The following is a 106,525-nucleotide window of genomic DNA, read 5'->3' on the forward strand; positions in this document are numbered from 1 at the left end:
CATTCACTGTGTTAATACAGTATAGTCCTCAAATACCACTGGTCCTTGAACAACACAGATCTGAACTATGTGGGGTCACTTCTTGGATTTTCTTCCACCTCTGCCACCCTTGAGACAGCAAGACCAATTCCTCCTCTTCCTCCTAAGCCTACTCAACCTGAAGATGATAAGAATGAAGGCCTCGATGATGATCCACTTCCATTTAATAGAGAGTAAATATGTTTTCTCTTTGTTACGATTTTCTTAATAACATTTTATTTTCTGTAGCTTACTTTGTACACAGTATATAATATACACAGTATGTAATACCTACGACATAAAAATATGTGTTAATCAACATTACATTATCAGTAAAGTTTCTGATCAACAGTGGGCTATTAGGAGTTGAGTTTGGGGAGAGTCAAAAGTTATTCTTGCATTTTCAACTGTGAAGGAAGTCAGTGCCTCTAACCCCAGTGTTGTTCAAGGATCAACTGTAGTTCACCAAGAAAGCCAGGGTTGATCCCATTCCAGCCCCACCCTGCTCTTGGTGGGCGCAGAGAGTTTTGAGACCTACCTCTGGCCAGACACTGTTCTATGTGTGGAAATATTGCAATGAAGAAGATCAACCCTCCAAATGCTCACTGTGGCCAGGCTCGGTGGCTCATGCATATCATTCCAACTCTTTGGGAGGCCATGGTGGAATGATTGCTTGAGGCCCAGAATTTGAGACCAGCCTGAGCAATATAGCAAAACTCTGTCTCTACAAACAAACAAACAACAAAAAATAATGCTCACTGTACATAAACCAGGACATAAGTAATATAATTTCATGGGATGATAGTCACTGTAGAGAAGATAGGAGTGGTGCAGTGGAATAAGGTGAGATAGGGTTGGGGGGCAGGGCTCTTCTCTGGGGGTCATCAGACGGGTGAAATTTGAGCTGAGATATGAGTGATGAGGAGCTGCTGCACAAAGATGCTGGATAGAGGGAACAGCAAGAGTTGTGCCTTAGGAAGCTTTGAGTTTCTGTGGGTTTTTTTTTTTGTTGTTGTTGTTGTTATTATTTTTTTTGAGATGGAGTCTCACTCTGTCACCCAGTTTAGAGTGCAGTGGCATGATCTTGGTTCGCTGCAACCTCCGCCTCCCAGGCTCAAGAGATTCTCCTTCCTCAGCCTCCTGAGTAACTGAGATTACAGGTGTGTGCCACCACGCCTGGCTAATTTTTTGTATTTTTAGTAGAGACGGGGTTTCACCATGTTGGCCAGACTGGTCTTGAGCTCCTAACCTCAAGTGATCCACCCACCTTGGCCTCCCAAAGTGTTGGGATTACAGACGTGAGCCATCGTGTCTGGCCAAGTTTCTGTGTTAATGGACACAGAGGAAGTCAGCACAGCTGGAAGGCAGAGGACAAGGAGGTGCATGGTCCAAGGCTGTAGAGAGAAGGGCAGCAGCCAGGTCGTGTAAGTGACTGCACACGGCAAGGATTCAGGAGTTTCCTCTCATTGCAATGGGCAGCCTTGGGGAGTTTTCCTCTGGGAGGAAATCTCATGGATTTATACTGAAGAAATAACTGGCTATGTGCTGTGTGATAACAGATGGAAGGGGGCTGGAGGGGAAGCAGAGAATCGGGTTGGGAGGCCTGTGGGACCGCTAGAAGCCACCCCTGCACTAGGTAAACAGTGTGGACCTGAAAGGGACAGGCTGAAGCACAAAGTGTGATTTACAAATATTACTCGAGCCAGAATAAAGACAGCTGCCTGGAAGCCTCAGACACAAGTGACCTTGGATATGAACTCCATTTGGCTTTCGTCACAAGGTTTTTAAAGGAACAAAAAGGGAGGAGTCAGGGAGTGGCCTGATACAAAGTTCTGTCAGGAGTTCTCATTGGTTTCCAGAAATAACATTGATTAGTGATAGGCTATACATTGTTAAGCTATAGGGTGTGGTTTACAGTGTCCAGTGAGGCACTATTAGGTTAATTCATAACTACTCTTGGCAATAGCAAGCAGTTTCAGTGGATGAATACATAGCTCAAAAGGGGCATGTAGGATGCGATTGATGTCTCATTTTAATGCCTATCTGGGCCTAATAATTTGAAAAGGTTCACATCCCTCAGATAAAAGTTATTTTCTTTCTTCAACAGCTGTGGGCACTGTTGGAGAAGTATAATGGAAAACAAAATCTCCCAACCCAGAAATCCTCTCTACAAAGGTAGCAAAGAAAGAAAACACTCTCATTATTGAAAAAAACATTAAACCAGAAAGTGTTACACACCACAAGCAATCTGCTAAGAGACAGCCAAGACAGAAAGGAAGCTCACCTGCTTATGGAGCCAAGCAGACACAGCTCGTTCCACACACGTTTTCAAGATGGACAGTAACTGTTACCAACTGAGTCAGCTTTTCCCCTAAAGATGGTATCGTGAAGCCAATACATGAAACCCAAAGCAAGCGTCAAGCAGTGCAGACTTTATTCAATGGCCAAAGAATGGAGAAGCAGGAGCATGGCCGCAAGTCAACTTCTTGTCTAGTGAGAGGTGAGGGGGTTAAAATATAGGGTATCTTGGCTGGGTACCCTGGCTCACACCTGAAATCCCAGCTGTTTGGGAGGCCGAGGTGGACGGATCACTTGAGATCAGGAGTTTGAGGCTAGCCTGGCCAACATGGCGAAAACCCATCTCTACTAAAAATATAAAAAACAAAACAAAACAAAACAAAAAAATAGCCGGGCATGGTAGCTCACACCTGTAATCCCAGCACTGTGGGAGGCTGAGGCAGGTGGATCACCTGAGGTCAGGAGTTTGAGACCAGCCTGGCCAACAAGGTGAAACCCTGTCTCTACTAAAAATACAAAAATTAGCCGGGCGGATCACAAGGTCAGGAGCCTCCTGAGTAGCTGGGACTATAGGTGTGCACCAGCACGCCTGGCTAATCTTTTGTATTTTTAGTAGAGATGGGTTTTCACCGTGTTAGCCAGGATGGTTTCGATCTCCTGACCTCGTGATCCACCTGCCTCGGCCTCCCAAAGTGCTGGGATTACAGGCGTGAGCCACCGTGCCCAGGCCGCCTTCCTGTTTCTTAAAGATAAGATAGAGAAGACAGGTTAGAGAGGAGTAGAAATTCAGCTATGTCATGTAGGCATTACACTGGGTGACATAAGTAGTAAGAGAACTTGACAACACTACTTGTCACACACAGCTCATTCTAACTTTACCTGGCAACTGAGGTGACCATCTGTATTAGCTAATGGGCTTTATCTAGAGAAAAACAAGCTTCTTACATCTTTGTGACAGGAGGCAGTTTTGCAGCTTGGAGGCATGTGCCCACTGAAGGCAGGCTCTCACCCTCCCACAGACACTGGGAGCTGGGGCCACTGTCTCTCCCTCGATGTTTGCCTTTCAAGGAGATGGCTCCTGGGTCCTTGAGAAACACATGCCTGGGTAATCAAGCTGACAAAAGTCCTATCTGATCTTCACAAAAATGTTATATACATTTGAAAGAGAGGAGAAAGTGCTTATAATTACAAGTTTTCTAAGGTAAATGCTCTGAGAATAAGAGAGGGAGGGAAATCTCTTCCCCCATTTTCAACCGGGAGAATTAAGCCTCTTGTGTTTAAGTTGCATTTGTCCTTACAGTGGCTACTAGGTGTTGGGAACGCTGCCCGGGAGCTAGGAAGAGCAATTAGGGCTGGAGGCTGTTTGGCGCCAACAGGCTGTTGCTGAGTGCGGATGAAAGTCCAGAGAGAGAGTGGAAGGTGGGGGTCAAAGGGCATGGTGGTGCCCTGCATGGCAGATGGTGGAGAAACTGCACCAGGCAGGTGCCTCAGGATTTCTGGGTCAGGGGAGAGGGTCAGGTGGCCTTTGAAGTTCTGTTTGCTGTTAGCCTGACTGAGTTAACTGCATGGGTACCTGACTGTCTTTGCTCAGTCTCCTAGTGGACAACCACATTTCCAGAAGGCTTTTCACGAGTGATATAGCAACTAATGCTCTCCCAGGGCTCACTGCCTGGCAGGCTCTGCTCCAAATGCTTTCATATGTTAACTAATTCAATCCTCACTATGAGGATTCTCTACTCCCATGAGACAGGGATTGCAGGGAGTATAAGGTTGTGTTGGATGTGTTTCCTGGCATTAGTAAAAGAGGATGTGAGGCAAGAGCAAAACTAATGCATGTGCTGAAAGAGCTATGGTGCAAAGAGTACACACAAACCTTTTCTCCCCTTCTCTGTACGCTGCTGTGGACGCTGTTACAAAGCATGAAAATGAGGCCGTAGATGCAAAAGCTTAAAAGGGTGACCCATACCTCAAAAGTTCTCAGTAAGTGGCAGCATTTTATTATCGTGGCTATCATTTTGCCAGTTATATCTTAACAGGTATAAATATTGAAACCTCCTTAGCGAAAATTATAATGGTGAGCAAATTATGACAGCGGAGGAGATCTGACCTAACCATCTCCTTCTTGCCTTTTAACCTCTAAACTGTCCTGGGTCATTTTGGGGCATGGGTCAAGCTAACTTTAGGAGAAATTTAGTTTATAGTTTAAATGATGATAGACCTTCCCAAAACTAAGTCATCTTTGTAAAACTAATGAAAGGCCACCAGGTCAAAAGAATGAGAGGGGCCTGAATTCTGCTGAGATGTAGACATAGTTAAGCAATCACCAGCCGTTATTCTGGAGGTCATGAAATTTGCAAGTTTCTCAATTACTCCTATAATTAACATCACTACTCTAGACCCTAAAATTGGCCTTTTCAGATTCCTTTTCAGACTTTTGTATTTCTGAAACCAGGTGACTTTACCTGGACCCACGACCCCTACCTGTGGTCCCTGACCTAGAAGCAGGCTCAGCATATGAGGACCATTTTTTCCACACCCCTATGATTGCGTCTCCAACCAATCAGCAGCATCTGTTCTCTAGCCACCTGCCTACCAAACTATCTTTTAAAAACCCCTGCCTTCATATTTTTGAGGAGGCTGATCTGAGTAATAATAAAACTCTGGTGTCCTGTTCAGCTGGCTCTATGTGTATAAAACTCTTTCTCTATTGCAACTCCCCTGTCTTGATAAATCAGCTCTATCTGGGCAGTGGGGAAGATGAGCTAATTGGGTGGTTACAATATTACCTCTTCAATGTGACTGAGGTTCTTGAAGGCAGGAAATTGTCATATAATTTATGTCTCCCATGTCAGTACCTTATATAGGGTAGGTATCAATAATTACTCATAAAAGATGAGAATTATTGGTTCCCTAGAAGTCATTTTCCCATTCCAGGCATGGTGCCTTTTAGGGGACAGAGCTCTGACTGAACTTTATATGTCCTCCTTAGTTAGTTACTTAGGGTCTTGATTTCTTCTGGAGGCTGTATTTGTCATTTAAATTTTGCTAGATATTATGCATATTACTTAAGTTTTCACACTTAATGGCATAAATCTGTCCCTAGTATTCCCTCTCAATTTTCTAATCTCCTCTGTAACTGCAGTCTGTTTATATGTCCTCAGTAAATATTTGTTGAGTCTGATAGTTTTTGGTTATGATCATGGACTAGTGCAGTGAGGGCAGTTGGATATTTGCCTCCTGGGAGGACATCTGGGATTCACAATCTGGATGTTTGGTATCATGAGACAATCTCCCTGCCCTGGCTTGGGGGGCCACCCATGGGTTAAGGCATAAGTAACAATTCCTGACAAGAGTGGAGTCATTAATGTCTGGAGCAGGAAGCTGAGGGGAGTTGTGTTTTTCTCTTGCCTCAACATTTTAGGAGGAGAGAGAATCCTTTCTAGGCATCAGGGTCATCCCTGAGCACTCCTGGTGTGATTTTAGGGTTCTCCAAGGCCCACTGTGGTTCTAATTTCCTGCCACCATCCCTGAACGTCCCACCATTCATATCCTCAGTGTAGAAAACAGAGATGGTAACTTTGACTCCAGAAGGTCACCATTCACATGACCACTTAGGAGAAAAGGAGAAGGGAGAACTTTCAGTATTTTATCCAAATTCTTTATTCGTCACTCAGCTAGCCCAGACGTCTTCTTAGGAAGCATTGGGAGATATGAGAGAGTGGTGTGGGGTGGGAAGCAAATGGTTGGGGAGACATAGCATCTGGCTTTTTTGGGAAGCCCTGCTGGGTTTAGACAAATCTGCAGACAGGAGGAAGAATGAGATGAATGGCACTTAAGTGTTATTCCTCTCCAGATCATGATTCTCCCAGTTTGAATTAAGACTCTTCTCTGAGTTTTGGAGGAGAGATGCTTGGAAAGGATGATTGAAGAGATTCATCCACCCATTAGACTCCCTACTATTGATTAAGGATGTAATGAAGTGATATAAGTCATCCAATAAGCTATGCTTACTATGTTTTTTTTTAAACATAGTAAATGCAAACCAAATAGAGCCCTCTCCCACCTTAGCCAGTAGAGTGACATCTTAGGATCTTAGGTGAAGTCTTTTTTTTTTGGTTCTTTTAGTTTTTAAATTTGGAGGATTAGGATGACAAAAATGACACCTGTGGGTGAAGGGGTATGGAAGGACTGGAATGACATTCAGACTTTTTTTTCAGTAGGTTTGCTGGTTTAAAAAGTGTATCTGAGGACAAAATGCTTGGATTCAAATCTTGGCTCCCTAACTAACTGAGATCTGTCTTCTCTGTTCTTTGTCATCTTCATCAGTGAAATGGGGGAAAATAACACTGTCTATGTCTTAGGGAGAATAAGATGGAACATTGCATATAAAGTGTCTAACACAAGTCCTGGCACATAGTCATCAATAACTTGTTTATTATTGTGCTTGTTAAATTCCATTCACCTGGAAGATCCAGGGATCCATTCAAAGTTGGCTCTGGCTGCCATAATGCCAAGTGAAGTCGTTCCAATTTTGCAGTCTAAATAGCACACACCGCCTTGTCCCTAAGAGAAATACCAGCCCCAGACATTGTGAATTGATCATTTCCACTGAACCATTTATAAGGCAGTTGATCCTTCTTATCATTAAGGTGAGCAAAGCAGTTGTTGTGGGCACTTCTCTTCATGATGATGTTCAGTCATTTAGGTCTCTGTGGAATGGCTGGCAGGAGGCCCTAATGGTGACAGAAATCCCAGTGACTACTGTCCTACTGGCTCTAGTTGGGAGCCTTTCCTAGCAGTCCTACCATGACTGGCCTCTTGGATCCACTCTGAATTCTCTACTTCTCTTTGCAGTAGAAAGGCATTAACTGATATTTCTCTTTCCAAATTTCTTTGCAATGTTTTCTGTAGAAGAACTGAACATTAAATAAATATTATTTCTAGAACTCAGTTTTCGCAAGAGATAGCATTTCAGTCCCACAAGAGCAATATTTATATCATTGCAACTATGGGGCTTCGGTGGGAAAAGGATGACAATATTTTTCCATTTGGATAGCTGTTTCTTATCTAAACTTATTAAATGGTGAGCAGAACTCTTCATTGTAGACTTTTCCCAACCCTGAGTGCCAAAGCAAACACACAAATTTCGGACCACTGACATGTTGCTGCAGTAGTATAAGGGCAAATAAGTCTGAATGGAGATAACAGACTTGGAAACGGTACTTTGTGTCTCTACTTTCATGGTCCTTCCCTCTACTGACATGGAAATAGCACCCTAGGCCTGCCCAGGGCCATCCCTGAACTAGGGATGCATCCCCCGTCAAAACAAACTGAGGACATTGGATAATTCACATTTTACGTAACAGTATTTTACTCAGATTTATGTGGCTGCTGATGAATTTTCATCAAAAAAGTATTTTCTGGAATAAAATCCATTAAACCAATTTAATCCCTTAATCAATTTTTATGTAGTGTAGTTAAATCATTTTTATTTTTCTAAAAGTTAATGAAACATTTTCTATTTTTATTTCTGAAAAGTAATTTTCATCAGGATAGATTCTTTTCCATTTAAAGCTTATAATAAAGAGCTAATTAATCAATTGATTTTTGTCCTCATCAGATTTTCCTGAGTATAGCTTCTGCTACTGTGAGTTTTCTTTTATGGCCAGATCCAAAGTTTCCTTTTGTTTTATTTTTCCCCTGCTGTAGTCAAGTCCAATGTCTCAGGCTCAAATTTTGCACATGTAAATTTTGCCAGCAATATTCTGTTTGTTTGTTTGTTTGTTTGTGACAATGTCTTACTCTGTTACCCGGACTGAAGTATAGTGGCATGATCATGGCTCACTGCAGCTTTGACCTCCTGGGCTCAGGTGATCTTCCCACCCCAGCCTCCTGAGGAAGCTGGGACTACAGGCACGTGCCACCAAACCTAGATAATTCTTTGTATTTTTTGTATAGATGGGGTTTTGCCATGTTGCCAAAGCTGGTCTCAAACTCCTGGGCTCAAGTGTTTCACCCACCTCAGCCTCCCAAAGTGCTGGTATTACAGGTGTGAGCCACTGTGCCTAGCCAGCAATATTCTTTTTAATCAGTTTTCGATTGGTGACAAAGTGACTATTTCTACCTATAATATTCATTATGGATTGGATAAAACATATTGTCTAATTATTTTGGTGTCATTATATTCAGAATTCCCAGTATAGTCATCCCTTCATACAGGAATGGAATAATAAAATTATACATTAAATAAGTGTTGTAAATACAGTAGATGTTTCTAAAGCTAATTTTTAAATGAAAGGACAATATATAAGTCTAGAGCTAACTCCTCTGTCATGCACAATCTGAGTTAACAGAATAGAGTAGGGGTTAGCAAGCTTTTTCTATAAAGGGCCATGTAATAAATATTTCAGGCTTTGCAGTTCATATGTTCTCTGTTGCAACAACTCAACTGTGCTGTTGTAGCACAAAAGCATCCTGGACTATTCATAAACTAATGAGCATGGCTGTGTTGCAATAAAACTTATTTACACAAACAGATGGTGGTCCAGCCCAGATTTGGCCCATGGGCTGTAGTTTGCCAATCCTTGGAACAGATAAATGTTCATGCTATTATTTGTTTAGTAAGAGTATTCCTTAGTTGCCAGGTTGACCATGAACTACCATAAATAGAGAGCTCCTGGAATGTACATTGGAAAAGTTTTTCTTTTTGTCCAGTTTTTCAGGATCACAGCTGTTATACAAAGCTCTGTGTACCAACAATGCATATATCACCAGGCTCATATACAATTTTCTTAGAGGAGCTCAATACCCTGTGGACTTAAATTAAAAACCATAAAACTGCTTGAGAGTGGACAAAGAGAAGATAACAATTTTTCCTATCTTACTGAAAATAGAAGCCGAACAATCACTCGGACTCACATCACAGGACTAATTATGGATGGAGCATTTTAGATGATAAAATAAAAACTAACAGGAAAGGAAAGCATGACACTAGCTTTGGTATTCAGTCATGGCTTAGAGTTACTAGCCTCATCTGGGTATAGCAGATAAGCTCTGGCCTTAGGAAAATATTATACTCTACACTTTGATGACTCCCCTAAAAACAAAACAACTAAAACAATTGTAAAAAGCAAAGCCTATTACAAAGAGGGAGCCAAAATTCAACATGAAATATACCATGCTTAATAGAATTGAATTCTTGAATAATGTTCTTCTGGCCTCCAAGTGAGAATAAAGGCTGTGCTATTTAAGAATGTTTTTCAGCTGCACATAACTGCCTGTATTAGTCCATTTTCACACTGCTCTAAATAAATACCTGAGACTTGGTAATTTATAAGGGAAAGAGGTTTAATTGACTCACAGTTCTGCATGGCTGGGGAGGCCTCAGGAAACTTACAATCATGGTGGAAGGGGAAGAAGACACCTTCTTCGTAAGGCTGGAGAAGAGAGAAAAGCGTGTGTGAAGGAGGAACTGTCAAGCACTTATAAAGCCATCAGATCTCATGCAAACTCACTCTCATGAGAATAGCATAGGGGAAATTGTCCCCATGATCCAGTCACCTCCCTCTCTTGACACATGGGGATTACAGGTGCCTCCCTTGACATGTGGGGATTACAATTCGAGATGAGATTTGGGTGGGGACACAGAGATAAACCATATCATTCTCCACCGGCCCTTCCCAAATCTCATGCCTTTTCAGATTTCAAAACCAATCATGCCTTCCCAACAGTCCCCCAAAGGCTTAATTCATTCCAGCATTAACCCAAAAGTCCAAATCCAAAGTCTCATCTGAGACAAGGCAAGACCCTTCTGCCTAGGAGCCTGTAAAATCAAAAGCAAGTTAGTTACTTCCAAGATACAGTGGGGGTACAGGCATTTGGATAAATTGGCCAAAACAGAGGGGCTACAGGCCCCATGCAAGTCCAAAATTCAGTGGAGCAGTCATCCAATCTTAAAGCTCCAAAATGATTGCCTTTGACTCCATGTCTTACATCCAGGTCATGCTGATGCAAGCAGCAAGGTCCCATGGCCTTGGGCAGCTCCACCCCTGTGGTTTTGCAGGGCACAGCCCCCTTCCTGGCTGCTTTCACGGGCTGGCATTGAGTGTCTGTGGCTTTTCCAGGTGCATGGTGCAAGCTGTTGGTGGATCTACCATTCTGGGGTCTGGAGGATGGTGGCCATCTTCTCACAGTTCCACTAGGCAGTGCCCCAATGGCAACTCTGTGTGAGTGCTGCAACCCCACATTTCCCTTCCACGTTGCCCTAGCAGAAGTTCTTCATGGGATCTCCACCCCTGCAGTAGACTTCTGCCTGGACATCCAGGCATTTCCATACATACTCTGAAATCTAGGTTCCCAAACCTCAATTCTTGTCTCCTGTGCACCCACAGGCCCAACACCATGTGGAAGCTGCCAAGGCTTGGGGCTTGCACCCTCTGAAGCAATGGCCTGAGCTGTACCTTGGCCTCTTTTAGCCATGGCTTAAGCTGGAGGTGTTGGAACGTAGGACACCAAGTCCAGAGGCTGCACAGAGCAGGGGGGCCCTGGGCCTGCCCACAAAACCATTTTTCCCTGTTAGGCCTCCAGGCCTGTGATGGGAGGGACTGTGGTGAAGGTCTCTGACATGCCCTGGAGCCATTTTCCTCATTGTCTTGGTGATTAACATTTGGCTTCTCATTACTTATGCAAATTTGTGCAGCTGGCTTGAATTTCTCCCAAGAAAATGGTTCTTTTATTTTCTACCCCATCATCAGGATGCAAATATTCAAAACTTTTACGCTTTGCTTCCTTTTTAAACATAAGTTCCTATTTCAGATCATTTCTCTCAAGTTCAAAGTTCCCCAGATCCTAAAGGCAGGGGTAAAATGCTGCCAGTCTCTTTGCTAAAGCATAGCAAGAGTGACATTTGTTCCAGTTCCCAATAAGTTCCTTATTTCCATCTGAGACCACTTCAGACTGAACTTCACTGTCAACATCTCTATCAACATTTTGGTCAAAACCATTCAACAAGTCTCTAGGAAGTTCTAAACTTTCCCACATCTTCCTGTCTTCTGAGCCCTCCAAACTGTTCCAACCTCTGCCTGCTACCCAGTTCAAAAGTTACTTCCACATTTTTTGATATCTTTACAGCAGTGTCCCACTCTCTGCAGTACTAATTTACTTGCCTAAAAATGCTGCAAATAGTACTCACACAATAGTGCAGAGATAGGCAATCATTTGTACTAGTTTAAATAACTCTATATGCCAAGCAAAAACCCAGGTGTTTTCTATCATTCTTTGCTTGCTGGCTTTTGGTCCTTACACTTGTTGCCTCATGGTTGCAAAATGGCTGTTTTGTCTCCAGACATTACATCAACATTTGAAGGAGGAAGAAGGGTTAGTGTCTGAGCCACTGACTCTGCTGATAAAAGGACAGAGAAAGCTCTCCCAAAAGCCCTCAACAGATTTCTGTTTGTCTCATTGGTCAGAACTATCTTACTTGACCACTAATGGTTACAGAGGAGAGCAGTGATGCAGGATTTTTCTTGGTCCCTTTGCCAGTCAGGGACCTCTCGCTGGTGATGCTGGAGGCCTTGCTTGGGGCATGCTACCTGTCCCTGGAGGTGCCTCACCCAATCGGCCCCCCTGGGCCAGGTCTGGCTTGTATACCAGTTCCTGAGTTCTTGTCCCACGCCCAGAATGAATGAAGCTGTGCTGAACTCTGAAGGGTGAGGGTGATAGAGAAGAATTTTTTTGACCAATAAAACAGCTTTCAGTGGGGAGGGGATGCAGGGGTGGTCTCCCTACCAGAAGGTGGGAAAGTCCCCCATGTGGCTGGGTCTGGGGCTTTTTATGGACTCAGAATGGGGAGTATGTGTTGATTGGTTTATAAGTATGCAAAAAAGTTTAAAGCAAAGACTCTACTCAAAGGTGGGCATGACAGTGTAGAAAATCAGTTAGGAAAGGACAGGTATATGTAAAATAGGTGAAGGGTGGGGATCAATCAGAGGAAAGCACACCAAACAGGAAGACAAGTTCTCAATCTGGTCCAAGGATTTAAGTTGTAGCTTGGCTTTCAGGCTTTAAACTCTCTTCAGCTTGGAGGCGGGATTTCACCGGGGACCCGCCCCATCTGCCTAGGCATTTGGCTGCCTCCTCCTGCCCTTAGTAGGAAAGTGAGTGTTTCATTTTCTCAATTTCTCTGTGGATGTGGACAAAGGAGAAAGGGGTAGGGAATAGGGGGTTGTAGTCAGCCTCCAACAGGTTATTACCACTGAAATTGTGCCCTAAAGGATTAAAGAAGTCAGTAACTAACAGAAATTCTTGAGTTTGCAAGGTAAGAAACAACTTGCTCAAATGCTGAAACTCCCTCTGCTTATGAGATAAAACTAGCAGAAATCAGTTGGAACCACCATGGCCAACTGGAGTTTGCACACAGTGAGCTTGGTGAAGTCACGGCCTGAATTTCTACCACGTGTTTCATATTAACCCCTTGAAATTTTCTCATGGGACCCCTGAGGCAGCATGAAGAGATAACTGTGCAAACCTGAGGACTTTCTAGGCCTCCCCTTTCCTTTCACTAATCACCTACAATCCCAATATCCACCCCCTAAACCTTTTCTAATAAAATTATGCCCTGCCTTAAAGCCATCTCAGGGAGACAGGTTTGAGCTTGACCCCTGTTGCAATAGAAAGCTTTTCTTTTGTCAAAAACCCAGAGTCATAGCCTTGGCTTCTAGTGCATCAGGCAGCAATCACTTTTTGCTTGATAACACCATTTTTCATAAGTACCTGAAACTGGATTCACTAATTATGTCAGCTAATGTTGACACTGATAGAGGTAAACAACTCATTTCTTATTTATAAATCTGCAACTGTTGACAAGAAAAGCCATTGGCTTGGTTATAACTTTTGAAATGTGCTGCAATTATCCAGGTGTGGTGGCTCATGCCTGTAATTCCGGCACTTTGGGAGGCCGAGGCAGGCGGATCACAAGGTCAGGAGATCGAGACCACCCTGGCTAACACGGTGAAACCCTGTCTCTACTAAAAATACAAAAAATTAGCTGGGCATGGTGGCAGGCGCCTGTAGTCCCAGCTCCTAGGGAGGCTGAGACAGGAGAATGGCGTGAACCCAGGAGGCGGAGCTTGCAGTGAGCCGAGATGGCGCCACTGCACTCCAGCCTGGGCAACAGAGTGAGACTCCGTCTCAAAAAACATAACAATAATAATAAAAAATAGAAAGAAATGTGCTGCAATCACAAAATTTCCCAGAACTTTATCTTATATGACTGTTTTCCTCCAGCTCATGGACAGCTATGTCTGAATCAACAGCAGTCCATAGGGCACTGCCCGAGGTATCAGATGATGTCTAAAAGGATTCAGTAGGAGGAGCAGGCATCTGGGAATATACCAAAGGGAATAAAGTCAACACCTGGTAACAATATCTGCACTCCCAAGTTCAATGCAGCATTATTCACAATAGCCAGGATATGGAAATGACTTCTGTCTGTCAACAGATGAATAGATAAAGATTTGGCATACTGTATACACAAAATGGGATACTATTCAGCCTTCAAAAAAGCATAAAGGCCAGGCATGGTGGCTCATGTCTTAATCCCAGCACTCCGGGAGGCTGAGGTGGGCAGATCACTTGAGCTCAGGAGTTTGAGACCAGCCTGGGCACCATGGTGAAACCCTGTCTCTACAAAAAAGTACAAAAAAGTTAGCCAGGTGTCATGGCATGCATCTGTAGTCCCAACTACCAGGGAGGCTGAGGTGGGTGGATCACTTAAGCCAGGGAGGTCAAGACTGCAGTGAGCCATGATTGTGCCACTGCACTCCAGCCTGGGTGATAAAGTGAGACCCTGTCTCACAAAAAAAAAGCAGTGTGGAACTGTGCCGCTTGCTATAACATTGATGACTGGAAGACATTATGCTAAATGAAACAAGGCAGATACAGAAAGGAAAATACTGCATGACCTCATTTATATGTGGAATCTTTTTTTTTTAAAGTGAATATACAGAGATAGAGAATACAACAGTGGTTACCAGGAGTTGAGGAGGAGAGCAGGGAGGAGATGTAGGTCAAATGATACAAAGCAGCAGATATATACGATGAACAAGTCTAGAGATCCAGCGTACAACATGAGGACTATACTTAAAAATGTCACATTGCACTTGGGATTTTTGCTAAAAGAGTAGACTTTACGTGTCCTTGCCACCTAAATGAGTAACTGTGAGATGATGGATAGGTTAATTTTCTTGACTACCATAATCATTTTACTATCTTCATATCAAAATATCATGCTGTACACCTTATATAAATACAATAAAAATTATTATTAAAAAAGAAAGAACAGGCTGAGAATGGTGGCTTATGCCTGTAATCCCAACACTTTGGGAAGTTGAGGTAGGGGATCACTTGAGACCAGTAGTTCAAGATCAGCCTGGGCAACATAGCAAGACCCTATCTCTACAAAAAATAAAAATAAAAAAATTAGCCAGATATGGTAGCATGCACCTGTAGTCCTAGTTACTCTGGAGACTGAGGCAGGAGGATTCTTTGAGACATGATCATGCCACTGCACTCCAGTTTGGAGGACAGAGCAAGACCCCAACTCTAAAACAACACACAAAAATACAGCCATTTCTCCTGGGTGAAATGGGGGAGCTCAGACTATTTTGTTTTATTTGTCGGGAGTCTAAAGCCCATGTGAGCCAACTTAAGAAAATTCTGTTTGTATTTGAGTGTTCTTTATTGGAAAGAAATGGACTTTTCCCTAATGAGCCCATTTTACAAATCGAGAGCTCCAAATGCCCGGTTCCAGCCCCCATGATATAGATGGGCAGCAATGAGGACCAGAAATGCTGGGAAGTGTCCTTGTCATGCAAGGAAAACTTGGAACTTCAAGGATCCATCATGGGATGCAGGACAGTAGGCTCCACCCCTCTCCCTGCTTTCCAGTAAATGATGTTCAGGGCTCACATGCCTCTTCCAAGGCATGATGTGGGGTTGCAGTTCTGATCCCAGCAGAGAACAAGGCTCCTGTGAAACAATTAGTTTTGGCTCAGAGGCAAAAAATGGAAACCCCATTCCTGTATTTACCCTTCATTCTTTCCTTACCTCATACAGCTGGTTCCAGGTTTGATTGCATCATATACATAAATAAATAATCTCCTGCTTTCCTGGTTTGGTTTAGTTTTGCTGGAGAGAGGAGTTTATGTGTTCGTCCCATGACTAGCTGGGTGGTCAAGAGATTGGAAAGTAGGAGTTCTAGTTTAGACCAAGTCTCATCTCAGAAACCACAGAGTAGAACTGATCCCAAACGTCATCATCCCTGTAGGGAAAAGAAAGAGAGATCAGACTGTTACTGTGTCTATATAGAAAGGGAAGACATAAGAGACTCCATTTTGAAAAAGAGCTGTACTTTAAACAATTGCTTTGCTGAGATGTTGTTAATTTGTAGCTTTGCCCCAGCCACTTTGACCCAACCTGGAGCTCACAAAAACATGTGTTGTATAAAATCAAGGTTTAAGGGATCTAGGGCTGTGTCAAAGTGGCTGGGGCAAAGCTACAAATTAACAACATCTCAGCAAAGCAATTGTTTAAAGTACAGCTCTTTTTCAAAATGGAGTCTCTTATGTCTTCCCTTTCTATATAGACACAGTAACAGTCTGATCTCTCTTTCTTTTCCCTACACATCCCAATAGCACCTGCCTGACTAATGCATCATGCTCTGCTGACTCCATATGTGGCTGGTTTCCTGGATCCGATTCTGACTGATGGTATATTAGTCTGTTCTCACGCTGCTAATAAAGACATACCACAGACTGGGTAATTTATAAAGAAAAAGAGGTTTAATGGACTTATGTGTTCCACGTGGCTGGGGAGGCCTCACGATCATGGTGGAAGGTGAAGGAGGAGCAAAAGCACATCTTACATGGTGGCTGGCTAAAGAGAGAAAGCATGTTCAGGGGAACTCCCCTTTATAAAACCATCAGATCACATGAGACTTGTGCACTATCACAAGAACAGCACCAGAAAGATCCACCCTCATGATTCAGTTACCTCCCACTGGGTCCCTCCCATGACACATGGGAATTATGGGAGCTACAATTGGAGATTTGGGTGGGGACACAGCCAAACCATATTAGATGGCTTATTTGGTTTCTATGTAGAACCTCTGCTTTTCATTCAAAAGTCTTCATTTAGCCACAGATAAGCTCTGTCCCTAACTTCCACTGATGGAATGTACACATAAGAAACTTCCACTGATGGAATGAACACAGAAGGTGCCTACTGGGAAGAAAACTGGCCTGAATCTGAGCTGGGTCAAATGTCTGCAGTCAGTTTGAATGGCTGCTCCTTATGGGAATAATTTACATTCTCAGTAAAATTCTCTAGCAATTTTCTGATTGATTTTAATGAGCTTTAAAGCCTTACGTAGAAGATCCCCCAGCTGATAGTCAGCCTTGGGCATGGATTAAGGGCTTTTAACCAATCTTGCAACAAGTTTAAGCAGATATTCTTTATTGGGTCCAATCTAACCAAAATTATTTTCTTATGTTCTCCCCAGTAACGTGTCATTATTAAGAGAAGTTTGGCTTGCTTAGAGGCCAAATTTAGAGGGTCCTGAAATTTTATTTTCTTTTACACCACTTTCCAGCATGTTACCTGATCAGTTGTTTATTATCTTTGCTGTTGAATGGAGTGATCATTCCAAGGGCCTGAGGCAGGAGGCCCAGGCACAGTGGAAACTCTCCCAAAGACCAGGATCTTTGTTTTGTTCCCTGACATATGCTGAGCACCAGGAATAGTGAACGAATGAAACAAATTGTGAGGCTTTAAAGAGCTGAAATATTTAAACACTGGGCACAAGGTTGTTGCTTAATCAGTGCTAGATCCTTACCTCCCCCTTGTGTCCAGGTCTACTTGTTACTGCAGTTAAACCACTTGCTGATCCTCAAACAACTAGTTAGTGGCAAAGCCAGGCCTAGGACCCCAGTCTCTACTGTTCCAACTAACCCATTCGCAGGCAGGAGCACTTTGAATGGTCTCTTATTTTTAAAAAATTAAATTAAAATTGTCTATTTATTTAGAGACAGAGTCTTACTCTGTAGCCCAGGCTCGAGTGCAGTGGTGCAATCATAGCTCACTGTAACCTCCATCTCCTGGCCTCAAAAAGTGTTTGAATTACAGGTGCAAGGCACTGTACCTGGCCCGAATGTTCTGTTCAGACAAAGCCACCTCTAAGTCGCTGTGGGGCCCCAGACAAGTGATTTTTGAGGAGTCCCTATCTATAGGAACAAAGTAATTTAAAAAATGTATTTCAGAATTTACAGGCCCATGTGAGATATGATTTTTTTAAATGAAGATTTAGAGTAATGGGTAAAAAAGAGGTATTTGTGTGTTTGTTTATTGTTCAGTCAGTGAATGTACAGCTTCTGCCTCATATCCAGGCACCATCTCTTCCTGCTTTGTTGTTAAATGTTCCATTCCTGGGTAATTTCATGTCTGCCATCGTGGATATGCCGTGGCTCCTTGAACCTGCTTGTGTTGAAGCAGGATCTTCCTTCCTGTCCCTTCAGTGCCCTAATACCATGTATTTAAGGCTGGACACATCACCACTCCCAACCTGCCTCACCCACTGCGTCACTTGTGATCACTGGCTTCTGGTGACTCTCACCAAGGTCTCTATCATGCCCCGTTATAATGACTACAAAAGCAAGTCTTACCTATAGGAAAATAAGAATTATAACCCTTTTACTGGTCATGTGAAACTTACCATTTGCAATTTGTACAGCATAAACACAGAACAGCACATCTTTCAATGCCTGCATCCTGAAGGCATTTTGTTTATGTCTTTCAATCTGGCTGTGCTATTGTTGGTGTTTAACAGTCTCCCCAGCTACACTGGAAACTTCCAGAAGGCACTTTTCACTTGCTTGTGTGTTTTTCCCAGTGTCTATTAGAGGCCTTTGCACAGGGTAGGCTCTTTGGAGCAGCTGAAGGTCACACATCCCATGAGCGGGCAGCAGGGTCAGAGGTGGCCCCCGTGTTGCCTAAGCAAGACTCTCCCCTGCCCTCTGCCCTCTGCACCTCCGGCCTGCATGTCCCTGTGGCCTCTTGGGGGTACATCTCCCGGGGCTGGGTCAGAAGGCCTGGGTGGTTGGCCTCAGGCTGTCACACACCTAGGGAGATGCTCCCGTTTCTGGGAACCTTGGCCCCGACTCCTGCAAACTTCGGTAAATGTGTAACTCGACCCTGCACCGGCTCACTCTGTTCAGCAGTGAAACTCTGCATCGATCACTAAGACTTCCTGGAAGAGGTCCCAGCGTGAGTGTCGCTTCTGGCATCTGTCCTTCTGGCCAGCCTGTGGTCTGGCCAAGTGATGTAACCCCCCTCTCCAGCCTGTGCACAGGCAGCCTGGGAACAGCTCCATCCCCACCCCTCAGCTATAAATAGGGCCTCGTGACCCGGCCAGGGGAAGAAGCTGCCGTTGTTCTGGGTACTACAGCAGAAGGTAAGCCGGGGGCCCCCTCAGTTCCTTCTCGGCCTTGTCTCTCTCAGATGTAACTGAGCTGTGGGCCAGGAGGAAAAGGCCGGGAGGAGGCACGGTGATGACTGAAAAACCTCTCCCCTCTCATAAGACCAGTCATCCGGACGCGGGCTTTCCCCCACTCGGTGCCCACCCGGGGTCTTACAGGAGGAGCTGCTCCTCCTCAGCAATAGGACAAGATGGTCAGGTCTTCCTGCTTCCGCTGAGAAGAGTTAGGGTCCTCAGGGACGGAGCAGACTGGTACAGGAACAGAGTCATCATGGCCAAGAGTCCACCGGGTTCTCTTGCCATCAGAAGGAATAGCAGGGCTTGTGCAGGAATTGGGGCTGGAGGGAAGGGCCGGGCTAGGTCAGTCTCCAGCTGGGATCCCCAGAGTGGTCACCCTACCTCTCCCTCGAGACAGACTGCCTGACTGTGTGTCATCAGGCTGGTCACCGTCTCCCTGAACCTCGATTTGCTCACCTATAAAATGGAACTAATAATGATGCCTGGGCTCCCTGTCTCAGGGGCTCTGGTATAGCTGAAGAGAACTAATATAACATGAAAGTGCTTTCTAAGCTTTGGGATAAGCTAAAAGGCAGATTCCAATTTTATTCGAGGGCAGCGTAGATTGGTGCTTCAGCTCGTGGATGACAGAGTCAGGGGGCCTGGTTCTGAGTCCTAGTTCTGTCTCTTCCCAGCTGTGTGATGTTGAACAAGTCACTGGACCTCTCTGTTCCTCTGCAAACCAGCATGAACCAATTCATTAACTACTTCTCCAGGATGCAGTAGGTCCCAGGGACTATCCTAGGAATGTGGGCTGTATTAGTAAACACAACAGGGGGAACCCTGTTCCGGGGCTCACATTCACATCAGAGCAAACAGACAAAGACGCTGGACAGAATAAGTGCATAACTACATGGTACAGAGGGTTATAAGGAGGGAAAAGGGGAGCTGGATGAGAGAGTTGAGAGTGCTCGGCGTGGTGGGGAAAGCTGCAGGGTGAAATACTGCATCAGGGAAACCTCAGGGAAGGTGAGGACTATGGTGAGGTCAGAGGGGTTGATATGAGAACGGTGCCCTGCAAATGGCAGGCACCACAGGAGCGTGAGCCGTCATCTTCACCTTTAGCATTCAGCCCGGGAGAAGTAGGGAGACATAGAAGGGGCAGGTGCTGGCCAAGAGGCAGGGGCAGGAGGGGAGAAGGCGGAGGGGCACTCAGGGCACCATTACTCCCAGGACGCGGCTGCGTGCAGACCTGGAACCAGCCTAGGGAGCAGCCGCAGATCACAACTGAGAACAAACGACAGTCTCTGCCTCAAAAATGGCCCATGGAATTGCGTCTCTGGAGACGCTGCCTTAGCAGGAGCAGCACAGTGAGCGGGCTGCATCGACCAGCGCCATCCAAACCCCGAACAGTTGGCACTTGTCAGGCAGGACTTCCCAGCAGTCGGTTCCCACAGGTTTCCCCTGATGACCTGATTTGATGTGACTGTCTAGATTAGGTGTGAACTGGTGGCTTAGGCTTCTCTGCACAGAAAGGCCTGCAAGCAGCAGAGAGAGTTTTCTGTTCTGTTTTTCCATGTCATGTGGCTCTTCCTGAGAACAGCGGATGGAGTCAAATGCATGGGGAGTGGGGTGAGATGGTAGCTGAGGTCAAAAGTCAAAGTCTCTTTGGCATTTGAATGACTGAAGCAGAACAAAACACACCAGGTACTTCAGCAGCTGCACCGTGTTGAGGGCAGGTGCTGGTTACGGGTCTGGGTGAGGGAAGCCAGCTGCCAATGTAAGAAGAATGACTGGGTGTGCTTAGGTGAAGCAGAAAAATCTAGGCATCAAGGTGGCCTTGAGTCAGTGATGACACGCTACAGCTCCAAGGAAGCCTGGCCTAGCCCTGGGGGGACAGAAAAGACTAAGAAGTGACGATATTGCAGTACACCCCCCTCCACAAGAAATGAGTGAGATGTGGTACAAAATGTTAGAATTGAATGAATCAATAGAATAAACGTTCATCCCTTCAATCAAGAAGAGTCAGATGAAATGAATTAGCAGGGCCAGCCCAAGAACCTTCTCTTCTGGAGGTCTCAGGGTAGCTTTCATTTGTAGCAGCTGAGGCTGAAGCCCAGCTGCAAGGCCTTTGAGAGAACGTGGTGCTGGACCCGTGTCTACGGCAGGGGTTCTAAACCCTGCTTACATATCAGAGTCACCTGAGAATTTTCTTTTTTTTTTTTTTTTTTTATACCTGGTCCCAGCACAGACTAAGGAATCCAACTACCATTGGGCAAGCCATGCTAGGTATGCATGCCTTTGGGGCTCTGCAGGGGACAGCGCTATGCAGGGATGGTTGAGAGCTGGTTTTGGGGTTGAGACACGTGGGAAATACTTGGACTTTGGGCTGAGCCTGTGGTGCTCAATCCCGGCTGCATGTTAGGACCACAGGGAGATGAAAAAACCATCCCCAGCCCTCACCCTAGGGCCCTCGAATGAGCATCTCAGGGGTCTAGGAGGCCTCCACAAAGACCTACTGATTGGCACACACTTGTTTCTCTAGGAAGAGAACTTACAGCTGCAGGCAGGAGCATGTCTTAATCTGCTTGGGCTGCCATAAGTACCACAGACTGGGAGGGTTTAACAACAGAAATGTGTTATCTCACAGTTCTGGAAGCTAGAAGCCTGGGAGCCAGCCATCAGCAGAGTTGGTTTCCTCTGGGTCCTCTATCCTTGGCTTGTAGATGGCCGTCTTCTCTCTGTGTCCCCACATGGTCTTCCCTCTGTGTCCCCACATGGTCTTCCCTGTGTGTGTGTCCGTGTCCTCATCTCCCCTTCTCATAAGGACACAGGTCATATTAGATCAGGGCTCACCCTCTTGGCCTCATTTTCACTTAATCATTTCTTTAAAGATCCTGTCTCCAAATAATGGTCACATTCTGAGGTCCTGGGGTTGAGGACTTCAACATAGGCATTATGGCCGTTGGGGGAGGTAGGACATAATTCAGCTGATATTGGTGCATTTTGCACTTGGATCATGTAGATATTTTCCATGGAGCTTTGAATCCATTTCTTCTTTTTTTTGTAGACATGAATGGATTTATTCTGGGCTAAATGGTGACAGGGAATATTGAGACAATGAAAAATCTGGTTAGATGGCACTTAACGGTCAGTTAATAACCACCTTTCACCCTTTGCAAAATGTTATTTCAGGGTATGTGGAAGCGAGCACCCCAGTCTGAGATGGCTCCTGCCGGCGTGAGCCTGAGGGCCACCATCCTCTGCCTCGTGGCCTGGGCTGGCCTGGCTGCAGGTGACCGGGTGTACATACACCCCTTCCACCTCGTCATCCACAACGAGAGTACCTGTGAGCAGCTGGCAAAGGCCAATGCCGGGAAGCCCAAAGACCCCACCTTCATACCTGCTCCGATTCAGGCCAAGACATCCCCTGTGGATGAAAAGGCCCTACAGGACCAGCTGGTGCTAGTCGCTGCAAAACTTGACACCGAAGACAAGTTGAGGGCTGCGATGGTCGGGATGCTGGCCAACTTCTTGGGCTTCCGTATATATGGCATGCACAGTGAGCTATGGGGCGTGGTCCATGGGGCCACCGTCCTCTCCCCAACGGCTATCTTTGGCACCCTGGCCTCTCTCTATCTGGGAGCCTTGGACCACACAGCTGACAGGCTACAGGCAATCCTGGGTGTTCCTTGGAAGGACAAGAACTGCACCTCCCGGCTGGATGCACACAAGGTCCTCTCTGCCCTGCAGGCTGTACAGGGCCTGCTGGTGGCCCAGGGCAGGGCTGATAGCCAGGCCCAGCTGCTGCTGTCCACGGTGGTGGGCGTGTTCACAGCCCCAGGCCTGCACTTGAAGCAGCCGTTTGTGCAGGGCCTGGCTCTCTATACCCCTGTGGTCCTCCCACGCTCTCTGGACTTCACAGAACTGGATGTCGCTGCTGAGAAGATTGACAGGTTCATGCAGGCTGTGACAGGGTGGAAGACTGGCTGCTCCCTGACGGGAGCCAGTGTGGACAGCACCCTGGCTTTCAACACCTACGTCCACTTCCAAGGTAAGGCAAACCCCTCTGCCGGCTCTGGCCCTAGGACTTAGTTTCCAATATGTAGCTGAGATCAGCAGGTCAGGCCTTGGAGATGGGCAGGGGGCAGGCCTGCGGACATACCTGGTGACCACCCTTGAGAAGTGGGGAAGTGGCTGCTCCGCTGGGTCCCTGGATGGGCCGTCCACCTCCTGGACCTGCTGCCCTACTATGTGCACGACTATACAACATCCTTTTTCTTACATCATTTAATCCCCTTATGATGTGGTGAAGAGGTATTTGTGCCTTCGTTTACTAGTGAAGAAATAGAGACTCGGAGAAACAAAGTGCCTTGCTCAAGATGGCACAGCCACCAGTGGGGGTCCTGGGATTGAAACCCACATCTCCTGGCCCCACAGCCGAGTTCTACACTCATAAGGGACAGGTTCATATCTCTTGAGAAGGTCAGGAACTGGGGTCCCTGGCCCATGCAGAAATAAGCAATTGGCTTGCTTAAATCCCTTTCATGTTAGGAGGGGCATTACTGAAAACCCTCTACTACAAAGATTGTTGATTTTTTTTTTTTTTTTAAATTTATTGAGACAGGGTCTTGTTCTGTCACCCATGCTGCAGTGTAGTGGTGCCATCATTGCTCACTGTAGCCTTGAACTCCTGGCCTCAAGCGATCCTCCCACCTCTGCCTTCCAAAGTGTTGGGATTAAAGGTGTGAGCCACTGCACCCAGCCACAGATTGCTTAAAGCATTCATTTAACAAATACTTGTTGAGGATTTGCTACTTGTAAGACTTTAAGCCTGGCATCTCAGAGGAGGCCAGAGGAGGGCTGTATAGGCCCTGCCTCCAGGCTTTTAAAGGTCAATGGGCAAATGCCTAGGATTTGGAGCTGCAGGGAAACGTGCTCCACAAGGTACTCAGGGAAGCCTCGGAGCCCTCAGAGGACAGAGGTCACTGGGGAGTGGAGAGCAGGCCTTGCCTGGCAGTGAGGGAAACAGGGCTGGTGAAGCTAGGAGCAAGCATGATGAGCCCAGCCTGCAGAGTTTGGGGCAAGGAACGAGGATGGGGCGGTTGGCTTGGCATGAGTGTTGAACCAGAAAATGGGCCTGGGGAGGGCAGAGCTGGAGACACTTTGAACGCCATGCTTGGTAGGTGTGGGAATGGGGACGCGTTCTGTTCAGAGGTCATCCCGGAAGCCTGCCGTGTGCGGACTGGAGGCAGGGAGGATTGTTTGAAGGTTACGCAAGAGTCCAGGCACACAGTCACGGGAACACGTGCTCAGGGAGCAGCTCGGCAAATCCATGGGTGGGGTGGGGCTGAGGGGTGTGTCTAAGAGACACTGAGGAGGCTCTGTCAAGATGTTAACCTCGTGAGGGACAGAGAGCCAGGTGGGAGGTGAAAGACAAGACCGTGGAGAAAGAGGTTCAGTGGCGCATAGTGATTTTTCTTACCACGACAACCTCCTTGAGGTCTTTCCCTTCGGGTTCAGGGGGAGGTGATAGATGGGGGGATTGCTCAGCCCTAGCACTGACTGGTCACAGGGGCAGAGACCAGCCCGAGGGTTGCCCGGTTGAGGGTGGCAGCACACTGTGCAGGGCAGAGCAGGGACACATGGACTTAGCCTGCTGTCCCTAGGAGAAGTGCTGGGAGGAGCGCTCACTGAGAAGGAGGGTCCTGCAGAAGGCAAAGGCAAGAAAGCCAGTGGCGTCTGAAATGGGTCTCCCTTCGAAAGAGAGCACATCCACCTGACCCAGACCACAGAGCCAGGCCAGGAGGAAGAGGAGGAAGAATAAAAAAGCCAACCACATCGGGACTCAAAGGAAGCCCAGGATCCTCGCCGGCCTCCACCGCATGCTGCCCTGACCCTGCCCCACTTCCTAACCTTTGCTGGCCTCAGTTTCCGTCAAAGGAGGCAGCCACTTCCTGCCCACATGGTCTGTCCAGTGAGGAGATCGGGGGCTGTCTCAGGACCTCTAGGTTTCCCTTTAGCAATGATGTTCTATTTACGTGACCTCAGCAGGCAGCTAGATGTGTCCCACTAGAGAGGACCTGAGGATCTGGGGCCTGATGGGCTCCAGGGTACCGTTTGCCCAGTGCTTGCTGTGCTCCTGAGCATGGGGCGCTGGCCCTGGCAGTTTCCATGACACCAGGTCCTGACTTGACCTCGACAGATTTACCTAGCCTCCGGATGAGAATGGTGAGCTGTGCGTGTCAGACGAGCAGAGGGAAGACGGCAGCCACTCTCATGTCAAATCCCAGCGTCTTTTGGGAGGCAGCTTCCCTTTTTTGGTTTAGTTTGTTGGAAGAAAAGAATTGTCCTTTTCCCCCCTCTAAACTAAAAGCTTTGCCAGCCCAGGTGGGCAGCACCGAGGTCCCTGCAGGGAACGTGCAAGGGGAACCCTGCAGTTTCCCGCTCACATGCCCTTCCGAGACTGCGTGCTCCGAGGACTGAGGACGAGAAATATGCCAGGTCTGCCACTGCCTTCTTACGAGACCCGGATCCAGGGGAGGCACAGCCATGCCCAGCTCCTGCCTGCCAGTTCTGTCCTCCCAGCTGCCCTACTTTCATGCTGGGACTTCCAATTCAGTACAAAGGGAGACCTCACTGTTTCTGAACCATCTCTACTCAGACTCCCAAGTGCCACGTGCCCAGGGGACTGTTCTGTGACAAACTCATACACAACTTCACCCTATTCTCCTAAGAACAACTGCAGAATAGGCCTTTCAGGATGCGTGGGAGGACAGCCGAGGGCAGGGATGTGCTGGCGTAAGGTCGAGGCAGAGGGTGGGCTGCTGTCATGGAAAGACCCCACGTAACTGCCTCACACACAAGTTTGTGTCCTTCTCCCACAACGGGCTCTCCCGAGTTCTCTGTCATCTCCACGGCCCTGTGAGCAGGAGGGGAAACAGAGGGCTCACCCCTGCCCCCAAGGCCCAGTGTGCAAATCCATTCATCACAACGAGGTTGTGTGAGTCTCCCCAGTAGCAAGGGCTGCTGAGGAATGGAGCCCTCGTTTCCGGGGCCTGCGTGGCCCGCTCTGTATTCTATGACTGTGATGGGGGAGGGTGGGGCCCACAGGACAGCTGGCGGGTTCTGCCATGGCTGGGGCTAGACATGGATTAAAAAGCGAGTATGAGCAGGGGCCTCTAGGAGTGGTGGGATAGTGCGGTGGTGGCCACATGTCATTCTACGTGCGTCCAAACCTACAGAATGTAAAACACCAGGAGGGAGACCCAAAGAAAACTATCAACTTTGAGTGCTGAGGACGTGTCAATGTAGGTTCGTCAGTTGCAACAAATGGGTCACTCTGGTGTGAGATGTTGATCACGGGGGAGGCTGTGTAGTGGCGGACAAGAGTTATATGGGAACTTTCTGTACTTTCTGCTCAATTTTGCTGTGAACCTAAAGTCACTCTAAAAAAATAACATCTCTTAAATTTTTTAAAAAGTGAGTGTGTCAAACCACAGCCTTTGGGTCAGGACAGTTCTAGGTTTGAGTTGACCTGGCAGGTACCAGTGGCGTATGTCCCTTAAGGTGACAGATGCAAAACCCCCGGTTTGGTGCCTGGCATGTTGTGTGTCTTGCAGGTGGCGGTTAGGGCTGCCTCAGTGAACTCAAATGGCTGCATTTTACAGGAGAAAGATTTGAGCCACACTTGCGGTCCTGTGGCCAGGAGAATGCAGAGTGGCCTGGGGCGGGCCAAGGAAGGAGGCTGAGGCAGGGCGAGGGGCAGGATCTGGGCCTTTGTTGTCTGCCAGCCCTCATTCCTGCCCCTGTCCTGGGTGACTCTTCCCTCCCTGTCTCCTGTCTGGATTTCAGGGAAGATGAAGGGCTTCTCCCTGCTGGCCGAGCCCCAGGAGTTCTGGGTGGACAACAGCACCTCAGTGTCTGTTCCCATGCTCTCTGGCATGGGCACCTTCCAGCACTGGAGTGACGTCCAGGACAACTTCTCGGTGACTCAAGTGCCCTTCACTGAGAGTGCCTGCCTGCTGCTGATCCAGCCTCACTACGCCTCTGACCTGGACAAGGTGGAGGGTCTCACTTTCCAGCAAAACTCCCTCAACTGGATGAAGAAACTGTCTCCCCGGTAGGAGCCTCCCGGTCTCCCCTGGAATGTGGGAGCCACACTGTCCTGCCCAGGCTGGGGGCGGGGTGGGGAGTAGACACACCTGAGCTGAGCCTTGGGTGCAGAGCAGGGCAGGGTCGTGGTGGCACGGCGCTGGGCAGGCGGCCTGTGTGTCTGTCTACCAGTCCTCCATCCAGCCAGCACCCAGCTCTCCAGTTAGTGTCTGTCTTTCAAGTGCAGGCAAGGTAAAGGAGGAGAGGAAGAATGCTTTTTCTACACTTACACTTGCCTGGTAGTTTCGGAGGGGGAGAAAACATTGCAATCCGCCCTCTGAGAGAGGACCATTTTGGCCCCACACCTGACACACAGCACACCTGTGTCATCCAAGAGCTTCTTGGAACTGACTTGCCAGGAGGGTTCGGACTTCGCGTGAGCGGGGGTGGGACCTTCTCAGGGAGCGTCCTTGACTCCAGAACGCCCTTGCTGGCGACTGGCGGCTGGGTGGGGATAGGTGTTGTTAGCTCCTCTTTCCTGCTGCAATTCCTTTCCACAGAGCCCTGGACTCAAACTACACATCACCCCAGATCATCGAGGCCTGGAAATCTGCTCCCAGAGGCAGGCATTGAGTGACACGATGGCTTGACATCAACTCTGGGTGTTTTTTATGTTTTAAAAATTGTGATGGTAAAATATACATAACAAAATTTGCCATCGTAACCATTTTCGAGTGCACAGTTCAGTGGTACTAGGCACATTCACACTGTTGTGCAGCCATCACCCCCGTCCATCTCCATTTATCTTCTCATCTTCCCAAACCGAAGCTCTGTCCTGCTGAAACACTAACTCTCCATTTCCCCTTCCCCTTGGCCCCTGGCAACCACCACGATGTCCTCGAGGTTCACCCATGTTGTAGCACATGTCAGAATGTCCTTCCTTTTGAAGGCTGAATAATATTCCATTGCATGTGGTTACCACCTTTTGTGTATCCACTCATCCATCGACGGACACGTGGGTTGCTTCCACCTTTGAGCTGCTGTGAATAGTGCAGTGTACCCTGTAAACATGGGTATACTGTCAGCTCTTATAAGTGCTTGATACATCACTGGAAATGTCCATGGGCTCTGAAGGATGCCAAAAGATGGAAGAGGCTCTATACGAAGATCAATCGAGTTGACATAGCAACGTGTCAAGCACGAGGTTGACACTGTACCCTCCCGCCTCTCTCCTTTTCATGGGTGTCATGTCATCAAGAACACTGCTGTGGCAGTAGTAAGACACAGTGCATTATTTTAGAGAATAGCATTTAAAAATTACCCAAGTAACACACCTTCAATGCAGCCAACCTAAAAACAGAATGCACCAAAGGACAACCATTCCTAGGTCCTCATCGGTAAATGTTCTATGTCCCTCGCATAGTATTTCAAATGACATGAAGGATTTTTATTGTAGGTTTTGCCGAAATTTTCCCCAAGGGGGAGGATGACTTAGTTGGGTGATGGGGGGAGCAAACATCCCTGTCGTCAGGGTTGGGTGCAAGGAGCATATGCCTGCCTGGCCTCTGGGAGAGCGCTCGCTGTGTGGCCTGGAGCCTTCCTAACTGTGCATCATCTCCCCAGGGCCATCCACCTGACCATGCCCCAACTGGTGCTGCAAGGATCTTATGACCTGCAGGACCTGCTCGCCCAGGCTGAGCTGCCCGCCATTCTGCACACCGAGCTGAACCTGCAAAAACTGAGCAATGACCGCATCAGGGTGGGGGAGGTATGTGCGAGCCTGTGTCTGTGCCTGACCTGGGTTCCGAGTGTTCACAGGGTGGGAGGCATGGATGGAAGGGACACAGAGGAGGCTATGGGTGGGGCCAGCAGGGCAAGAGGGAGCGGAGAGTAGGGCCAAAGGTGGGAGAGAAGTAGCCAGAGCACTCTGGGGCTTTCCAGGTGCACAGCAGCAAATCCCTCCCCATCCCTGCTGTGCCTCCTCCTGCTAGGTGTGTGTTCCACGGTCCTGCTCGGCCTTGCCTTGCCTCAGGGTCCTCCAGGGTTCCTATAGTGGAGTTGAAACCGGGATGAAGACAGCAAGCACCCCTGGACCTGGTGCCCTGGGCCCAGCCCCTTCTTCAGGGAAATGCTGAGCAGCAGACAGAATGTCCCCCTGCCATGTGGCACCATGCACATCTGCAGCTACCAAGGATGTGCCTTGATGTTCTGGGCCCTGTGCTCAGTGCTGGGGAGAAAGTGGGAGTTCTTACGGGGGCCAGCGGGAAGAGCCCTCTGTGCTAAGTTAGCTAAGCCCTGGCACTGGTGGGCCATGGCCAAGGGAGCCAGGAATTCTGCCTGGGACATCAGGGCAGAATGTGAAGATGGGAGGATGTAAGGGGTGTGTTAGGGAGGAGCCGGCATGTGAGTTTGGCCATTGTGGCCGATTAACGGTCATCTACACACAGACACACCCTTGCCTACACTGAGGGGCAGGCATACACTGTGCATCCTCCTGGCAGGCTGGAAAATGTCCCCCTCCAGGACAGTGCACAGCACAGAGGTCCTGAGCCCACCCCGGCCCTCTAGCCCTCAGCACCCTGGGTCACCCAGTGGGCCCTCAGAATGATCCTGATGTCTGCTGCTTTGCAGGTGCTGAACAGCATTTTTTTTGAACTTGAAGCGGATGAGAGAGAGCCCACAGAGTCTACCCAACAGCTTAACAAGCCTGAGGTCTTGGAGGTGACCCTGAACCGCCCATTCCTGTTTGCTGTGTATGATCAAAGCGCCACTGCCCTGCACTTCCTGGGCCGCGTGGCCAACCCACTGAGCACAGCATGAGGCCAGGGCCCCAGAACACAGTGCCTGGCAAGGCCTCTGCCCCTGGCCTTTGAGGCAAAGGCCAGCAGCAGGTAGCAACCCCGGACAAATCAGCGATGTGTCACCCCCAGTCTCCCACCTTTTCTTCTAATGAGTCGACTTTGAGCTGGAAAGCAGCCGTTTCTCCTTGGTCTAAATGTGCTGCATGGAGTGAGCAGTAGAAGCCTGCAGCGGCACAAATGCACCTCCCAGTTTGCTGGGTTTATTTTAGAGAATGGGGGTGGGGAGGCAAGAACCAGTGTTTAGCGCGGGACTACTGTTCCAAAAAGAATTCCAACCGACCAGCTTGTTTGTGAAATAAAAAAGTGTTCCCTTTTCAAGTTGAGAACAAAAATTGGGTTTTAAAATTAAAGTATACATTTTTGCATTGCCTTCGGTTTGTATTTAGTGTCTTGAATGTAAGAACATGACCTCCGTGTAGTGTCTGTAATACCTTAGTTTTTTCCACAGATGCTTGTGATTTTTGAACAACACGTGAAAGATGCAAGCATCTGAATTTCTGTTTGAATGCGGAAGCATAGCTGGTTATTTCTCCCTTGTGTTAGTAATAAACGTCTTGCCACAATAAGCCTCCAAAAATTTTATCTTTCATTTAGCAGCCAAACAGATGTAAACAATTTAGCAGATAGACTGTGCAAACGAAAGTGCTTTCCTGGACTTTGGATGGAATTTCCATGGGAGGTCTGAGCCAGTACTTAGCAGTCCTTTGAAGTTTTAGGTGATGCTTTTCTCTGGACACTTCCATTGGTAAGCAGTGGTGGCCATCTGTGTGATGGACAGGGGGTGGGAAGAGGGTGACAGGGAAGGCCCCATACCCCATGTGGCACCTGGGAAAGGAACCAGGCAGATGGGACTTCTTCTGTCCTGGTGACACAGGGCCAGACTGCTGCTGGTATTGTGCCCCAGGAGTGGAAGGTAGAGAAATAAATCTTCACAAATAAATATTTGCAATTTTCCCCCATCTGTTGAGTGCCTCTGCCTGCTCCTCCTCGATGGGATTAGGCCCACAGTTCGGAATCTTGGGGAGAGCCAAGGAGGCACCCAGTAGGCCCACGGCCGTCGGCTGATAGCAATGGTGATGCTGTCCTACCTATGTGTGTAAGGCATTCGATCTTCCTCCCTTCCGTACATATTGAAATAAATAAGCCGTGCAATGTGTTAGCTATTGATCAGAACTAAAGTGAAGTCAGCCACGGGGATTACAAATCTTGGCTTCTCCCCTCATGTTCCTGAGAGTCTTCCCCTGGTTTTGAACACGTCTCCCTAGCTTGATGTCAAGGTGAGGGATTCTGTCGGTGACAGCAGTGCCCTTAGTTGCTTCGTCGTAACTCCCCGTCACCAGTTTTATTCAGTTACTTTCCAGTCCCACTCTCAGCGCTTCCTGGCTTATTCTGCTCTCAAAGCGGGTAGAGCTGGCACACATGGACTCTCCAAAACGGCTGCAGGATGCCAAGTTTCTCGGAAGAACTGGAAGCACAGAGACCAGAAGTGCCTTAAGGTCTTGCTATTCAGTGTGGCGCTTAGACCGGCAGTGGCAGCAGCTGCCCTGGGAGCTTGTTAGAATGTGGCTTCTCACGCCCCTCCTGGACCTACAGAGTCAGAATCTGCAGTTTTACAGGAGGTCCAGGCTTGGAAGTTGCTCGTAGAGACCTGAGACAGCGCAGCCATGTGCTGGAAACAAAGCATTTAAGTTTGTGACTTTATTTTAAAAGGCAGCAGGCAGTCGACAAACCAATTTCTTCTACTTAGAGGCGGCTTTGGCTTCTGGAAGTCGCTAGGAGTATAAAGTTGCCAACCAGCGCTGTTCTCCTGCTGTTTTCTGTGCACTTATAAATGGGAAGTTAGGTCAGGATAGATCTCTCAGCTATTACAAGGATACAAAATACGAACATTCTACAAGTTACTTAACACACACACACACACACACACACAAAATTAATTCCACAGGTCAGTTTCTCTGAAACATTTTTTCACTAAATTCTAAGTCTTCCTGGAGTTGCAAGTGCCTATCTCCTAGACAAGGCAATTACTCACCAGCTACAATCACTGTCAATCTGAGATTTCGGCTGGGCATGAGACCATGGTCAGGGGATGCTTTGAACAGCCTCTGAGGAAATTAGTGAGTTTGAAAAATGGAAAGATTTTTATTACTCACTTGGCAGTAAAACCTGATGGGGACAGACGTCAGGCTGTTTAAGATCCTCAGAAGAAAAAGTTGATAGTGTGAATATTCCTAAATTTGCCACACGAAGATGTACGTGTGATTATAAGGTGCTGTTGCAGAAGCCCCTGGGGGTGTTATGGGATATACACTATATGGGCCACTTTACCTTCCTAAAATCTGAAAAACTTCAACTACTGAAACATGGACTGAAGGTTTTGAATAGTGGATGGTGAATTTGAACACCATCCCGTGTGATTTTTTTTTTCTAGCAGACTTTAGTTTTTTAGAGCAGTTTTAAGCCCACACCAAAACTGAGAGGAAGATACAGCAATTTCTCATATACCCCCTACTCCCTTCCAGTCTCCCCCATTATTGACATCCCCCACCCAGAGTGGTCCATTTCTTACAACCCACGAACCTACATTGACACATCATTATTACTCAACGTCCATAGTTTACATTAGGGTTGGCTCTTGGTGTTGTACATTCTATGGGTTTAGACAATTTTCAGGAGTTTCACTGACCTGAAAATCCTCTGTGTCCCTCCTATGCACCCCTCCTTCCCTCCTAACCACTGGTAACCACCGATCCTATTCCCATCTTCTCCATAGTTTTGCCTTTCCCACCCAGGATGTCATATAGTGGAATCATTCAGTATGTGGCCTTTCCAGATTAGCCTCTTTCACTTAGTAATATGCATTTAAGTTTCCTCCATGTCTTTTCATGATCGCTCATTTCTTTTTTATTGCTAAATACTATGCCACTGTCTGGATGTGTCACAGTTTATTTATTCACCTACTGAAGGACATCTTGCTTGTTTCCAAGTTGTGGCAATTGCGAATTAAGCTGCTACAGACACCCATGTGTGGGTTTTTGTGTGGACATGTTTACCCCACACAATTTTTAAAGTTGCTCAATGATCAGAGATGTTCTGAGTGACTCTGATAGACCCACAAACATGTCAGTGACTCCCTTCAAGAGAGTAAGGGTCTCAGGGCCCACACCCCTGAACTTGAGTAACCTCATTCTTCTGTTAAGTTAGCTGGAGCCAGGAGAGGAGTTTAGGACTAAGTCCTCAAATCCAACACAACAGAAACAAAAATTGAAAACTGGCACTAAGTAAACTAAAGAGCTTCTGCACAGCGAAAGAAACTACCAACAGAGGAAACAGATGAACTAAAGAATGGGAGAAAATATTAGTAACTATGCATCCAACAAAGGTCTAAGATCTAGAATCCATAAGGAACTTAAACAAATCAACAAGTAAAAACAACCCCATTAAAAAGTGGGCAAAGGACATGAACAGACACCTCTCAAAAGAAGACACACAAGCGGCCAACAAATTTGAAAAAATGTTCAACATCACTAATGATCAGAGAGATGAAAATCAAAACCACAGTGAGATACCATCTCACACCAGTCAGAATGGCTGCTATTAAAAAATCAAAGGAACAAAAGATGCTGGTGAGGCTGAGGAGAAAAGGAAACACACACACTGTTGCTGGGATTGTAAATTAGTTCAGCCCCTGTATAAAGCAGTTTGGAGATTTCTCAAAGAACAAAAAAACAGCATTACCATTGACCCAGCAATCCCATTACTGCATATACACCCAGAGGAAAATAAACCATTCTACCAAAAAGACACATGCACTCATATGTTTACCACAGCACTATTCACAATAGCAAAGACATGGAATCAACCTAGGTGTCTATCAGTGGTGGACTGGATGCAGAAAATGTAGATATACACCATGGAATACTATGCAGCTATAACAAAGAATGAAATCATGTCATTTGCAGCAACATACATACAGCCAGAGGCCATTACCCTAAACAAATTAATGCAGGAACAGAAAACCAAACACCACATGTTCTCACTTATAAGGGGGAGCTAAACACTAGGTACACATTGGGCCATAAATATGGGAACAACAGACACTGGAGACTCTAAAAAGGGGAGGAAAAGAGAAGGTCAAGGGTTGGAAAATTATCTACTCGCTACTATGTTCACTATTTGGGTGACGAGTTCCACTGAAGCCCAAATCTCAGCATCACACAATATATTCATGTAACAAACCTGCATATGTACACCCTGCAGCTAAAATGAAAAACAGAAAGTTACGTGGAGTGAGTGTCATCCTTCGAGGCTTGATTCTATGTTTTGTGAGGTGGCTTCAGAGCAGCCCTTTACATCGGGTTAATTTGGCTCCACCGCGGGGGCCATACCCCCACCCTCCACGTCTTTCCACTCTGGACACACTTTTCCCGGGCCCGTTTTGCTCTGGGGCTTTTTTCTACCTGCTCCTTTCTGGGGATTCTTTCCTTGGCCCTGACAACCTCTTTACACAGGCGGGCTGGTCAATACCCAGCTCCAAAAGCAAAGCGACGCTCCACAGACCTGTCTCCTCTCCGTTACTCTGCACCCCCAGTTCCAGCCTCTTCAGTGTCCCCAAACTCCACACCGCCTCATCTCAGGGAATGGGCTGGGCTCTGGGTGCTCCTGTGCATCCAGAGACCCTCCATGCTAGACGCTGGGCCATCGCAGGACCCCCACCTGCCCCTTCTCTCTAGGACCCTGCACTGCTGGCATCCAACACTGAGCAGCGCTGTTTCACACAGTGTCGATTTTCAGTTGTTCAGGATGGGAGGGTCAATCAGGTCCCAACATGCCATCAAGCTGGATTACACAAGAGATTTAAACAGTCAGAATGCCACTCTGAATTTCGCTCTGTTGTCCAGGCTAGAGCGCAATGGTGCGATCTCTGCTCACCGCAATCTCCACCTACCGCATTCAAGCAATCCTCCTGCCTCAGCCTCCCAAGTAGCTGGGAATACAAGTGCCCGCCACCATGCCCAGCTAATTTTTGTATTTTTAGTAGAGACAGGGTTTCGCCATATTGGCCAGGCTGGTCTCAAAACTCCTGACCTGAGGTGATCCACTCACCTTGGCCTCCCAAAGTGCTGGGATTACAGGTGTGAGCCACACCGCACCCGGCCAATAATACATTTTAGTTCAAGATTAGTGAGAGCTAAGGAAAAATGAGAATGCGGATTGTTCTGAAATTCAGTCTCCACATGAAAACCAGCTGAGGGTTGAGTGGAAAATGGAGAAACTTTCGCAATCAAATGAAGGTAACACTTCCTTCACTCAACAATTTACAGATGTTCACAGCCATCCAACACGAAGCTTAGTGGCTGATCAAAAGTAGCAGGATATTTTCAGGGTAAAAACTGAGACTCACGGGCAGCATCAAGAATGTCTGCACATCTCAAAAGACAGACAGCGTTTCCTTTAGGGCGCTGAGGCTGAGGTCTTACACAGAGAGAGGATTGCCAACTGGCAAAGGCCTGCTTTTCACCAACTGCTCGAACAGACTGGACTGCCTGGCTGCTGATAGGGAGGGAGAGATCCACCAGATCTATTCAGACGCCGTGAACAGAGAAAATAACACTGCCTTCAAACGTGGACCCCTAACAGATCTTGCTTAAGAATCTAACAGCTCAGCATCTGCAGTTGATCACTGCTTTTGAGTTCTGAGACATGAACACACCATGGAGGCGTCCACGTTGTCAATGACTCAGCCATGCTGGCTCCAATTACTGCACCACCAGTGCTGTTGCTGCTGTTAGAGTGACATCTAGACCCCAGTACCAGAGAGCTTCATGGTTGTTTCAAAAGGGCCCCACAAAGGAAAATCAGCCCTTACCTCCTGCACTACAGAGTTCCTGAGTGACCCTGCTTTTATTCCATCACTAGGATCATTAAGCCATGGCAGCACAGTTTGGTGACTGCGGTTCTCATATGGGCAACTCCATATAGCAGTTCTAGGGAGCTGCGAGGAATTACCAATAAAGACCCCAGATGAGAGATTGGGGAGTTCATCTACAGAAGTTCCAAATCCTTTTTTTCTTTCTCTCCTTCCTGGACACACAGCTAAAACTACAGTTCCAGGCCCCACGTGCCTGAGCTCCACACACTGGAGTGAGGGGGAAGGATTTTGTGCTCACCCAAACTGGGGCCAGAGCCACACCCTGGGCGCCCCCCTCACACTCTTCTCCCTTTCTGGTAGGTTGCAGTGGAGGGGGAGTGGGCTGAATGGTGGCCTTCAAAAAGATATGTCCACATCCCATCCCCTGGAGCCTGTGAATGTGAACACATTTGGAAAAGGGTCCTTGCAGATGCAATTAAGCAAGGGATTTCAAGACGCGATCATCCTGGATTAACCAGGTGAGTCCTGAATCTGATGACAGTGTCTCTATCAGTCAGAAGGGGAGAAGGCCATGTGAAGACGGAGGCAGAGACTGGGGTGATGCTGCCGTAGCCAAGGAACACCTCCAGCCACAAGACGCTGGAGGAGGCGAGGAATCTCCCCTAGAGCCTTCAGGGGGAGCACGGCCCGGCTGACGCCATGAGTTTAGACTTTTCAAAACTGTGAGAGAATGCACTTCTGTTGTTACCAGCCACCACACTTGTGGTAATTTGTTACGGCAGCCCTAGAAATGAATGCAGGAGGTTCCCCCAGGGTGAACTTGGAAGCCATAGGATGGAGATGGCTGACTTCCAGTCAGCCTGGGTCCCCGAATGACCTACTCATGGCCTCCCCAGCAGCATTATAGTAGAACAAAAAAACTTCTCCTGTGGCTGACACCCACTTTTGAGTCTGTATATTAGAAAAATTGAAACTAATGACAGGTTTACAGTATGTAAGTATTATTTCATCTTTAAGCTTTATTCAATAGTAATTTCTCCAAAGCAAAGCAAATAAAACACATACCAAAGAAAGGAGAGATGTTCTGGGGGAACCATGGACAAAGGCTCTGAAGCCTTTTGCTTTACCTAAAGATTCTTGTTTCTTTCCTTTTTCTTTTTTTCTTTTTTTTAAGATGGAGTCTCACACTGTTGCCCAGGCTAGGGTGCAGTGGCATGATCTTGGCTCACTGCAACCTCTGCCTCCCGGGTTCAAGTGATTCTCCCGCCTCAGCCTCCTGAGTAGCTGGGACTACAGGCACGTGGTGCCATGACCAGCTAATTTTTTATTTTTAGTAGAGACGGGGTTTCACCACGTTGGCCAGGCTGGTCTCGAACTCCTGACCTCAGGTGATCCGCCCACCTCGGCCTCCCAAAGTGCTGGGATTACAGGCATGTTTCTTAGAAATAGGTGTTATGGCATCAGGGCTGTCACTGAGAAAGGCAGTGTGCTGAGTCCCGGGCCAGCCTGGGGCTTGACAGGGTCAAAGAAATCAACAACTTGCGCTCCAATTCTTGACTGTCAGCTTCTTTGTTGCAGTGCTGATTTTAGGGATGAAGAATTATGTAACAATTAGTAAACCAGGCTCCGGAATTATCTTGCTTGGGTTTCAACCCTACTTATTAGTTATCTTGATGACCTAAGCTGTCCGTTTCCTCATCTGTAAAATGAGAATAATAATGCTGGAGTTGGATGGGCTGTTAAGTCATAACCCTCTCCTCCTATGTTCTAAAACAAATGAGAAGGGCAGAGCACTCAGGGAGATGGGGACAAACATTTGGGGTCTATTGATGAAGGCTGGAGTGGAGGAAGTAGTTTACCTCCATGTGGCTACTGAGGTAGCTTTGCACTGGATCGGCTTAGCGAGGCTGGACCTGTGTTCCTCACGACTCCCTTCCTGGGATGGTTTGAGGTTGGCCTTGGTCACAGGAAACAGCTGCAGGAGGTGGGGTGGGGTGGCTGCATGCTGATACGCAGCAGGCTGCTGCAGCCCCGGCTCCACTAAAGCTCTTGCACGTTGACTCAGAGCTGCAGGCTCTCCTGCTGGCTTGGGGTGGGAGGCAGGCATGTAACTCCTCCAGCTCCTGCTGGGTCTCTTCCTTCAGCTTCCCTGAATCCTGGGCCAAGTGCATGTGCAGCTTCCTCTGCACGTCACCCCATCACTGAACTGGGGAGACCAGGAGGCAGCAAGAGCCAGATGCGGGCTCCATTTATCCCCACGGGTTCCAGTTCATTCTCCCTCCCCCACTGCACGCCCATCTTTCCTTCCGCTGGCCCCCTGCTGATGGTACCCCACCCTACCACAGCCCTGCCAGGTGAGCCGGCTCCCACACCAGGGAGGTCAAGCCCTGAGAAGAAATCCCTTCTCTTGTCTCTCTCCCATGGTTCTGTCACTGACCAAATTTTCCAACAGTGAACTCCAGAACTGGACACTTCCCCCTCCAGGGGCAGGGCCTCCAGTGCTAAGCCCAAAGCAGATGCTCTCTACACAGGGCGCCACTGTCCAATGTCTGTTACCTGCAAACAGAAAGTGCAAGCCCCTCTTTGTGGCAGGCTGGGGGCTGCGTGGAAGCCCCTGGGGGTCCACACACACCTGGCTCTTGGTGCTTTCACCACTGGGGTTTCCTCTGACTTCTCTAGCCCTCCTCATCCCGGTCTGTGCTAAAAAACTCAAGCCTGCTAACTACAGGACCTGCTCTCATTCCCTACCATTTACTTCCTCTCCCCAGGGCTAACCTTTGAACAAAGAAGGGACTGAGATGCACGGGAATGCAAGACTAAGGACTCAACATAGCTGCTTCCAGCTCATCAGGCTGGGAGGGCCGAAGCCACAGCTAGGCGGGGGCTGCACGGCACTCCATGCTGCCTATGTGAGTTCAACCAACCAACCAGTCTTGGAGTGCCTCTCCCCAGTGCTTCCATCTCTTCTTCTCAGGGCAGTCTTCTTTCCTTCTATCCACATCAGCTTGCCAGGAAGGGCCTGCCGACTCCTAAGGAAGGTGTTACCCCTCCAAGGAAAGGAACTTCCACACATCGAAAGAAAGGGTCAGTGCTGGCCAGGACCCTTCCCATCAGTGCTAAGAGGAGCATCCGCCTGGAAGGGAATGTGTGTCATTACAGGGCATGAGTGACAAGGAGTGCTTCCCTGGTGGGGAATTCCCAAAGAAAAGGAGCACACACTCATGGGAGACACTTCTTTTATTTAGGAAGGAGGTCTTTCCTACTGGCGCCGGCTCCTGCCAGAGGTCGGGGTGACAGCAGGATCAGAAGCACTGCTCTCACACACAGTGGGAGTGGAGGATGGCTTCCCGCAGTCTCTTTAGAAAGCCCAGGAGTTCTCTTTATTTCAGAGAAGGGCATTTCTATACAAGACATCACTCCACTACAGTCGTCACTTGCAACTACAGGCTCAGGGGACTCTTGATATTCATAGGTATATATTTACTTTAATCATATTTTAGAAATCAGCTCTTCCACACTAAGATTTACAATAAAAATAAAATAATTTGTTGTGTAAACTATAGTAGAAAGTTTCAAATGTCTTAAAAACTATCTTCCACACAATGGAAAAAGGCTTTTGTGTTCTTTTGGGCAAAGGAAGACCCAAATACGCTGAGAGAAGACGCATGGGCGTGTTGCTGGAGTGATGCTGGAAGCACTTCTTTGCTACGGACGGTTGCTAAGAGAACAGAGTCACTTTCTCCCCTTCAGCCTGGAAGTCCAACTCTTCTCTTGCTTAAGAATCTAACCTCGGGATCTTCCAAGATGCTTAAGGCTGCTCTGCGGTTGCCTGGTCCTTGGCAGCGGCAACAAGCTCTGCGAGAGCTGGAAAGCTTTTTATGTCACTTGCTTGTAGTCCCAACTTTTGTATCTGCAAAGGCCATGAGAATGAATTATGTTACTGCAATTCAAGCTGAATATGGGGGAAAAAAAAAGAAAGAAAATCTTCATTCTCTACTCAACCAGAAGACAGTTCCCTGAAGACTTGTAGGACATTTTTTCCTCTAGAGCAAAGGATTTACTTGTTGTAAAATGTGAGGATTTTGGGGTCAAACACTTAGCATTCTAAGAAGCCAGTATGTTAATTTATCTCAGTTCATCAAATCAGACAGAATAAAAGCCTCTTTTGTGGGCCTAAAAAAATTCTAGAAAAGAAAATCCACACTAGAGGAAATAAAAAAGTGAACTATTTTTTAAGTAGCGAATTTTCAAAAAAGTACTGGTCTGTGCTCTTAGTTTCTTAACATATTGCCAAAAACCTTTTAGAATCAGATGAGTTGAAAACACTTTGTTTGGCAAAGCAACTACCGTGGATTATTTTGGTCACCGAGACGTGGCACACTATGTTCCCACTTTTGTTTAAAAATGACAATAACAACACACACACACGTATACATCCATACACAAACACACACACATGCACTACACACACGCACAGAGAAACATCCAGAAAGATACACACCAAGCCTCTGTCAGAATTTTGTGGTTTGTTCTGGGGACCGGGACTGCGGGAGCACCTTTTCTTTCCCTTCTCTTTCCTTTTAGTTCCCTATCCCACTCTCCTTCCTTCCTTCCCTTTCTTTTGCTCATTGGCTCTTCACGTTTCTATAACATACTTTCTTGCTTGTAAAAAGTCTTTGGGTTTTTTTGCCAAATAAAGAAACATGGCAGTTGACTTTTACCGGGATATATCTCTAAATTCATCTCAAAGCAGAAAAAAGTTGAATTTTCAGTGATGATCATGATGTGTAGAAGAAATTCCTTAGTGAGCTAGAAAATCAAGTGTCTTGTTTTGACTTTTTTTTTTTTGCTTTTTCTATTAACATTGTATCAGTTCTCCAAAACACCACCAAGTGTCCTCTTGTGGAAACTTTATGATTTCACTTTTTTTCCCTGTGGAAAGGCCTCCCTTGAGGACCTAGTACTATGTGTGACACTTTAACAGTTTAGAAGGCCAGTTTCTGAACATCTAGAGGTTTTATGATACTGTCCTCACAGTATCATAAAATTTCATTTTATGGTGAAATTTCATTTTCACCTCAGTGAAAAATGAAAAGACATTCATTGCACCTTATCCATATCACCTCTTAAGTGATAATATCCACATTACCATTCAACTACATGCCATGATTCTAAAATTTGTGTTTTATAGGAAAGCTACAAAAGCCAAGCAGGGAAGCAGAGAAGTTATGCTCAAAGGATTTCTCATGCACCATAGAGGGGTAATGCTTTCAGTTATTTTAAGCTAAACCAGCAAGCATTTCAAAAGCCTGGGGTTCCCACCAATTAAGTATCAGGCACTGGACCAAAAAGTCTCACTGTAGTGAGCTCCGTGAGCATGGGCACTGGGGAAACAAGCAGATGGCAACAGCGCCAGAGAGCACGCCACCAGACTTCAAAACGGGAATTCTCATATTGCCTTCTCATACTGCCTAGGGGCAAAGTAATCTGGGAGCCCCGACTCCTAGTCTTAACACAGGAAGCAATTCCCTAGCCACTGTGACAGCATCTCTGGGATCACGTGAGCCACCAAGTAACTGCCCGGCTCTCAGAATTTGGTTTCAGGCTCGCTGGAGCTGCCGGCGGCTGATGGGTTACCTGCTCTCCCAAGTACTCAACATCTAGGGCCAACTGCAGCCTGATTTTGTCGTCGTCGCTCATGCCACCACTGGGACCGACGGGGTTGGCGGGAGTGGTTTTTCTGGCTTGTTTCAGCCTTTTCAGGCTCTCTTCCATCTTCTTCACAGAGTTTAATACATCTGACACGGTTTCATAGTACCTTGAATACAAGACACGTTTATTGGTGAAAAGAGGCATTTGTGTGTAACACCAAATAGAGTAACTGGCTTTGTGGACCAAAAAAAGAGATTTTTAAGATAAAAATTCACTTCCAACGAAAATTCAACCACGGTAAGTATTTAAGTTTCTTAAGATCATTTTATATATATATGTATATATATATACATGTATATACATATATATATATACACATATATACGTATATATATACACACACACACATATACACATATGTGTGTGTGTGTGTGTGTATATATATATATATGGTCTTAAGTGTCTAACATAGCATTCCCTCAGAATTTAAGAAATATGTGTGTGCGTGGATTTTGCTTAAATTTTTAATCCTGAACATGGAGAAAACTATAGACCAATTTTGTCTTTCATGTATCGAGGGTGGACATCTGTAGCTCATGCCCAAGATCAAGTAACAAGTTCATTTCCAATCAGTTCTAGGAACAGTTCATCTTTTAGAGTGTAAAAGTATTTCAGAATTTTAAATCAAGCTCATTGCCTTCAAAATACTTTCAATATAATTTTCAAATTATAAGTGAGTTATATTTCAAAGCTTTGTCTACAAGCTGGTTACTTGGCATCTGAAATACATTTGCCCACAAAAACTGTATTATACATCATTGTTATGTTCTAAATTAACCCATAAATGGCCACTTAAATCTTAAGTAAATAAAATACTACTGCAAAATTAATATTTAATAATTAAACAAAATTGGTAACAAAATTGAGTAACACACTTTTTGATTTGGGAAAAGCAAATTTCATTAGAAAAAGACAATCAAGTGTTTTAGAGGTTTTAGGAATCGAGTCCTTGTCAGCTGTAATTACTTTTAAATGTATGTTTTCTCTTCCTTGATTACAAGGGTTTCACCAACCTAAGTCCTTTGAGTATCTGTTATGATTAGAGCCACTTTGGACTGACAGGGTCTGAGTAACGAAAGGGCCTCCCAGAAGAATGTGGCTGGACCTGGGAGAACGGCACCTGCAGGGAACGCAGGCAGGGCCTGGAGATGCGGGGGCCCCGAGGCTGAGGCCCAGGCAGAGGAAGCCAGCCCACAGGCCGTCCACAAGGGTGTGGGGAGGGAGGAAGCAAACAGCGGGACACACACTCTGCCTAATCCAGTGAAGAAGTGCTAGGCAGTCTCACTGCCTTATCCATACACAGTGCTTGATTGCCTTGGGGGTTTCTGCCGCAGACTCTTCTAAGCAAGGCCCACAAGGTCTGCTTTTAATTTACTTACTTATGAGTGCTTTCACTGAGAGTGCCTTCTAGCCACTGCTGAATTATTGCTTGTTTGAGCTTATCCTTGTGTCCGCTCTGAAGCTGGAATAAGGGCTTCAGAGCACTGTCCACATAGGAGGAAGCTGTGGTTGGGACCTCCTGGAATGATGATGGTAGGAGATAAAGATGCACAGGAAAAAAACAGAAAAGAAACAAGAGTAAGTTACCCAGACCTCAAGTCCAAAAGGATACTATTAACGTTCTAGTTTTGAGACACGGACAACTTCCATCCCTCCCAAAAGTAACACTGGGGTCCACAGAAAGCTGCCTGGAGAACACGAGGGAATAAGAAGAGCCAGCACAAGAAGGTGATGTCTGGAGCCAGGCTGGGCTGAGGTGCTGGCTGGCACAGCCACCCACCGCTCAGGGCACCGAAACTAGGGCACTGCTTCCCGTAGCCTCACGTCCACACCAATCACCTGGTGATCTCGTAAAACTCAGGTTTTAATTCTGTTGGGGGCAGTGGGTGGAAGGGTTGAGTTCTGGGATTGTGCTTTTCTAGCAAGCTTCCACCCACAAGGTGATGTGAATGCTGCTGATCACTAGACCACTGTTTGAGAAGCAAGGATACAGGGTCAGGAATGTAACCTTTCTTAGCTCTGGTTTCTTCATCTGCAAATGACAATACTAGCACCCATTTTGTAGGAGGATAATAAGACTATGCAAAGTGTCTAGCATAGTGAATGACCCGTAACAAACTCTCAGTAAATGTATTACTGTAACAGCCTATTGAATAGAAAGGGAGAGTTGGTAGATTACTAAAGAAAAATAACATATTGGTTTCTCTCTCCCACTTTCAAGTGGCAGCTTCAAATCAGACAATAATTATTGAGCAAATATAAAATGGCATAATATTTGCATATAACCTATGCACATCCTTCAGTATAGTTTAAATCATCTTTAGATTACTAAAATTTATACTTTTTTTAATAAAAACTTTTTTTGTGTGTGGAGACTGGATGTCATGACATTGCTCAGGCTGGTCTCAAACTCCTAGGTTTAAGCAATCCTCCTGCCTCGGCTTCCCAAAATGCTGGGATTTTGGTGTGAGCCACCACATCTGGCATGTATTATTTTTTATTGTTGTAGTTTTTTTTTTCCCTCTAAATATTTTCGATCCACAGTTGGTTGACTCTGTGGATGCAGAACCTGGGGACAAGGGGCCAACTATACTTCCAGTAACAATAAAGAGGGAACAAGATATAAAGTGTGGAATACCTGATATGGAGACAAAAATGCATAGGACTTTAAAATGTTATTAAAATGCTTTCTTCTGAAAAACCTACTTTTCCTCAAGACCAAAAGGAAACTGAGTATATCCTTAAATACTTTTAGGATAGGATGGGAAAGGTCTAACTATTTCAGTTTGTGGCCCAGAGCCCCTGACCACCCCTGCCCAACCTCCCTCTCTTCATCAATACCATTCTCAGAATGGGATGAGCTCAGTCTGTCTCAGGCTACCCTGGGAATCCGCCGCTTCCTTCCTTCCTCTTTGGCTTTCCTAACACACACTTCCTCACCTCAAAATTCTCTCCCATAAATGGCGCTGACCTTATTGGTTCTTCGGTAAAGCCTGGGAACCTCCAGGGCGCTTTTTAGGAAACCGAAGCAAGAGTCACTTAAATCCTGGATGATCTTGCTACTCAAGGAGGGCACACAGGCTGACAAAGAGCTCTGGGAGTCCTCCAGGGCTGCTGTTGAGATTAAAGACTGGATTTAATCATCATGCTCAGGCCCAGACATGAACTTCATTTGAAATACTGTCACAGCATTTACATTGTGTACTATAATAAATCAGATCAAATGAATTAAATAAAACATCTTATTTAGGTAAGTTATAATACAGAACAGAGAAACAACCAAGGATTTACAACTACAGAAGAAAATGTTAAATATACCCTACAGTCTCTGAGATTTTATTTTAAATCATTTCTTATTCAAAGATTTGCTTAGTCAAGATTCATTTTTACCTGAGATAGAAGAAAAATTCTTAAAGCCAATCATTTCAAGTTTTGGCTTGATTATTTCCAAGAGTTCTGGAAGCTGAAATAAATATGCACTTTATATATTCAGTTACTTTTTATAAATCAAAGGAAGAGGCAATTCTATTTGCATCTACAAACTCTAGAATTTGCTAATGAATGGTGAACTTAAAATCAGGAATTTCAGTAATTTTCATCAAAGGAAAGAAACAGTTTTAATGCTTTTACTATAAAAAGATTTCAACAACATGAGAAATCACATGGTTTAATGGCTATTAACAGGCACAGAGAATAAGCAAAAACATTTTCTACTCTATGGCGCTCCATAATACGAAAATAGCTCACAGTAAAGACCATATTCTTACTGAAAACATACAAATTTTAAAATTCAAAACAGTATTTATTCAAGCACCACAACATATCTAAACTTGAGGAAAGCAGAATTGTGTATCAGAGGACTTAACCACTAAATTCACCCCACAGAGTTGATGTTACAAGCAAAAACATACGGATCTATACAGAGAAAAAAGAGGAGGAAGTTTTAATATTTTAGCACTTTCAAAGTATAGCTGAAGATTAAACATCAACAGAAAATATCGGGGTAAATTAATGTAAAGTAACTAAAATCCAGCCCACTAAAGATCATGCCTGACCAGAATAAGGTGAGCTAATGGAAAAAAAAAAGTGGGGGAGCATGGCTGCTCAAGCTTGTCCCATCACTACTGAAAAGGAAGCAGGGTGGAGGTGAATACAATACAGAATGCACTCCACGCAGGAGGAGAAGTGCACACCCTTAGAAACCCTATATGGACATGATCTGTCAGGGGAAGCTGGAGAGACACCTAGAAAGGGAGGTGAGTGAGAGGTTCTCTCTTGGGGTACCCACGGGTCCCCCAATTTAAGTCCCGTAAGGCCCAGTGGTGTTTGCCTTTTACACATACTACCTTCTGTGAAAACATTAAACCAAGCACCTGGAATTCTTCTGGGACACAGGCTTACCTGCTCCTGAAGCTTGTCCAGGTCTGCAACCACATACACGAGCTGAGTGCGGGAAATGGAAACCACAGGCTTTGTTTCCGAAGGACCACTTCCTTGGTCTTCAGTGTTTCCTTGGGTGATGGAAGGTTCTTTGCTACCAGTTACCAAAGGTTTCTTGATCTCCTTGGGACTTTCATTAGAAATGGGCCTGAGTGAAAGCTGAAAAAGGATTTCACTGATTAACTACTTTCACACTAGCAAGATACATGAGCATTTATATATTATATATGTGTGCGTCAATAACTCACCATTAAATGCTAGCTGTCTACACAGCATTTAGTAAAAACTTACTAATAAAAGTACACAATATTGTATCTACAGGAAGGAGTGAAGCACTAAGAGAGAAACAAGGACAAACTACGGCCCCATGTACATTTACCTTCTGGAACTTGTCTAATTTCTGGTGATAAAAATAACGTGAAAAATAAAGTGCCCAAACCACAATAAAATTAATTTTGGGGACATCACAGGTTTTAAAAAAATCAATTATATTAGGCAAATAACATAGCGTAATACATTTGTAATTATAATTAACAAGGGTAAAATATCAAAATCCAAACCTTCAAATACAAAAAACAAAGTGTTCTTTGTGTCACATTGTTTATAAGGGAAAAAAATCAAAGAGAAGTAAGCTAGCATCAAGAAAAGAATGGGATAGAATGGGATAATGAACATTCAGGGCAAAGTGATCTACTAGAGATAAACGGAGAATTCCTGGCTAGCAAGAACGCATGCTTAGCCTAATTGAATAGTCGTCCTAACCCCACTCTGTCAGGGGAATCACACAGTGGTCTTCAGAAACAGCTGACAGCCCAGGCTGGTCCACTAAGACCCTTCTGAGCGGAGGAAAGGCAAAAGGGAAACACAAACTAGATTTCACTAGACTCCCATTACCTGACAGGAGCTTTAGTCCAAATAAATCCTCACGACAGCCACATACAGAAGCTGTTTTCCCATTCTCCAGATGAAGACTCAGCTTAATTTCTCCAGGTCCACAGAATTAAAAAGTTAAAGAGCCAACGTTTGACATTAGCTCCAAAGCTGACACTCTTTCCATTAAAATACACTGCAAGAGGAGGACTGCGATCCTTTCCTACTCCAAATTACAAAGATTTTACTCAAAGTGTGCTGTTTTCTCCCTGTTGTCTTTGTTATTTTTTAGAACACATCTCCTTTGCATACTCCTCACACTGCGATGACTGGTTTACCTGAGTGTCTGTTACTCACGCTGTCCCCAGAGAAAGGGCAGCACTGCAATCCGAGGTCCCAGCAAGGACCCGCCGGGCTGGTGCTCTGCACAGGACTGGACCAACGCTCTTGTGGATCAAGAATTTCTGGGTTTTTGTAGGGTATTAATAAGTCATCAGAGCATGTGGATATTTAATATATTTGATTATTTGAAAAGGGAAAAGGATATTCAAAAAAAGAATTTTAATACCTTTTTATGTTGATGACAATATCATTTTGTAAACTTCCAAATATTAAGTATTAAAATGCATATATTTTCATTTCTAATCATTTTCATAATCACCTTGAAAAAAATGAACGTCTTTTTTTTTTTTAATTTGGAGGCAGTTCAAAGATTCAGGTTTTGAGAAGGAAAAAAATGGACTTGCCAGAGTGGTGCTTTTCAACAAAATAAGTTTGTGATAATAGACACCCCTAAATGCAATGCTTGCAGGAGTAAAAATGAAACACAGACACAGAGCTGGAGACAATCTTGGGAAGTCAGACTACTGTGGTCCTCTGAATTAACCTCTCATGGTATTTACAAAAATCTTAGGGAGTTAGCCTAACATATCTTTAATTTTTATCAGTATTGTTTATGGATGAGCTCCACAGCCAGCCCTTACCTCATTGACAAACACAGAGTATCGTGCCAAAATCTGCAGAGTGAGTCTCCACAGGCGATGCACCAGTAATGGCAAGAACATCTCATCTGACCAACACCTCCTAAGGCTGCTCCAAGTTCTATGAGAAGCCAAAAGGCAATATGGACTTTCAGCTAGAGAAAAAACAACAACAACACACATTTAAGGAATTTCAGGCAATTTTAGGCTATAGTCTAATGTAAGACTTTCGATGTACGATTCAAAGGTAAAGAAAATGGCCTTCTGAAGAAAACCATGTGGTCAGCAAAGCTGTTGGAGGCACAGGGATGAGGAGTGGCCACAATCCAAGTTCCCTACCACATCCTTCATGCCACGCACAATTTTACATGACACTATTTCCCAGGCGTTTGGATAAACATCAAACACATATAGCATTCAGAAATAACGTTTAATAGGTACTTCATACCAAATCGACAAACATGGGCTGGAGTGGCAATCACTTGCAGAGGTTTAAACTTCAGTTTCAAATTTGTCCTATTTCACAAGAGTCTTCCTCTATCTCAACATACTTCTTATTTTTATAGAAGAAGTTAACTACATATGACCATTTTTGGCAAAGACAGATGAAAACTAACTCTGAGGCTAAAATTGATTCAAAATGACAGTAGACTTAGCTGTATAAAAGAGAGTGGAAATTTAAGTTGAGGAACCTAGATATCAGCACACAGTATTTCAGTGGTCACTAGGAATAAATATATGATACAAAAATTAATGAGGCTGTCAGGGTATGTCAACATGTACTGGTAAGTCCACATACCTACAACTGTTACCTGCCCAACATCCCAGGATGGGCGGCCAGGGCACAGGAGGCCCAGGATGCATGCTCCAGCTGTGAGTCATTCTCAGTGAGACGCAGGAGCACCTGACCCTCTACCATGCAGACCAGTCCTCAGCCTGGGAGGAAGGCAGATCACAGCCAATTTGCTAAAAAAACCCAGCTGACCACATAAGCACACCAAGGGGCCATATCCCCTGGACAAGTTATATTCAGGAATGAAAACGAGGTCTGTTTCCTATATTCTTATTCATTTTTCATCTCTATAAAGCAAGAACTCTATACACCAAAACTATTCGGTTTATTTTTACCTTATTAAAAAAAGAAGTCAGGCTGGGTGTGGTGGCTCATGCCTGTAATAATCCCAGCACTTTGGAAGGCCAAGGTGGGTGAATCACTTGAGGTCAGAGTTCAAGACCAGCCTGGCCAACATGGTGAAACCCCGTCTCTACTAAAAATAAAAAAATTAACCAGGCGTGGTGGTGTACACCTGTAATCCCAGCTACTTTCGAGGCTAAGCCAGGAGAATCGCTTGAACCTGGGAGGCGGGGGCTGCAGTGAGCCAAGATCATGCCATTGCACTCCAGCCTGGGCAACACAGCGAGACTCCATCTCAAAAAAAAAGCAAAAAAAAGAAGTCAAACTAAGTGATTTTTAAGGTCCAGCTTACTGTATGATTAAAAAAAAAAAAAAAAACAGTAAAAGTACGCTCAGAATACTGCGATCCAGATGACTTGGTGAACTGAATGAACTCATTTAGGATACCATGCCACTTATCACTTTAAGGGAGTTACCTGGGGCATCTTCCAGGACATCTGTAAGTGCTGCTTCTAAGGATCCCGCTATTTCTCTAAATCTGAGATAAAAACAAGAACAAGAATTAGTGTTTATGACTCTGGTAGATGCCTTTCCCTATCCATTCTCTGTTTTTCCTAAGTAACAGGAACTTCCTCTGTCACTAGCTGGTAAGTCCAGCCTCGGAATGCCTATTCTCCCAGCCTTTTTTTTTTTTTTTAACTGAACAAGAAATCGTGACTAAGCCACTGTTATATAAGGGTTCTCTGTTATTTGCAGCTGGTCTGAATCATAACTTACCCCATGTTTCTCAAATTAAACAAACTGCCAGTTAAGTCTCCATCAAGAAGTTGTTGCTGGTGAGCAGCACCTGATTATGATCCTCTATTCACTTCAAGGCCATAAAACTTTGGTTCCTCCAACCCATCTATCTTAACACCATCACAGGAAGGTAAACGTCCCCAAGCTAAGAAAGCTGCATTCTGTACCTGTGTTGGCAGCTTGAGAAAAATCACAGGAAGTGGCCAGTTAAAACTAGAATTCGCTGCTTGGTGCTCTTCTAATCTGTGACCCTCTCCCACGTCCATGGTACTTGCCCTTCGGGTTCTACGGCTGTCTGTACCAGCACTTCCTAGATGTGCGTTCTTTCTTCCCTGATGACAGCTGGCTCACCTGGCACCTCAGCTCATCCTATCACAGACTTCTGTTCTAATAATGGATATGGACATGTTTTTATGACTTTGTGAAAGGCAAATGTGTTATGTAGTTTTTTTAAAGCTAGCTGCTTTTGCAGGCATTGTTTTCTAACTATATAACTCTTGCAATTTCATATATCTCTTTACTAGCATGCTCTTTTGTCACCTGCTAATTGCCTTACTAGTAATGAATTCTGATGCATGCTCAATATCAATTTATCCAACTGATATTAAATTTTTTTTATAGTACATAATGTGCTTTTACAAAGTGGTTCACAGACTGAGCTAAAGGCAACTGTCTGAAGAGTAAAAAGAACAGCTTGAGACAAAAAGCAGCAGCCCTACCCAACACAGCTGAGCACTGAAGACACTAAGGCTATCCTGGACCATTATAGTTGGCTGGTTTCCAGGAGCTGTCCCGTCTGCCCCATGGAAGGAAAGGAACTCTCTAATTGCCCAGTGAAGCTTACAAAAGGCTAGTCTTTTCAAGCTGCAGTTGAGAGGTACAGAAGGAACAAGTGACAGATGGAAAAGTGGGATAAGAGAGCACTGGAAACTAGCCCAGGAACAGCAGTAAGAGGAGGCAGTGACACTGAGCACGGGAACAAGGGAGATGGGACTGCTCTGCACCTGGGAGAGCAAACCAGCACCTAGAGCTCAATCTCAGACCCCCAAGTCCTGCCTTTTTTCAAAATCTCAACAAAATATAGGAAGTTAGCCCTGACACAGAAAAGGCCTGATAGCTGGCACAGCACTGTTTATATCAGGGAAAAACTGGAAGCAACCTAAATGGCCAAAAGAAGGAATATGCTTATGGAACCTGCGATATATTCAATGGACTAGTATGCAGTATTAATGTGGAAGCTTGATGCTATAAACCAATAAGGAAAAATAGGTATAATTTAGTACTATGCAAAGACATGGGACACAAAGTTTTATGTATATTTATGATTAATTCTGAAAAGCACAGAAATGAAAAAGGACCGAAGAAATGCAGCAGAGCCTTGATCCCTGCACTTCACAGAGAGGTTCTGCCTGTCTGTGAGCAGGGACAGTGATGCATGATTACAACTGCCTGAGTCACTTGGCCTAGGTGTGCTCCCCAGCCAGGGGACCAGCCCCTCACACAGCTCTGCTGTGCAGTCACTTCCAGGAATGAAGCAACAGATCATATTTCTTCTTGGAAAATGGCCAAAAGTGAGAGGGAACCTCTGCTGAAATCTGAAAAGCCATGCTGTGGTTTTCATGTGCACATCGAATGTCATTCTACTCTCAACAGGATCCATGTAAGAAGGGCAACCCCAAATACAAACATTTCTAAATTCTTAAATATAGGCCTGGGGAAGGTCTCTAGACATATTCCTCCACGAACATCACAGGTCTACAATAATGCTTAAATAAAAATAACAATGGCGATAATAATAGTGATGCCTATTGTTTTTTTTCTCTGAAGTATTGGAAACATCATTAAGTGCACCCGTCTCTTGTGGATACACGTCTGAGAAGAGTGCAGGAACAGGAAAGGGCTACTTGCACCTTAATACTACTATGTAGATTCCACATCATAAGACTGTGTTCAGCATATACTATGTAATACAGTATATACATGTGAATGTACTATAAAGATTTCAATTTTAAAAAGAACAGCAAACTGAAATTTAGGCTTTAGCATTTAAAGGGCTAACACCTGCAGTTTCCAGGCAGCCACTGACTCATTATAATTTGGGGCTGTTTTGATCACATCTGCATTTAATTTCTTCCTATGAGATACTAAGTCCTCATCTACTTTCCAATATGCCTGTAGGTGCAAATGAAATGTAGACACAGTGGGGTCTCAGGAAGAGTTAGAGGATACAAAATGTGTTCACAAGAATTGTGGTGGTGGCTGGGGTGGGGAGGTGGCCTTTTTCCTGAAGGTGATTGGGATGTGGGTATACAGTCAGATCCAGGAGCAGAAAACTATTACTGAGAGTGCAATATTAATATTTCTTCTTAGGAAATGTCCAACCATCACCACCCCACTGTCTTGAGGTTTACTTCAAATGACCTTGAAATGAATCTGATGACAATGCAACTCTGACCCTAATCATGTTTGCGGAACTTTTTGTCTTCCTTCAGAGCAAACAACCCAACATCTGATAAAAATCAATAGAAAAGTTCTACAAAGTCTTAATGGAATTTACTTTTTAGATGGAAAAACAAATGTACTAAAGACAAGTTCTACACTTCCATAACTCAAACGTATTTTTTTAAAATTTCATGAATTTTAAATAAAAGAGGTTTTTTAAAAAAGGCTAATCAGCTCCTTTGAAGGCTTAAGGCTGAAATCTGGTGAAGGTAAAAAAGACTTTCAGGGAACTGGCTGAGTTTCAGTGTAGTTTAAGGTCCAATTACCAGCTTTGAGAGAAACTGAAATGAAGGGAGATGCAGCTGAAGCCAAGCTGGGCCATCAACAAGGGGCCCAGCCTGGCAGAGCCAAGAGCATGGGCTGAAATAGCCCATGGGGGCTCCAGGAGGTGCAGGGGTGGGATGGAAGAGTGAGGTGATGGTGCATGGGTCCCAGGGTCTGAGGAAAAGGACCAGGAAAGTTTGGAGGCAGGAAGCAGAGGAGTATGTTTGTGAGGTGACAGCATTAGATAACTAAAGCAATCTAACTCCAAACCTGGATGACAAAAAGAGATGGGGAAATGTAAACATTATTTCCCCATAGCAGTATCATTTTATAAAATGATGCTTTGCTATTTTAAATCCTGCTCACAAATCAAAAAGGTTTCTTGCCCTGGCTTGATGTTGATTATCATATACCAACTATTTCCAGTGCATCCCATTAATATCTTAGATGAACAAATCCGTAATTTCCTGCTGAGAGACCAACTACATGATGATGCAACCTTGGAAAATTTAGCATAAAACACAGTATTGTAAGTGAAAGGCTACCTTACTACTTCATTCTGAGAACTGTGATTTCATTATAAAAAGATGATTACATACATTCTCAATCATCTCAAGCCATTATCATCAGGGTACCTAATTCTTGATTTCCCTCTCTGTAATTATTCCTCAGAACGCTAGGGGAAAGGACTGCATCATAATTAATGAAAGCATCCAGCAATTTTAATAAAAAAGCCTATGATTCTTCAAAGAGCATTTCAAGTAAAATCCATTCTACGGAAGAACATACCATGACCTCATTCAAGAGAATCTGCAAAAATGACTCTTATCATGTTTTTCCAATGCAGTGTATGATAAGGGTTCATCCTAAATTTCCCCCAAGTATGTTATAGAATGGCTTATTGACAAAGGTGATATCATCATGAAACCTGGAAGAAAAATGTCACCATTTTCCTGAATAGAGGGTACAAATGTCACAAAGATGATAAGGGAGGCTGAAATAATGACTAGGCTTCTCATAAACTAATAGATGGAACCAGCTGCAAAGAACACTTAAAGCTCTGCTTCTCCCCATTCCCTCTAGGGGAAAAGTATCTCAGATGAGCAAAAACAGATGTGAGACAGGTTCATTATTTGAGGCAGACGATGAAATAGGGAAAATGGAAAAAAAGAGCTGCTGTATAACTCCTACTTTCTCTTTTCACAATGAATGAAGACATGGTGGGTGGGAATGAGGCTGGGCTTGGAGTCAGCTCCTTCCAACTCTTGTGTTCTGAGCTCTCCAATTACCAAAAAAGAAAACTTATCTTTTTGTCATGCAAGCCAGACTTTGGCAACCATAATACTTCTTACATCTCTTTCTCCACTTTCAATTTTGTCTCCCAAAGCTTATGATGATGATCAGAGAAAAAGAGCCGCTAACTGAGGCAACATCCTTAACTGGCATTCCAATTCTGTTTTAGAAGGGTGCGGGGCGGGGGCGGTGAATAGATGACCAACCTTATTTGAAAATAAACAGGCAAGTTCCACTTCTTATTGAAGCTGTGATAGGCAGGATGGGCTCTTAATCTCTTTACACTAGCCTGTGATCCACACTGCCGTTCCAATCTTCTGACAAAATCCATACTTATGGTATATTTCTAAAATAAAACAAAAGGAAAATTTTCATTATTAGAACACTAACTAGAACAGGGAGCATGTACTGAAAACTGTAATCAAGATAAAGAAGCTCAACACGTAAGAATCACAGTTTCTAGAGTTAACAAGGACCTTACAAGATCTTTCTTCCAATGTCCCCATTTAAAGATACATAAATGCCCAAAGTGGTTCTGTGATATGTCTTCTGTGTCTTCCATGGCAAAGCCCATCTGAGACCCAGGCACTCTAAGTCTGGTGCTCTTTAAATGGCAGTGCTCATGTTCTAGGGCCCCCTACCCCAGCCCACTGGAATCAGAATTGACAGCAGATTAAATGACATAGTTCATCATTGCCCCACAAAGGAGAAAGAAGGAGAAAATTCTGAAGAAGAAAGAGAGAGAAGAGAAAGAATCAAACCATGTGAGTATTCACTTCATTTTTATAAATAAGATAGCATGAAAACTGACAGGGAGATGTACCAAAGCCATTAAGAGTGGCAGCTAACTCGTAGCATTTATCATCGACACACTGTGCTTAGAATTGTCTTATTTAATTTAACCCACAAAACGACCCCACAAGGCAACTACCATCATCATCATCATCATCATCCCCATTTTACAAATGACGCTTCTTCTTCTGTTGAGGCTCACAGAGAACCTGCTCAAAAGACAAGCTAGGAGGTAGAGGAAGCAGAATGCTAGTCAGTCAGTTGACCAAAACTGCGGCTGCATGTTGCTTTTGTGGGTACTTTATTCCCGAAGCCCCCAGGCTCTAAGAACACTGTTGAATTTTTTATGTTCTTCTCAATTAAAAGGGGCTCAATCCAGGGTCATCAAACCATTAATCTAAATATGCTAAAGTCTGTGCTTAGAAAGGATCTTATAGTAGTAAAAACTACAGGCTTTAAATTTATTTCAAATGGTTTTGGGCAAACTTATGTTATCCCAGAGGGTGGTCTAGGTGTGTGGAGTTGAGACAAAAATAGGGATTATTCTTCCCTTTTGGGACAAAACTATACCTCTGCATATAATGGATGCTAAAACAAATATAAAGATATTGCCCTCTTACAAGAAATACATTACATTAAGGCTTAAAGCTGAAAGTATTTCTGGAAATAAATGGATACTATCTGCTGGAAACTATACTCACAAATGTTAAGTATTAGCCTAAAATTCTAAAGTCAAGTTCTATCAGAAAGGTTCATTTCTGAGCTGAAACATTTCCTGAGTCAAACATGGTCAATACGAGTCTCTGAAGCACATAGCAAATTGTAAAGCATCTTCACATTTGCTAGTGCTTAAAGCTTACAATTGCTTCTGCTTAAAGCCATTATTTCACTCTCCTTATGCTATCTTATTTAAAAAGCCCTACTTTTTAAAATTACAAATGTTGTTGCTACAAAATTTATTGAAAATGGCACAATCCTGTTATTCAATGCACTGTAACATGGGACAATCAGCCAACAGATAAGGTAAGTTGCATTTCTGGAATGGTAAACCTCCCAATGTGTTGTCTTATCTGTGGGAAACCTGCTGGGCCCCAGGCTGTTTATGCTTATCTTGTGCCTCTCTACACTTAAAAAATTAATAAACAAATTCACCAGGGAGGCTAGACAAACAACAAATATGACTTCTAGAAATAAAAAAATATGATAATTAACCAGAAACTCAATGTGCAGGTGGAAAAGAGTTTAGACACAACTAAAGAAGGAATTAGTGACCTAGAAGACAGACTGTGAAATTATCGAGAATGCAGCAAATACAGAGGATAGGGTGAGCCTGTCGAAACAAGAGATCTAGATGGAGATGACAGAGGAATGAAAGAAAAGCACAATTGAAGAAATAATATATAAAAATGTTCCAGAATGGATGAAAGATACCAATTCTCAGATTCAGAAAACCTATCAAATCCTAAGGATAATAATAAAAAAAAGAAGTTCTACTGGACATATCATAGCAGAACTTACGTAGCACACCAAAGTCACATAGAAGATCTTAAAAGCAGCCAGAGAAAAAAAGGCATTAACTACAAAGAAATAACAATTAAATTAACGGCTAAATTAATGATGCAACTCAAAAGACAATACTCAAAGTGCTGAGAATTCTGTTAATACATCCAGCAAACTGACCTTACAAACAGAAGCAATACAGTTATTTTCAGATAAACACAAACTGAGAAATTATTAAAAAAATAAATTATCATCAACAGTTAGAAGACTAAAAAGTCTTCTAACATGAATTTCAGAAGAATGATTCAAGAAGGATGAGCTGACATTCAAAAATGAACAGTAAGCAATGACAAACATGTAGGGTAATTCCCAGAGGACGATGACGATTTAAAACAATAAAAATGCCCAGTTTTAAAGATTTAAAAAAAAACGAAATAGAAGTACGAGCCAGGAAACAAAAATATATACTATGAGAAGGGATGGTTGGTGTTAATGTGTTCTAAGTTCCGCGTATTGTCCAGGAGAAGGCTCAAGAACATAAATCAACTTTAGATTCTGTTAAGTAACCAGTAAGGTTACTCAATATGTACAGAAATAAAGGGCACAACTTCCAAATTAGTAGAGGGGACAAAATGGAATAAAGATGGAAAACAGATCCCCAGAAGTCTAAAATACAAAGAAGGTGAAAAAAGAAGGGAGGAAGAAAAGATGGGAGGAAGGAAATAAGGGAAGAAAACTGGAACAAAGAGAAAGTATAAAATAAGAGTCAAATGCACTGACAGTTAGAATCACTGTAAATTTAATAAAGTACCTAATTAAAAGACAAAGATTATCTCACTGCATAAGAAACCAAAAACTGAAATCCAGGAAAGAAGAAGGAAGAAAAGTGCCAAGAGGCTGAGCCTTTAAAATGATAGAATGGAAAGCAAACTTACACATTAATTTTTGAAATCCTAACCATGAAATCTTTTAAATAATGATTTCTTTTTTAAGAGGGCGGGGGAAGCAGGGGTGGAATAGGGCTGGACATGGGGGCTGAAATCCTAGCACTTTGGAAGGTTGAGGGGGAAGGAGTGCATGAGGCTAGGAGTTCAACACTAGCCTAGGCAACATAGTGAGACCCATCTCCACAGAAAAAAAAAAAAGAAAAAGAAAAGAAAAATTGACCAGGCATGGTGGTGTGCGCCTGAAATCCCAGCTACTCAGGAAGCAGCCTGAGGCATAGGATCGCTTGAGTCCAGGAGTCGAAGACTGCAGTGAGCTATAATTGTGCCACTGCACTCCACTCTGGGCAACACAGTAAGACCCTGTTTCAAAAATAGTAATAGTAATAATAAAATAAAATATAAATTAAAAAAGCAAATAAATATTGGGGCTTTCTAACTTTTTAAATCATAAAGGACATTTATATAGTATATTTTAAAATCCAACCAATTCCTTTGTACTTGCTGCTGGAAAACATTCAGTGAATACTTTCTGTTTTCATTCAAAATTATATGGCAGAGATGTACAAACTTAATTTTTCACAGAAAACTGCAAAAACACTGGCTTTTAATGGTCTTCAGGATGTTTTTAAGAAAGTTAGAAAATAATGTACATTTCTACTCACACTTGTACCTAGCCTTAATTATACTTTATATTATAAAATGAAAATGTTCTTATTCCTAAAAGTATCATAGATCATATCTTGGATAAAACGATGTGTGTGTTTTAAGGTTAAATGTTCACTTAGTAACTCAAATTTTTATTTTTAATAAACCACAGAACCAAGACTAAGTAGAAGAGAACATGATATTTCTCCAGTCTCCGGTTAACATCTTCAAGAATCAAGACGATGGGCGGGGAGATACCTCATGAAATGCATCGGGATTCCCAGGATTAAAAAGCGAGGGTAACTTTTCTTCTAATCCTTGTACTATTTGTGGCCAGACAGAATTCACCAAAAAGTCATATCCAGGAACAGTATTGCCTTTTTCACTGTAAAATAAGGGCACATATCAGTAAAATACACCATAATCTACTTACAAAGAGCAAATTTCCACTGTGTTGCTTCTGCCAAAAGATCCGCAGTCTAAAACTTATTTCAACTTTAAAAAAAAACCGTATTTGTAATTTAGTTTGTTTCCAGACTCAAGTTTCTATTTCACTTCTTAATTTCAGTCTCACCTCAAACCTGGCAAATCTCCTAGATCCTGACTCCTCCAACTGGTGTCAAGGCTAAGGGAAACCACATAAAATCACCTTGGTACACTCTTCCCTCTAAAATACTTCCCACCCCCTTTATACTCCTATCTTGGAAACAAAAAGTACAGTAGTCTAATACCACAGGAAAAATAACCTTCACATTACTGAACACCACTAAACCACACAGCATTGTAAATTATGCTAATTTATAAATTACTAACAGCTTTGTATTTACTAAGCTATCTCTAAGATTACTTTCAGTTCTAAAATTCTATGACTATCAAATGTGAAATCTTATCACAAATCTTGACACAAAAACCTGTTAACAGATTAATGTTTTATTTTGTGTGTGTGCCTGTCTTGTTTTGTCTTTTTTTAGCACCAGACTTTTAAATTCCAAATTCCCAAATATAGATGACAGGCAGCACTGAGAGAAGGCATGCGCTTTGGAGCTGGTGTGCCTGATTCAAATATTGGAGAGCGGGCAAATCATTTAATTTCTCTGTGCTTGGTTTCTTCATCTTTAAAATGGTGATGATCATAGTACCAACTTCACAAAGTCATTATAAGAATTAATATTTGTAAAGTACTTAGGATAGTGCCTAACATATAGTAAAAGCCCTATGTTAGTAACGGTTAAATAACGGAGATTCCTTAAGTCGCTCGCAAACTCAAAGACCCATAAACATCCATTCTAGGCAAACACCATTTCACTAATCTGCCCACTTTGTTTCATATTGGGTATTCTGCTCTATTTCAAGGTAATTTTTTAAAATGGCAAACAATTTAATAAATGTTCTATTTTAGCAAAACTGGGAGTTTTGTAGCTAAGTTGCCATGTCAAAATGGGACTTAACATTCTGGTAAGTATTAAAATAAATTTTTTAAAAGTTTTCATAATTTTCCTGCTTAACAAAAATTATCAAGACAGATAAGTTATCAAGGAAGCTTTGTTTCACTGTCCAGGAAGAGCTAGCAAATAATGTTATTACAGCTTCACCTAAGTATTGTTAGGAAATTACTGGTGGGGGTGGAGGAGGGCCAGGAAGGGGAAAGAAGATGACTGCCCCCCATATATCCAATTCCACACATCATATTATACACTTCCAAATAATAGGAAGAGCAGGCTCTGTTAAGGTATCTAGAGAAAGAAAGCACAAAATTGAGGACTCCAAACTACAGATATACATAATGTAATCACTATCAAATGACAACATTTCCTCATTCCCAAAGTTAATGTCTAATCAAATCCCCAAAGAGAGAATGTAAAACCTGCAAGATTAACAGTTGATGGATTAGAAAAGCTCATCTGTATTCTCTGGAGGAGAAATCACGAATGTTGTTGGTGTTGCCAGTTATAAAGCTCATGAAGGGTGGCACATGATAAAAGAAAGGAGTGACAAGGGGAGCACCAAGCTGGAAATCTGAAGCCAGGAGCCGAGCAAGGGAAGGAAAGGGATATGCAGAACCTGCAACACAGTGACAGGCTAGCGGCAGATGATGATCTCGCAAGGTACAGTTCAGATTCCTCAAATCTCTAAGCCTTCTACATGAATTCCCCCACACTAAAAACTGTGGAAAAGATCCCCTAAAGCTTTGAAGCTTGACATCTCTGGACCCAGACTGGCCCTGTCAAATCTAATGGCTGATTGTTTCATATCTATGGCTTCATTTTACATCATGATTTCTACTATGTTCTTATCCCCAAATCCAACTAAATCCTTACGATTACTAAACAAAAGTAGCAAAACTAGACTTCATCTTAGGTGGTACAGAGGAAACAGAGAGGGTACTGCAAAGGCCAAGCAGCATATTAATTACCCCATATTTCTGCAAAGAACAAAAACTCAAGGCCAAATACATTGCTTGCTCCATGAAAACAGAGACCTTATTTGCCTTTCGATCATTAAACATAGTTAATTCTTTCATTTCGCAAGCACTAACTGGGCAGCTGCTAGCTCTAAGACACTGTGTCAAGAGGCAGGGGAAGGTGTGAGCAGCGGAGAGGTGATCATAATGCAACATGGAAATCAGTACTCAGCAGACCCAAGAGCAACACATCCTGGAATCCAGAGGACATGATGAATGCTGAACATTAGGAGAAAAAATGGTCTTTTTTTTTTTTTTTAAGATGGGGTTTTGTCATGTTGCCCAGGCTAGTCTTGAACTCCTGGCCTCAAGCGATTCACCTGCCTTGGCCTCCCAAAGTGCTGGGATCACAGGTGTGAGCCACTACGCCCGGTCAAGGATGGTCTCTTGAAGGAGGTGGTATCTGAGCTGGAGCTTCATGTGGAGAGGCAGTTTGACAGGAAAACAAAGGGCACAGGAAGGGGAGGGCAGGCAGAGGAAAAACGCAGAAGCACGTTGAGTACAAGGGAGCTGGGGAAAGGCAGCTAGCACTGTGTGGCTGGAGCATCCAGGGCTATGGAGGGAAAGTTCCACGGCAGAGAGAGTCCTACAGCGGAGAGCTACCAGGCAAGAACAAAAAGGGCCTCATGCCCTGCTTCGAGAAGCCTGGATCTTCCTCCATGCGCACTGAGAAGCCACTAAAGATTTATGAAGAAATCTATGAATCTCAGATTTCTGGGTAAATGTGACAGTCAGAAGCCTAGACTAGAGAGGGAGAGACTGGAAGCAGGGAGACAGGGTGGGAAGATTCTATTATTGTGGACAGCAGATGACAAGGCCTGGACTGGGACAATGGCAATGGTGAAAAGTAATGGGATATTTATGAAAGAGAATCAGGAAGTCATGGAAACTGAACAAAAGGAGGAAAAATTGAAGATGAGTTCACAATTAGTATAAAACCTGTTGAAATAAACTGAATTAATATTTATAGACAGATTATGACATATTAGAATCATGGAAGGAAAGCAATTCTGACTTCAAACTAAATTTAGGAAAAAGTGCAGAGAAGAAGAAAGGCTAGGCTTTGGATTCGGAAATGTGGTCTTCAGTCTCAGCTTCATCTCAGTTTCCACAACTTTGAAATGAGGCTAATGGAATCTGCCTCACAGTATCATGGGTAGAAACAATGAAATAACAAGATTCATAATGGATTCATACAAGACAGTTCATACAAGACAGTCATCGTCCATCGGGCACCTGCAGTTAGCAGGTGCGGTCACTGAAAGGGAGGTGGGGGTCCACACAGGGTTGTTTAAATTACCTGGAGATGGCACCTCCTGTGACTTCTCGAAGAAGGCGGCAATGGTGAGGAACAAACTCCAGGAGTTTATTATACATGACCTGAAGGCCATTGGGGTGAGATTCAACAAACTGCTCTATAATCACCTATTAAAAGGAAAATCATTTTTTAAAAAAGCATTTAAAAGGGAAGTACAAACGATCTATTTCAGAGAAAACAATAAAGAAAACTTTACAAATCTGCTTCCTCACGCTCACCCTCCTCCCTGTGACACATTTTCTAAACAGTGAAGTAAATAACAGGTCACATTCAAAACTACTTCCTCGGATTAGGCTGTACAGATACAACTGTGGGGGAGACATGGGCTGACAAACCATGCACTCTCATCTGCTTTCCTGTGAGCCTGAAAATAAAATAACAACTTTTAAAAAAAGATTTAAAGCAGAGCACATGATTCGCCACCACAACTCCTCACTGTCTTCATCCTGGCCTTTTTTTCTACCATCATTCAGATTAGGGAAGGGTTTGAGGCAGAGAAAGACAGAAGAAAATATATTAGTTTATTATTTTATTTTTTGTGATAAAATTGGGAGACAAGAATGATATGACAAGATAAGCTGAGTTTAAATAAAACACAACGTGGCTACTGAATTTAATATGCCACTGAAAGTTCAAATAGTTCTTTAATTTAGCACACTAGATTCAGTTCCGTGAAAAAGGAATAGATTAGTGACTAAAATATTTTCATTGGTTGGGCGCAGTGGATCACGCCAGTAATCCCAGCACTTTGGGAGACCAAGGCAGGCAGATCACTTGCGCTCAGGAGTTCAAGATTAGTTTGGACAACATGGCAAAACCTCATCTCTACAAAAAAAACATTAGCCAGGCATGGTGGTGTGTACCTGTAGTTCCAGCTAACTGGGAGGCTGAGGTAGGAGGACTGCTTGAGCCCAGGAGGTTGAGGCTACAGTGAGCCATGATCATGCCTCTGCACCCCAGCCTGCGTGACACAGTGAGACCCTGTCCCCCAAACCACAAAAAAATTTTTTCACTTATTGACAAAGAAATAATGTACGTAATTTTTTCACCCCCACAGAGACAGCTATGGAATATAACATGATATAAACAGAGAGAACTGAAATATCATTTATTTTTAGTAATCTTAACAAGGCCAAAATAATTATTAAAATGAGTCCCTACATTTCATTTTTATCGTTGGAAGTCTCAACTTTCCACTTTAAAAAATAAAAGACTTTCACCCTGAAATCATGTGAGTATAATCTTTGTATTTACTAACAGTCAGAACATTCATACTGACAGGACACTGGAGGAAAGTCCCCAAACACCGAGGACGGGCTCAGTGACTTCTCTCAGTTTGAAGCAGACAAAGCTGCTGTTTTTGTATGTCAGAAACTGTTGAATATCAGCAACTTTATATGGCGCAATCTATACTCTGGCTGCTCAGAAGTGGGATATACTTGTTTCCTACATTTTAACTATATCCTACTAGGTGAAGGATACTGCATAGCCAAGTTCTAGATTTAAGGTATTACTTGGCTAATTTGCTATAAAAGCCCTTGATCTTTGAATATTCCTCCTCTCACCTTCCTGGTCCAGCAAACTCCTCTGTATTTTTCAAGACTTGGGCCAAATGTCATTTATTCCCTGAAGACTTGAGGGTACCACTGTCTACCCCACTCACACACCTTTCCACACTCACAGCACTCCCTGCACCTTCCTCGTACACTGCAGTGTTGTCACTGCTTAATTGCCTTGGTCCACCCACAAGACCAGTGATTTGAAAACATTCTTTTAACAATTACTGAGGAACCATCGCCTCCCATAAAATTGACCTAAAAGCACGTGGATGCACACGTTCTCCCTAGGCGAGAATCTCGCCCTTGAAGCCTGAGCCGCAGCATTCCTAGGACACCTGAGACGGCACGCCCAATTCCTGGCATCGTAACATTACTTCCCAACTGTAACCCATGGAGACCAATCCTTCCTTATAGCTGGTACTGTAGGAACTGAGAATCTTTCCAGAAAGATCTCTGTTCTCTCTTCTTATCTTCCTCACACCCAGTGAAGAGTCAATGACAGAACAGAAGCTCATGAATGTTTGTTGAAGGAGGTACACAGACCTCGTCTATGTATGGTTTCACTAGTACTTGGCCAACCAAGGCCTCCGCGTCCCGTGTCTTGTCAATCGTGGCGTAAGTCCGCAAGCAGTGCCGTATTATATCGACGTCAGACGTCTGAAGGCCTTCTAATAGGAGACCTTCCAGTGACTGCTGTAACATGGCTGTAATGCCAGCTATACGCTGCAAGAAAAGGTGGGTAAATAAAAAAAAAGCTCTAGTTGTAACAGTTTCTGAAACTGCAAGTAGATATATAACAAGCCTCTTACACCAACAGATAATGACATATATAAAATCAAAATAACTTTTCCTGGAGAATAACAATGAACCCCTCACTCCAATCACTTTATAAGTAAATCTCTGCTTCATCAAAGAAGAATTTAGACAGAATTACAGAATGAGAAAAAAGTTACCTTCCTCTTAAGCTACGAAGTCAATCTTGAGGAAACATCATGGATTTAAAATCCAATTAAGGGCTTTGGATAAATTAATTGTCGACATCATATAAGATGTCCAATTCCATGAAATTCAGAATTAATTTTACTCTTATCATCTGGAGAATGTGACTGAGTCTTTACACAAAATCTATAATGTGTGACACTTAGGAAGCTGGTGCCCAAAAAATTAAAAATTGAAAAAAAATGCAAGGTTAGCTTCAAAACCCTGTAGATCAACAATATTACTAGTTTAAACCAGAATTATTTAGCAAGTCCCTAAACACCAAACTGTGGAAATCCAAAACAACACTTACCGGTCTTACTTTGTCCAAAAGAGGCATGCCTTTGCTTTGAACAGCATGAAACTGTAACTGATTAAATTCTGTGGCAATTCTCTCCAAAATTTGTCCAGTCAAAAGGGGGCTAGTAGAGAAAACAATTATAGAAGTGTAACCCCTAAGGTCTCTATTTCCACGAGAATACATCACACGCCTGGCAGTGAGAGACTTTCATACCCACTATATTTTGACTTTTGTCAGAGTGTTTTATGTGGCCACCTTGTTACAAGGTGAAAGCTAAAGCGTCTTTTGTGCCATCAGTCAATGTTCCCCAGACGCCATATGCACAGCATGTTCTAAGTGCACCGGGGAATCTGTTGAGTACAAGCTGCTGATGCTGCCTGGCCTTGACCCACAGGGACCAGACAGCAGCAGGGCTGGCTAGGCCTGTGGACATGCAATTATGTGTTTCTGCCACCAACTCCAAGCTCTCCCATTCATGACCTTCTTCTTCAGCTCTAACCTCCCTTCTTTTTCCCTCTTCCCCCTCTCCCCTTTCCCCTTCTCCCTCCTTATCTTTTCTTTTTCTTTCCATCTCATTTCTTATAGCTGGATCCTTTCTACTTCTCTGCCTGCCTCACTCTCCTTGCTAAAATACCTCTAAATATTTCTAAAATACCAAATATATTTGTCTCCTCAATGAATGAAACTGACCCTCCAGCAGCAATAAATATCTCAAAATATCTTATTTTAAATTTAAATAGTAATAACTTACTTTAAAATTACATTTAACAAACAGCAAGAGCAGTCAACCTACATGCTGTGGGTCCTAGTGAGAGGGCATTCTTTACGTACCTGGCACAAAATATAATAAATGCACTTTTTCCTCCCAAACATATTATAAAATGTCAATATCACTCAAAAGGAAGTAAAATAGCAGAGGAGAAGTATAAAGGCATAATCACTTGCTGTGTATACTGAGGCATCCTGTGTACACTGATGGCTCATCACCAGTTAGGGAGGAAAAATGTCCCTATCATGAGGACATATAAAATGCTGCACTGAGACCATCAGTGGTCCACCCAGTTCTGTATTTGTAGCATCCAAACTAGTTTAGAGGAACAGGAACTGCCCAGTGTGACCAACCAAAAAGGGAAACTCTGTCTTGAATATCCCTGTTTCCTGAATAATCTCGTGTGAATTAATTATTTATAAATTATCTAAATGTTTCTTGGCTTAACAAGCATGGTATATCTACTATTCAGTAATATTGCCCTGGTTTTACCTTCACTACAGCTCAAATTTGCAGATCTGAATTTAAGAAAAGCTCCTCAAAGATGATTCGGAGCAAGGAAGAGTGCAGTGTCTCTTATACTGAATATAACATACCGAATATAATATAATACAATAATATAAGAGTATGTCTAGAAACAGACATCACTGAGGTCATCAGAAGCCCGTTCCCCACTAGTGGGAGACGTTTGGTATCTTTTCTTAGGTACCTACTAGTTCCAGACACTGTGGTGTAAAGATGTCAGGGGCCTTATAGACTGATGGAGAAGGCATGCAAGCCAATCAACAGCTCCAGTCTCACCGTTAAGTTGTCTAGGGGATGACCCGGAGGCCCGATGAATGCATGGAGATGGAGCATCTCAATCTGAACGGTCAGGGAAGACGTCCTAAAAGAGGCGGTCTTGTAACTGAGCTTTATGGAAGGGAACTCTTACAGTGTCTTGTTTGTACTTTCTCTCACAGAACTGAGTGAGACAGTTTAAAAGAAAGCGGAAGGGATCAACAGTATCCCACACAAAAGAGAAGAATAAATTTTACAAATCCATATCGTTTTATAACCTGCTTTTTTTCCACTTAGCACAGTATTTTTAAACTTTCTATACTTTAAGCATGTTTTGAGCTAGATTTGGATGGAATAAAGAGAAATCGGGCAGGTGAAAGGGAGGGGGAAGTTAAAGGAAGGGCTTTTAGTACAACAAATGGCCATACGTAGTAAAATTAAGGAAGCGTAAGTCAGCAATGTTCAGGGCAGTCAGGGAACCAAAAGTAGTTCTGAATAGCTTTAGTGAAGAATACAGAAGTGGCAAGGAGCAGCTTGGGAGTTTAAGATTTACCTTAAAAACACTAGGAAACCATTGTTTCCCAATCACATAGTAAGAGGTGATTAGACAAATCTAAAAGATCCATTTGGCAGCTAGGGTTAGTTGTCCTAGAGAAAATGAGAGGTCAGTCAGGAGGCCACTGCCTGAAACGAGGCAATGGGAGAACTGAGAGGGGGAGGCAGACATCTCTCAATCTCAGAGACGCTAGAGCAGCAGAGTCTCCAGGGCTTGCCTAGTGAATGCCAGAAGGAGATGAAATTTAAAAAAGGAGAAAATGACTCCCCCAAGATGTCTAGCCTCGTTAGTGAAGGAAATAAAGGCACCGTTTCCTAAGACAAGGAATAAAAGGGAGGAGTAAAATGTTTTTGCTGGTGGAGAGAGGCAGGGAAAGAAGATGAGAGCTCAGTTTTCAACACGATGAATGTGAAGTGCCTGGAGAACGTCCACTAAACTCCCCGCAGTCATCAGACTGATGAGTCTGAGGACTACAGAAGTTCATCTGCAGGTAAAGAGATCAGCATCCAGGAGGCCATTAAAACCATGGGGTTGGATGAGGTTACCCAGAAAGTGCTGATCAAGAGCACAGTCCCAAGAACAGTGCCCTGGAGAAAGCTGGCATGAAAAAGGGCAGTGGAGTCCATCAAAGGAACAGAATAGGAATGGGGAAGGAGGAAAAGAAAATGAGGAGGCAGGTATCACAGATGCCAAGTGAGGACACAGTTGGGAGGGGCTGTCAATGCTGTTGAGTGGAAGACAGAAGCAGAGCAGTTAGTGGAACAGGGCTCCACTGGGCTCTCAGAACTGACACTGACGGGGACTCTGACGAGCGCAGATGAAGGGGAACAGAAGGAACAGAAGCAGAAGTACTACAGGCTGAAGAAAAAAGATGGCAGCGATTGACCACTTATTTATACATCTCGATCAGGAAAGAAAGTAGAGACCTAGGACATGAGAATAATTTCCTTTTCGGATGCCTCATCTCCTCATCTATAAAATGAGAGATACACAGCATACTGTCTCTATAGTCTCTCCAAATCTAAAATTCTGATTCCTAAAATTAAGAAATCCAACTTGTCTTGATAATACGATCAGGACTTTGAACTGCAGGTATATTCCATTTGGTCCTGGTTGGTTTTCCTGTAGCTTATCCCATATTAGTCAAGGAAAAATATGATGGCTATCAATGTGACTTTCAGAGATGCTTGTGTTAGGCTCAAACTAGACATGTATGAGGGTCTACTCTATGGCTACCAATCCTGCAAGTGGAGTTCCTATTAGCCTTATATGAGAGATGACAACACCAAGACACAGAGTGAAGTAACCTGACTCAGGCTACCCAGCTGGTACACGCAACATAAGCCCATGCTCTTTCCACTGCAGCATGGAGTTTCCCATTAATGTTCATAATGACCCATTCAATTCATTTTCTGAGTCACTCAACTACCTGACTGATTTTAAATTCAGTGTGGGAAGGTAATAAGACACTACAGTATAACAAAGGAAACATTCATCTTTTGCTTATTTTGCAAGCTTTTTCTTTGCTGTTTATAAATTTCAGTGAAATATGTCCTGTACTATTTCTTAATAACACTCGTGCATTTTGAACCCCAAGATACGTCAACTGGAATACTCTGGGCCTGTCTAAATAAGATGACTGCTATTCCACACCTTGAAGGTCACCAGGGATTTCACTAGTCTATGGGTAAGGCAATTTCAAAAATAAAAACCTTCCACAGAAAGTACACGTTCTCTGACTCCCTGAAAGGTGCTGTGTTGGAACAGTGGCCTACGACCATCAAGGCTATATAATAATATGTATAAGCTTTACCATTTCATGCACTCTGCTTTGCTTGAGCTACATTTAAAAACACTAAGCCATAGACTGGGACTCTCTTCTTTATCAGAAATGAGTTCTAACTAAAAAAATTTTTACCCTGGATGTGAAGTATTAATTTATGAGTTATTTAGTAAAAAATACTTACCTGCTTGCTTCTAGTGCAGAGGTTTCTTTAGAACTTTGAGAGTTTAAGATTTTTTCAATTTTCTCAACTGATCGAATAACTTGTATAAGCCTCAATACACACATCTATAAATAAAAATTAAGGAAAAAAGTTATTGTCATGTTTAATCTTAATTTTCTTATTTCATCATCCTAAGTGCAGGAAAATACAAAGTCAAAAGTCAACATAAAATTACCTATAGCATTCTATATTTTTAGTATTTCTACATAACACTAAATTCCCAAGAATGCAAATCTTTTGGCTTTCTAGAACAAACATATTTCAATATTCTATCACAATTTCAGAATTTTTTTAAAAACTTATTTTTTTGGTTTCTTATATGATATCCTTATTCCTTCTTTCTTTTCCCCATCTTTTTTAGGACAGGGTCTCACTCTATCACCCAGGCTGAGTGCAGTGCTGTGATCTTGGCTCACTGCAGCCTCAACTTCCCAGGCTCAAGTGATCCTCCCACCTCAGCCTCCCAAGTAGCTGGGACTATAGGCACACACCACCACATCTGGCGAATTTTTTTGTATTATTTGTAAAGACAGGGTTTTGCTATGTTGCCCAGGCTGTTCTCAAAGTCCTGAGCTCAAGCGATCTGCCTGCCTCAGCCTCTTAAACTGCTGAGATTACAGGTGTGAGCCACCACACCTGGCCTCTTTCCCCCATCTTAAATACACCTTTATTTTGGTACTACATTTATGTTTGTCAGATCCTTTTTTTATGTTCTTAGTTTCCGATCATACTTGTCCTCTTCATTTACATGTGCATGATATACTGATAAACGTTAAGTGCCAATTCATTAAAGACATTTATTACACAAGGCAGATATTATCAAGGAACATTATAAAAACTCATTGTTAAAATAACAAAAATTAAGTCATTCATTAAATAGTTACAAAGCATCTACCATGAACCAAGACATTCTTCTACACATTGGGGATATAAGTGGATAAAACAGGCAAAAATCCCCTTCTCATGAAGTGAACAATCTTTTCTAGCAATGCATTACATTCTTGAATCTTTGGACAAAAGCTGAGAAGGGATCTAAAGGAGAATTAAACAGAAGATCTCTAAAACAGGCTTCTCTCCCTTGAGATTTTAAAAAGTGTGCTTGGGTACTAAAGTTATCAAAAGAAAAATAAATACATAAATACATCTAATAAATACATTTAGAAAACACTTTAATATAAAAGAGAGACATCACACTCCTCTCTGCAAAGGTATCAAGAAGAGTAAATCAGACCATATGCCTGAAAGTGCTTGTTACTACAAGGTGCTACAGTGAATCAACGCTTTAATATTGTAATATTTGAGTATACCTTTTTTTTCCTAATGTCCTCTTGTTTAGACATTCGTTCATCAACTGCCCGAATTCCTTCACTGACAGACGATCTAAGGCTCTTTAAAAGACAAAAAAAAAAAAAAAAAAAAAAAAGTACTGCAGAGATTGTTTTGTAACATTATGAAATTTACACATTTAATTCAATTCCACAGGACTTAACACCCACAGGCCAGTATTACACAGATATTGACAAATTACAAAATATTAGACACAAATGCTGTTTGTGTCTCAAGATTTAGGGGGAAAATGACATATAAAGCCAAGGTCATGCAGGATTGGCTGCCAAAAGAAAATTAATATATATACAATCAGCATCACAGGTGGTCAGGGTAAAGAAAGGATAACCTGAGTCAAAGTATAAGGGTGTCTGGTGGGGGAGATGAGACTTGAGGTAGATTCTAAAAATTTGTGGATGCTGACAAACGTAGAGAAAAGATTATCAGAAGACAAGGCAGGAAGACAGAACAGTTATGACATATTTCAGGACCAGTGAGGAATACATCCGGGGGTACTGCAGGCATCAATTTGGACAAAAGTAGAAATAAAACAGGAACGGTTAATTCAAGAGGGCTATGACCAGGTAAGACTTTAGACCAGATTCTACACATTTTAAGTACTAATATATCATGAAAAAGTTGTTTTGGGAAAATTCAGAATCAAGAAGTCAAGAACAGGAGGCAAGGAAAAGGGAGAGGTCATAAGTGGAGAAACATGTCCAGAAGCTAATGAATTAATCAGAAATTAGGGCCAAAATGAAAGTAATGGAAAAACTAGAATAAACTGGAGAAATCACAAAAATTCTATAGAAAAATGAATTCATTCATCCCACAAATGTTACAAAATACCTATTAAATGCCAGCTATTGTGCAAGCCAATGAGGATGCAATGGTGAACAAGATAGAAATAGTCTCATTTCTCAACGACTGCAGAATCTCACAGAGTAGCTTCATGAGTTGGAGGCCAAAAAGGAAGAACAGGTCTATTGCTAAACCAATCAGGAAAAAGGTGGCTATAGAGACAGCTGTGGAAGGAGGGAGAGCATATGGTGCTGGCAGGTGGCAAGGAAAAGACTAGAGCCTGCAGGTGAGACAGCAGTTAACAATGACAGAGCAGAATTCGGGAGAGTGAATCCACCTCCATGGGAGAGAATTTGGAGAGGAGAGAAGAGGAGAGGAGAGGAGAGGAGGGAGAGGAGAGGGCTGAGGACTGAGGGCTGAGGCTCGGAAAACACCCTATCTCCAAGGCTAGGGGTAGGAAGAGGTACACTGAAAAGAAGGCAGGAGAGCCACCCAAGAGCCATGTAAAAGCCACCCAGAGTGTGGAATCCAACAGTGGATCACAAAAACAATTTTCCTTCCATGCCAAGAAGAAGCACTTTAAAAGCTTTTTTAAAAAATCGAACAAGACATAAACATTTGAAAATATTTGCTAGTTCAAGGCACAACTCGAGATCTCTCTTTTAAGAATTATTTCTTGCCTGCCATTCCTATGGACTTCTAAACACTGACATTTCTATTATTCTGCATTTTTTTTTTCAGCACTACACATGCACTGAATGTTTACTTATGTCACCTACTGTGAGCATACTATGTGCCAGGGACTGTCTTAGGGGCTAAGTGCATAAGGCTACACAAGCTGCGCATGATCTAATGGTGACATACACAGGTAATAATGGTGCAATCAACCAAGTTTATGACAGTTCATCAATCCTAAGACAGCATGGAAGTCGGGGTGCCTGACACAGACTGTGGGGTGGACCGGCAGGGACAGGACAGGGTAGCACACTTTTCTGTTGAAAATGATGCCAAAACTCCCTTCTCTACTGTTCATCCGGATGGAGTCCCTGTCTCCAATGGCTTAGACATGGGGAGTCCCAACTCACAGCAGACATTATCTTATAGAAACATTAAAATAAATACAATTAGTTATTACATTAATTGTATATTATCCTTTGGTTACATTAGGGTTTACAGAGCTTCTGTGGACTACTCTATGAACCTAACAATATATAAAATATTATTTGGGAAAATATTTGTAAAACTACAAATTTTTAAAATAGAAGCTATTCTTAAATTAGTGACTACCTACATATGAGTGAGCTGACAGTAACAAGTTGAGTTTTCAAATAGCCTTCTTCTCCTCCCCCCACATTTTAAAGCTGTCTACTCTAAGAATCTGTCATATTCAAATCAAACATACATTTTTTTGGTTATAGTATCACACGCAAAAAATAGAGAAGGATTTACAACTTTCCTGAGGATGAGTATTATAATTACTAAACATTCAAAAAACAAAAATCAACAACCTAACAGATTATAGGAATTTTTTTTTGGAAGGGCAAACAAGCATATCATGCTTTAGGGTAAACTGTTTAATGTTATTCGGGAAACTTACCAGAACCTCTTCTCGTAATTGTCCCAAAGGCACAGAAAGCTGGTTGAGGGCTTTGTCCATGCCAACCTAAAGGCAGAAATCATGTTGGCACACACACCTCACAATCAAGAGTAACAGCTAAGTATCTATTTAATGATCAATGTAGTGCTAGACTTAGGTTATTCTTTCTGTACAACAAAATGAACAACCATATATTGTTAAGTAACTAAATAACAAATGTTATTTTATAATAAATATTGTTGATAGAATGTGAAAAAACCTTTGATGTACATGAAAACTATAAAAATAAGAGAAGTCATAATAAATAAAAGCCTCCTTAGGCACAATTTGCCTCTGAATAAAATATTTTATGAATTTGAGAAATTTTAACTGGAGATAAAGAGCTATCTGTCTGTAATTTACAATATTCAACCAGTTGATGTGAAAGTCTCAAGGAGTATATCTATCCTAACCATTATAACCCTTGAGAAAAATCCAAATGAAATAGAATGGAAATATAATTTTCTAGGTTTCTAATCCTACTACAACATTTATCTTAGATGTACATTTCCCAAATGCAAATATGGCTCATTAATTTTAATGCTTCTTAAAATTTCCATGGAGATGGCTACTTTCTGTACTTCTTTGGAGAGAGTTTTAAAAGTAAAATAAAATAGGAACAGGATGACCAAAAGGCAAACTTTGGGAGTATTAAAATATAAGCACTCCTAATCTACTTTTATGAACAGCTGATATGCTCGTGACAAACTATTCTCACATTTTATAAAACCAAGCCTCCTAAAGATCAATACTGGCCAATGTTCTCTCAATCTAGCTGTGGCTAGCGTATGTATCTGAAAGTAAATTAAACACTTCCTTAAGAACAGTTGATATTTGCTCTTGCAAATTGGTCTAAACCAGAGAGATTTCATGGTAATCAGCAGCTAATGAAAACAACCAGTCTGCTACTGCTAGCCTTTGTTTTTCACTAATAATATCAAATTAAAAAAATATTTAATTTAGAATAGTCTTAAGTAAAAAAGCAAAATTGTATATCAAGAAAGTTTGGTTATTTTATTGATGACATTAGGGATCTCTTCAAATTTCTGTGAGGACATCAACTAAAAGGTTTCTAAAAACACACAACACTTCTAAGAATAAGTATGAGTGAGAAAGAAATTGTATGTGTGTAAATGGGACCGTGGATTTAAAGTTTACCAAGTTTGTTGAAAGATTGACAAAATCTGCATAATCCTTGTTGATGAGTTCGACCATGGCTGTTTTAAGAAGTTTATAGTAGAGCTCCAGGTCATCTCTCAGTTCTTCCAGCTGGACCCGCTTCCTACAGTCAGACACAAAATGATCGACATCGAAATCTTCCTGAAAAATAAAACCAGAGAAGAAAAAATTATGGCAATGATATCACAGTGACATATACAAATGAAATGGAAGAAAGAGTAAGAAAGCCCATTCCCGTCATTTACAAGGCCATGCTGCTGCAGGAAGAAAGTATCTTGGCTTATACATGACAGTATGAAGGTGTTTGTCCGCTTTATAAAGGTGCCAAGAAGGGTGGCCCCTGACTGAGAACATCCTCTTCTGTTGCCTAAAATTCTAAAAGTGAACTTCTTTTTCAAAACAACACAATTCAATCAGGTTCTTCTCAAAACAGAAACGTTTCCCCTTAATTTAAGAGTAACAAATGTTCAATGTAAAACTTTCAAACAACAAAGAATTATATTAAAAATCTCCATCAGAGTGAAAAAAAAAATCACCGAAATTCTCATGCTGTAGAGATAAGCACTATTAATTTTTTTCTCTACCTAACATTGTGATTCACATCCTTCCAGATGTTTTTCTATGTGTCACATGCACACACAGAATCTTAATATTCATGCTGTTATGTAAACTGCTTTTCCCCATATAACAATACAACTTGGATGTCTTTTCATAATCCATATAAATTTGCATTCATGTTTTATATGGATGTTGAGTATTCTATTGAACAAGATGTTCAGGAGCTTGCGGAGTGCGCTGCAGCTCAGCAAGGCCGCTGTGGCCAGACTGCCAGATTTCTCCTCTCTGCGCAGGGCATCTCTGAAAAAAAAGGCAGCAGCCCCAGTCAGGGTCTTATAGATAAAACCCCCATCCCCCTGGGACAGAGCACCTGGGGGAAGGGATGGCTGCGGGTGCAGCTTCAGCAGACTTAAACATCCCTGCTTGATGGCTCTAAAGAGAGCAGCGGACCTCCTAGCACAGTGTATGAGCTCTGGTAAGGGTCAGACTGCCTCCTCAAGTGGGTCCCTGACCCCCGTGTATCCTGACTGGAAGACACCTCCCAGTATGGGCCGAGATGCTTCACACAGGAGAGCTCTGGCTGGCATCTGGCAGGTGCCCCTCTGGGACGAAGCTTCCAGAGGAAAGAACAGGCAGCAATCTTTGCTGTTCTGCAGCCTCCACTGATGAAATCCAGGCAAACAGGGTCTGGAGTGGACCTCCAACAAATTCCAGCAGACCTGCAGCAGAGGAGCCTGACTGTCAGAAGGAAAACTAACAAACAGAAAGGAATAGCATGTCCACTCAAAGACTCCATTCAAAGGTCACCAACATCAAAGACCAAAGGTAGATTAATCCACAAAGATGGGGAGAAACCAGCACAAAAATGCTGCAAATTCCAAAAACCAGAAGGCCTCTTCACCTCCAAAGGATCACAACTCCTCACCAGCAAGGGAACAAAACTGGACGGAGAATGAGTTTGACAAATTGACAGAAGCAGGCTTTGGAAGGTGGGTAATAACAAACTCCTCCAAGCTAAACGAGCATGTTCTAACCCAATGTAAGGAAGCTAAGAACCTTGAAAAAAGGTTAGACGAATTGCTAACTAGAATAACCAGTTTGGAGAAGAATATAAATGACCTGACGGAGGTGAAAAACACAGCATGAGAACTTCGTGAAGCACACACAAGTATCAAGAGCCGAATCAATCAAGCGGAAGAAAGGATATCGGAGACTGAAGACCAACTTAATGAAATGAAGTGAGAAGACAAGATTAGAGAAAAAAGAATAAAAAGGAAAGAACAAAGCTCCAAGAAATATGGGACTAGATGAAAAGACCAAATCTGTGTTCGATTGGTGTACCTGAAAGTGACGGGGAAAATGGAACCAAGTTCGAAAACACTATTCAGAATGTTATCCGGGAGAACTTCCCCAACCTAGCAAGACAGGTCAACATTCAAATTCAGGAAACATAGAAAACACCACAAAGATGCTCCTCGAGAAAAGCAACCCCAAGACACATAATCATCAGATTCACCAAGGCTAAAATGAAGGAAAAAATGTTAAAGGCAGACAGAGAGAAAGGTCGGGTTACCCACAAAGGGAAGCCCATCAGAATAACAGTGGATCTCTCAGCAGAAACCCTACAAGCCAGAAGAGACTGGGGGCCAATATTAAATATTCTTTAAGAAAACAATTTTCAACCCAGAATTTCATATCCAGCCAAACTAAGCTTCATAAGCAAAAGAGAAATAAAGTCCTTTACAGACAGGCAAATGCTGAGAGATTTTGTCACCACCAAGTCCGCCTTACAAGAGCTCCTGAAGGAAGCACTAAACGTAGAAAGGAAAAACTGGTACCAGCCACTTCAAAAACATTGCAAATTGTAAAGACCATCGACACTATGAAGAAACTGCATCAACTAACAGGCAAAATGACCATCTAGCATCATAAGGATAGGGTCAAATTCCACACAACAATATTAACCTTAAGTGTAAACAGACTAAATGCCCCAATTAAAAGACCCAGACTGGCAAATTGGATAGAGTCAAGACCCATCAGTGTGCTGTATTTAGGAGACCCATCTCACGTGCAAAGACACACATAGGTTCAAAATAAAGGGATGGAGGAATATTTACCAAGCAAATGGAAAGCAAAAAGAAGCAGGAGTTGCAATCCTAATCTCTGATAACACAGACTTTAAACCAACAAAGATCAAAACAAAGAAGGGCATTACATAATGGTAAAGGGATCAGTGCAACAAGAGCTAATTATCCTAAATATATATGCACCCAATACAGGAGCACCCAGATCCATAAAGCAAGTTCTTAGAGACCTACAAAGAGACTTAGACTCCCACACAATAATAGTGGGAGATTTGAACACCCCACTGTCAGTATTAGACAGATCAACAAGACAGAAAATTAACAAGGATATTCAGGACTTGAACTCAGTTCTGGACCAAGAGGACCTAATAGACATCTACAGAACTCTCCACCCCAAATCAACAGAATATACATTCTTCTCAGCACTGCATCGCACTTATTCTAAAATTGGCCACATAATTGCAAGTAAAACATTCCTCAGCAAATGCAAAAGAATGAAAATCGTAACAGACTCACAAACCACAGTGCAATCAAATTAGAACTTAGGATTAAGAAACTCACTCAAAACCGCACAACTACATGGAAACTGAACAACCTGCTCCTGAATGACTACTGGGTAAATAATGAAATGAAGGCAGAAACAAAGATGTTCTTTGAAACCAACGAGAACGAAGACACAACGTACCAGAATCTCTGGGACACATGTAAAGGAGTGTGTAGAGGGAATTTTATAGCACTAAATGCCCACAAGTGAAAGGAGGAAAGATCTAAAACTGACACCCTAACATCAAAATTAAAAGAACTGGAGAAGCAACAGCAAACAAATTCAAAAGCTAGCAGAAGACGAGAAATAACTAAGATCAGAGCAGAACTGAAGGAGATAGAGACACGAAAAACCCTTCAAAAAATCAATGAACCAATGAAACCAGGAGCTGGTTTTTTGAAAAGATCAACAAAATAGACCTCTAGCCAGACTAATAAAGAAGAAAAGCAAGAAGAATCAAATAGATGCAATAAAAAATGATAAAGGGATATCACCCCTGATCCCACAGACATACAGACTACCATCAGAGAATACTATAAACACCTCTAGATGAATAAACTAGAAAATCTAGAAGAAATGGATAAATTCCTGGACACATACACCCTCCCAAGGCCAAACCAAGAAGAAGTTGAATCCCTGAATAGACCAATAACAAGTTCTGAAATTGAGGCAGCAATTAATAGCCTACCAACCAAAAAAAGTCCAGGACCAGACAGATTCACAGCTGAATTCTACCAGAGGTACAAAGAGGAGCTGGTACCATTCCTTCTGAAACTATTCCAAACAATAGAAAAAGAAGGAATCTTCCCTAATTCATTTTATGAGGCCAGCATCATCCTGATATCAAAACCTGGCAAAGACACAATAAAAAAAGAAAATTTCAGGCCAATATTTCTGATGAACATCAATGCAAAAATCCTCAATAAAATACTGGCAAACCAAATCCAGCAGCACATGAAAAAGCTTATCCACCACAATCAAGTTGGCTTCATCCCTGGAACGCAAGGCTGGTTCAACACACGCAAATCAATAAACGTAATCCATCACATAAACAGAACTAATGACAAAAACCACAAGATTAACTCAATAGATGCAGAAAAGGCCTTTGTCAAAATTCAACACCCCTTCATGCTAAAAACTCTCAATAAACTAGGTAGTGATGGAACGTATCTCAAAATAATGAGAGCTGTTTATGACAAACCCACAGCCAATATCATACTGAATGGGCAAAAACTGGAAGCATTCCCTTTGAAAACTGGCACAAGACAGGGATGCCCTCTTCTCACCACTTCTATTCAACATAATATTGGATGTTCTGGCCAGGGCAATCAGGCAAGAGAAAGAAATAAAGGGTATTCAAATAGGAAGAGAGGAAGTCAAATTGTCTCTGTTTGCAGATGACATGATTGTATATTTAGAAAACCCTATCATCTCAGCCCAAAATCTCCTTAAGCTGATAAGCAACTTCAGCAAAGTCTCAGGATACAAAATCAATGTGCAAAAATCACAAGCATTCCTATACACCAATAACAGACAAACAGAGAGCGAAATCATGAGTGAACTCCCATTCACAATTGCTACTAAGATAATAAAATACCTAGGAATACGACTTACAAGGGATGTGAAGGACCTCTTCAAGGAGAACTACAAACCGCTGCTCAAGGAAATAAGAGAGGACACAAATAAATGGAAAAACATTCCATGCTCATGGACACGAAGAATCAATATCATGAAAATTGCCATACTGCCCAAAGTAATTTACAGATTCAGTGCTATCGCCATCAAGCTACCATTGACTTTTTTCACAGAATTGGAAAAATCTCTTCTCAAAGAAGAGCCTGCATAGCCAAGACAATCCTAAGCAAAAGGAACAAAGCTGGAGGCATCACACTACCTGACTTCAAACTATACTACAAGGCTACAGTAACCAAAACAGTATGGTACTGGTATGAAAACAGATATATAGACCATTGGAACAGAACAGAGGCCTCAGAAATAACACCACACATCTACAACCATCTGATCTTTGACAAACCTGACACAAACAATGGGGAAAAGATTCCCTATTTAATAAATGGTGTTGGGAAAACTGGCTAGCCATATGCAGAAAACTGAAACTGGATCCCTTCGTTACACCTTGTACAAAAATCAACTCAAGATGGATTAAAGACTTAAATGTAAGACCTAAAACCATAAAAATCCTATTAGAAAACCTAGACAATACCATTCAGGACATAGGCAGGGCAGACTTCATGTCTAAAACACCAAAAGCAATGGCAACAAAAGCCAAAATTGACAAACGCAATCTAATTAAACTAAAGAGCTTCTGCACAGCAAAAGAAACTATCATCAGAGTGAACAGGCAACCTACAGAATGGGAGAAAATTTTTGCAATCTGTCCACCTGACAAAGGGCTAATATCCAGAGTCTACAAATAACTTAAACATACAAGAAAATTTAATCTCCAATACAAGAGTTGAGAGGAGACCTTTAAGAAGTGGTCATGAGGGCTTTGTCCTCATGAATGTATTCATGCTGTTACCATGCTAGTGGATTCATTTTTGAGAGAGGGTTATAAAAGTGAGTTCATCCCTCTCTTGCTCTTGTATGCTCCTGCCATCCAACTTCTGCCACATGATGCCCTATACCCTATTTTGACACAGCAAGAAAGCCTCCACCAGATGCGGCCTCTTGATCTTGAACTTCCCAACCTCCAAAACTGTGAGCCACATAAACTTCTACAGTTCATAAATTATCCAGTCCCAAGTATTCTGTTTTAGCAGCACAACATTAGACACTCACTAATATGGAGTGTTTTAGTAGAATCTAAACACTCTGGCTAGTAGAATTGATTCTTTAGTAGAATCAATTCTGCCTAGTAGAATTTGATTCTTTAGTAGAATCAATTCTGGCTAGTAAAATTTGATTCTTTAGTAGAATCAAACTCTGGCTGGGCGCAGTGGCTCACGTCTGTAATGCCAGCGCTTTGAGAGGCTGAGGTGGGTGGTTCACTTGAGGTTGGGAGTTCAAGACCAGCCTGGCCAACACGGCGAAACCCTGTCTCTACTAAAAATACAAAAATTAGCCCGGCGTGGTGGCATGTGCCCGTACTCCCAGTTACTCGGGAGGCTGAGCCATGAGAATTGCTTGAGGCCTGGAGGCAGAGGTTGCAGTGAGCCAAGATGGTGCCACTGCACTCCTCCCTGGGCAACAGAGCAAGACTCTGTCTCCCAAAAAAAAAAAAAACAAAAAATGAAAAATAAAGTCAAATTCATTGAAACAAAAAGTAGAGTGGTGGTTACTAGGTGCTGGAGAATGGGGATTGGCGTTGGGAGTAATGTCAAATGATATAAACTTTCAGTTATAAGACAAATAAATTCTGGAGTTCTAATGTATAGCATGATGACTATAGTTAATAATATACTGTATTCTTGAAATGTGCTAAGAGAGTAGATCTTAAGTGTTCTCACTATAAAAAGAGGGGGTTAACTATGTGAGGTGATGAATACATTACCTTGATTATGGTAATTATTTCACAATGTATACACATTACCAAATCATCACACTGTATATAATTTTTATTTGTCATACAATTTTTATTTGACAATCATACCTAAATAAAGCTGGGGTGGGCAAGCAGTATGAAATCAAACCTAATTTTAAAATGAGCAAAAGATCTGAAAAAATGCTCAACATGAGTTATTATTAGGGAACTGCAAATTAAAACAAGACACCAATGAAGAGAATGACTAAAATCCAAAACACTGACAATACCAAATGCTTCTGAAGTTATGGAGCAGTAGGAACTCTCATTCATTCCTGGTAAGAATGCAAAATGGAAGTCACTTTGGAAGACAGGTTGGCAGTTTCTTACAAAACTAAACAGAGTCTTGCCAATTGTGCTCCGTATTTAGCCAAATGGGTTGAAAATGTATGTCCATACAAAAACCTGCATGTGAATGTTTATAGCAGCCTTATTCTAACTGCCAAAACTTGGAAGCAAATATGATTTCTTTCAATAGGTAAATAGATGAACAAACTGTGGTATATCCATACATGGAACATTACTCAGCAATTTAAAAAGATGAGCTGTATCAAGCCACAAAGACATGGAGGAATCTTAAATGTATATTTCTAAGTGAAAGAAGTCAATCTGAAAAGGCTATATATACTGTATGATTCCTGCTGCATACATGATATTCAGGAAATAGCAAAACTATGGAGACTAAAGAGATCCGTAGTTGCCTGGGGTTAGGGATGGGAGGGTCCTGGAGGTGCTGAAGGTGCCGGGAGAGGGGAAAGAATGGACAGGCAGAGCACAAGGGATTTGTAAAGCAGTGAAACTGTTCTGTATGATACTGTAATAGTGGACACATGACACTATGTACTTATTAAAACCCACTGAATGTAGAACACAAAGAATGAACTCTAATAAAAACTATGGCACTTCAGTTAAAAATAATGCCTCAATATTGGTTCATCAATTGTAACAAAGGTACCATACTAATGCAAGATATTACTAGGAGAAACTGTGAAGGGGGAGGCAGGAGGGGATAGATGGGGCCTCTGTGCTTTCTGCTCAATTCTTCTATAAAACTAAAACTGCTCCAAAGAAGTCTATTAATTAAAAAATACTAAGGTAGATAAACTTTTTTTTCCTGAATGGAATAGCACCCACTTTTTGAAAATAAGCTGTTTTAGTTAAAAAGCAATATTTTTAAAAGTAGACATTTTTCTTGTTAAAATATATATATGCCTGTGTCTGAAAAGCTGGAAGAAGTCAAGAATTATGGTCTGAAAGCCCAGAAATTAAAAGAAAAATCATTTCTCTTTATACTCAGAGATATTTCTGACTTAAACCCAGGTAAAGTACAAATGCCCCAAACACAAATCAAATACAGGATAATAAGACAGCAAAACAAACCAGCTGTGGAAAACGTAAGAACCATTAACTAGAATAGCAGTGACAATCAAATTTAAAACCAAATAAAGTTTAAAAGTTTAGCTGCTTTAATAACTAGTTGCACCCAAGGATGGCAAACAATGACTAACACAAGAGAACTGGGGAAGTAATCATTTAAAGCTCACCTGAGACCCAAATATCAATATCCTTAACACTGAGAAAATTTCATAGAACTTTTAACAGAAGAGCAAAATTCTCCAAGCTGCCCCATGCTGAACGTCAAAAAGTAAAATGTTCCCCAAATATAGAAAACTATCAAATCATTGGCTACTGCAGTGGGGACAGAACCCAAATCCCCCAGACATCATCATTCTGTATTCACAATGATGGGAGGTACTACCAAGAGGCAACACCAAGCTGAAGACATGATCTCTGCACTCAAAACATGTTCAGTCTCATTGAGATAAACACCAATACAAAATATTATGTGCTAAACTGTGGACTAAATAAACTATAAGTGGAAAGTCATAAAAGATTAGTATAAGCTCCTGTATGTCTGTGTGTTTCAAACCATTCTTTAAGACAAAGGGCCAACAGATAAGAATAAATGCCCTTGCATATTCGATAAACATTAAATATTCACTACGTGCAGAGAAATGAAACTGGACCCCTATTTCTCACCATATATAAAAATTAAGTCAAGATGGATTAAAACTTAAATGTAAGACCTGAAACTATAAAAATCCTAGAAGAAAACCTAGGAAAAATTCTTCTGGACATTGGCCTAGGCAAAGGATTTATGACTAAGACCTCAAAGCAGATGAAACAAAAACAAAAATAGACAAATGAGACTTCGTTAAACCAAAAAGCTCTGCAGAGCAAAAGAAATAGCAGTGTAAACAGGCAATCTACAGAATGGGAGAAAACATTTGGAAATTATACATGCAACAAAAGACTAATATCCAGAGTCTACAAGGAACTTAAATCAACAAGAAAAAAACAAGTAACCCCATTAAAAAGTGGGCAAAAGACATGAACAGACATTTCTCAAAAGAAGACACACAAGCATCCAACAAACATATGAAAAAATGTCCAACATAAATAATCATCAGAGAAATGCAAATTAAAATCACAATGAGATACCATCTAACACCAATCAGAACAGCTTTTATTAAAAAGTCAAAAAACAACACTGGATGTGAGAAAAAGGAATGCTTATACACTGTTGGTGAGAATGTAAATTAGTACAGGTTCTATGGAAAACAGTATGGAGACTTCTCAAAGAACTAAAAATAGAACTACCATTTGACCTAGTAATCCTAATACGGAACATCTGCCCAAAGGAACTCATTATATAAAAAAAGACACCTGCACTCCTATGTTTATTGAAGCCCTATTCACAATAGCAAAGTCATGGAATCAACGTGTCTATCAATGGAGGATTGGATAAAGAAAATGTGGTGCATTTATACCACAGAATACTATGCAGCCATAAAAAGATGAAATCATGTCTTTTGCAGCAACATGAATGGAGCTGGAGGTCATTATCCTAAATGAACTAACTCCGAAACAGAAAGTCAAATACCACATCATCTCCCTTCTAAGTGGGACATAAATGATGGGTACATGTGGACATAAAGATGGAATTAATAGACACTGGGGACTTGAAAGGGGAAGTGCTGGAGGAAGATGAGGGCTGAAAAATTATCTATTGGGTACAACATTCACTATCTGGGTGATGAATACACTAGAAGCACAAACCTCACCATTACACACTATAACCACATAATAAACCTGTACATGTACCTCCTGAATCTAAAATAAAATAAATAAGTAACAAAAGAAAAACCACAATGAGATACCCAATAAATAAATAATCACTGCTGTAATTACAGGGGCACAGCAATGAAAAGCAAAGACAATACTCCTGTTCTCAAGGAGCATATATTCTAATGGGGAAATGAGAAAATAAACATGTAAACAAACATTATGAATAGCAGTAAGTGCTACAAAGAAAATAAAATGGAACCCTATGAAAGCGAGTGATGAAAAGGGGATAGAAGACCCTTACAAAGTGGTATCTGAGCTGAGATCTGAATGTCATGAAGGCAACAGCCATGGGAAAGACTGTGGGAAGGGAACCCTTCCTCACAACAGCAAGCTATGGGCAAAAACGTCCCTGGAGCTCTTCCCTCCAGCCCCTGCCCTCAAACCTAGTGCTGTCCCCAGTGCAGGGTGGCTCCACTGACACATGACCCAGTTAGTCTGGAACTCGTGTCTTCCAAGGCTCATTCTAAACCTTTATTTGGTTACCAAATTACTGAAGCTTGAGAAATTAAAAATGTATGCTAAAGTGCTTTCCAGCATCTGTGGACAGATGATCTTAGAAGTTTTATGAAATAGTAGCACTTAAGTTCTAAATAACTTATTATGTTTAAATGGATTAATCAATTTTATGTCTAAATCCTCTGTTCAATACCGTATCTGTGTGTGATGTATTTACGAGAAGGCAAAGAAAACCTATAACCTGTCACTTCCATTTAACAAATATTTGTGCTCTGTCCCAGCTGATTTCTTCTCTTTCTCTCTCCTTTTTACCCCAGTTTAACACTAATGACAATCTATGTGGTCTTCTAGCTTACTTTCTCAACTTAATTTCTTGAGCTCTTAAGCAGAATGATCTCATTCTGAAGTGCTTACTGCTGTGGGTGTATTAGGGACACCTGAGAAAGCCCAAGCCCCATTTTGTGATTAATTTGGTTAGTTAAATCCTCAAAGAAATTTGATGTTAAATGCTGTATGACTGAACAACAAAGATCTATTTACATGATGCTTATCTAACTTTGAACAAAGAAATATCCCAAGTAATAAAAACTCAAGGGACCAAGAGTTCAACATTTTATTCAAGTAATACATTTTATAATATTGCAAGAAGTGACTTGGAAAATTTTTGCATACCAAAGAACTTCTTTTTACCAAAGGCCAACTGAATAAACTGTGTATGTCCAATGGTACTGATCTCATACCATCAAGAAAAGTATTTCACATTAGGAAATCCCTCCACATGTGGGTAATTAGAAAATTCTGTGACAATCAGTCTCAAATATATTCTTTATTTCTGTTGCAAACTGAAGCCAAAGAGAATTCAAGCTTTTCATGAAGACCAAAAATGAAACCATGAACCTGTAAGGTCAGCATTTTAGTTGCTGTGAAATGATGGCACATGCTGTGCCCGGCACTCAGCAACACTGGGCTGTTGCCTTCACACTTACATCCGCTTTCCTGTATCTCATCTACAGGCCAAGAGTCCAGATCACTAGATGGGTTACAATTTGTTTTAAATAAGTGATGGCCCTCAATCTTGTCCCTACTGATAAAATGCATGTGCTTTAGCATAGGGACTATGTGACATTTTTGGGCTGTTCTCAGTATTCAAAATCACACATTCCAAAGTTCCTACCATCTAGAAAGGAAAGCATGACACGATTATTTTTCCAGTACTGAAGCCTGGGAGTCATGAGATAAGGGCCCTGGGTTGCCCCAGTTAGCTGTGTGACTCTGGGAGAAGTCACAACATCTCTGGACCTCAGTTTCTTTATCTGCAAACTGGAAGAATCTACTACAGTTGTCCCTCTGTATCCGAGCATTCCACACCCTCTAATTCAACCAGTCATTAACTGAAAAGATTCTTTAAAAAAATAATTAAAAAAATAAAAAGTAATGCAAATAAAAATACAGTATAACAACAATTTCACTGTATTAGGTAGTATAAGTAACCTAGAGGTGATTTAAAGTATTCCAGAGGATGTAAGTAGGTTATATGCAAATACTACACCATTTACAAGAAGGTCTTGAGCATTTGCAGATTTTGCTATCTGTGAAGGGGTGGGAGGTGTCCTGGAATCAATCCTCTGCGGATACTGAGGGGCAAATGTAAGTTTCTTTATTCACAGAAACATAAAACGACAAGAGCCAGAAACACTGCAAAGAGTATTGAGATAAGCATCACCCCATGACATAAATGAGGAAACTGAAGCCCGCAGAGGCCAGCGATTTGCACAAAATCACACATGAGTGGTCAGCAGAGCTGAAACTGGGGCCCACATCTCCAGGTCACTGCTATTCAATCAGCCAGGCATTATTCTCTTGGACACACCTCCTGTTTCAATATTCCCTATTCACACACTTAGAATACAGATGAGCCTCAGAACTACAGTAAGGGGTCCCCTTATCTGAGGGAGATACATTCCAAGACCCCCAGTCAATGCCTGAAACCACAGATAGTACCCAACTCTATACACGCTATGTTTTTTCAATCAGATAACCAAGATAGCTACTAATCAATAGAAACTGTCCATCAGTGCAATAAGCTGCTCTGGAATACTTCCAAGTGTTCCGGAAAATGCTTTCTCATGTTTTCATGGTGTACACAGGTGGCAGTCTGATTACGTACAAGCACCTGTTACATACAAGCACCGAGATGCATTTTGAAAAGGGCACCCTGCCTGTGATGTAGAACATGGACTAGAAAAAGGCAAGAATGGATGCCAGGGGACTATAGTAAGAAGCCACTAGATTATGATGGCCAGAGATAACGATGAGTCAGAAAGTGGGAAAAGAGGAGATGGAGAGAAGTAGACAAATTTCAGAGATATTTGGGAAGTGAAATCCTAAGGCTTAGTAACAGGTTGGATTTCAAGAATGCGAAGGAGAGAGGTGTTATGAAGGATGACTCCTTGATAACATCTGACTCACAACCAGATGGATGGATTACCTCAGGTCTAGTATTACCTGAGATAGGTAATACCAGAAGAGAGCCAAGTTTGAGAGAAGGTTGGTTTTTTTCATCTTCCCCCAACAAATTCAGTTTTAAATATGCCAAGTTTGAGGTACCACAGAGATAGCCAAGAAGAGATGTCAAGGCGCTGTGCACATGAGGTTGCAGATAAGAAGGTATTTGGGCCAGAAGTATGAACCTTTCACCTGTCTAAACGTGGTCATTGAAGCTGCATGAAGTGGGTCACCTGCGGAAAGTGCACAGCATGTGAAAAGGAACAGACACGTGGCTGAGTCCATAACCCACCAATTAATGGCTAGGAGGAGAATGATTATGCAAAAGAGACAAGCAGACCAGAGAGGCCAAAAGATAACCAGAAAGCACCAGATTTCAGAAAGCAAATGAAGGGAGCATTTGATCTACTGAGGTCAGGGAAGGAGGCAGAAAAGGTCTGGTGGATCGACTTCTATCTAGTTAACTTTGGTGAGAAGTCTTTAGTGGAATGATGGGGCCAGAAACCAGAGTGAAGTGAATTTAAGAGTGAAGGGAGAGAAAGTAAAGACAACATTTGGCTGTGAGCATTTGGCTGTGAGATGGAAGAGAGCGATGGGCTTTAACTGGAGGTTGGAGGGTCCAGCAGAAGAAACTAAAATAGGAGTGTGTCTGAAAGCCAATGGGAAGAAGTGTGGAGAGGGTGGGAATAACAGGGTCCTGGGAAGGGAGAGGGCACCGGATCCAGGCATGGGAGGCAGACCTCAGGAGGAAGGAAAGACCCCTACACCAGTGTCCCCAACTACCTGTGGGGAACCGGGTGGCCCAGCAGGAGGAGCGCAGCCTGTATTCACAGCCACTCTGTATTGGAGCTCCGCATCCTGTCAGATCAGTGGCGGCACTAGATTCTCATAGGAGCATGGACCCTCCTGTGAACTGCACATGCAAGGGATCTAGGTTAGGCACTCCTTATGAAAACCTAATGCCGAATGATCTGTCACTGTCTCCCATCACCCCCAGACAGGACTGTCTAGTTGCAAGAAAACAAGCTCAGAGCTCCCACTGATTCTACATTACGGTGAATTTTATAACTATTTCATTATGTATTACAATGTAATAATTATAGAAATAAAGTGTACAATAAATGTAATGTGCTTGAATCATCCCAAAACCATCCCCTGCACTCCTGGTCCATGGAAAAATTGTCTTCCAAAAGTGTCAAAAAGGTTGGGGACCACTGCCCTACACAACAGGTTAATGATGGGAGTGAGAACAGGTACAAATGCAAGAACGAGGTTGTTGTCAGCAAGATGAAGGAGCTACCGCTTGATGGCCTCTATTTTTTCTGTAAAACAGATGAAGTCATACGTGAGACAGAAGGATGTGATTTCCACAGCATACCTAGGTAAGGGGGTTTAAGTTATCCCTGTTAGCCTACCACCTCTCTCCTACTACCAGTATCTTACATCCTAATTCATCTACTGATTGTCAACCCTCTCTAAGAGTGTTTGTACTTTTTCTTTTTTTCTTTTTTTTGACAGGGTCTCTTTCTGTTGCCCAGGCTGAGGTGCAGTGCTGCAATCCTGGCTCACTGCAGCCTTGACCTCCACAGGCTCAGGTAATCCTCCCACCTCAGCCTCCCAAGTAGCTGGGACTACAGGTATGTGCCACCACACCTGGCTAATTTTTTAATATTTTGTAGAAATGCATTCTCACTATGTTGCTCAGTGTGTATACTTTATTAAGCTGACAAAGTCAACAGTATCATGCCACTACCACCTTTGACCCCTCAAGTGATTCGTTCATCTGCCACTCCTGCTTTTTGATCATTTACATAATATTTTTCACAAACTATCCCCTCCTGTATTTCTCAGATCTCATAAAAACCACTGAAATAACTTTTTAAGTAGCCTCCCGCCACCAGTCAGTTCCAATTGCAACATATATGATCATGTCATTTCCTGCTTTTAACCTGACTGTAACTCCACAATGAATACTAAATCAAGTGCAAATCCGTCAGTACAGTATACAAGGCCCATTGAAACCTGCACACAGCAGGTGATCATGGAATGCCCACTGACTGAACAATTGCTACCACTGCACTAGCATGCCCTCATAATCTATGGCAACCTAAACACAGTTTCCCACCAACACCAGAAGAGACGTAATACCAGAAGAGAGGTAATACCAGAAGAGAGTGGATTTCAAGCAACTTTAAATCTGGATTTTCAAGCAATCTCAAATCTCCCAATGCAAATGTCATATCCCAACCTTCTCACACGTACAAAACCTATCCAATTACAAAATGTGCTGAATGAGACACAAACATAGAAATATAGCCTGGACAAGTGTTCCAACCATCCTTTCTGCCATGGAAGTGCAACTTATATATAGTTTTATATGTTTAAGGCAACACAAATTGCAAATAACCTTTATCTTCAAGCTCCACCTAAAAAATCAACAACATTTTACACAGAACAGCTGTTCTATGTATTTTTTTCTATGTATGTTGTCACTTTTATAAGCACTACAAAATGTACGGCATATTCACAGAGCCACGAAATATGCAATTGCTGGCATTCCAGCCACCACCCCAGTTTGCACGCTAAGTTCTATTTTAGAACTTGTATTTCTGTGATTTCACTTCCTGAAGCTGCATTTACCAAAGGCATTCTGTCAACTCAGAGTGGGAAAGGTGGTGGGGCTAGTGAGTCAGAGAAGATGCTGGTGTTGAGCCTTAAGAAGTCAAGAGATGGACAAATTGAGATTATTCTGTACTCTGAGATTCTTGACGTCAACAAGGCCCCTGATCTCCGTGTATGGCCTTTCCTCTTCCAGGGCACCTCTCCCCAGCATGTACCCTTAGCTGTTTCTTTCTACTCTCATTTCAGGGTAACTCTTAGCCAGTAGGCAAAATGAAGGGTTTCTGGATCAATGAGTTGATTCTGTACATTCTTTGAGACATCCTAATGAAGTTACACCTTTTAGTACAGTGGTCTAATAGGCATATCACTTACAAGAATAAGGTACATTATTCCTGGGTATAGATAAGTCCTACATACGACAAATGATATGGTCACACTGAAGAAGATACAGATATACTTTAAAAAAAAAAACAGCTTTGGAGATGTAATCTGAATGCAAATATTATCAAAAAGAGATAGGCTAATTAATCTAGAAAAATAGAAAACATTATGTCACCAAGAAAGGCAGAGTAAGATTTCAACTCACTTGCTCAAAATTGTAGATGTCTACTAACAAGCTAAAACTTTTCGCTTTTTAACACTGAAAGCAGCTACAAAAAGGTGTCAAAAATCCTAGTCCTCAGGAAATTAAATATAAACATTTTTTGAATAGTTTAAGTGCAGACCCAGAGGGATGCACCAAGTAGGAGCAAAGCTCCTCCTAGCTCTCACTCAAAGCCTGGCCATTTTCAAGGCTGTACCTGATGAACTTTATCATCAGTGAAGTGTTTTCAGTTTATATTTCTTTTCTCTAAGTTTATGACCTACAACTACCAACTTCTTCAAATGCATCATGTAAAAAGAAGTAGAGCAACTTCTTTAAAGAGTAATGGTTTGCTTTGTCGTACTGCAATAGTCGGTAAGAATGTTCTAAGCTTCTAAATATCCCATTCTGGAAGCTTTAGCTGAATGTTAAGCAAAACTTCAGATTAAGTTCTTTTTCTTTCCGACCCGAGTCCCTAGGAAAGTACGTGGGCTTGGAGATTTATTCAACACACACTTAATGAGCTCCAAGGCCCCGGTCAACAAGCTTCTTTCCGACAAGGGGACTGGCAATCTGACTGCACTGCATGGTAGCAGGAACGGGTAACAGTTGCTTTGACATGCAGCTCAAAACCACTTGCCCAGAACTTTCAGGCCTTTCCATGTAACATGCACGATTTTACAGAAGTGCTTTCTCCAGGCTGCACCCGCCAAACCTGACGCCAAAAGACTCATTGCGAAGTGCAGCGAGGTCTCGGCGGAGGACCTGACACTGAGCGTGCGCAGGCAGGAGCAGCCGACCGAAGAGACGGCCACAGAGGGCACAGGGCAGAGGCATCCCCATGGCCCGGCTCCGGGGAGCGGACGCCGCGCGCACCTTCATGAACTCGTCCTTGTCGAAGCAGAGCGTGTCCGGCCCCTTGGGCAGGTTCATCCTACTTTTCTCCATCCCGCCGGCCACCACCTCTCAGTGCCAAGATCCAAGCGAGAAAACGCAGGAGGCTGCGCAGACGGACTCGGCGGCCGCGGCCACCGCCAGTTTCTACGGCACACGGGGTCCGCTTCCGCCAACATGGCAGCTCCCGCGCCGCGACCAATGAACGACGGCACCGCAAGCCGGCCTGCGCCTGGCTCTGGCCAAGAGGGGCGCGGGGGCCGCCGCTGCTGCGCGGGTAGGCCGTGCTGCCCTCATGCGGCGGAGGGCGGTACTGCAGCCTCGCGCGGGCTCCTGCAAGGCTGCCCACCTTCCTAGGAGGCGTGGCTGAGCTGCAGGGGTGGGTCAAAAGGGGTGAGCGGGTCTCCCTCCCACCCCCACCGTTTCTACTGGGAAAAATTGTCCTGCAACGCTTTTCCAGTGCCTTCTACCCTGAGACTGCTCTGCTTCGTTATGCATGGCCAGAAGTTGGCCCTTTGGTTCTCAGGCCCTTTTTCCAGGTTGGACGTATCACTGTGGTCGCATTCTTCACCTCCCTGTGCGCGGTCACTGCTGCTGATGGGCGCTAACGCCTCTATGGAGACCCCCGCCCTTAGCCTCTGTCCCCACAGAGAAGTGTAGCGTCTCCTCCACTGGGCTCCGTTACTGGGAACTCATAGGGAAGAAGGTGGTCAGCTAGGCGGCTTTGGGTCCTCTGAGTAGCTCCCTGCTCAACCTCGGTCTCCGTTCCAGGTGAGCAGCCTCTGAGCGCAACTTTGGGTCTTCAAGGTGCTTAAAGGAGTGCCTCGCTATCTGATTAAACACAGCAGACAAATACATGTGCATGCACATTTATTTTTAATTTCAACCAGGAATGGACAAATTTTTGTGTTGTGGCCAGTACTGGTGCAACCAAACCAATTTCTCAGACTGTCTTCCTCCTCCTCCCCCCACCCACCCCAATTTTATTCTGAAACGTTCTTCCTTTTTCTCCTCCCTTGCTTTTTTCTCCTCTTGTCCCTTCCGCTAGCTGTAAATACCGTGGTCAAATGATGATGATTCATTTTTCTTCTTTTCTCCTTGACATTCGGATGATTCAAACCACAAACCTCACTTCACACTCTTCATTCTGCAAACCTTTCCTTCCCGCTTCTGTTGAGGAATCTAGGCCTCTCCTCCCAATTTTTCTCCTTGGAGATAAGATTAATGCCATGATGGCCCGTAAAAAGGAATGGGACAGCAGAGGGTAAGACCTCACCATGAGACTTTGTATTTCAAGTATCTCAACTAGAAAACTGGTCACTTAAAAAAAAAATGTAGGCATAGAATCCAAAACGCTCTACTCCCTAGCACTGGACCTAGCAGGCCCTGTTGAAGAGCCTATTTCCTGCCAGTATCTACAGAACAGATGAACAGGATAAGAGCTGGAAGGTAGCTGGAGGATCAAAATATTCTGCCAGAGGAGCGATTGGGAAAAGTACATCCTAAGTCCCTGTTATGTTTGTTTTGCTGGAGGAAATGAAAACCTCATTTTCTGTTTAATTTTTTGTTTTCTCTTGTTATGAAAATTTTCAAGTACACAGAAGTCTGGAGAGCACAAGAACCCCACCCTATGTACTTAGCACCTCGCTTCAACCATCATCAACCTGTCTCCTCTGCCCCTCCCCACCCACCGCGTCGAGACTTTCTTTTTTTGTTGTTTTATATATATATATATATTTTTTTTTTTTTTTGAGACGGAGTTTCACTGTTGTTACACATGCTGGAGTGCAATGGCATGATCTCTGCTTACTGCAAACTCCACCTCCCAGGTTCAAGCGATTCTCCTGCCTCAGCCTCTCGAGTAGCTGGGATTACAGGCATGTGCCACCATGCCTGGCTAATTTTGTACTTTTAGTAGAGATGGTGTTTCTCCCTGTTGGTCAGGCTGGTCTCGAACCCCCGACCTCAGATCATCCACCTGCCTCAGCCTCCCAAAGTGCTAGGTTTACAGGCATGAGCCACTGAGTCCAGCCCTTTTATTGGAATATGTTTTAAAGCAAATTCTAAACACCATATCATTTCCTATCCCCTAATACCTCAGTTTACACATCAAAAGAAGAAAAAAAACCTGACATTTTATAACACCTAACAAAACCAACAATTCTAATAACCAATCTATAGTGGCTCTGAAAGGTGGGCCTTTATCCCAAGGTCACACTGTTAATAAGTGGCAAGTTGCAAACCCAGGCAGCCTGGCTTCAAAGCCCAGTACCAAGGCACGGGAGAGGATGCTGGACAGATGAAACAAAGATGTCTGCAACCCTGCCTTCTCTTTCGAGGCTCTGCAGGAAGTCTAGGTAAGCTGGAACTTGAACTCTTTCTTTCTTCACTGTAATTTCCTTCTGACATTGTTCCTGGGACTTTAGAAATAAAATGAACCTAAATTTGTACAGACTGGGCTTATCTTGAGGATGCTAAAGGGATTAAGTGGCAACAGCGATTGAGGGTCCCTGCTGCCTGCTGTCCTCCCAAGATTCAGAAGGGAACCATCAGGACCCCATGGAGTGGGCTGCGGCTTGGAGACACAGATAGTGGTGCAGACCACCACAGCCAGGCGCAACAAGAAAGACTTCAATGCTAGCATCATAATCTACAGAGGACAAACGCAAGAGAGAAAGCCTACACCTGCCCAGAGGACATGGCCCTGGGTTTCCACTCAGAGCTGATGTTCAACTGGCACACAGTATTTCAGCTGTGCTACTTGGTAAGTATTGCAACATCTCAAAGGTTGGTGAATGGCCTCTGTACAGAATCTGCTGCCCTGACCCCTACCTTGGCCTCATGATCCAGCCATTAGAGGGTTACTGCCTGGCTTAGCGGGGCTCCTCTAGCCAGCTTCTGATTGGCTGGTGTCTGTGCTGTTAAATATTTGTCTGCTGTTAAATATTTGAATGTCATCTCTGGTAGTGATACTTATTTCATAGTATTTGCAGGAAGAGAAAATTTAAAAGTGCATATAAAGCACCTGCCTAATCAATGCAAGACATAATATGGAGTCTTTGTACCTGAGTTTTTTCCCCCTTTGTTGATCTGTAACTTTCTTCAAAATGAGACTTTAGTTGACACATTTTTCCATCTTTTTCAGTCTCTCCCCTAATTTCATCCTTTCTTGGCTTTTCTTTATAAAGCATGCACCTGCTACTTCATTTCTAAGTAAATATTAATCCCCCTTTGACTTTGCATCTCTGGAAAACTTTTAGTTCCCTGTTTTCAGTGGCATTGTGACAGGTCCCATTTTTTTCTTCCCACTCTCCCCTATTTATAGGCTCCACATTTTTGGCAGGTTTGCTATAGAACACTCAAAAATTGCAAGGGGAAATATTATGCTCAGGAAATCACAGGAGCATTTTCTCTAGTAATCATCACCAAGTTCTTATGCTGATCCTCTCCTGAACTGTTGGACTAAAGCAGCTGAATTTTCCAAAAGCAACCAGAGCCGCCCTTGTTCACTACTGAAGGATAGGAGGGTTTCCATTTTTAAACGGATCATGTGCTTGACCTGAAGGCTGAGGATACAGTCAGACGGTCCTGCTTTCCTAGAGGAGGGCAGACATGGGGGTAGGGGTGGAGCAGCAGGGGACAGGGGAGACAGTCACCACCTTCAGGACCTGCACTCTGACTTGGAAAGCTCAATGAACCAACTGGGCTATTTCAACATCTTCTATATTTTGTTTATAACTCTGCCTCATTCCAGGGTGGATTTGAGGTGGTTTGGCTTGATTCGTGAACATTTCTCATGCCAATTAGAAGACATTATGTTAGGGGGGGTCCCCAATTCAGCCTCGTCTCCCTCATCAACTAGGAAATGTTATAGTAATACCCAAATATACTTCCATCTATGTTTTGTAATAGACCCCGCTCATAGAAATGGTAGGGATAATATCTTTTCCTTTTTAGCATTACAGGAGAAATTGTGACTTTGAAATGAACCAAGAAGGTTACAGTTGTCTTCAAAGGAAAAAGAGTCAGTCTAGCATGCCATTCCAGATGTGACTCTATGGTGTATCCTGTGCCTTTCTTGACTTTAAGCTATTTTACAACTCTGTAAGTTGTGCATAACTGATAGCAATGCAAATAATAGTAACATTTGTCTATAAACATGCAAATAAATTTTATCCTGTGAAAGTAAAGTTGACCCATCTTGCCTCAGTTTCCTTTTGAAAAAGCCAGTTTTGCATATCTTAGGGAAGTTCATTCGCACATCCTTGGCTGTATATTTGTCTGCTCTTTAGATTGTCTCTTGAAGTGGTGATAACATTTTACTAGTTCTCTTGTTAAGTACTGAGTTCAAATCTTTACCAGTATTCTTTTTATATTCATATGAAAGTTATGATTTAAAAAAAATTATCCCTTAGGAGCATTTCAAATCATAAACTGTGATAGGATCCTCATAAATGAAAGTGCAGAGAAATAAAATCAGAGTGAATTTTAGAATTGTCTTCTGTGTGGCCAGCACTATGACAGGGGCTAAGAATGAAGCTCAAGACCCAGCCTTTGACCCTGAAGAGCTCAGAATCTGCTTAGAGAGACACGACCTTCAAGCATGATAAATGTATGTGACTCTTTCACATTAGTGCCCCTCGGGGTTCTGCTAACCTTTCTCTTCCATGCTACCCTCTCCCACAGTCATCTCAGCTGTGCCCTTAGGGTTTCAGCTCTGGTCCACATACTCACAATTCTCCCATCACATCTTCACCATGCGCTTCTTTCCCCCCTCCACTAGACCCATGTATAATACTACTTCACTTTGATGTCCCACTGATGCCTCAAACTCAGCATGTTCAAAATTGATTCATTATCTTTCCTGAAAGGCTTTCTTATCCTCCTTCATTTTGTTTCTTGATAAATGGCTCCACCAAATGCCAGCTGCATAAGCCAAACACCTAGAAATCAATCACAGAACTGAGCCAACCAGTTGCACTTTAAAATACTCAACCACAAACCTCAAATGGGTGCAGAGGCAGAAAAGGGATGATCCCCTTCCTCCCCATCATAAAGGGTCAAGGCTGACACTCCTATAACAAAAGACAGGTTAACAGAGAAAAGCATCAGAAATTTACTATGTGCACACATGGGCACTGGAATCATACAAAACATGAAAACTCCAAAACAGCCAGCTGGTTGATGCTTAAGTATGCTCTTCTTCGGGAAGTGGGGAGATGGGGGTGTAGGAGTGAAATAATTTACAGGGGAAATGAATGGACCCAGGAGACAGAAAGTAACCTGAAAATGATTCTCTTTGGAATTTAGATGAGCCCTAGAGGCAGACAGTGTCTTGTGGAAAAGTCCATCCAGATGTGGTTGTACTCCTCAGTCTTCCTTCCTGTGATACAGAATGAGATTTCAGGGAATGGGTGGAGGGCAATTGTGTTCCTCTTTGGGGGGTCTGGTTTCCAGGTATATTAGGGAACCTCAGAGAAGAACTTCATCCTGTGCTTTAGGAGAGACAAAGAACTGGAGCCAGAGAAGAGGAGGGGGTGGTAGAGACCTTGAGGCTGCTTCTCCAGTTCAACGTGTCAAAGTGCCATATGTCAGGGCACCAGTTTCTGAGCCCCAGCAGGATACTCAGCAGTGACTGCGAACTCCCTTGTATCTCCAGCGGGCTTGCTTTCTCTCTAATGAAAATGACTAGTTCATGCCTTCAAGACTTGCCGCAACTTTCTCCCCTACTTCTTCCCCACAACGCCCCCTCTGTCTTAGCTCATGCCCTTCTGTCACCTTTTGTTGGGGAAACAGAAGCAAATTGCACAACAATTCTCACATGTTCTTACCATCAGATCACATCTATACTATATCTGTGTCCAGGTATTTTCATTTTTTATCATTTATTCCACACGCATTTATTAAACACCTACTCTATGGTAGGCAATACACTGAGCACTGGTAATTCAGTAATGAACAATACAGAAAAGTCCCTCTCATCATGGAATTTCCATTGTAAAGGAACAGATGCACGATAAACTAATAAAAACTAAAAGTTCACTAAAGATCAAGCCAAGTTAGTGAGAAGAGCGGTGAGAGACTGTCATAGGGGAGCAAGTATCCCCACTGTCACACAGTCAGTTCCCTCCTCGGGTGCTTGGGACTCATTCTCTCCAGCCCTTTCCAGGACTTCACTCTGGGAGGTAACTCAATGCCTCCTTTCTTTTCTTTTTGCTTTTTCTTTTCTTTTTTTTTTTCTTTCTTTCTTTCTTTCTTTTTTTTTTTTGAGACAGAGTCTCACTCTGTAGCCCAGGCTGGAGTGCAGTGGCAGGATCTCTGCTCACTGCAGCCTCCACCTCCCGGGTACCTGTTCAAGCAATTCTCCTCCCTCAGCCTCCCGAGTAGCTGAGATTACAGGCATGCGCCACCATGCCCAACTAATTTTTGTATTTTTAGTAGAGATGGGTTTCACCATATTGACCAGGCTGGTTTTCAACTCCTGGCCTCAAGTGATCCACCCTTGTCAGCCTCCCAAAGTGCTGGGATTACAGGCGTGAGCCACTGCGCCTGGCCTCAATGCCTACTTTCTCATGGACCACTCCTGTCAGCAACCTCCGAGTTTCCTGCCCTGCCGTCATTCACAGTATAGCTTGTAAAATACTTCTTTATACCCTGGTTGCCCAACTTGGCTACCATTCCCCTGGGGATACCTGAAAACTCTCTATACAATCTTGTGCACAGATCATTATAAGAGAGTCCCTTTCCAGATCTTCTCCTTCCATATACACTCTGTAGTAGAACTGATATGCCCAAGAATGCATCAGATATCATTAGTGATAAATCTAACTTCCTTTTATTTATGATTCATGGATCAGGGCAGCCACCATCCTACAAAATAGAACAAGAAGGCCAGATGCGGTGGCTCATGCCTATAATCCCAGCACTTTGGGAGGCCAAGGTGGGCGGATCACCTGAGGTCAGGAGTTCATGACCAGCCTGGCCAACATGATGAAACCCTGTCTCTACTAAAAATACAAAAATTAGCCAGGTGTGGTGGCAGGCACCTGTAATCCCAGCTACTCGGGAGGCTGAGGCAGGAGAATCACTTGAACCTGGGAGGCGGAGGTTGCAGTGAGCAGAGATTGTGCCACTGTGCTCCAGCCTGGGTGACAGAGTGAGACTCAGTCTCAAAAAAAAAAAAAAAAAAAAAAGAACAAGAGGTCCCACTGGGAAATTGCAGAACGGGGGTGGTTTGTAAGGTGAGAACAAGGAAACAGAACAATAGAATAAAAGAAGCTGATTGGTTAACATCAGGTTACTTCGGGAGGTGACTTGTAGGGGTTAAAGCAGGGGAAATGTCCGTATGATGCTGACACAAGTGGACTGGAATCTCCTGTTTTCAGGAAAAAACTGGTCTGTTTGGAGATCTATCTCCTTCCTTAAAGTTTCAATTTGATTAAATGGCAGTCAGTACGAGTGACTCCATTTTAGTTTAGTCTGGTCCATTGAGGCCTAGCGCAGGAACTTAGCCCCAAAAAACTGGTCTCCCTTAATTTTTTAACAGAAACTTCAACACTTAGGACTTCCGTTCTTTCTTGTTAAGAGCAAAGGGTATCATTAGAAAAAGAGTCTTTGGGTTACTGTTAGCATGCTCTGAAATCAGAAAAGCAGAATCCCTTTGGGTTAGTGACACTGATTCTTTTAAATTAAACTAAATTGGTTTGAGGGACTACCAAAAGTGTCCAGATACAATGGGGGTAGAAACACAAATCAGCATTTTAACAGGTGTTTTTCAGATTCAGTATGGTTAAGTAAAGAAAATAGCTGAAAGCTAGCATTTAAAAAAAAAAAGTAAATTGTATCAGGCAAGTTTTATTCCAATCAAGTCAATCTTTTCCTATGTTATATTTTTAAAATATTAAATATTTTCAGCCTATAAATAATTTTAAAAAATATAGACTTATGATGAACTGTTTCAGGTGTCAACTTAAAAATGTTCAAGATGGTATATAAATTCTATCAGGAGGTGTGTGAGCAAAGACGTCTACTCCTAGCAACCTGTGCTCGGGGTCTCCCGGTTCTCACTTCCTGTTCTTTTCTTAGTTTATCATAGTCACGTAGGTGTTCTCCCTGCTATTCTGGACCTATATCCTAAATCTCCCTTAAGGATTACCCTTTCTTATCTGACCTCCACATTTCAGATTCCCCAGAGCTTGATTCTGAGTCTCCCTCTATAGCCACGTGCTTTCTAGACCAGGATTTGTCAACCTTGGCATAACTGACATTTTGGGCTATATTATTCTTTGTTGTGTATTGTAGGATATTTGGCAGTATCCCTGGCCTCTACACACTAGTTGCCAGTAGCACTCCCTGCCTGAATTGTGACAATAAAAAATGCCTCCAGACATTGCCCAGTGTGCCCTGGAAGCAAGATCGCCACCTCCTATGTATACCCTCATCTCTCAGTTTCAGAACCACTGTTCTCGATGATTCTAGACAGTATCATTGGTTTAAGTACTTTCTGTAAATGGAAGGCTCTGAAGTTCTAATCCTGACCTGTTTATTGAGCTCAGACTCATATCCAACTGCCTATGGAATTTCTCTGTGGGGATATGTTAAGAGACACCAGGTTTTTAACATAACTTTAACTGGCTCCATCCTCTACCTGTTCCTCTCCTGGTTTTCTCCCATTTTAGTAAAAGGCATTGCCTCCTACCCAGTGGCTAGGGCTTCCACCTTTGGGATGACTTCTCCCTTACCCTATTCCCATCTGTCAGCAAGTCCTATTGATGTTACCTCCAAAACAGAATGCAGACTTGATTGCTGTTCCCATATGAATCCAAATCCTGACGTGTGTGTGTGTGTTTTAACCTCAGTTACTGCCATCAGGCTTTCAGTCCCACTACTCTAGGGAGACAGCTGTTTTTCAAGGTCATTTCAAGGTCACTCATAATCACCACTTTGCCAAATCCCATAAGTCATTCTCAGACCTCAGATTACTCAACCTGTCAGTCCCAATTGACACAGTAGTCCCTCTGTTTTTCTCAAAATGTTTCATTTTATTCACTTAGCTTCTGACTCTGCCTTTGTTTTCTGCCAGTCTTTGTTGGCTTGTCCTGACCTCAACTTTTCAGCACCAATGTGCTCCTGAACTCAGACCTGTTTTTGCTTAACTCAGAGTCTCCCTCAAGGCAAAAATGAAGGCATGACTGGGCTATGTTCTCATCTGCAGGTTCAGCTGGGGAAGAATCTGTTTCCAAACTCATTTAGGTTTTTGGCAGAATTCATTTTCTTGCACCCATATGTCTGAGGGCCCCAGCCTCTTTTTGGCTATCTGTTGGAGTCTGCCCTCTGCTCCTAGAGGTCTCCTGCAGTTCTCTGCCATGAGACCTCTCCACAGTGGTTGTCAAGAAGCCCTTTGCTTCTTCAAAGTCAGCAGGAAAGCCTCTGATTCCAGTCAGCAAAAAAAACAGACTTATGTAACATGGTGTACTTGTAGGAGGGACAACCCCTTACCTCACCATATTCTACTAGTTAGAAGCAAGTCTACGTCCTGTCTACTTTCAAAGGACATAACATAGGTCAGATATCAGATGGCCATCTTAAAATGCTGGCTATCACACCTTCCCTATCTCTACTCCCTGCACAGACAAGCTCTCCCAGCCTCAGGGCTTTAAGTAACACCTCTGTTCTAATGACTGTCACATTTCTGTCTCTAGCCTGGACCTCATTCCTCAACTCCTGACTTGTATATCCAACTGCCTACTTGTCACCTCCATGTGGATTTAACAGGCATCTCAAATTCAACACATCCAAAACCAGACTCCTGATTTCCTCTAACTTGCTCCTCCTGTAGTCTTTCCCATCTTGGTAAGCAGCAGCTTTATTGTTCCAGTGCCTCAGGCCAAAAATCTTAAAATCTTCCTAATCCTTATCTTGTTCACAGGATCCACGCATAATGCATCAACAAATTCTGTGTATTTTGCCTTCAAAACACCTACAGAATCTCACCACTTCTCCCCACCTGCCCATCTACTGCTCTGGTGCATGCCACTGTCATCGGTCATCTAGATCAGTGGTTCTCACCTGGGGAAGGTTTTGTCCACTCTTCTTCCCATGGGTTTTGGCAATGTCTGGAGACATCTTTGGTGGCACTACTGAGGGAAGGGTCACTACTGGCATCTAGTGGTTAAAGGCCAGGAGTGCTGCCAAACATCATGCAACACACAGGGCAGCCTCTACAACAAAGAATTATCTGGCCCTAAATGTCAATGGTGCAGAGGCTGTGAAACCTGATCTAGATGAACTCAAGTAGCCTCTGAACTGTCTCCTTGCCTCTACCCTTGCTTATCCTCCTGCGAGTCTATACTCCACAAAGCAGCCTGAGGGATTCTTTTCAAATCTAAGCCAAGGCAGGCCTCTTCTCTATTCGAAACCATACAATGGCTTCTCATTGGTCACAGAGGTAAGGGTCAATCCTAACAAAGGCCTTTGAGGACTTACGTGATCAGGACCCCACTACCTCTCTTCCCTGTCTCCTACCACTTCCCCTCTTTCTCCATTCCTATTGATCCCTGTGCCTTTCTTCAAACACAACAGGCACGCTCCCATATTCAGTTTGCTGTTTACTTTGTTTGGAATGCTTTTCTGCAGATATTACTGCTGCTCACACTTTTATTTTCTCCAGGTCTTTGCTCAAATAAGATAAACTTCCCTGACACAGCCTAATAAAATAGCAACCTGCTCCTGTAAACCTCCACCTGCCATGCCCCATACCCTGCTTTACCTTTTTTCCTAACATTTATCAACTCCTAAGATAGATAGATTGATAGACAGAGAGATGAACAGATATATAGATGAATAGATAGATAGATTAGTAGATAGATAGATAGATGATAGATGGGTAGACAGATGGATACACAGATGATAGAGATAGATAGGTAGATGAATAGATGCATAGATAGGTAGATGGTAGAGATAGATAAATAGATGATAGAGATAGGTAAGTAGGCAGATAGAAGACACATTAGATAGATATAAATGGATAGATGAAAGAGATGGATAGATATAGGTAGATGGTTGGATAGACAGATGATAGAGATGATAGATAGGTAGATAGATAGATAGATAGATAGATAGATAGATAGATAGTTAGATATAGATAGATAGATAATTTGTCTGCTTATAGTCTGACTGCCCCACTAAAATGGAAGCTACATGGAGCCAAAAACTGTATCCTTCTTATTAAGTATTCCATCTCTGGGGTCTAGTATGGTACCTGGCACATAGTAGGTGTTCCATAAATATTGAAGAATGACTAGTTTCCTTGTTTGTACTTTTGCCTTCCTTCTAGCCATTCTCCACACAGCACTCAAAGGATATTCTTAAAATGTGAGAAGAATGCTATCACTCCCCTTCACCCACCCTTCCAAACCCTTGAACTGCTTTTTATTGCTCCTGGGTTTGTTTTTTTTTTGAGATGAAGTCTCGCTCTGTCACGCAGGCTGAAGTGCAGTGGCGCAATTTCGGCTCACTGCAACCTCCACCTCCCGGGTTCAGGTGATTCCCCTGCCTCAGCCCCCTGAGTAGCTGGGATTACAAGTGCACACCACCACACCCGGCTAATTTTTGTATTTTTTGTAGAGACAGGATTTCACCATGTTGGCCAGGCTGGTTTCGAACTCCTGACCTCAAGTGATCCTCCTGCTTCGGCCTCCCAAAATGCTTGGATTAGAGGCGTGAGCCACTGTGCCCTGCTTACTGCTCTTAAACTCCATTTGATTATTTACAAACCAAGCCAGATTAAGATTTTAGTCTTTAATCACTGAAAAGATTATGGTATCATCACCACTAGAGACAATTTTCTAAAGATGATAATGTTAAATCCTAAAATAAGTGTATTAGAAGCCTAACGATTTCAGATTTTACCAAAATCTCATTAATCATCCTGCCTCTGTATCTATCTAATCTTTTCCAACTGCCCAGTTTTCCCTTCTGTTTTGGGCCTTCACCATACTCTGCCAGAATTACTACAAAAGCTTTCCAATTTGTCTTCCCACCTCCAGCCAGATGTCTCCTTCCCTTCTCTCTCCACATCAATTCATTCTCCACATTAACTCCAAAATGATCATTCTAAAATATATATCCCACTACATCCTTCTCCTACTTAAAATTACTCAGGATCTCTAAATTTCCTTAGTGAAGGATTTTTTTAAGACCCATTAGTTGCAAGTGGCAGCAATTCAAAGCAAACTGGATTGAACAAAAGGGAAAAAAATACAAAGCAAAACTTTAAAAAAGGAATTTTCATGCTCACATAGAAAAGGATTCTGTGGTAGTTCATAGTATTCAAAGAAAAGCAGAAACACTAGAATTTCAGGATCAAGAAATCGGGAGTTAAAATCAGTGGAATATTTTTTTTCCTCACTGTCAGTGTCTCATGTCTACTTGTCTCCATTGGAGTGCTTTCTTCTTTAGTCAGCGTCTTTCCAAGTGTCAGGGAAGACCACCACTGCCAGCTCTGGAATCACATCCACCAAAGCCAGTCGCTTCTGTAGAAAAACAGCATCTTTCCCACCATTTCTATATCAATCCCAGGGAACATTCCGATTCGTCAAATTTGGTCAGGTGGACCAATCAGATGTCCCCAACCAGACAGCATAAAGTGTGGGAGAAATATCCCACAGACATTAGCAGGCTGTCTGCAGGAGAAGGAAGATGAGAAAGCATAGTGGTCAGGCACAACTCAGTAGCTGATGGTTTCTGCAGATTATTAAACATGGCACATAAAGACCTTCCAGATCTGGTGCCTGCCAACCTCTTCAACTCCACCTTAACCCACATCTTCCTCATGTTTTGTGCTCCAGCCACAGTCAGCTACTCGAATTCTTGGGTGGCTTCTGCCTTCTTTTATCTCCAGCACATACTGTTCTCTGTACCTAAAACACCATTTGCTGCCTCATTATACAAAGATGATACTTCCACATTCTTCAGATCTTATCTCATACATTACCTCCTTCAGGAAGTCTTTGTTTTAACATGTGGATTTTATTATTATTCAAGTATAATAAGGCCAGCAGATCAGGAGATAATTATCCTTGAAAAGATCATTTATTACTCACAGTTCCCAAGAGGAGGGGGCATACCATATCACAAAGGGCCACATGGGGAAGCACCAGGGTTGGTCAGGAGATCCAGGGAGAGAGCTTTTGTGGTGGTTTTGTGGGAAGGAATGGGTGAGACAGGGAAGCAGCTCTAGGATGGTCTAGTCTGAATAATTTCAACAGGCTCTGGGGCACAGAGGTCATCTGTAATTGTCTTGCACCTGGCCATGAGGTGATTAGGATAGGAGAATAGTGGCCCTACGTATGAGAGCCCAATAAGAAAGGGGGTTGTGGGGTGTGGGCTCTGGATTGGTTGGTTTTCATATGAAAGGCACACTCTGTGGCAAGTCATTTAATATCTCTAGGAATTAAACAGTCCTGGAGGGGCAGTCCCTCCAGGGTCAGCAAGGCCGCAGATATAAAAGCAACAAAATACAGAAAATAAGTGGCAGGGTTAATACAATCTTTCCTAGCATTTTTTCAGCATCTTCTCCTAAATCAGGTTTAGGCATCTCTTTTTTATGATTCCAGAATACCCCTTGCACACTGCTGTGGTTACAATGGCAGCAGTACCGGCAAGGATATCTTAACCAACAGCCCAGCAATCTTTGACCTTCAAACTACATCTGGGGAAGTGGGTAAGAATTTGAAATCATTTTGCTGGGAGTGGGGGCTCACTCACCCACGTAACCTCAACACTTTGGGAGGCTGAGGCAGGAGGATTGCTTCAGCTCATGAGTTTGAGACCAGCTTGGGCAACATACTGAGACTTGTCTCTACAAAAAATTTTAAAAACTTAGGCAGGCATGGTGGCATGTGCCTGTAGTCCCAGCTACTCGGGAGGCTGAGATGGGAGGATTGCTTGAGCCCAGGAGGTCGAGATTACAGTGAGCCATAATCACAACCCTGCACCCTGCACTCCAGCCTGTGCGACAGACCCTGTCTCTAGTAAAAACAACACAATCAAACAAAATATTTAAGCCATTTAATTTCAATTTAATGGATATGTGACCTCATTTTTATTCCATAGTTTTTGATACTGCACATGTAGTTTTCATTTAAATGCCTATAAAATATTTATTCATTTTCTTTCTGCTAAAATGATGCAAACAATACTCTTAGGTGTATTATACACTGAATTTTGACACTTTAAAGAATACCACTACATTAACTTATGCAGCCATGATTAATTTATCTTTGTGCAGACTATTGAATAAAATTGTTCTCATCATTATTGTGCATATAGTTGATATTCCAAATATGTAATTAGTTAGAAAAATTGAAACTCTCAACTGTTTTTTTAAGAAATTCATGCCTGTGTATATTCAAGCATATAAAACTGAAATGCGTGAATACACAACTATACCTCTCACTGCTGACTATAGTGCCTTATTGTCTTTATAAGGCACCTGCATGTGAATTAGGAAAAGAAACTCCTTCTTCTGGGCAGATGCAGCTCTGTGTTGGGTGCATGACTTGGGGGCAGAGCATGGCATGGCTTTTGGCTCCCCTTGCTGCCTGGTCAAAAATGCCTTGGTTTGTACTAACCTACAAGACCTTAGACAAAGGTGTTAAATGCACACTAGCTTTGCTCAAATGGGCAAGTCTCAACTTGTCTTCCTCCCTGAGATCCTCATGCTCTCCATAGGACAGGATAGCCAGCCACGTAACAGCACACGATGGTGTAAATTTGTGTACTCCTTATAAAATGTTTATGTTTGCATTTAGGAGTGTAAGCACGTATTAGACATTCTTAGTGATTCAACTTTGAAGCAAAGATTTTCTGTCACCTTTTCTTCAATTTAGATTAAAGAATACCTTGAGATTTCAAGGCAAAATATTATGAGTCAGTTTTTATTTGTAATTATTTACCTTTGTAATCAAAATTTTCTCAAGGAACAAAATATAAATGAATACAACATAAAACATAGATATAATTTGGATGCTGACTCTCTAATTGTCAAATACAACTCCTCATTCCAAGTTTTTTTGTATCACCTTGTGATTCCTATTCATTGATTAAAAATTAAGTAAATATTATAAATTTTCAGTTACAAATTTATACTAATGAAATATACTTTAATCAATTTTACATGTGATGGATCTTGGATTTTTTTCCCATTTTTAAAAATAGAATTTATTTTTTAGAGCAGTTTTAGGTTCACAGCGAAATTGAGTGGAAGAAACAGAGACTTCCTACATACCCTTCCCCACTCCCCCACCATGCACAACCTCCCCAACAGTCAACATCTCCAACCTGAGGGTACATTTGTTACAATTCATGAATCTCCATTGGCACTTGAGGGAAAGCAGGTATAAATAAAAGACTTCGGCTGGGCGCGGTGATGTGTGCCTGTAGTTCCAGCTACTTGGGAGGCTGAGGCAGCAGAATTGCTTGAACCTGAGAGGCAGAGGTTGCAGTGAGCCGAGATACCGCCACTGCACTCCAAGCTGGGTGACAGAGTGAGACTCCGTCTCAGGAAAAAGGAAAAAAAAAAAAAAGACTTTTGGGATAGTTTCAAGTATTCTAGAAGGAATTCACTCACTCAAAGACTCTGGTTTCCAGAGTTCTTGCTGTGCCTCCCAGGTTTTAAAAGGTCAGGCTGCGCATGGTGGCTCACGTCTCAGCACTTTGGGAGGCTGAGGCGGGTGGATTGCTCGAGCCCAGGAGTTCAAGACCAGCCTGGGCAACATGGTGAAACCCCATCTCTACAAAAAAAAAAAAAAATAATAATAATAATAGAAAAATTAGCAGGGCTATTTTTTTTTTTTTTTTGAGTGGCGGTAGTTCCAGCTACTCAAGGGTTGGGGTGAGAGGATCACTTGAGCCCAGGAGGTAGAGGTAGCAGTGAGCTGAGATTGCAGGACTGCACTCCAGCCTGGGTAACAGAGTGAGACATTGTCTCAAAAATAAATAAATAAATAAATAAAAATAAAAAGGTCAACAACAGCAGCACATGAAATGGCTCACGCTTCATCTGTGACACAGGATGCAGAGTCAAAGATGTAAACATTGTCCAAATGGCAGAGAGCCAAAAGAGGGAGTTAGTAAGTTTCCCATACCTGAAGTCTGCCATTTGTGGGGTACTGGCAAGTCTTGGTTTCTGAAGATGGAAACATCAATTTACGTTTTAATTTCTTAAAAAGAAACTAAAAAGTTAAGCAAGAGTCCACCCGTTATTTGGTAGTGAGACTATAACACATTTCCATTTAACTTGAGCTCCCCCTCCTCCTTTTTCCACGAA

General features: G+C 43.0%; 2 protein-coding genes across 3 annotated transcripts; one reads left to right on the top strand and one right to left on the bottom strand.

Moving 5' to 3' along the window:
- Positions 1 to 18,784: 18,784 nt before the first annotated feature.
- On the top strand, positions 18,785 to 29,771 carry AGT (angiotensinogen). The gene is given in 5 exon segments (NM_001009032.1): positions 18,785 to 18,820; positions 22,037 to 22,895; positions 26,696 to 26,963; positions 28,559 to 28,703; positions 29,567 to 29,771. Coding segments are annotated over 4 exon segments (1,458 nt in total). The 5' UTR covers positions 18,785 to 18,820; positions 22,037 to 22,039; the 3' UTR covers positions 29,756 to 29,771.
- Positions 29,772 to 38,890: 9,119 nt separating this feature from the next.
- COG2 (component of oligomeric golgi complex 2) lies at positions 38,891 to 90,448 on the bottom strand. 2 transcript variants are annotated; one of them, XM_001148147.6, is made up of 18 exons: positions 90,178 to 90,448; positions 73,196 to 73,357; positions 71,999 to 72,064; positions 69,582 to 69,662; positions 68,236 to 68,339; positions 64,176 to 64,284; positions 63,428 to 63,607; positions 61,308 to 61,432; positions 57,805 to 57,931; positions 53,869 to 54,008; positions 49,282 to 49,343; positions 47,674 to 47,825; positions 45,782 to 45,979; positions 44,771 to 44,843; positions 44,352 to 44,494; positions 42,760 to 42,899; positions 41,306 to 41,486; positions 38,891 to 39,578 (listed from the first exon to the last, which is right to left on the bottom strand). In XM_001148147.6, exons 1-18 carry the CDS (start codon positions 90,247 to 90,249, stop codon positions 39,477 to 39,479), a joined length of 2,217 nt encoding a protein of 738 aa, XP_001148147.2. In that variant the 5' UTR covers positions 90,250 to 90,448; the 3' UTR covers positions 38,891 to 39,476. The 2 variants fall into 2 exon arrangements, with proteins under 2 accessions (XP_001148147.2, XP_009439912.2); XM_009441637.3 differs by having other exon boundaries at positions 44,352 to 44,491; positions 90,178 to 90,413.
- Positions 90,449 to 106,525: the final 16,077 nt, after the last annotated feature.

Source organism: Pan troglodytes, chromosome 1, assembly GCF_028858775.2.
Source record: "Pan troglodytes isolate AG18354 chromosome 1, NHGRI_mPanTro3-v2.0_pri, whole genome shotgun sequence".
Taxonomy (NCBI): Eukaryota; Metazoa; Chordata; class Mammalia; order Primates; family Hominidae; genus Pan; species Pan troglodytes.

Excerpts from the sequence above, each read along its gene's own strand:
- COG2 (XM_001148147.6), bottom strand. The coding sequence starts at position 90,249 with ATGGAGAAAAGTAGGATGAACCTGCCCAAGGGGCCGGACACGCTCTGC. Across the intron at positions 69,663-71,998 it reads AATTACGAGAAGAGGTTCTG|AGCCTTAGATCGTCTGTCAG; the intron begins GTAAGTTTCCCG and ends TGTCTTTTAAAG. Across the intron at positions 39,579-41,305 it reads TTGAGTACTTGGGAGAGCAG|ATACAAAAGTTGGGACTACA; the intron begins GTAACCCATCAG and ends TGGCCTTTGCAG.